Raw genomic sequence first — 103,792 nt, 5'->3', positions numbered from 1 at the left:
GTTCAGCTGCAGAAGACCTGACTCAATGAAAGGGAGCAACAATAGCCACTGGATAAAAATAATGTAAAAATAGTTAATATATTTTGAGGACTTGTGTTATTTTACATAGATTTTTCTAATTGTAAAGGTGCCTAACATAGCCTCTTAAAAACCTTCTTTGGGGAGAAAGGTGTAAAACCTATAATAAGTTTAAAAGCTCACTTTAGATGTGTTTAGAACTGTAACTGTTAATGTAGGGCCTAAACTTTTTTGTCTACTGGTTCCTGTAGCAGGAAGAAGAACAGGAGTACTTGTGGCACCTTAGTAGGAATTTACAGATCAGATAAATTACACATTAGATACATAGTGGGTGAAGTAATGTCTTTCACCAACAGAAGCTGATCCAGTAAAAGATAAGTTTTTTTTGAATGTACACAACTCTTCTTAGGTGTGGGGCACATACTCAACAGTGTCCTAGCAAAATACAAGGTGGTACAAATTGGTATAAGGAGTTAATGCCTGTTGCAAGAAACCAGTGACCCACTACCCAGGTTTGTATTTTGAGGGTGGTGTGCAGGTTTTCGATGAGGATTAAGAGGTCAGATAGGGAGTGATCATTTTGTGAAAAGTATTTACTTACAGCTGATATAGTGTTTTTGTCTCACCATTTTTCTGAGTGAACTCATTGGAGAGCTCATTTCACCTACATGGTTGTTAGTGGAGCATTTAGTGCACTGGATGAAATACATTGAATGATGTGATAGGCATGTATAGGACCCATGGATCTTGAAAAGTGGGTTGGGGCACAGTATTAATCTTGTCTCTTTCACCAGCAAAAGTTGGACCAATAAAAGCTATTACCTCATCCATCTTGGGACATATGTGGCTACAATACTGTGAATGAGGTACATACATATTAATGTAATTGCCATACCCAATGAAACCACTAATTCCTCAAGTCTCTTCTTGCCCCATTTTATAACCCAACAGTAGGTTCAGGCTGGATTACTGTAAGTTTTATGGGGTCTGACTTTAGTCAGTGGAGGTTGCTTTGGCAGCTTCCTTCATAACCCCTGCACATCACCTGTGATATTAAACTTACTTTATAAATGAATAAAATAAGTCTGTTAACTGTCCCATTTTAGACATGAAATTTTCTGCCTCATATTGACATGCGGTATCTTGCTTTCATAATGGTAAAGTGCTATCTGAAACAGGGAATTATGAAGCTGAAGTTACAGCAATGTTGTTTCGGCCCAAGAAAAGAATCCTGTCTTGTCTAAAATAATTTGCCCTGCTTTTGCATTACTTATGTTAAGTCTCTTAGCTGTGGGGATGGTAGGTTTTGAGATGTGTGCTACCCTTCCCCCAGCAGTAACCACGATTTGCTGCTTCAGCTATTTTACAAAGTGGGGGAAGGGGATGAAACTTTTCTGTTTAAAACTCTTTAGGTTGTTTTGTTTTTTTTTCTCCCGGCCATTAAATATTTTTGTAACATTTTGGCTTCACTGGCAGTTTTTTCCACCTGCGGACGTAAAACGCCCCACCCCTTTTCCCTCTCCCCTTGCAGAAGCCGCTGCCTGCCCTGTGACCCTCCTGGGCACCGCATGGGCGCACACGTGCCCCTCGCCTGTGACCTCTCACGACCCAGCCCCGCTGCCCGAGGAAGGGGAGGGCCGGAGGGAAAGAGTGAGGCCCGCAAGTCTCGCGAGATGACACCCCCCCCCCGCTCCCATCCCGGGTCTCGCCGCTCCGCTCTCGCGAGACGTCTCGGTGGCTGCGAGAAGGCGGAAGTGTCGCGCGGTTTGGAGCGTAGCCATGGCCGTTGGGCTGGCGGCGGCCGCCGCGGACTGAGGCCCGAGCGGGAGGGGCCTGGCCGCGGGTACCTGCTCTACGCCAGGCCGGCGCCTGCGGCCTGCCCCGGGGCCCTCCTCCCTCCCCCCTCCCAGGCCCGCACCGGCCCACGGGATGAAGGCGGCACAGGGGGGCGCCGAGGGTGAGTCGGGGGGGGAGGCTTGGCCCTGGCCCTGGCCCTGGCCCTGGGAGAGGCGGGGCTCGGGGGGGGGAGCTGAAGGGGGAGCCCCAGACGCTGTAGGGGGAGCCCTGGCTTCTAGGGAAGGGGGCGATCTGCTCCAACTTCCCTCAGAGATTCTGCTGCCCCCGCCCCCTTCCCTGCGTTCAGCCCCCCCCCCAACCCCCTCCAGTCAGCGCCAAGGGATTTAGGTTGCTCCCTGCTCCTTGCTGGGCTAATGGGGAGTTATTTCCTCCCTACACACACGTTGCCCCCCCCCCCCCCCCCGTTGCTACCATGTTGCTCTGCTACCCTGCATGGAAGGGGGCCGACATGGGGGGCCCCGCGGCCACCCACATCCGTCACAGCAATACAGCCCATGTACGCTGGGGTTCTTCGCTACCTGTCGCCCCAGTGGGATGTGAATGGTTGCTGGAGCTTACGGGTTCCTAGCCCAGGCTGCTGCATCTTCGTGGGAGCAGCCTGAGGACAGCACAGCTGTTTAGGGTGGGATGTTTCATCTTGGGCTGCGTGGTCTCCTGGTATACGGAACGTACGGCTACCTAAGCCATGTTGATCCAGCATGATCCTATATGGCCCAGGAGAGGTTACAGTAGGTCCTACTGTGCAAAGCTTTATGTTGATCAAAATAGCTTGCGCTTTGATCAAGATGCAGCATTATATAGTGGAGTTTGAGATCTTTTGGGGATGGGTGTAGCATAAAATAGATCAGATTGCAGACACCTTCACCTTCATTAAACATGCCCCTTCAGTTGCTATTACACTGTCAGTGAATGATATAATTTAGTCCAGAAGTTCCCAAACTTTTTTTTTGCTGAGCCCTCCTTTGGAGATTCATGTCCTGAGCACACACGCCCTTGTGTGGGGTGCCTGGTACACACGGGGTGAGTGTCTGGTACCCACGTTGAGGGAGGGATGCCTGCTACCTATGGGGAGCAGAGTGGGTGTGTCCCATGTGGCAGTTTCCACTCCCTACAGGGGTTGGGGTGGTCTTGGCTGATGGGACCTGGCTCCCTGCCTATCACACTCCTCCCTGTGCAGGGAAGCAAATGGAGCCCTGCTTGGATCAGGAGAGCAGCAGAATGCTGCACCCTATGAGTAGTGGCCCCCTCCTGACTTTGGCCTCTTAGCCTGGCCATGGGGCACTAGGCTCTGTCTGCTTCCTCTACTCAGGCCCTGTCCAGCAGGGGAGGCAGCTGGGGCTTGGTTCCCTGGGGCTGTACTGAAGGGCTGGGGACAGGAAGGCGCTCTGTGCTGCAGGGGTATCAAAAGTAAGGGGGACAGCTTACAGCTTCCTTCTTGCAGAGTCCCTTCTGGCTTCCCCAGCAGAGCATGGTAACGGCCAGTTGGCAGCAGTGGCAGTGGGGGAGTGAGATGAACAGGGAACCTGGTCCTAACAGCTGAGACTGCCCACACAGCCCCCTCATCTGCTTCTCTTACCCAACTGGGCCCCTCTTGGCTCAGACTCTTCAGCACAGCACAGTCAGGTCCTCACATTCCCCTAATAACGTTGTGCTTCCCTTGCCCTAGAGGTGTTCTCCACAGTTTGGGAACCTCTGATCTATTCCATCACCAACCTGAGTTTGAAAAGTCCCTAGATGTGTGTTTACATGAGTAGTAACTTACATCATCAGGTGCTGTTTCCCTCAGTTTTTCTTGGATCTGACAACTCAGATGAGGTTGCTAAAATAAACTGTGATGATTGCTGTACATTTCAAAGAGTCTAACTATAGAGGAACCTGTTTCTTTTCTAATAAAAGCAGGTGTGGCATTAGCATGGGTTCAGTTGGACCCACAGAAATAATGAAACCACAGGTGCAAAAGCAGGCAAACGTTCATTTGTCCTGGCCTGGTGCAGAGGGGAGGGCAGGGGAGTTGGTAAATGAGCCTGCCCTGCACTCACCCCACGGCAGTGGCTCCTGTCACAGTTGAGGTGTGGCTGGGCCAAACCTGAGTGCCACTGCAATCCTGTGCATCAGGTGCAGTGCTCTGCCCTCCTTCCTCCCCCCATGACCTCGCCTTCGCACCAGGGTGGGAGATGAGTAAGGGTTGTGGTGCTAGGGAGGAGGCTGAGACATGACACTCATTTTTTTAAAATGACTAGATTTCAAGTGATGGTGTCCCTTGAAACCCCATTTACTGTGAAATCTCGAATTGTGTCACTCCCTTGCAGTGTGCAAATAGCAATCCCAGTTCTAGGACATCTCTGCAACCTAATGATACCGTGCCCACAGGATACCAACCCTTCGGTATTGGCTCCATCCCACTAGGCAGGTCAGGATACCTCTAAATCATAGAATTTTGAGCCCTCTGAGGTGCTGGCAGTTGGGTCGGGGCATGAGTCCCTTCCTGTACAGCATTCCAACTGTCGCTGCCTCAGTCAGGTCCTTCACTGTAAATGGGCTCCAGTTGGAGTCTTTATAGTGTGTTATGTTGACTTCCATTCAGTGCTGTGAAGGTGTTTTTAAAAAAAGAAAATAATTGAATACATGAATGTGATTACAGTGGATCTCAAACTGTGATCTGTGGCTTCCTTCCTGGAGATTCACAGAATACAAATGGTTGAGGAATATGTAGTGGGAGGTGGGGAGAGAAGGTGGTCTGTGCGGAGGATCTTTGCCATACAATGAGGTTAGTAGAACAAAAGAGTTGGAGAGGAACTATGTGTATACAGTGCAATAAGAGACAGGAGATTAAAAGTAGAACCTCCCCTCTTTAAAGAACTGCTATACTTCTTATCTTCTGTTTTCCTTGAGGTTTCAGCAGGTCTTTAAACCATCCTCTTGTGTCTGCAAGGGGTACCCAGTCAGTTATAATGCAATACCAAGACTAAACAAGATGGACCAAATCCCACTCTCACATCTTACTCACATATGTAGTACTACTGATTTCCCCAGGAGGTATTTGAAGTCTTATAGTCTCCTGGGTTTGATGATCTTTGGTACAATCTTTGCATTATTTAACTGTGTGTGTGTGTGTGAGAAAGAGAGAAGAGTAAATTGGCAATAAGTAAAATTTCTCTGAATTGTTTTATGTTGCTGTTAAGGGCAAAGGACACATCTTTTATTTGGAACTCGCAGGAGTTTTTATTTGTAAAAGTTTGAATTTTATTGTCAGCACGGAGATTAAACAGTGGCAGGCCCCCTGACTGAGTTGTCCCATATCATTTGTCCTGTAGAAACGGAGAAGCTGAATAAGATGAGTTCTCTCTTGGAAAGACTTCATGCAAAGTTTAACCAAAACAGACCTTGGACTGAAACGGTGAAGCTTGTCCGTCAAGTCATGGTGAGAATTGGAGGAGTCTGGATGAGATTGTTTACTGGGAGAATGGTGTAGTTATGTAGTCTGGATTAGTAGTAATACTTCTTTAGCACTCCTCAGCCAGCTATCTCAAGGTGATTTGCAAAATATTAATCCTTACAATCGCTCATAGAAGATAAGTTTTACCAGTTGCACCTAGAGGGCTTAGCCAAGATCAGGGTCCCCATTGTGCTAACTGAAACAGGGAGAAATAGTTCCTGCCTGAGAAAGTTTATAATTTAAATAGACAAGACAGACTAAGAAGAAACAAGAAAAGGAGTACTTGTGGCACCTTAGAGAATAACAAATTTATTTGAGCGTGAGCTTTCGTGAGCTACAGCTCACTTCATCGGAACAGACACAAAGAGAAGATGTAGCTTACCCAAGGGCTAACACCCATGGAACATTAGCAGAGTCAGGAATAGACCCCATGATCCTGCTGCCCTTAACCACTGGACTGCAGTGTCTACTTAGAACTAAGGTACCAGTCCCCTTTGGCAACTAGCTGTTAGTGCAGTTATGCAGCACAGTCTCATTCATTCTCCTTTTCTGGTAGAAGTACAGTTAATTTGTGAGACACTGCACCAAGTTATTGTAGAAGTGTTCCTAATACTAGGCATGTTGCATTCAGTTTTAGCACCACTGCCCGGCTGGTGTGTTTGTTGAAAAGGCAGCAATGGGGAAGGGAAAGATAGGGGGACCAGATAGTAAGTGTGAAAAATCGGGATGGGGGTGGGGGGTAAAAGGAGCCTATATAGGAAAAAGCCCCAAATATCAGGACTGTCCCTATAAAATCAAGACGTCTGGTCATGCTAGGGAAAGGTAACGAAAAGTTTTCTGCAAATATTGTTCTGTGATGTGTGAAATTTGCATGCCTGGCTATTCCCTCCCCCTCCCCCCATTTCTTCCTTTATTCTGTTTGTTTAGAATTATGCATATATAAAAAGCTATTAGAGTCAGTTCCTCCAATTCAATCAGCTGCTTAAGGAAAAAAAAGAGGTGTGTGCGCAGTGGATATCTTTGTTATCTTGCTCCTGTTCTCATTTTAGGGACCTAAATGGAAGAGTAATTCTGGGATGGGATTTAATTTACTTTAAATTGTTTGAATAAACAACATTTGGCCCTGAATAATAGTTATAATGACTCACTCTTGATGAACATTGCATACAAATGGGGGTTGTTTTCTCCCTTTTCACTTAGGAAAAACGGGTTGCGATGAACTCTGGGGGCCATCAACATCTGGTGAGCTGTTTGGAGACTTTGCAGAAAGCATTAAAAGGTTGGTAAACTCTTTGGAAATGTAACAACAAAAAATGTACTTACGCTTTCCATGGTGTTCAGAATGAAACATGATAGAAATATTAAATTGTAAAAACAAACAGAAATAGCAAATGTTTCATTTTGTGTTTATGGTATGTGCATTGACATATATGCGTGCACACTTTCACACGCACATATTTACCACTTATGCCACAGTAGAATGTCATAGTTTAGGTTGCCAGTAGTATTTTATTCTAAACCATTTGCCTGGCCTCAACCCAAAAGTGATTAGGTATGGGAACATGGAAGAATATCAGTTCATTTCTTTGCAGTTGTGACTGTGATGGTGGGCTGTATTTTTCTTTTTAAAAATTGCTCCTGCTATATTTTGCATGTGGATAATTCATGTGTGCGCACACCCAGATGTGTAACTGTACAAGTGCGTAATGTTGGCTCGTGTGTGTGTGAGGAAGGGTAGTTGAGACTGCACTTAGTGCCAAAGGAATACACTCCTATGGGAAAAGTAAGAGTCATTCGATCTAAACTTGCCTTGTGTCTTTCCTGTTTAGTATCATCTCTGCCTGCCATGACCGATCGCTTGGAGTCTATAGCTAGACAAAATGGGTAAGTCTTCTTTTGTGGCAGAAGCATTTCCTGTGTATCTGTACAGAATCATCATAATCTCACTGCTGGTTTGATTGTTTTTTGTGTGCATCTCATAGCAATTTTTGTTTTGTTTTGTATGTAAGCCTTGGATCTCACCTTAGTGCAAATGGCACTGAATGTTACATCACTTCAGACATGTTCTATGTGGAAGTCCAGTTAGATCCTACAGGGCTGCTGTGTGATGTGAAGGTGGCGCACCATGGAGAAAATCCTGTGGTACGTATAACCTAGAAAGAGGAGATGGGTAACGCCAAAGGCAACCAGTGTTGGTTTGCCTCCCCTCTGCACAAACACAGGGAATCAATTGTGTAAAATATGTCCATCTAGTTCTCATAGAAAATCTCTACTCATGGCTTCAGTGGAAGGTGAAAACCTCCATGGGGAGATTCCTTCTCACTCCTAAATTTGGTGATTGGTTCAGTTCTGTGCATGTGAACAAGAACCACTTAGATAATGGTCCATATTTTTCTTTGAGTCAGAGTATAATCAATTGACAAAGCAGAATTACAGTTATCTGCAGCTTTTTATTGGTTTTCTTCAGCATATTTCTTTATCATTGATAAAACTTACAGTTCTGTAGATGGAAGATGGAAACTTGGGTCAAAATGTTTCAACTTGGAGGCCTAAAGTTAGGCATCATAAAAAAGTGGCCTGATTTTTCAGAGGCAGTAGCATCTGCAATTCCCATTGATTTAATTGCACCTCTGAAAACCATGCCACTTTTAGTAGATACCTACATATGGATTTAGGTATTCAACTTAAAGCCCCCAAGTTTGAAAACTGGTATAGTTGTTTAACAGGAGATAGTATTAAATGAATTTGTGCTGCAAGTGATTGACAAACAGGGCATCAGAACCATGCTGGTGTAGAGCAGTGAGTGTAAAACTGTTTCTGACCAGAAGATAATGGTCAGAAACCTCATTCTGTCCCTGTATTTTCTAGTCATAGAAATGTTCAAAAGTCACAGATGAATTTGAAATGAATGTAGTATATGTTCTTTCCATTTCAGAGCTGTCCAGAACTGGTGCAACAGCTGAGGTGAGCAAAAACAGCTGTTCATTGCATCCTGAAAAAGATTCTTTTTCCTGATATTGATCAGCAGTACTATTTTATGGGAGGAATTGTACAGCAGTTGGTAACTGTTCCTTCTTCACAAAGTCTTTGCACTTTCACAAGAGGTTTTCTGGCTTTGTTTGGCTAGGGCTTCCTGACTCTCTTCATCATGCATGGTACCTCTGAAGCCTCTGTACGAGGCCACACAATTGTCTCTTGACCAGGGTGTTTTGCAGAGACATTTAAAAAACAAAAAACTAAAACTAAATCAACTGCGAATATTAAAGGAGTGATTAAAGAAACATATTTTCGCAGTTTTCATGTTGCAAAAGTAAATTCCTAAGTGATTTAAGAATTGTATTATAAAGGTAATAATTCTTAAAAATAAAATGATCTACTATGAACGATTTATCCAAATTGTTTAACAATGACAATTTTTTCCTCCTCCTAGAGAGAAAAACTTTGATGAATTCTCTAAGCATCTAAAGGGGCTTGTGAACCTTTATAAACTTCCTGGAGACAAGTAAGTGTATGTAGTGTATTCTCCTCCCGCCCCCATGGTTATATAACCAGTCTAGGCCCCAATTCTGCAAGCACTTAACCCATGTTAATTTTACACAGGTGACTAGTCCTGTTGGCTTCCATGCGCCTGCTTGTGTGACAGATAACCATCTGTCTTTATACATAAAAAAGCACTGCATTTAAAGGTCACTGTCAAGATAAACAATATTAACAAATTTCCTTACCAATGCCCTGATCCTCTGTGTATTTATTTGAATTACCATTGTGCCTAAGAGTCCCAATTGTGGATCAGGATCCCATTGTGCTAGGCGTTGTAAAAGCACAGAACAAAAAGACAGTCCCTGCCCCAAAGGGTTTACATTGGGTTATTCAGGTGCATACATGTTTGCAGGATCAGGGCCTAAGTTAAGACTATGAAGCATAAAAATTCTTATTCTTTTCATTTTCTCCTCTGTGGTTCTGTGCATTTTTTATTTAAAAAACACAGATGTACGTGTAAATCCCTTAATTTTATATTTTATTATAATCATGAAGTACACAGATACCAAATTAGGAATACATATGTACATGATTTGCTCTGTACAAATTGAGAAAAGAAGATAAAATATAATATACAATCTAAGATGTGAGACATTGTATCATTCACTGTTTATATGTCTTATCAGTTTACATTGAAACCATAATAGGAAAAAGTGACTGTCTTTAGTGATTTAATACCATGATTAGGGTAATACTTTTAGTAAAGAATTTAATCTGAAGTTCTGAGGTAACTTTAGGTTCTGTACAGTTTCTTGAATTCTTTTTTTTTTTTTCCATATTGCTTTTTTTCAAGCAAACTTAAAACTAAAATGTACTTGGCTCTTCAATCTTTGGAGCTGGATCTCTCAAAGATGGCAGTGATGTACTGGTAAGAACATTTATACACCTTTGATTTTCTCAATACCTGGGCATGAATTGGCGGCATGATGAGACCGGTACTTTCTGACTTCCTTTTAAAAACTGATGCTTACATTAGAGCAACCCCATGCAACTGGAGGTTGATACAAAGCGTTATAGAAACTGTTCATAATTTTTTCGGCTTTTCTAAAGTCTGTGTTTAACTGCAGAATGAGCAATTGAAATGGAAGGTGAGGAAAAAACAGGCTGAGGATGAAAAAGAGAGATGAGAGATAGAAAAAGAGCAGGGACAGCGTGGACGAGAGACTGACCAAAAAAAAAAAAAAATAGATACAGCAGCTTTTTTAGTATCTAGCAGGAGGAGATCCTGGGATGGGGTTGATCAGCCACTCATCACAGAGGTTGTTCCAACAAAACAGGTTGGGAACCACTTACGTTAGGTTTAGTGGACTAAAACCCACTTAGCTAGTGGGGAAACTGATGACTCCTTTTGCCAATACTTTGAGACATTTTCCAGTTATAGTGTGGAGCTTAAGATATTTACTTTTATCTGACTGTGAAATGTGTATTGTAAGATCTTAAAGGAGCCACCAGTGCTTAGATGTTTGGGATTCGAGCTATGCTCCAGCACATCCTAAATGCACTATTCTCTCTGTTGTAGGCAAGCCACCAACGCAAGTCCCCTTGACAAGATTCTTCATGGCAGTGTTGGGTATCTCACCCCAAGAAGTGGAGGTATCTGTGTCTTTTGTGTAACCAAAAGAGAGAAAAGGGGATTGAACAGACCCTTCTTAGTTGTCTGATTTTATTCAGGTGACTTAAACCTTTATGGATGGTAGCTGAGCTTCATATTAGCAGATACTAATAGTGGATAAGAGTTGCCAGTGTAAGAGTGGTGGTCATCTACGTATTTCTAAGTATCTCATGATCCAGTAGGGTAGTTTTACTTTTACAAAATCACTCAGTATACTGGATTTAGAATGCACAGTTTCTCTCTGTCAGACATCTTGGCCTCTGTTAAAAAGAGCGACTGTTTGAACAGCTTTGCACTTCATGTGCTGTGCAGTATTGCAAAGTGAGTATGGTCTGGTTGCTAGTGACTTTTATGCAGGATCAGAGTAACTAATCCATCAAGGCCCTCATTAACCAGCCTTTTCCCACAGGTCATCTGATGAATCTCAAGTATTACGTTTCACCCTATGATTTATTTGAAGAAGGCACTGGAGCCACCATTATTTTGCATGAGAACAACGGTACGTCACCTAAAAGGCTGCTTCTGGCCACTGATTGTACTTTAGGCACATAAGATTTTCAGTCTGTCTAAAACTTGTTCCTAGTTTTGTTTAAACTTTTCTATGAAGTCAGAGGCAAGAATATTGTAGAAGAAGGCAGCTTCTTTATAGCGTGAGTGACTGACTCACTGGTGGTAGAGTTTAGATTTTTGAGGAAAGTGTAGAATTCTGAAGATTGATGGCTGGCTTCTCCTTCATAAGCGGCACAAAATGGCCTTCCTATCTGGAGCTGGCTGATGGAGAATTCACACTGCATAGGGGAAGTCTTCACCAGCAGAAAGCTGGCAGAGGTGGCTCTTCTGCTTTCTACGCCAGCCAGCCCCTTGCCTCTGGCATAACAGAAAGGAGAGGTCATGGCCGATGTGTTCCAAGGGCAAGAGGAGCAGGGCGAAGCAGAGCTCCAGCGCTCTTGGTCATCCACTAACATAAAGCCAATGGTCCATTCAGGACCTTACACCAGTGACAGAAGTTAAACTAGGTCCCCTGCTACTCCAGCTTCCACTGGGGCTGGACAGCCAGGATCAGGGAGTCATGACCATTTGGCTGTCTGCAACCACTGCTCTCCAATATGAGAGAATCAAGGGCAGAGTGACGGACGTAGGTTTGATAAGCACATGCAAACCCTGGGACACTTCTCCCATTTTCTGGATACAGTTGACCTCTGGAGGTGAAATCCACTTCTGTGCAGGCCTGCACAAAGCCAGTGCATCACTTAAATCCTGCTTAAGCCCTCAAAATATGCAGGTCCTCTGCACTGGAGTGAATTTCATCCAGGATGGCTAACTCTAGGTTTATTTTATATTGATTAATTTAAAAAGAAAACTAAAAAAAATTCTTTCCCCTGGTTCCAGCTGTGATTATGAGTGTGGCTTTTTGTAGGACGAGAATAGTAAACTTCCACACCTGTTTGTAGGTGTTTGCTCTTCGGTAGCATTTTATACAGTAACACCAAGCTCTGTATCTAGCAAAAGCGAGACAAGTTGGAAAAATAAGACACTGGGGCTGAAATGCTCCAAAATCATAAATAATTTTGCACATAGACGTGTACTGCAAGCTTGTAAAATCACCTGAAAGTTATTGCTGACCGGTAACAAGCCCACTCCAGAAATAGAACTTCAAATAGCATAAACAAAAGGCTGCACACTCAAACTAGGCTATATCAAACTTTAAAAGAGGTGCTACATAGACAAATAACACATCTCTATGTGAGCAGTATTTTTAACTTCTAAAACACATGAATGGGTTTTCCAGCAGGTTTTGATATGGTCTCCTTTCTCTTGCCTCCCCTTCCAGTCCCTCGGTCTTTGGGCATGAACGCGTCGATAACAATCGAAGGAACCTTGGCAATGTACAAACTCCCAATTGCACCATTAATTATGGGATCTCATCCTGTTGACAACAAAGGGTAAGGAAAGGGCACTTCTGCTGGGGCCTCTCACAGTGGCCTCATTCAGATGCTGCTGGCATGTCACTCTTTTGAGTCATCTTTCCAAGGCATGTCAGTAACACAATGTCATATCATCAGTCATGGGATTTGATGTTGCCCTGATCTGTGAAATACCCTGCACTTGAGACATGAGTGAAGCCTAGTTTTCAGGTGTTAATCAAGTGTCGTAATTTTTCAGAAGTAACAGACACTATACTTCTGTTTGGGCAGAGGATAAAATGTGTATCTTACACTTAAAATATATATACACTTTAAAAAATGTTTCTGTGCATACATCATAATACTTTTCTACCTTACAAGTGTGTTGTGAGGATAAATTCATTAATGTTTGTATGGTACTCAGGCATTGTTTTCGGGGGATAGGAGCATAATGTACCTACATAAATACAAATATGCATGTAATAAAAAATAACAAGTAACTTCAACGTTTTAGGACTCCATCCTTCTCATCAGTCACCAGTGCCAACAGTGTTGACTTGCCAGCTTGCTTCTTCTTGAAGTTCCCACGACCTATTCCAGTATCCCGGGCTTTCATTCAGAAACTGCAGAGCTGCACAGGTGGGCTGTAACTCTATCAGACAAGTATTCACTAGCTTTTACTAGTAGATTGTTTTAAGCACACCAAGTGAGTTTAACCCAAACTCTTATACTCTCTTTTATATGTGCTTTTGAGGATTGACTAGGTCCATGTTATTGTGCAGCTCCTTTTAGCTCTGTGATGTCATTATGCTCTGCTGTTTCCCCTCAGGAATCCCATTGTTTGACACCCCGCCAACATTTGTCCCCCTGTATGAGCTGATCACACAGTTTGAGTTATCCAAGGAGACCGATTCTGTACCTTTAAACCACAACATGCGCTTCTATGCAGTAAGTATGTCACTAGAACTGGGGAACTAAGCACACAGAAGAGGCAGGTTGAAGACTCTTGAAAAGAGTTAGAAACCCTGGACTGGAATCTATTAAATACAACTCCAGCCTTCTCTTGTACCAGTATAACTGTCAATTAGGGGCATGTTTTTATCAGTAGTTATTCCAGTACAGCCCTTAGAGTGGATGCAGTTATACTTAAAGAGCTACAGCTTTTGTGTGTAGACACAACCTGTTATCCAAGCCAGAATGCTGGAAAAGACACAATCACAGTAGGTTAATTGTCCTGTCTTAACTGTGGATTTGTCATCCTCTGGACTGCAAGAGTTTCTTTTTGCAACTGATCCGCCTCCATTACAAAAGGTAACCCAAAACCACGATGTACTGTGTTGGTAAATAAACCGATGCATGTGCAACCAATGAGTTTGTCTGCATGGGTTGTCTTGTTTAATGTTCCTATTTAACTGAGAATCACATACCAGAACACAAGTGGAGAATGTAAGGTGACCAGAGGAGATCAGCAATTTGGTCTAATAACATTTGATAAATGACCTCTTTTAAATGTGTGCCTGTGCTAATGAGCTGATCCTCCTAAGGACAGACTTGCTCTTTTGATTGGGTTAATTGCACAGATGAGAACTATGAGGGTAGCCAAAATTATGGTATGCCGGAGCCTGGATTTATGGGAAGGTATTGAAATCATCTGTACTGTTAAACCACTGCTTCTCTGAGTGACTGCCATGAGCTGGAAAACTTGTAGCTGATGTGAGGAGGGAAGAGAAAGGTACTTTCTGGGTTGGCTACTGTGTTGAAGGATGCAGTTTCCATTGAACATTCCAATATCTGTAAAAAGCAAGTGACTGATTGTTTACATTAACATGGAATTATCTGGCTTCTATAGGTATCTTAGATTCTTAATGTAATTTGAATGGACTTTTTGTGGGTTTATAGATGTTTTTGCAATTGCAGGTACAATGAGTGGGAATTGACTTTGACTGTGTAATTATAAAACCCAAGCACCATGAGAGGTGGAATGTCACCGTGGTGGTTAGGGCAGAGATCTGGGAGATAGCATTCTTGGGTTCTGTATGTGGCTGTTCCACTGACTACATTGTGTGACCTTTGGGTAAGTCACTTAAACAGTTTGTGTGAAATCCTGGACTCACTGAAGTCAATATAAAACTCACGTTGAATTCAGTGAGGCCAAGATTTCACCTTCTGTGCCTCCGTTTCCCCAACTGTAAAATGAATCAATACTTAACCACCTCACAAAAGGACAGTGAAGTTTACTGTGTATAAAAGTGCTTTGAGAACCTCTGATGGGGCAGTATAGAGGTACAGAGTGATACTATCATTCTTGGCAGTGGTATTTCTAGACTGGTATTTTGTTGGTTCAGGTTGTAAATCAGTTTATAAAAGGGTTTGATTCTTAGAAAGTGTCTCTCCAATGTTTATCAATTCCAACCACAAAGGTAACTTAGCATGACACAGATTTTGGAGTTGCATTTGCTTTGGTAGCTGTCTTTACTTCCTTGTATCCAGTACCATTGGGGTAACGCACAGGTTGTTTCCTAGGCTCTTCCAGGACAGCAGCACTGCTATTTCCTGAACAAGGATGCTCCTCTTCCAGATGGAAGGAGCCTGCAAGGAACTCTCATTAGTAAAATCACCTTCCAGCACCCTGGCCGGGTTCCTCTCATCCTCAACTTGATCAGGCATCAAGTGGCCTACAACACACTGATTGGCAGTTGTGTCAAGCGAACTGTTTTAAAAGAAGGTGGGTGACACATTGACTAACATAAATAAAATTCTGTGACTGGAGATGATCCTGGATTGTTTTCTGTAGCATATTAGAATCAGACGGCAGGTTTGTGGAATAGGAAATTAGAGGCTCAGGCTGCTTTGCTTCACCTTTTTATTTTTCTTTCTTTTCAATGGCTATATTTGAGCTCATGTCTGTCTTTGTCTCTTGTGCTGTGTAGATGCTGCATTTACCAGCTCCTGTGTCTTTCAGATTCTCCTGGGATCCTGCAATTTGAAGTTTGTCCCCTCTCAGATTCCTGCTTCAGTGTATCCTTTCAGCATCCTGTGAATGACTCCCTGGTGTGTGGTGAGTAGGGTTCAGTGAAAAGCATGTATTTATAAATGGATTTCAGGTGAAGATAGGGGTGTTGTTTTTTGCCACTACAGTTGGAAGTTTAATTTCTCCCAAATGCCTCCTCTCTGTCTTTCAGTGGTCATGGATGTGCAGGACTCCACACATGTGAACTGTAAACTATATAAAGGGCTCTCTGATGCTCTCATCTGCACAGATGACTTCATTGCCAAAGTTGTTCAGAGGTAAACCAGGCCTTCTCTGTGCTGCTATAAGATGCTACTCAGAGCATCTTTTATAAATCCCCAGAACATTAGCACCCAGATACTGGTGAGCACTTCACAAATATCTAGGGGACAGTGGTTCTCCAGTTCATTTTTCTGCAGAAAGATCCCTTTGTGTATCACCTGCTACCTCGCTCAGACTATCCTCCATAGTTATTTATAAAGCACTACAGTTTGTTCAGCCAAAGAGAGTGCTTGAATAGCTGAACATTTGTAGTCTTCCAATTTTGAATAGAAGGTGTCTAATGAAACCGAGTTAATATATCAGTAACTCTTGCTTAACAATCATTGTTTTAAGCATGCGACATAGATTTCTAGCCTCCTCAATTCTCTGTATAATAGTAATACCGTTACAATAATACAAATAAATAATAATGCCTAGATCTTTTGTAGCAATTTTCATCCATAAATCTCAAAGCACTTTACAAATGACTTAAGTAGCATTATTCCCATTATACAGATGGGGAAACTGAGGCACGGAGGTTTACAGTCATATGCCCAAGGTCACCGAGCAGGCAAGTGGCAGAGATGGGAATATAAGCCAAGTCACTTGAGACTCTGTCTAATGCCCTGTCTACTGGTACATACGGCTTCCATTATCCTTTCTATTTCTTAGCTACAAAAGAGACAAAATATCATTAAAAGACTTCTGAATTCTGATGAACACCTCTGTCTGGGTGGCATCATTCCAGAACTCCATTTCTATTGCACTTCACCTGTTGTTGAGAGTTTTCTACGCCAGCCTTGGACAAAACCTACCAGATTTGAAGCCATTCATCCTTTGTCTGTGGATTTCAGGCAAATGATGGTCGGGAGAAAGGGAGGCAAAACCAGGGCTGTATTGGAATCTCGGTTCCATTCGTAACTGTGGAGCAGCAACAGCTGACCTTATTAAATATTTGTTTCCTGGATGCCTGTCTTAGTTGTATGTGTTTTCATGCTTCATGATGAGCTTGTATTTGCCTTCAAAGTCTCTGCCTCTCTTTGAATTAGAGGGTGACTCACTCACAGTTCCAACATTTGATAGCCCTGCCACCCCCCAGATTTTACATTTATCAAAATTACTCAGCCCCAGGCAACATTGGAAGCATTTAGAAAACTACAAGGTGTTAATAATGCTCTGCACATACAGAGACCCTACAGACTTCTTTATCAATGTTGATGAATTACCTACCTTCCAGGTCAGTATGATTATTCCTATTTTATAGATGGGGAAACTGAGGCACAGATTAAGTTGACTTGCCCAAGGTCACACATAGAGCCTGTGGCAGAGCCGGGAACAGAACCTATCCCTCCTAACTCCCAATCTCTTTAGCTGCAAGATCATCCTTCTTCTCTTAAGTATTACTTAGTTACTAATTATTAAAGTTTGATTGTAATTAAAAATGTAGCAGATAATATTAATAAAGGCAATGTAGAGAGGCACTGTTGTTCAGTGGTTAGAGGAGTATGATAGAGTAGCTATGAATAGATACAGCAGGGAACAAAAGATTCTAAATTCTGGCAATTCCTGGCTCAGTTGCTGTCTTGCCATGTGACCTGAGGCAAGTCTCTTGCGATTTGCATTAGTTTACCCTCCTGCAAAAGGGAGATAATTCCTAACTCTCAGAGCTGCAGTGAATCCTGTAATGTTTTTAAAACTCTTTAGTTGACAGTTTCTATACATGAGCAAATTGCATACTAAATCCTTCACACTTTCTGTCTTGCAGATGTATGTCCATTCCTGTGACGATGAGAGCCATTCGTAGAAAGGCAGAAACCATTCAGGCAGATACACCAGCCCTGTCCCTTATTGCAGAGACAGTAGAAGACATGGTGAAGAAAAACCTGCCCCCCGCCAGCAGCCCAGGGTACGGCATGACCACAGGCAGCAACCCAATGAGTGGTACCACTACACCAACAAACACTTTTCCGGGGGGGCCCATCACTACCCTGTTTAACATGAGCATGAGCATGAAAGAGAGGCATGACTCGGTGGGCCATGGGGAGGACTACAGCAAAGTGTCTCAGAACCCTATTCTCACTAGTTTGTTGCAGATCACAGGGAATGTGGGGTCTACCATAGGCTCAAGTCCAACCCCTCCCCATCACACGCCACCACCAGTATCCTCACCAGCAAGCAACACCAAGAACCACCCGATGCTCATGAACCTCCTTAAAGACAATCCTCCTCAGGACTTCTCCACTCTGTATGGGAGCAGCCCTCTTGAAAGGCAGAACTCTTCTTCTGGCTCCCCCAGAATGGAAATGGGCCCTGGGGGGAACAAGCAAAAGAAAAAAAAATCTCGCACACCAGCAGATAAGCCCAAGCATCAAACTGAGGATGATTTTCAGAGAGAGCTGTTTTCAATGGACGTTGATTCCCAGAACCCGATTTTTGATGTCAACATGACCGCCGATACTCTGGATACCCCTCATATTACTCCAGCGCCCAGTCAGTGCAGCACTCCTCCTACTACGTACCCCCAGCCTATACCTCACTCTCAGCCCAGTATTCAGAGGATGGTTCGACTTTCCAGTTCAGACAGCATTGGAGCTGATGTTACTGATATCCTTTCTGATATAGCAGAGGAGGCTGCCAAGCTCCCCAGCACTAACGAGGACTGTCCACCCATTGGAACGCCTGTAAGGGACTCTTCTAGTTCAGGACATTCACAAAGTGCCCTATTTGACCCAGATGTCTTTCAGACAAATAGCAGTGAGACCCCGTACACTGATCCAGCCGACCTTATAGCAGATGCGACTGTGAGCCCAAACAGTGACTCTTCAAACCATTTTTTCCCTGAAGGAGTAGATTTCAACCCTGACTTACTGAACAGTCAGAGTCAGAGTGGCTTTGGGGAGGAGTACTTCGATGAGAGCAGTCAGAGTGGAGATGCTGACGATTTCAAGGGCTTTGCATCCCAGGCCCTAAGTAGTTTGGGAGTGCAAGTGTTGGGGGGTGACGGGGGAGAAAATAAATTTAAAGGAAGCAATCAGGCAGACATGGTTGACTTTAGTATTATTGCAGCTGCGAGCAAAACCCTGGGGTCCTCTGACATTATGGAGCATCACAGTGGAAGCCAGAGCCCTTTACTAAGTACAGGGGATTTGGGAAAGGAAAAGTCTCAGAAACGGGTAAAAGAAGGCAATGGCTCTGGGAGTAGTTTATCGGGTCCTGGGCTAGATGGTAAGCCAGGAAAACGCAGCCGGACCCCGTCCAGCGATGGTAAAAGTAAAGAAAAGCTTCCAAAGCGGAAGAAAGCAGACATAGAAGGGAAATCTCCCTCTCATAGTTCATCAAACAGACCTTTCACCCCACCAGCAAGCTCCGGCGGATCAAAATCTCCTGGAAGTTCAGGCAGATCTCAGACTCCTCCTGGTGTAGCCACTCCTCCTATTCCAAAAATCACAATTCAGATCCCCAAAGGGACAGTGACTGTTGGCAAACCGTCACACGGCCAGTATACAAGCAGTGGCTCTGTCTCCTCGAGCAGCAAAAGCCATCACAGCCATTCGTCCTCCTCTTCCTCCTCCTCTTCCGCCTCAGGCAAAGTAAAAAGCAGTAAATCAGAAGGGTCTTCTGGCTCAAAGATGAGCAGCAGCCTCTACCTGAGCCAAGGTGGCTCAGGTTCAGGTCAGTCAAAAAGCTCAGCTCAGTCTGTGGGAAAGCCTGGATCCTCCCCTATCACCAAACATGGCCTCAGCAGCAGTTCCGGAGGTACCAAGATGAAGCCTCAAGGGAAGCCTTCATCACTTATGAACCCTTCCATGAGTAAACCAAACATTTCTCCTTCACATTCTAGACCATCAGGGGGTTCTGACAAGCTTGCCTCTCCAATGAAACCTGTTCCAGGTACTCCCCCATCATCTAAAGCAAAATCGCCTATCACTTCAGGTTCTGGGGGCTCACATATGTCTGGGACTGGATCAGGGTCAAATATGAAGTCCTCTTCAGGAATGGGATCCTCTGGGTCCATGTCCCAGAAACCACCTCCTTCATCAAACTCTTCTACAACATCTTCATCTTCCTTTTCGTCTAGTGGTTCTTCCATGTCTTCATCTCAGAACCAGCATGGAAGCTCCAAGGGCAAATCTCCAAGCAGAAACAAGAAGCCATCCTTGATTGCAGTCATAGACAAACTTAAACATGGGGTTGTTACTAGTGGGCCTGGAGGTGAAGACCCAATGGATGGACAGATGGGGCCAAGTTCCAATTCCTCAAGCCATTCTTTGTCCTCCAAACACAACATGTCTGGAGGTGAATTTCAGGGGAAGCGGGAGAAAAGTGACAAAGACAAATCCAAAGTCTCTGTTTCTGGAGGATCTGTTGACTCTTCCAAGAAGACTTCGGATTCCAAAAACATTGGTAGTACTGGAGTGGCCAAGATTATCATCAGCAAACACGATGGTGGTTCCCCTAGCATAAAAGCCAAAGTAACCTTGCAGAAACCTGGGGAAGGAGGTGGGGATAGCTTAAGGCCTCAGATGGCTTCTTCCAAAAGCTATGGATCCCCTCTGATCAGTGGGTCTACTCCAAAGCATGAACGTTGCTCACCCAGCCACAGTAAGTCACCAGCATACACTCCTCAAAACATAGACAGTGAGAGCGAGTCTGGCTCCTCTATAGCAGAGAAATCCTATCAGAACAGTCCCAGCTCTGATGATGGCATTAGGCCACTGCCGGAATATAGTTCAGAAAAACATAAGAAGCACAAAAAAGAGAAGAAGAAAGTGAAAGACAAAGACCGTGACAGAGATAGGGATCGTGACAAAGACAGAGACAAGAAGAAGTCACACAGCATTAAACCAGAAAGTTGGTCTAAATCACCAATTTCTTCTGACCAGACTCTGTCCATGACAAGTAGTGCTAGCCTATCAGCTGACAGGCCATCTCGGCCAAGCCCTGATTTTTTGATTGGGGAGGAAGATGATGACCTCATGGATGTTGCTCTGATTGGCAATTAATTTAAAAAAAAAATAATTTTAAAAGATCTCTAGAACCCCCTAGGGGGTTCTAGAGATAGCAAGCAAAGAATCGTTCATTTCAGAGTTCCACACTTACCTTGAGGGACATGGTTTAAAATGAAAACAGTATTCCTGAGGATCTCAAAAACCTGCACAGAATACCTGCGAGTGCTGATCTTTCTGACTGGGAATGGCAAACCAGTCTTCTGACTGTGGCCCCAAGTGTGCAGCCCATTTACACACATGCTGAATTTTACACGTATTAATAGTCCTGTAAAGTCAGTGGGCGTAGAGTTAAGCATGTGGGTAAGTGTTTGGAGAAACAGACCCTAAATTGGTGCAGAAACATAAATTATTGTGGGAGAATCAGATTTTTCCCCCCTCCCTCTCCTTTTCATGAGAAATTTTTAGAAAGTTTTGAGCTAATAACTTTAGGGCATATTTTAATGTTTGGGGCTTGTGGTTTTCTCTTTTTTTGAAGGGTGGCTGGAGAAAAGAGAAATGCTTTGCAGGTTTCTTTTATGGAGTTTCTTCATCATTTAGTGTCTGATTCTTAGAGGTGCTGAGGACCTTCATCTTCCATTGACAGCAGCAGCTCTGCAAAATCAGGCACTGTGTTTTGATGGACATCAGCGTTTTATTCCAGGTCAAAGCGATGAAGGATATTTATGTCGATGTTTGATTGACCTTGCATTTTAGCTATTTATTTATGTCCCTATTTGAATGCCTCATGCTGTTTGGTTTTCATGCAGTCTCTATATTTAAATGGTGTGATGCAGGGTTTGAAGGGACTCTGGGAGAGTGGGAGCTTGGTTAGCTGTGGGTTAGGAAAGCTTGGAAAATGTGCAGCCACTGTAGCTTTGGGAAAGCTGGTAAAATCACAGCATGCTTTGCCCTGATCTGAGCGCTGTTTGCCAGGTTTAAAGGAAACGAAATTCCCCAGAATCCCAGTGCTGTGAAAATTCACAACCTTTACAGAGATCCATTTAGGGCCCAATCCTGCAAATACTTAAGAATAGGCTTAACTTTATTCATTGTAAAAAAAATCCCATTTGAAGTCAGTGCAGCTATTGTTACTCGTGTGCGCAAACGGTTTGTGGAATCAGGCCTTATTTTTTTAATCTTTTTGTTGCAAAAGTGCCTAAGGGGAGTTTTTAATTTTTGTGTGTGTGCAGCACATTTTTCCACAGCAGCACTGCTGGTAACACACACACAAGCATTCCCCATGCCTCTCCCCCCTCCCCCCCCCCATGAGAGGTTGTTAGCTCACCAATAGGTGTGAATCATTCCTGTGCCGGTGTTAGAACTTATGTTGATGAAAACCATGCTGAAATGTCTTGGCTCTGTGAAAACTGATTGGCTGCAATAGAAGCAATAATTTCCCCGAATGGCGGATTTCCCTCTCTCACCAGGACTTTAAAGGAAGAGGCAGGCAAGACCTGCTAGTCTCTGTCCTTGAGAGGATAGGAACGAGAAGTCCATTTTATAAACAAAAGCACTTAGGATTGTTTTGATAGAGGAGGAGACATGGAAGAGCCTGCAGACAAGGGAACACAGTGTATCTAACGAGTACTGTGAACCCATCTCCTTTTAGGTCTTGCAGGGAAATGCACTGAGTGAAATCCTGGCCCCACTGAGTTTTGCCACTGACTTCAATGGGGCCAGGATTTCACCTGTGGGCTTGAGAATACCCTTTATTTTGGGTTTGCAGTTTGAAAAGACTTCAAGGTTTAGGTTTCCTTTAAACTGTAGATATTTCCTGTCTTGCACACAGGCCAGCCCCCTGATAATTTTCAGGCCAAACAGCTTCTCTTTTCTGGCTCATGTAGAGCCCCTAAAAAACTGGAATGGTCGTATCTTTTTGGTGGGTTGGCTTCTATGCAGCTATCGATAGGCTTTTCCATTCTTCCTGTCTTCAGCTCTGTTTGGGGCTGTATACTGAAATTGCTGTTGTCACATGGAAAGCAGGCAGGAATTTCTCTCTCAAACACAATAGCTCTCCCTTTTATTTTCCAACCTCCATCCCTTGCTCCTAGTGGTCTGCATTCCATGGCTTCCCTCTCACCAATACTCCCATAGAAAATAGTAAATAAAGTCCAAACCTGCAGCAAATGACATTATTTGATGCAGTATCAGAATTGTATGACTGTGTGGTGTCAATGAAGAGGATGTAAGAAATACAACACCCATCTTGAGACCCTGCTAGAGTGGCTGCATCTTGGAAATAATACTTGTTCAGATGGCAACAGGTTGTCATCTGTTTTAGTTCTGTCCATCTCATTTTAAGTTGCTTTATTTAAAATAACCCTTTAAATGTCTTTGGATTGTGTGACGGCTTAGCTGAAGCTAACAGCACTGTTACAAAAGGAAAGCAAGGTTTGGGTTTTCAAGGAATAATTTTATCAATAAAATGGACTGGTGTTTTAACAGTATAAAAGATTCAGTAAAAGGCTTTTTAAAAAATTGTTCAGCTTTGCAAATTATTAAGATTTAAATTATAAATATATTTTAAATGAAACAGCTGAATGTGTTTCCTTCACTACTTACCTAAGACTCAAGTTCAGGGTTCTAAATTTCTCCTGCAAGAGGTGGGCATCATTGCTAACACCTAAAGAAATACAGGGAACAAAGTTGCATCCTCTTTAAGCATCTGTGACTTTGAGTGCTGCGAGAGAAACTGAATCCTGAACAGTAGTCATAGCAGGTAAATAGCTTTTCAGTCCACTTATAATGCACTGTAACCTTTCCCCTTTATACACTTATTTGTTTTACACTAAGTAAGGGAGAAAGACAGCCATTAAAAGTCAGGCAACAGTTGCATGATGCTCCTATTGCACTGATCAGAGATGAGGTACACTTGTCAATATTACACAGACATTTTACATGTAAATGTTTGATCTCTTACAAATGTTTTATTTTTAAAATATTTTTGTTATTCTCTATGATATTTTACATCTTTCAGTATTGGAAAGATAAATGTGTAAACAAACTAAAAAATTTTTAAAAAGCCAAACCTTTTAATCTCAGGTTAAGAAATGGATGTTGAGATTAAAAGAAAATGGTTCTTTCCTAAATGGTCATTATGTAAATAAGTGTCTTCAAATCTGCTTTTTGTGAGCAACCGTGTAAATACTTCCTGCTAATTTTTCATTCTTTTTCAATGTAGAGTGTACTTTCAACTTTTTTGGAAATACTGCAAAAAAACAAAACATGTTTATTTACATGCAAATACATTTCTTTGGTAAGAATATTGTCTCGTCTTTATTTAAAAGCATTCTGCTTCCCAAGAACTGTCTTAACTTCAAGGTATGTAAAGTCAACACTCTTACAAAAAATCATTTTAGAAATCAAAGATTGCTATCGCCTGTCAGTGAAACATTGGTTCTGACAGTACGGGACACATTCTGTCCACTGCTCTGGTGGCATGCAGGAGCCAGAACTTGTGCTGCAAGAGGCTAGGGGAGAATGCCCCAGGCACAGGTACACCATAAGGCCACCTCCTTTGTATGCCTTGGTGCAAGGGGTATGCTAAAACCATCTCCACAGTGCATGGCCTAATGTAGATTTTGGGCTGTAACACAGCCCATTGGCAGCCTAATTTATTCTGTGGGCTGCAGCAGACTAGAATCCCAGGGGTGCAGCCATCTTTGCCCCCCTTGTCCACCAGCTGTGCCTTCCGTGCTGCATGTCTTGGGGGTCAGAGCACTGAATCTTTACGTGTAGTTTTTTAGTGCTCTGGTTTAGAATTACAGCCCTCATCTGATTTAATGGTAAAGAGGAACAAATAAAATGGGGAGGAAAATTTGTATTCCCTAATGATTTGTGCCTTTCATGGCTAGCCCTCTTAAGTGAGAACTGATGATCAAATAATTTATTCAGTTTACAAGGTTTTTGTCATTTAGCTCTGTTAGTACCCACAACATACTGGGCACCGTATATGCATATACACAGTCCTTGTTCAGAATTGCTAAAATCACTGGACAGGACCAGGAATTCTTGTAACTAATTTGACATTAGTGAAGGGAGAACTAGTGTTAGCTAGCAACTAGTTTAGTTCTAGCAAAATGTTTGGTGGAGACATGCTTCCGCACAGGAAGCTAATCTATTGGATTAATCTGTTCTGTTACACAAAAATTCAATGTAGTCCAATGGTCACTAAGTTTCACTGGCTTGTCGAATATAAATGTTTGCCATGTGTTTATGGATAAGACAGCTACAGAGCAGTAGTTCTGTATCCCGAGTGGTCCTTTAAAGTCCCTTAATTATAGCTTATGTTCACAATTGATGTGCTTCAGCTGTCTTCCATTCAGTTGTCTCCTATAAACCCCTGTGGAACCTAGATGGCTCTTCACCCTAGTACAATTTCAAGACTGTGATTGTTGCTGCCTAAGATCCCCCATAGGTTAAAATGTGCACAGTTGAACGGGATACAGAGAGCACTCACTGGCCCAACTGAGGTCTGATGTGAGGAGAAAGATGGTTTTAAGCAGAAGCACAAGACTGGGAGTCGGGATCTGGGTTCTAATTTTAGCTATACCACTGCCTAACTATGTGATCTTGAGCAAGGTCCTTTTCCTCTTTGTACCTCAGTTTCTCCTATCTGTAAATGATGTGGACCTCTCTCACAATACTCTTGGGAAAGTTAAGTGATGTTTCTAAGGTCCTTTGAGATTCTCTGAAGAAGGGCACTGTAGAAGTACAATGTGTATTAAACGGGTATTTGCCCACAGGGTGTAGTGGAGAATAGAAAAGGCTCCAACAGCCATAATTTACCACCAGGGACCTCTGATCTAGTGTCAGGGTAGTGCTTTTCCTTTTACTCTGGAGTTTTGTAGTAGATTCTAGGGTGCTGCTCCTGTTGAATCTGTTTTCCTCAGCTGAGGGAATCTGTCTTTCCCTAAGGCAGAGAGTCCTTCTTTCAGACGGGTTTTTGGTCTGAATTCCTCAGCCCGTCTGGGCTTCTAGCTGCAGCTCACGTTCAGCTGAGTCCATCCCTGCTACCTTCCCCAGAGCCACCGCACCTCTTGCGACTCGGCCTATTTAAATCCCCCCTCCCACGCTTGATTCTCCCGCCATCATTCCGAAGCCCCGCCCAGCGGGGAGGTGATTGGCCGCAGCCGGGGCACGGCCGTTCCTACCGGAAATTGCTGCAGTCTCCTCTGGCACCGCTGGGGGGAGCGCTAGCAGCCACAGCTGGGGGTAAACCATCACTGCCAGAGGGGCAGCCCCCCGGGTGCAGGAGGGGCGCAAAGCTCCAGGGGGAAGGGGGCTGCAATCTCCCACTGGGCAGGTTTGGGGCGTGTGATCTCCTTGGGTAGATGAGGGGTGATGGGTGAAGTTTCCCAGGGGGCAGACGCAGCCCTCTGCCCGGGGTGGGGGGCGTTAGGCTCCTGGAGGACCGGTGGCGATCTCCCCCTTGCAGGGCCCTAGGGATAAGGTGAAGGGGATGCAGATTCTGTGGTCAGTCCCCGGGGGGAGCTCCACTAAGAGAGGTAGAAGTGAGGTTAAACCCGAGGAATTGCCATCTCCCCTGGATTTTAGGGGTGTGTGTGTCTGTCTGTCGGGGGAGAGGGTGCTGCTGTGTGCCCTGTGTTGAACGGGGAAGGGTGCAGCCTCGCGTTGCGGATCAGATGGCCCTGGGAAGGGGTGCAGTCTCCCCTAGGGTGGGGGGATGCAGGAGCTGGGGAAGGGGCGTAGTCTCTCTGGGGGGGTGCAGGAGCTTGGGGAAGGGTGCAGTCTCCTGTAAGGGAGGAGATGCAGGGGCTTGGGGAGGGGTGCAGTCTCCTGTAAGGGGGGGATGCAGGGGCTTGGGGAGGGGTGCAGTCTCCTGTAAGGGGGGGATGCAGGCGCTTGGGAAGGGGTGCAGTCTCCTGTAAGGGGGGGGGATGCAGGGGCTTGGGGAGGGGTGCAGTCTCCTGTAAGGGAGGAGATGCAGGGGCTTGGGGAGGGGTGCAGTCTCCTGTAAGGGGGGGATGCAGGGGCTTGGGGAGGGGTGCAGTCTCCTGTAAGGGGGGGATGCAGGCGCTTGGGAAGGGGTGCAGTCTCCTGTAAGGGGGGGGGATGCAGGGGCTTGGGGAGGGGTGCAGTCTCCTGTAAGGGGGGGGGATGCAGGGGCTTGGGGAGGGGTGCAGTCTCCTGTAAGGGGGGGGTGCAGGAGCTTGGGGAGGGGTGCAGTCTCCTGTAAGGGGGGGATGAAGGGGCTTGGGGAGGGGTGCAGTCTCCTGTAAGGGGGGAGATGCAGGCGCTTGGGAAGGGGTGCAGTCTCCTGTAAGGGGGGGGGATGCAGGGGCTTGGGGAGGGGTGCAGTCTCCTGTAAGGGGGGGGATGCAGGGGCTTGGGGAGGGGTGCAGTCTCCTGTAAGGGGGGGGGATGCAGGGGCTTGGGGAGGGGTGCAGTCTCCTGTAAGGGGGGGATGCAGGGGCTTGGGGAGGGGTGCAGTCTCTCGGGGGGGGGGGGGATGCAGAGTGCTGGAGAGGGAGGGGGTCTGCCCTACGGTAGGGGCGGCGGGGGGAGGTGCAGGGCCCCCTAGGGTAGGTGGGGCGGGAGGGGGAGGTGCAGGGCCACCGGAGGGGGGTTACACTCCGCTTGGGGGGAGGCAGGGGCCATGTTCCTCTGGGGTGCGACCGTTGGCCCTGCCCCGCTGCAGCCCCCCTCCCCCCTCCGGCGGGTCCGCGCGCGCGTGCTCCCCGCCGGCCGGGCTCGCGCCGGGGGCTGGCTCTCTCCCCCCCCCCCCCGCGCCCGGCGCTGGCCAATGAGCGGCGCTGTTGCTGGCAGGTGCGGAGTGTTTTTGTTTTGGGTTGAAGTTGAGGCCGGAGGAGACGCGGCGGCGGCGGGCGGAGGCCGCGCACCCCCCTCCCCCCCCCCCGGCCCCACCACCACCTCCTGCCCCGGCGCGAGGAGAGACCCGGGGGGAGCCGCCCGGAGCCACCGGCCCCGCCATGAGGAGGGAGATGAACGGGGTCACCAAGAGCAGGTTTGAGGTGAGGCCCGGCCCCGGGGGGGCCCCGCTGGGGAGGGGGGCTACGGGCGCCTCGGTCGGGCGGGGACCGGGCCCCCCGCGGAGGGGACCCGGCCTCGCCTCCGTGGGGCGGGGGAAGGGGTTGGCGATGGCCGCCCAGCACCCAGAGGCGCAGCTGAAGGGGAGGGGGCCGCCCCACCCCGCTCCGGGGAGCGCGGAGCCGATGGGGCGGGGGGGGGCGGCGGCTCTTCCTGTAGCTGATGGTGATAAAGTGCGGTCGGCGTGGGGGGGGCGCTTCTCATTGTGCAAGGCAGAAAGGGGAATCCTGTTTTGGTAAAGGGGGGGCAGGCTGGGATGTGGGGTCCCGGGCTTCGGAGGCCCTGCCATCGCAGGGGGTGGGGGGGGGGGCAGCGTGTAAGCGTCTCCGGGGTGGGGGTGGGTGTATGGGGTCTGGCGGGGCGGCGGGTTGGTCTTGTAATCGGTAAGGAGACTAATACCGTGGAACTTCCTTTTCTCCCCTTGGTGTGTAATATTGTGGGGAGGAGGGGGGCGTGTTTGTTTGCTGCTCGTTGAGTTATTAGATGTGAACTTCCTTTTAGGGACTGCGGTGAGGGGAGAGTCGCTGATGTGTTGCTGACCTATTGTATGTGCCTGTGTTTCTTGCGGAGTTGGTGATGGAGCGAGAGATGTGAAAATACCTTCTTAGAAACAGACCAGCTGTAGATGGCCTGAGAGAGATTTGAGGGGGAGGAGGAAGCTTGGAAAGAGGAAGGAGGTGCAACATTTGCATTGCTTTGTGCTGTCGACATGATATACGGGCAGTTGCAGGCAGAATTTGATTACTCGGGGTGGGGGATGGAGAGGGCGGAAGGAGCACAAGGAGCAGAGGGTAAACAATAAGATCTATTCAAAGAATATGCATATAATCAGTCTGATCTGGGATAACACAAAGCACCCCATCTAGTCAGGGTTGTTTCCAGCACTTCATTGTTGTAACAGCTATCTTTTTCTGAAGGGGGGAGGAGACGATGTTGGTGACAGAAATGAGGGCAACCGCAAGGTTTACTTCTCATTTTATGGAGATTGTATGCAAGGGGAAAATATCTACCAATTCAAATTTTCAACTGTGGGGTTTGTTGCTCCTTTTGCTCTTGAGAAAAGCTTGAATGAAGGGAGAAGAGCAACCTAGAAAGGGACTGAAACAATGTTGGGTATGGCTTGTTTTTAGTGCTGAGGGGGAAAGTAAACACTATCAAACAAAAATCTTACTGACAACTTGAGGAGTGTCTGATAACTGCAATGAAGAAGAACAGCGTGTTCATCAAGAAACTGACCAGTGGATTGAGACAGGTATAGAAATTGAATATAATTATGAAAAAAAATTGAAACTTTTCTTTACAACAGCTGATGTTGGTTTGATGCAGAGACCATAGTGAACAGAAAGCATCCTTGTTTACAGTGATTTCAGATTATATCATAGTAAAAGTCAAATTTCCTTAACCTGTGTATGATTTAACTTCTGTATGGAGCCTGATGTGTATGATTAGCCTCTGTGTGAAGCCTTGAGGCTGGTAGGCATTCACAAAGAAAAGGCCAAATGCAAAAAGTCTCAGGACTGTGGTTATTGCTTGTACCATTCTGATCCATTCTTGGTTGCATAGTTGTTTGAAAAGTAAACACACACTAGTAGCAGCCTTCTGTGGGGAATATTTATTTGATGTTGCGGGGACCTTTCATACTTGTCTGTCCTGCCATTGGATGTTCTTATTAATTTTAATTTTCAGGTTAGCTGCCAATAAGGATGTACCAAAACAAGATTAATGTGAATCATTGCAAAAGTAATGTTTTTTTCTGAAAATGTGTACATTCACAAAACTGGAAGCAGGCAGGGAAGAAATGGAAAAGCTAAAATTAAGCTAAATGCTGAAGTACTATTTGAGACCTAAATTCTTGTATTTCCATATGCAGGTGAGAACTCTAAAATGTTTAGTAACAAATAGGATGACGGGAAAGAGTCCAAATGTTATCCAAAATTTTAATTAGTTTCAGAACTGAAAGGAGTGTCTTGAAACATTGTCATGTTTCTTGAGTGTATTTTCACTGGTTTTAAGTAATTGTTAGTAATCTGAGGGCATGGATGCAGTGATGTGGTTTTGCTAGTGGGGGTTAGAGATTAGCAGTACTATCATAAAAGTATTCTAAAGCAGTGAATTTACTTACTTCTTTGAAGAAGTATAAGTTCTATTTGTTGACAAGAAAATGTTTTTAACATAATAGTTCATATATATATATATATATATATATATATATATATAAAAGCAGACCTCAGGAAGAACTTGTGTAAGCTCAGAAGCTTGTCTCTCTCATCAACAGAAGTTGAGCCAATAAAAGATATTAACTCACCTACCTGGGATTGACGTGGCTATAACAATGGTATGGGGGGTGTGTGTGTGTGTGTGTGTGTGTGTGTGTGAAATGGGCAGTCATGCAAAACAGTATGTAGGCTGGAAGCTGCTGTTTTCTATTCAGTTATGATATATTGAAAGATAAACAAAGATAGTACTGATTACTGCTACATAGCTCTGTTGAGTACGTGTAGGCCATGTCTACACCTCCACTTAGGTTGGCAAAACTTATGTCGCTAAGGGGTGTGAAAAAACCACACTCCTGAGTGACATAAGTTTTGCTGGCATAAATGGTAGTGTGCACAGCACTATGTTGGCGAGAGAGCTACCACTGCTTGTTGAGGTGGTTTTATTATGTCAGTGGGAGAGCTCTCTCCCATCTCGTCTGTTCGTGTAGCCGCTTGATGCCATCTTACAGCGGCTCAGCTGCATCGATACAACTGTGCCACAGTAAGCTCGCTAGTGTAGACGTGACCTTAGAACTCTGAAGTTAATAGGACCTTAAGAGGCTGATGCCCTGTTCTGAAAGGTAGTGTGCGTTAGAACTATGAAAAATAATGATGAACGTCTTTAAATAAAAAGTAAATTGTTGACTTTGTCTGCACAGTTATTCAGACTTAATATACATCTTTTGTTAAGCTGTACAAACAGTTTCTTGAATTGTTTGTTGTGAGTTTTAAAATACAATCCAGGCTACGTTTGGGAATGGTCTCTTACTTTGGTAATAAAGTACAGTGATAAGATATTGGCTGTATTTCCTAAACATGGATTTCAGATGGATTTCTCATATCAACACATAAGCAGCTAAACTCTTTATTTTTGGCATGACTAGCTGAAGAAGAGCGTATTCTAAATATACTCCTTATGGGAGGTGTGGCCACCACAAAGAAAATAACTTACTGTAGCAAAGCAATTGAAAAAAGGAAAACATTACCCAGACTGACTCTTAATTCTTTTGGCTGTGCTTTTATATAGGACATGTCATAGTGCATCAGAACACTGGCCTATATCTGGTAACCTGCCTCCAGCAATAGCAAATACCAATGCTAAAGAGGCAAAATGCACCTATGTAACAATGTACTGGGGAAGAGGAGGGGGTGAGTCTTTCCTGATGCTTGTGGTGATCAGTTTGTACCCTACAGCATGAAATTCTGTTAACCTTAAGAAAGGTCCTAGTTCTCGTCGTTCCTTCAGTATCCTTTGCCCGTTCTGTCCTGATGGCTTGTACTCTGTGCCCTAGGCACCTTGCTCTCCTTTTAAATCTCTCAACTTGCTCCTTCCATGAAACCCAAGTCAGTAAAAATACTGTCACTAACCTATCACAAAACATGAAATGAGAAGGTAGTGCTCTGAGGTAGAGCATTCCTCTTGGTCTCTTGGTATGTTTTGTGATATTTTTGTTTAGGCTGCACTACACAGAGAATTTTTATCAATACTTCCACTGTTTGTCTATCACTGATGCAGCTCCTTTAATGCAAGCAATGATGGAAGCATTATCATAGAGCAGATCTAGATGATAGCGTGGTTAAAAACACTTGCACCTGGTCTACACTAGTACATCTACCATTGCTAGTATGAGTTGAGCTGCATTGGTGCTCGCCTCCTGAAAATTCTCAGCACAAACAACAGTTTAAGTTGCTCCCGAGCAGGGACTGTGTCGTCTTCTGAGTTTTCTACAGTAGTGAGCCACATTGTTGGCACTTAAATAATTATAGCTTGAAAAAATGCTATGGTAATAAACTTAGTCTCCAGTATATCCTCAAAAGTAATAGCCAACCTTTCCAGCTTCCTCAAGGAGACTCCACACCCTCCAATTAGTGGGAGTTGTTTCTGGCCATGAAGTCATTCTTTATGAGAGAGATTCTAAACAACTTGGATATTTGCGCCAATAAATGTGTTATCCATAATAACCCTTCATACTAAAGCAGGACAAGTACATCAACTTTATTCTTTTCTTAGCATCCGTTGCCTATCAGTATTTCAGATTCAAAATATCCAAGAGTTTTAATGGCCCACACATCTGTAAGGCCTTGTCTGGAGTCAAACCTGCTATGAAACGATGCAAATGGAAATCAAAACTAAATATTTCAGCTGTTTTAAAATACAGAATGAAATAGTTTGCAACTGTGTCTAGAAATTTCTCTAAGCAAAATCATCTACATTTAATTTACATTCTGTCATCATCTCAGTTCTTTTGGGGCCACTTTCTCTTCAGTATTCCTTGCTTAAGATCATTCTTTGGTCTTCCAGTGGTGTTTCCCAATCTGAGCTCTGGTTGGCCTCCTAAAATCCAGAACTAACTTTTTCAGTAGTTGCTTTGGTCACCATTGCGTGGCTCTTATTCAGCCTTTTTGTCATTTTCAGGCCTGTTTTATAAGTCTCCTCCCTCCAGATGAGATGTAGCTAATGGAAAAAATAACTGAACTGAATATTTCTATAATCTCAGATAGGTCTTGGACACCTCAGGGATATCTTTAGACCCTGAGTAATTAAATCTACTGAAATGCAGTGAAACAAACTAAATTCTGGACAAATTGAACAAGGAATGCCAATAAATATTTGGATTTCACTGTGTGCCCCTCTTGCTCCTCTACCCAGAAAATATAAATGAATGGGTAGCCAGTGGTGTACTTACTATTGTATGCTGTATTGCATAACAGAAAAAGAAGAGAAACTACCGTTCACATGCCATTGACAGAAAGCTAAACCATAGAGCAGAAGTTAGGAGTCATTAGGTGGTGTTCCTGAGTCTCATAACAGCATTTGCTTTTGTCAGATCTCTGCTAATAACATAACACTTATTAAATAGTGATAAGAAATGGTGAGTAAATAGTAAAAACATAAATTTAAACTTTCCTGAATAAGGTTTTTTCCTTAAAGGTCCCATATACTTCTGTTCTTAAGTTTATCCAGAGAATGCAAAAATAGACTTTTTGATGTGCATATACCCCCCCCCCCCCAAACAAATAAACCCCAAACAAACAAACAAGGACACAGGGACTCAGTTTGTTGGGTGACTCATATTAAAATCCTTTTAGAGGTGGGTGAAATGTCTGCCTGAAGCTTAGCAGATTTTTTAACCTAGAATGTAAGAATGGCCATACTAGGTCAGACCGAAGGTCCATCCAGCCCAGTACCCTGTCTACTGACAGTGGCCAATGCCAGGTGCCCCAGAGGGAGTGAACCTAACAGGTAATGATCAGCGATCTCTCTCCTGCCATCCATCTCCACCCTCTGACAAACAGAGGCTAGGGACACCATTCCTTACCCATCCTGGCTAATAGCCATTAATGGACTTAACCTCCTTGAATTTATCCAGTTCTGTTTTATAGTCCTAGCTTTCACAACCTCCTCAGGCAAGGAGTTGCGCTGAGTGAGGAACTTCCTTTTATTTGTTTTAAACCTGCTACCCATTAATTTCATTTGGTGGCCCCTAATTCTTATATTATGGGAACAAGTAAATAACTTTTCCTTATTCACTTTCTCCACACCACTCATGATTTTATATACCTCTATCATATCCCCCCTTTGTCTCCTCTTTTCCAAGCTGAAAAGTCCTGGCCTCTTTATTCTCTCCTCATGTGGGACCTGTTCCAAACCCCTAATCATTTTAGTTGCTCTTTTTTTGAACCTTTTCTAATGCCAGTATATCTTTTTTGAGTTGAGTTTATGCATAACTCACATGTGGTTCTGTCACTGTAGAGGTACAGTGACCACACTGCATACTCTACCAAAGGGCTGAGTGGAATTTAACCAGATTCAGAAGCAAAAGTCAGTTTAGTTGAGCTGTGGGAGGACTAGGAAGGATTAAACAGGAAGACTTAGCATTGTGTTGGAGGAAATGGGGCAAGAGATGGTAACATGAATCACCCCCTGTTCATCTCCCTTGTGCAGTATTGCCCATGTTTTGCAACTCTGGATGCCATATAGGCAACTTGCCAAGAGCCTGAGAATCTTGCATATTTTGCATGTAAACACAGGATTTTTAGTAAAGTTTCCGCACACCCAAAATATGTTTGAATCTTGCTCGAGAGATTAACTGAAATTGCCTCAGGTTTGAGTTTGCCATAGGTTAAAAACTTGCGTTCTGTCAGCTTTGTCATTATGTTGCTGTTATAGAGGGGACATTGGCGACATGAAATGCTTCATATCTCCCTCCTGCAGTGTGGTAGACTATTGCTCGTCCTTCCAGATACAGAGTATATAATGGCTTTAAAGGTGGTGGGGAGCTGAGAGTTGTACCAAGAAAAAAGGCTTGATTGACCTCAGCCCTCTGGCCCCAGAGTCCATGCTCAGATGTCTCAAACACCTTTTGCTACCAAAGAAAGGTACTAGCAGACTGCTGACAGCTAAAGTGCAGACACTAGCTAATGACCTTTTTGGGGAGCAGTAGCACATAGGACTGTGTGCGCGGTTTCGCAGAATTGTTGCGCATTGCAGCTCAGATGTTTCATGATTTTTTTTAAAATCGTTGATGGTGTTCTTATTATTATTCCAGAATAGATTTTCTACTCTGGAAAAGTTAGAGCACTTTTTATTTTAATTTTTTTTTGGGGGGTAGGGGGAAATGGGGAGAAAGGAACCGTATGCTTGAAATTAAAGGCTTTGACTGGATAAAGGTAAAGAGAAGCACAGGCATGTACTGCAAGTGTCACGTGTTACATGATCGTTGACCGAACATCTCTTTAGATTCAGCAATGATATCTCCCTGTTGATTGCATATTACTTCTCATGGCTAGGCCCTTTGACACGTACGTAAATGGTCACTTTTTTCTTGCTTATTACTGAAACAGGCATCCCTTGTATGCTAGGCTCATTTTGTTTCAGACTGTGCATATTCACTTGAGGCCTAAGACATATCAGGTAATTTGTTTTCCTTTCCCCTGCTGGATTACCTTGCTACTTAATTTGTTCAAACTAATTTAGCCCCATTATGTAAGTGATCTTGATGTGTGTTTTTGCCCTATGAATATGGTATGGTGTACTTAAAAGTATGTAGTAATATACTGGGTCATAAATCTGCGTGTGGATGGATCACCTGTGCATGTTTTACCTTAACCTGTTGATCTTTCAGTTGGAAGTACACTTTCAAATAGCTGATTCTCTTACATTTGGCAAACTTGCCCTGTCCCCTTCCCAGCACCCCATGTTAATTATGGGGACCGTATAGCTTGACGACTTTTACTGGTGCATTTGCTAGGAAGTAATAGCAACATCAGCATATCTCAGGTAATGGGGTTTTCGAGAATTTGTGATCCCTCTACTGGTTCTCTGTTAGCAGAGTATAAAATACTAGGCCTTACAGAAACAGATTGTGTATGGTTTTGTCTTTCTCAAAGGGGATCATTGTTTGAATTGTATGTATAATGTAGTATTTACAATTTGTAGACCTACCGAAGTCAAATAACTTTGACAAGTGAAATTTGGCCCCGATAATGCTGGACCATTTCTCTTAGATATGTTTTAATATCTGACTATAAAATTTTTAATGGAAAACCACAATTTTCTTGTAATTGTTTTAAAAAACAAATGGTGAAAGGAATATATATCTTAGCTCAAACACTGTGGTAGTGGATGACCCATAGCATACTTCATGGAGAAAGCCATGTCCCTGTGAAGTCAGTCTGATCAACTGTGAGGGAGAGAATAAAAAGGAAATCTGCTGTGAATACTATCTTTATGGCTCTTTCAGTCTGTGTGTAAAAACTCTTAACCCTAGCAGCACCAGCACACCCCCCCACCCCCCCACACACGTAAGTTGAAGCAAGATGTGCAGTAAGCCATCTAATTCTTTACAATGGGGTTAATCCCCTTTCAGGGGCTTGATTTTCTGTTGTTACACGGAGGAGTCAAATGCTTTTAGCACTGTTGTTAACTCTTAGGGTTAGTCTACACTAGAAATGCTACAGTGGTGCAGCTGCAGCGCATCTGGTGAAGATGCTCTCTGCTGACAGGAGAGAGCTTTTCTGTCATCATTATAAAACCACCACACCAGCGCTTAGGTTGGAGTAACTTATGTCACTCTTGGGGGTAGCCTATTCCACCCCTCAGCAACATAAATTATACCGACATAATCTGAAGTGTAGAGAAGCCCTTATAAATCTGGCCAAGAAGCCTTTTTGCAATTTACTTAGTAATCAGTGATTACAGGGTGGCTATACAGGAAGGGATGAAACATCTTTCTCTGATACTGGTGATTAAAAGTGATCTTCATAGGGAACTCAGTCTTTCGTAATGGACTGTCACATCACTTTTCCTCATCAGCTGTCACTTGCATGTGGAGTAAATTGCATATTAAACTATTTCTAGGAATAATAAGCTTACGAGAAGCCTCAAGGGCTAGGTTCTGTTTCATACCACTTAGTCACAACTTTGGGTTTGGCATTTTATGGCCTACTTCTGGTGTTAAGCCAGGCTTCTCTCTGGAAGTATGTCTACACAGCAGCTGGGAGGTGCAATTCCCAGCTGCTCAAGCTAGTGCACTAAAAATAGCAGTGGGGATGTTGCAGCATAGATGGCAGCTAGGGCTAGCCGCCTGGGTGCCTAGCCCAAGCTGCTCCCCATGCCGCAGCGTCCACACTGCTATTTTTTTTGCATGCTAGCTCAAGCAGAGCTAGCATAAATCTGTCTAACCATGCTGTGAATTGTACTGCTCAGCTGCATTGTGGACGTACCCTGCATCTAAAGAGCCTGTGAACATGGGGAGCATGGAATGAGGGCAGCTGTCTATGTAATCGACAGTCAGTAGATACCTATTCCCTGGTCCTGCTGACACACATGCTTAGAGAGGATGCCAAAGCAGTGAGACTGCTAATGATAGAGCTTTATTCAGTAGACAATCTTTTCCCTAGGAGATTTTATACAGATTAAACTGGGTAGAAAAAAGAAGTCCCTGGGTAACTGGAAAATTTACAAGAAAAGCTGACCCCATTTGAACTGCTTGTATTTATAAATTAGCATTCACAACAGCGTAATGCTCAGAGTCCCAAAAAGCCTTACATTTAAATATCACTTATAATTGTATGGCTTCCCTTCCCAGAATTACTTTTTCAGCACCTCAAACAGGACAGCACAGTTTTGCTCATATGCTTGTTAAATAGAAATGCCAGTTACAGTGTGTGCTGTGAAGAAAGAACTTCTGAATAAAGATATTGCTAAATTGGTTGCTGTATATATGTCACTTCATGAACAATAATGTTGAGTTTATTTTACGGGAAACTTGTGGTATATTCCCTAACCAAAGCCAGACAGGAGGTGTGGGTGCACTGTGAGAGAGTGTTAGCAAAAAGTCTCAACTTATATTTTGCTGGGGGGAAAAAATACTGCCATTAGGCATTCTAAACTATTCTTCCCCTTTTGGACTTGGTTGTATTCCATGTGAGCTATATTTCATTCACTCTCTCACAACCTGTAGGAGACTTCTTCATTTATTCCATAAGGGCCCTAAGAGTTAAAGGTAATGTTCTTGAATTCATTGATCCCATTTAATGCTAGATTTTGGACATGAGCCAGCTGTTGTAAAGCCAAGGAGCTGCTCGTAAGTGAAAAAAATCACAACATTCCTATATTTTTATAGCCTGGAAAAAAACATCATTCACATTTGACCTACCAGACCATAGTTCTTGTAAACGGTCTATTTATCTATATTTGAAGATTCTGTTAGCCTATAATGTTCAAACAGAGACTAGAGTATTTCAGGTGGGGATGTGAATTGGCACCTACAAATACTTAACTTATCAACTATAGTTTCAATACTTCCAGATTTTAGTTCATTCTAGATTAATGACTTGCAAGATTTTATTTTTTAAACCTCACATACAAAAGTGTCAAAATAATCCATGGAAAAAGGTGGGTTTTTTCTTCTAGTTGGTCACATGGCTTTAAAAGAATACTGGTGTCCTATTTAACTGCATTATCAGAAAATGAATTTAAGTGAGCTACAATATTTTTAAATTGAACTGAGAATTTATACCAGTGTTTCATAGATCTTCTGTCTTGTTAATAAATCACGTGATCTTACATTTTAGCTGTCTAGACATGTTTTATAGTAACTGGGAAACTAGTGCCAAAAATGGACAACTCTACATATTTACGGAAATATCTGAAGTCATCTTATCATGTCAGGCCATCTGTGTGGCTGCTGCTTTTACTCTTCCATTCTCCCACAGCTTTGTACTTATTGTTAAATCCTGAAAACTAAAATCTCCTTTCTCATTCTCGCCGACTCCCTATTTCTCTGTAGATGCCAGCCCACACTTGGCTGAACACTTGAATATTTGCAATAGGAATAGCATTGCATTTCAGTCTAGTTTCTGTTGGGCTGTTTTAGTTTCTCTCTCACACGCATGCATACGCACTGGAGCGATTGTAAGAGGACTAGGATTTGGCAGGCATCCACCGTATTGTCTCTCAGTTGGATGAACAACCATAGGTCCCAATGTGACAACATAGGCTAGAGGAGGAACTTGTCTATCAGCTATTAGCTTGGAAAGCTCCAGATAAACTGCATCCTTTTTTCTGTGGTGCTTTGAATTTCATGCTTTAGAAGAACAGTGTTCAGGTTCAAGGTCCACATCTAGGCTAACACTTTGTGTTAGATTATTGGGTTTGGCACTGTTTCTCTTAAAGTCCTGTGTGATTTGATTTAAAAAGAACAGCCCCTCACTGATGCTAAAGTCAGATGCAATCTCAGCTGAGAACCAGCTGACTTTGTCAGCAACATAGTAAACACTCCTGACCTTGCTAATACACACAATCAGCTGTCTTATACTTCTGACTACTTGATGTTTAAACCCCATGAAGAGCTACCATTGTAACTAGTATTTTAATGCCCATCTTAATTGAGGTAAAATATGGTTCTTGACCACTAAGCATGTAGCCATTAACTGATGTCTGTCAAAAGGCATTTCCACCCCTTGAGGTTGGTACATGCTAGGGATACCGCCTCACCTTTCTTCCTTGTATGTGGTGGTATTTGTTATGTGTCTTTAAAAGAGAGCATAGAGGATGTCACACCTCTCAGGTGATGTACCCGCAAAAGTAAACCGTTTGTTAGATGGAAATGAACAATGAATAAAATGTTAGCATGCAAATATACATCTTAGCCATCCTTCCAATGAGAGGGAATGTGAATTTAACCTGGAAATTGCTTGGATATAAATTGCACTTGTTGATAAAGCAGAGACAACACACACGATCTCAGTTCCTCCATCTGATAACATCCTGAATTTGGCAGTTTAGATGCTGCTGTCATTGTCTTGCATGTAGGAGAGAAGAGAATCTGATTGCTGTGCTGTCCAGGGTTTACTGTGCATGAACTATCTGTTTTTTGGAAGAAGGAAGGGGCAGACTTTATTTTTAAAGGGAAGATTTGAGTATGTTGCAATAGTGGTGTGTCAGAGACTAGAAGGTGAAGCCAATACTCAGAAAATTGCTTTAAGTTTTTAAGGTGATAAAGTAAAGTAATAAAATTTATGTGGAGTTTGTTCTATAGATTAATGTTCCCAAACAGTTTTTGTAAACAGAGTGTGTCTTAAAATGACGACTCATTTTTAAGATGTTTTAATAAAAGTAAGAGTAAATCTAATTGAAAAGAGAACTTGAAAAACACAGATGTTTAGTTTTTCTTCCTAGGTTCAACTTCCTCCTGTACGTACACACACTCCTCCACTCTGCCAGAGGTGACATTTACAGAAATTTCTTAAGATTTCACCAGCCCTGGAAGACCTTCGCAGCACACAGCCTGGTTAGAATTGGGGTCCTAGGTAGTTCATATTCCATGTTTTAGGCTGTTTTCAGGAAGACAACACTGCACTGGTTTATATTCATAAAGTTTTATTTGGAACGGTGAGGACTACAAGCTTAACTGTTTTCTTAAATTCAGCATTAACTAAATTCTAAGCACCCTTCTCACTAAAGAAAGTTTTCTACTCCCTAGTGCAACATGCGTAAATCAGTATGTGGGTCCCTGAGAGATGAATAGAGATGTTTGTGTTTTCTCCAGTTGTACACTTTGTATTTTAAAAGCAAACTTTCCAGTATATTCAGCAAATGGAAATCTCATTTATAGGCAAAATATTATATGCTTCACTGAGGCTTGGTGGGAGGCACAGCCTGGCACCAAACTAAATATGCTCACCCACGCTTTAGTCTGTCAGACTGAAGTTGCAGAACCCACAGTCTCATTGCACCCACACTTTTTGAGGCTCTGATCGTGTAAGCGCTGTTGGAAAAGCTCTGAAACAACTGCTACAATAGTATGATGATGTAGTACTAGCGTATATTGTAACTTATTTATCTAGGACATGTACACAAAATTGTTTCATTTGTACAACTTTACATTTATTATATTCAAATACTCTTTTTGTACATGTATATAGTATGTTATACACCACTGTTGCACATGCGAAAATATTCATAACTATAAAAAGATACTCTGGTTCACTTACACACAAATAGGGTTACCTGAGCTGCAATGCTGACAACGCATTTTGCCACCTTATGCAGATACCATTGCCCAATCCTCCACTGATGGCCTAAAATATTACCCCATTGTAATCACTGCACCCTCTAATGAATGGTTGGTGTAGCAAATGCATGAGTAGCAACTTCAGCATCCTTACTATATAAAGGTGATTAACTGTAGATGAATTTCCTTACACTCGTATGACTTCTTAAAAGTTACAATAGTGTCAGACAAAATATATTGTCAGTTTGCAATAACTAGTATCCTGAAGAACTAGAGGGGATGGTCATAGCATAGTATGCGCTAGAGGACAAAGGAAAAAGTGACAAAACAAACTAGACAGTCTCCTCCCCCCTACCCCCCGCCCTTTCAGGCTGTATACTTTCCTAGGCTATAAGATTTGTACTTATTTGAGTCTTTCAGATACTTTTGCCCATGGGCATACAGAGTCCATTCAGTTAGATTTCTGTTCGGTTTGGATCACTGTGGTAGTTTTACATTCTGGAGAAAAGTACTATAGTGTTCTTAAATGGGTACTTAATGACAGAAATCTCTGTAGAGGCATCGGTCTAGTAACCAATGCAAAATCGTTCTGTTTGGGATTCTTTGTCATTAGCACATGGAAGACTTTGCATAAATTAAAGGGCATCCAGCAAGTTATGTCAGGTGGCTGAGCCTGAAAGATCCTTTCCTTATAGCTGTCACCTATGGCATTAGTCTAACAAAGTTCTTAACAAAATGCATTCCCTGTATTTGTACGCACACGCTCATCAGAACGCTGGGAAAAAAAGATAATTCTAGCCATGAGTCTAATAGGGTTAGAATTTTTCTTCTTCAGCAATAAATGTAGCTTGTAGCCCAATTAATACATTAAGAGTTGATTTTAGGATAAAATCCAACAGCTTTATAATTTCTTCAGAGTTGCAAAGTCATACTGCCTAACACATAGTTACAATTAAATGAATCCTGTGTGTTCTCCCTTTTCCTTCCTGTCCCTTCTAACAGGGGACGTATTTCCATGTAGAAATACTGCAGAACTGCATAGGCACAATAGCTCGGGAAATATTTCCAGAGCAGTGAAATGCCTGTGTGTGAAATGTAAAACTTCTAGCTGACATATGCCCTGGAAAATTCCACAGGTTCTGCCAATTTTCCAGCTTTGGCACATGAGCTGGAATATATTTATGGGAAACACAAGCCATCCTAACCTACTAACGACCAACTCCTTTAGGTATTGTGACGTTGGCATGTTGTCCACCTCTTGGCCATGGTAACAAAGGAGTCATTTCAAAATATAAGCAGACATTGCCTTCAAAGGCCTGTAGGAGATTAGCCGTATTTAAACAGGACAGTCTCACTCTTGTCTTTCTCTCCCTTTTTCTGGTTATTTTACTTGTCAAAATACCACAAATTTTCCCTAGGCATGTAGCAGGTTATGGCAGTCTGTACAATGTGCTACTCCCCGTTTTGAATTCCACTCCATTTCCAATGTGGTGTGTTACCTCCTGCCTTGAGATATTTCTGCACCCTAGTTTGTGGTATTAAACACTGACTGCAGTGAAGCTGTGTTCTTTGAGTTATAGTCATCCAAGTGTGGAAGACCTCTGCATAGCCCAAAACCACTGAAGCACTGCTGTAGCTATCCAGTGGGGAGGTATGGGAACGGAGATACTCTAGAGGGTCTTGTGCACATCAGGAGGGCTATATACTGCCTCTGAAAGGGGATATTTTCGTGGTGGTAGAGAGGCAACTGGAGGGGGCGGGAATGGTTTCAACAGATAAACTGGAACAGTGGCTGGGAAGGGGCTGCGTTACTGTGCCGTGGCTTGTCTTCATGTTGGAGGTGTGTGTGTAAATTCTATACTCCCCTTCTACCCCTTTGTTCTTGTGCAGTTCCTTGCACAATCATCCTGGGCTTTACATAAGGGGTGGATTTCATTCTTTGTGGGGGCAGAGGTTTGGGTTAGATTTTACATTTTTATATGGGCAGCAAAATTAACACACAATAAATGCATTTGTTTTCTTATAGTTTCTGGCAAGAAAACCCATTCAACAGAAAAACATCTGGTGTTGGAGGGATGTTAAGAAAAGCAAAATCAAGGTCAATAAAAATTATTTCTGGAAATAAAGTCAAAAGATTTGAAGTCCTGGTTAACTTCTAACATTTCAGAAGTTAGGTGTATTCTTGGTGCTGACTTGCTCGTGAGCCCCCACACCACAGTAAAACTAGTCACCCTTTTCAAAAGTTGTGCAGGTAAGCACAATCCTTATTTGGAAAGCAGATTGGTAAACATGGAAGACTGCAGATTTACACTGTACATCAAATGGTTTCTGTCTTTACTCTTTTTCTCCCTTTCCATTTCAATTGTACATGGAGAGAATAGGTAAGGACCTCTTTCTCTGAGGAAATTGTGTCAGTTCTTCTGTTTGGTTTATTATTGATACACTGCCAAATAATTAAAGGTTAGTTCTTACCAAGCTTGTTTCCCCCCCACTCATGCATACCTGCTTAGTGCATAGGGAGGAAATAATGCTGTATAAATAATTCTTGTCTGTATAATCTTATTTTGATTTTTACAGTGCATTTCTAGAACTTGAAGTGCATGTAAAAATCAGAGATCCAACTGGCCACATTAGCAATCCTAGTCAGTCTATCCCCCCATCACTTGAGTACCATGCTTTCCGACAAGGCTTGTGAAAATAGGTGGGACTTTCACTGTAGCCTGAGTGTCACCAAACTCGGATTCTTTCAGAGCAGAATGAGGGCCCTTCGCTGAGAATGTCCTGCCTCTAATCCCCTCACCTTAAATCTACAAGGTGTTACCATCAACAATTTGCAACTTCCTCAGTATTGCACAAGGTAAAGGACAGTTTCTATAGTAGTCAGAAACTAAACAATGGGAAGGGCTTTGTAGATTTAGGTCAACACCTTGAATGGCACCTGGAATGGACTGAAGCAAGTGGTCAGGTGTCATACGCTGCCTGTGGAAAACTCAAAGCAGGCAGCTGCATTCTATAGTAACTGGTTTCCAAGTAGCCTTGAAGTATAGCCTCAGCTAGGGATGGGAGGTAATTAATGTAATGCATGGGTCACTGTGGTGGTCAGAATCCAAAAGAAACAGTTGTAACTTAATAGCCAAGTTTAGATGGGTTTGCGGGGTGGGGATGAAGGAGAAGTTAAGTTGTAAACTTCTAGGTGTCGTCTCTATTTCAGGACTTTATGTGCCTTGGATAATCTCTTCTAACATGAACCTTTCTAACCTCTATCCTGCCGTTATCTGGCTTGTCTCTCTCCGCTCCCCACAGAGTGTGGAATGTTGGTTCAAACATACTATACTGGCACAGACTGTTATGGGGAGAGAGGTCAGGTACACCTCTGTATTATTCTGCCAATAGGACTTAATCCAGAATCTCCTTTCCTTACTGAGCAAGTAGGTTTTGTTGTAGGCAACTCACAGCTCCCAGAATGTTGACAATGCTGCTTTGGTACTCTGGTCATAGTCAGCCCCAAGTCCAGCACGACAAACTTGTGATTTGCACTGTCATTACCTGCAAAGCATCAGGTAATATAAATGGTTGGAAAATAGAACTTGGGTTTATAAATCACTAACTGCTATTGAAAATTTTACCCTTATTTCTAAAGAGCAGTTCTGATATCTGCTTGGGATGACGGTACGTGTGTTACTTTTTATATATGAAAAGAAACCCATATTCTGTGGACTTTTGTTTACAGACCACCTGCTTCATTACCTCTGTCTGCAGATGATACCTACCTAGGAGCCTACATATATGCAGCATGGTGGTTTATTGTGTTAAAGTATGATATGTGTAAGGACAGTTTGGAGTTTTTCTGGTCTACTGTAGGACTTTCAACATCCAGATGTCTATGCTTACTTTGCCTTTTGTATTTCAGGAAAATAGATGTAGCCTATTTAAGACATGGGAGATTTCTGCTGTCCTTTTTTAACTCTTTTAATCTGATCCTCTGTCAACAGAAGAGTGACCTACCTGGTGGTGTGTTAATGCTGGGTTTATTTGCTTTGCATCTATACAGCCAGACTGGTTTAGTGAAGCCCACTTAATCAGCTGATAAGAATCAACCTTTTCAGAATGTAACTTCACTGCTCATCAGTCTTGTTAGGCTTTGCATTTGTGGGGTATAACTTATCCATACACAACAGTTCTTGCGTGTGTTTTAGGAGAAAGGTTAGAAACCTTGTTAATGAATGAAACTCGTTATTTTTAGACTTGTTTGTTTGCCAGGTTTGATATAACACTTTCACTGTCAGTTGGAAATGTGCTTCAGCACTACTGTATGATAGGTATGGGAAACTTGAATGCTTGACCCAAGAATACAGAGCAACAAGGCTGCACACATCAGTGATCTAGGTATTCGTAAGTATTCTCTAATTGCCCCTCCCCCAGGTTTAAGTGCATATTTCAATGGGAGGAAGTACTAAGCCTTTAAATACATGCAGATCATCCATGGAAGCGCATGAGATTCTGCCTTCCTTATAAGACTTGTTGATAACTAGAAAACTGGGGCTTGGCTAGTCTGTTTTTGATACAGCTAGTGAGGTGGTTTTAAAATTGATTAGCTGATCAGCGAGCCCTTTTGTAAATTAGTGGACTGCTATGTCGTTGAATAATCTTTAGGGGTGTGGGGCGGCGGGTGAGAATGTGTGTGTGTCTCTGTATGAGAGAGAGAGAGAGAAAACAAACTCTTGCTTACTTGCCAGTGGAAGGGAATGTAGTATTCTCCCTGAATCCTCTCTTCCCATTGCAGAGCTATGCAGATCATGCTACTCTTCAGGTCATGCTTTGTGGTCACGATCCTGTGGAAGAGCAGGCACTGCTGGTGATTTTCTTCAAAGCTCACAAAAGCTGTTCCTTTATCCTTTCACTGCAATTGTACAGGCAGTGGTGGTACCCTTCTAGTTAGGCTCCTGAGTTGCAATCAGTACCTCCTCCTCATCTGCTCTCCTTGCTCTTTTCTTCACTTTTTGTCAAAGAAACAGGAGCCAGCACACACCCTTCCTGAGTCGCCATTGCCTGTACCTTGTGGCTCCCTGAGTGCCCCATTGTTGCCTTTCTTTCCAATTCTTCTTGTTCCCTGCCCGCTGGCACTAGTGGCACAAGGTTGTTTGGTGTAATGTGCCATTTTTCTCTTTCCGTGAAAAGGCCTGTGCTTTGATGCATGTTCACAGCACTGTGACAGGGATTGAAAGTCCCTTGTTAGCACCATACGCGATCAGATGCTCCTTCATACAGTAGGTTTCGGCCTGTAACACCCAACAGCCCCTTGTTCTCCCAGAACCGTTTATAATTAATCCCTCTCTATCAACCCATGAAACATTTTTGGCCCAACTGAGCAAAACTACATCAGGCATCAAATGCCAGTCGCACACTGGTGCCCAGTCTGAGAACTTGAGAATTTAAGCACAAAGTTGGCCCTGTCGATGCAGTTGAAATTGTCTTGTTAACCAGCAGTTTTGCTCCTAGAAGTAATGATTTATAATGAAAATACAGGGTGGCTAAATGGTTTAAACTGTTTTTGTTTGCAGATGTTCTCAAACAATGATGAAGCTGTGATCAACAAAAAACTTCCGAAAGAACTGCTGCTTCGGTAAGTTGCCTTCCAATTTGTGAAACTGGAGAATTTCTATGTATCTGTTTACAAGCAATAGCTAATTTAGCTGGTTCATTCACAAGTTATGAGCTTGGATTGCTTCAATTATAAAGCCATAAACAAACACTATGCTGATCAAAGGCCTGCATTAGCCACAGTTTATGCTAAATATTTTGTTGTTGCTTTTTATGTCTTTGTGAAGTGTTAAATGAATTTGCTGGTCAACTGTTTTCATAGATAAAAAAGTTATAGGTCTAAAAGGCCTTTAATAAAAATAAGTGCTAGGTATAGGCTAATACCTATACAGTCTAAAATAGAAAAGGAGTACTTGTGGCACCTTAGAGACTAACCAATTTATTTGAGCATAAGCTTTCATGAGCTACAGCTCACTTCATCGGATGCAAGTGAGCTGTAGCTCACGAAAGCTTATGCTCAAATAAATTGGTTAGTCTCTAAGGTGCCACAAGTACTCCTTTTTCTTTTTGCGAATACAGACTAACACGACTGTTACTCTGAAGTCTAACAAAAAGAATATAGGCAGAGAGTGTCCTATTTTAATGTGAAATGTTTCATCTGAAAAAAAACCCACACAACCCCTTTCTCCCAAAGACTTAAAATGTGAGAAACTGTTGGACGATGGCCAAGTTCCCACTTGAGCACATTTAGTCGCAGCTGCTGTAAATAGTAGCTGAGTGCTCAGCATCTCACGGGATGGGACTCCTGTCATGGTATTGTGGAATCTAGCTTGTGTTAGTATCTCAATCTATTTCTTATGCTGTGAGTATTACCTTCATGTTTGCTACTGAAGTGAAAGTTTGGAGCAACATAAGTTTGGGCAGCTATTTTTCAAATCTGGAAACAAAATTCTCCCTTTTTTCATCTCTTGTTTTGCTCAGACTAGAGCATAGCTTGTACAGAATAGTAGCTGGCAGTCTGTGCTGAGGATCTGAATTATTAAAATGAGCAAACTTCTTGAAATGCGTGTGAGTATTGCTCAGTGATGTTCAAGATTTAATGGTAGTAAAGTCTTTGGAGGTGAGCCCTAGCCTCTGAAAAAAGCACTAGTCCATTTAAAATAAAATGAATAACGATTATCTGATATTCTGTAATGTTTGTTACTTCTCACAATACCCCATTAGTTAGAGCCACAGATGTTGGGAAAAGCTTTCAAAAACACCTATGTGATTTTAATGAAAATCATTGGGGCTTGGGCTTTGAAGTCACATAGTTGCTCTGGAAAAATTTACTTGTCACTGTAGCACCTGAACATGTAATTAACTAATCTTCCTTGAAGGGTAATGTCTGGTTGTTTACTGGCCACAGATTGGGGTGCTCCCACCACTCAAAGCACCAACTCTGCTACCTTGAATCTTGCTCTGGTCGTTTGAGTTTTCATCAAGTGTATTGAGAATCACTTTTTCCAGAACCGTCTCCACAGGCATCTCAAACCTTCCTAATACGGAAGTAAATCTTGAACTGAAATAACTGATTATTCTATAAAATGTTTAGTTCACAACTGACACCGTATATTCTCCTTGCTGTTGTGGATAGTTGTTTTTGACTTTGCAGTGTAGGCACTTAGCAAATGACAGTCCCTGTCCCAAAGAACTTATGGTCTAAAAGACAAGCCACAATAGGTGGATGAGATAAGCTGGAGGATGAGGAGGCTGGGGTAACAAATATAGGATGTCTTAGCACAGACTAGCTGTGTGTACAGTTCTGAGCCAATTACCACGTGTAAGTGCGGCACGGGAGTGAGTGTGGAAGAATGGGTGATCGAGTGGCACCACTGGTATAGCGGAGGCAGGAGTCTACCCTCACAATAAGATAACCGGATGTATAGGTAGGTTTGGGTCCAGATTGCAAAGGGTTTTGATAAGGCAAGAATTTTGTGTCTGATGCACTGGAAGAAAAGGTTCCAGTGGAGGAAGTTAGAAGGGACGACACAGTTGGTGACAAGCTAGAAAGATGTTAGTAGCAGCATTTGAATGGACTTGAGGGGGGGGGGGAAAGGTTGCAGGTATCAAGGCCAGAAGGGAATAGATGATCAGAGCTTGGATGAGATTTCTGGCACTGTAGTCAGAATGGAAAGGTCTCAGAGGGGTCAGTAGGCCCTTTCAGAATCTAGGGAAGTTGTTGCAAGATGTTAGGAGGAAGAGATTTTTCTCTCTGTGGTCATGTCTACTAAGGTATTTTGCTCTCTCAAAAAATTTCCACTTGTGTTAGTCAATGGAAGCAATAGTGCAGACAAAGATCCCAGGGCTGGATGCGTTTTTAGTATGGGAATGGTACTAGTAGTTCATCCCTTGATGTCACTTTTTCTTGGTACATGCTGATGAATTGTGTTTTGTGTTCAGGATTATGCTAAACTTTGTTTTTAAAAGGAATAAGGAGCATGAGTTTATAAAAGTTAAAGTTCATAAGTAAGGGTTTGGCATGCTGGAATCCATCATTTGCATTCTGTGAAAATTAATTAGTGCAGATTGACAGTGCAGCCTTTGAAAGAGACTTGGATGCATTTTTCTAAGGGGATCTCCTGTAAATGAATGTCAGTGTCCACAAGACAAAGACTTGTGTGTGTCAGCAATGCTGCTGGATAATTTCTTGTTCCCCAGTTTGGCCATTCTGAGGATGGTATTGATGTATCATGTATGTGGTTGTGAAGTGAAAAACTGTACTTGCGCCCATTCCGTTGTGGGAGGGTGCAAAATGGGCAGACAATAGACCTTATCACCCACACAATGTAGAAATCTGTGTGAATTTATTATCATTCTCTCATCCTGCCTAGCTGCTGAGGTTTTTGGTGAAGACCTACGGCACTTTACATCTTCAGATAGTCTTTATCTAAACACTTTTGTGAATACATAGGAATGGATTCATTGCCCTTTCTACAGATAAGGAAATGGAGGCACAGATTAATAGTAATTTAAGTGTTCCAGGCTGGAAATAAGGCATAATTTTTGACAGTGAGTAATTAACTATTAAAACAATTTACCAAGGTCAATTTTTAAATCAAGATTTGATGTTTTTCTGAAAGACATGCTCTAAGAACTATTTTGAGGATGTTCTGGGGCCTGTTATATAGGAGGTCAGACTAGATAATCACAATGGTCTCTTATGGGTTTAGAGTCTGTGATTTCCATCCCCCTGCTGAATCCAAAAAGCTATGCTTGATGTGAACTTATACGAGAGCAAATCTGCTAAATGTTTCTCTTTTGAATCCTGAGCAGGAGATTTTAAACCAGTGACTAAGCAGTTCTGCTGTGGCTACATGGCCCACAATATTGTTGGAAATAGTGACTTGACTCTTGCGTTCTGTGAATGTATCCCTCTAATGAGAAGCCTGTTGTACAGCGTAATTATCAGTCTGTATGATCTTGCTGTCAAAATCTCCATTCAAATTCCAGGATTTGCCCCAAATATTTTTGTGTTATGGTAATGCCTAGGGATCTCAGTGTGCAAATATAGAATAAGAGCACTGTCCTGAAGAGTTTACAATCTAAATAGACAAGACAGACAAAGTGTTCAGGGGAGTGATGTAACATATAAGCAGGTGAACACTATGAAGTTTCACAAAAGTCATGTTAGTGCCATGATTTTGGTTTTTTTTTTTTTTAATTTTGCAGGGTGGAGCTTTGTTGGGAGAGGATTATTTCAAGAGACAAGGAAGGTAGAGGTCACATTAAAGGGGGGTAGGAAATCAGGGGTACATGGAAGACTGGATGTGAGGCTGGAGTAAAGATACTGTAAGGGAAGGGGCAGGGAAGACTGGAGTGAACAGTCAATCAGCAAAAAGGGAAGAATGTCCACAACAAAAGCTATTTTAAATAGTACAACACCACCACCACCACCCCCCCCCCCCCCCCCCGCCGCCTTGATCTCAGAGTCTGCATGTCCCTGCTTCAGCCACTTATCTCTGCTTCTGCCCATCTGAGTCTCTGGCTGGCTACTCCCAGCAGTATTTGCTGCCATGTTTCTATGGCTGGAGTGAGGGGTGGAATGGCATGTACCCTGCTGCACCAGAAGTCTCTTCACAGATCTGAGTCCAGGGAGCGTTAGGGTTGAGGTACTCAGGCTGGGTCTCTTCTCCCCCCAATGATATTTCTGTACCTGCTTCAGCTGTTTCTCTCTGTTGCCACCAGATGAGTTTCTAGGCCCTGGTCTACACTAGGACTTTAGGTCGAATTTAGCAGCATTAAATTGATGTAAACCTGCACCTGTCTACACGATGAAGCCCTTTATTTTGACTTAAAGGGCTCTTAAAATCGATTTCCTTACTCCACCCCTGACAAGTGGATTAGCGCTTAAATCGGCCTTGCCGGCTCGAATTTGGGGAACTGTGGACACAATTTGATGGTATTGGCCTCCGGGAGCTATCCCAGAGTGCTCCATTGTGACCGCTCGGGACAGCACTCTCAACTCAGATGCACTGGCCAGGTAGACAGGAAAAGAACCGCGAACTTTTGAATCTCATTTCCTGTTTGGCCAGCGTGGCAAGCTGCAGGTGACCATGCAGAGCTCATCAGCAGAGGTGACCATGATGGAGTCCCAGAATCGCAGAAGAGCTTCAGCATGGACCGAACGGGAGGTACGGGATCTGATCGCTGTATGCGGAGAGGAATCCGTGCTATCAGAACTCCGTTCCAGTTTTCGAAATGCCAAAACCTTTGTCAAAATCTCCCAGGGCATGAAGGACAGAGGCCATAACAGGGACCTGAAGCAGTGCCGCGTGAAACTGAAGGAGCTGAGGCAAGCCTACCAGAAAACCAGAGAGGCGAACGGCCGCTCCGGGTCAGAGCCCCAAACATGCCGCTTCTATGATGAGCTGCATGCCATTTTAGGGGGTTCAGCCACCACTACCCCAGCAGTGTTGTTTGACTCCTTCAATGGAGATGGAGGCAATACGGAAGCAGGTTTTGGGGACGAAGATGATGATGAGGTTGTAGATAGCTCACAGCAAGCAAGCGGAGAAACCGGTTTTCCCAACAGCCAGGAACTGTTTCTCACCCTGGACCTGGAGCCAGTACTCCCCGAACCCACCCAAGGCTGCCTCCTGGACCCAGCAGCCGGAGAAGGGACCTCCGGTGAGTGTACCTTTTAAAATACTATACGTGGTTTAAAAGCAAGCATGTGAAAGGATTACTTTGCCCTGGCATTCGCGGCTCTCCTGGATGTACTCCCAAAGCCTTTGCAAAAGGTTTCTGGGGAGGGCAGCCTTATTGCGTCCTTCATGGTAGGACACTTTACCACTACAGGCCAGTAACACGTACTCGGGAATCATTGTACAACAAAGCATTGCAGTGTATGTTTGCTGGCGTTCAAACAACATCCGTTCTTTATCTCTCTGTGTTATCCTCAGGAGAGTGAGATATAATTCATGGTCACCTGGTTGAAATAGAGTGCTTTTCTTCAGGGGACACTCAGAGGAGCCCATTCCTGCTGGGCTGTTTGCCTGTGGCTAAACAGAAATGTTCCCCGCTGTTAGCCACAGGGAGGGGGGAAGGTTGAGGGGGTAGCGACGCGGTGGGGGGAGGCAAAATGCGACCTTGTAACAAAAGCACATGTGCTATGTATGTAATGTTAACAGCAAGGTTTACCCTGAAAGAGTGTAGCCACTATTTTATAAAATGTGTCTTTTTAAATACCGCTGTCCCTTTTTTTTTCTCCACCAGCTGCATGTGTTTCAATGATCACAGGATCTTCTCATTCTCAGAGGCTAGTGAAGCTTAGAAAGAAAAAAAAACGCACTTGTGATGAAATGTTCTCCGAGCTCATGCTGTCCTCCCACACTGACAGAGCACAGACGAATGCGTGGAGGCAAATAATGTCAGAGTGCAGGAAAGCACAAAATGACCGGGAGGAGAGGTGGCGGGCTGAAGAGAGTAAGTGGCGGGCTGAAGACAGGGCTGAAGCTCAAATATGGCGGCAGCGTGATGAGAGGAGGCAGGATTCAATGCTGAGGCTGCTGGAGGACCAAACCAGTATGCTCCAGCGTATGGTTGAGCTGCAGCAAAGGCAGCTGGAGCACAGACTGCCACTACAGCCCCTGTGTAACCAACCGCCCTCCTCCCCAAGTTCCATAGCCTCCACACCCAGACGCCCAAGAACGCGGTGGGGGGGCCACCGGCCAACCAGCCACTCCACCACAGAGGATTGCCCAAAAAAAAGAAGGCTGGCATTCAATAAATTTTAAAGTTGTACTCTTTTAAAGTGCTATGTGGCATTTTCCTTCCCTCCTCCACCACTCCTCCTGGGCTACCTTGGTAGTCATCCCCCTATTTGTGTGATGAATGAATAAAGAATGCATGAATGTGAAGCAACAATGACTTTATTGCCTCTGCAAGCGGTGATTGAAGGGAGGAGGGGAGAGTGGTTAGCTTACAGGGAAGTAGAGTGAACCAAGGGGCGGGGGGTTTCATCAAGGAGAAACAAACAGAACTTTCACACCGTAGCCTGGCCAGTCATGAAACTGGTTTTCAAAGCTTCTCTTATGCGTACCGCGCCCTCCTGTGCTCTTCTAACGGCCCTGGTGTCTGGCTGCGCGTAACCAGCAGCCAGGTGATTTGCCTCAACCTCCCACCCCACCATAAACATCTCCCCCTTACTCTCACAGATATTGTGGAGCATACAGCAAGCAGTAAGAACAGTGGAAATATTGATTTTGCTGAGGTCTAAGCGAGTCAGTAAACTGCACCAGCGCGCCTTTAAACGTCCAAATGCACATTCTACCACCATTCTGCACTTGCTCAGCCTGTAGTTGAACAGCTCCTGACTGCTGTCCAGGCTGCCTGTGTACAGCTTCATGAGCCATGGCATTAAGGGGTAGGCTGGGTCCCCAAGGATACATATAGGTATTTCAACATCCCCAACAGTTATTTTCTGGTCTGGGAATAAAGTCCCTTCCTGCAGCTTTTGAAACAGACCAGAGTTCATGAAGATGCGAGCGTCATGTACCTTTCCCGGCCATCCCACGTTGATGTTGGTGAAACGTCCCTTGTGATCCACCAGAGCTTGCAGCACTATTGAAAAGTACCCCTTGCGGCTTATGTACTCGGCGGCTTGGTGCTTCGGTGCCAAGATAGGGATATGGGTTCCGTCTATGGCCGCACCACAGTTAGGGAATCCCATTGCCGCAAAGCCATCCACTATGACCTGCACATTTCCCAGGGTCACTACCCTTGATATCAGCAGATCTTTGATTGCGTGGGCTACTTGCATCACAGCAGCCCCAACAGTAGATTTGCCCACTCCAAATTGATTCCCAACTGACCGGTAGCTGTCTGGCGTTGCAAGCTTCCACAGGGCTATCGCCACTCACTTCTCAACTGTGAGGGCTGCTCTCATCTTGGTATTCATGTGCCTCAGGGCAGGGGAAAGCAAGTCACAAAGTTCCATGGAAGTGCCCTTACGCATGCGAAAGTTTCGCAGCCACTGGGAATCGTCCCAGACCTGCAACACTATGCGGTCCCATCAGTCTGTGCTTGTTTCCCGAGCCCAGAATCGGTGTTCCACAGCATGAACCTGCCCCATTAGCACCATGATGCATGCACTGGCAGGGCCCATGCTTTCAGAGAAATCTGTGTCCATGTCCTGATCACTCACGTGACTGCGCTGACGTCGCCTCCTCGCCCGGTATCGCTTTGCCAGGTTCTGGTGCTGCATATACTGCTGGATAATGTGTGTGGTATTTAATGTGCTCCTAATTGCCAAAGTGAGCTGAGCGGCCTCCATGCTTGCCTTGGTATGGCGTCTGCACAGAAAAAAGTCGCGGAACGATTGTCTGCCGTTGCTCTGACGCAGGGAGGGGCGACTGAGGACACGGCTTACAGGGTTGGCTTCAGGGAGCTAAAATTAACATAGGGGGTGGCTTTACATCAAGGAGTATTTCAGGCAGAACTTCACGGAGGGTTCCAATAAGAAATGTTGCACCTAAGTTATTGTTCTTATTGGAACAAGGAGGTTAGCCTGGCCTCTGATTGATACATGGCTAGATCTACCTCGCTGCACCTTCTCTGTGAGTGACTGCAGTGTGACCTAGAGGAATGAGTCCCCTAGACAGGGGAGGAGGCAAATGAGTACAAAACAAATCTGGTCTATTTCTTGTTTTGATCCACTCATCTATCTTTTACATCTTTGGCTGGCAGCAGACGGTGCAGAAGGATTGCATGCCATCCACATCTCATGGCTGCTCAGCAGAAGATGATACAATAGGACTGCTAGCAATCCGTATCGCCTGTCTGCTCACCATAAGACAGTTCAATAGGACTGACTGCAGGAGTAAAGAGAATGACCTGGTCAAGTCACTCCAAATTTAGTCCCTGCGCCCATGTCTGCCCAGGTGCTCCCAGCCGACGTGGCCAGGAGCACCTCGGACATGACGAGGACGGCTACCAGTCGTACTGTACAGTCTGCTGCCAGAAGGCAATGGGTTGCTGCTACTGTGTAGCAAAGCCGTACCGTGTCAGCACCCAGGAGACATAGGGTGACGGTTACCTGAGCGGGCTCCATGCTTGCCGTGGTATGGTGTCTGCACAGGTAACTGAGGAAAAAAGACGCGAAACGATTGTCTGCCCTTGCTTTCACGGAGGGAGGGAGGGAAGGGGGGACTGACGATATGTACCCAGAACCACCTGCGACAATGTTTTAGCCCCATCAGGCATTGGGATCTCAACCCAGAATTCCACTGGGCAGCGGAGACTGCGGGAACTGTGGGATAGCTATCCACAGTGCAATGCTCCGGAAGTCGACTCTAGCCTCGGTACTGTGGAAGCGCTCCGCCGAGTTAATGCACTTAGAGCATTTTCTGTGGGAACACACACACTTGAATATATAAAACCGATTTCTAAAAAACCAACTTTTATAAATTCAACCTTATTCCATAGTGTAGACATACCCTAGGGGCTTACACCTTTTTAAAAAATGTACATTTCTAAAAGAGCCAAACCATCAAAAGGTGGAATTCAGTTTATCGCCTTCTCATTCCAGCAGAGCTGCCAACTTCTATTTGGACAATGTCGAGCTGCTTGGTTTGTGTAGCAATGAATTGAGATGCTCCCTCCCTGAGTCAGGCCAACAGCTGGCTTATTGACTCTGAAAGGTGAATTCATGTTTCATTTTTGGCACTAGTTGTGGTTAATTTAGACATCTGTTTTGCCAAAATAGCTGCGTGCCAATAGTTTCTGTACTATCTAACATGATGGCATCGATAGTCCATTGAGAAAGGGCATTCATACGTTAAGGCAAGCTGCCAATTGACTTTTGAATGTAGGCCAAACTCCACTGGGAAGTCAGAAAGAGTTGTTTCCTAGAGAAATGGTGGTATCTACTAGTTTCCTAAGGAATTTTTACTCCACAAATATACATTTCTCTGGCTTGGTCTCCCTGGCCCTAAGGAGTTTGCCTTTTCCAAATTGGTTCACAATAAGGTCACGCAGCTTTAAAATCCTCCCCCTCATGGTTTGATTGCCTTCTGTTCAGTCCCCGCTCTGCTGCCCCATAATCTCCTGCCTTGTCTCAGCATACAGCGCAGTGGCTTTGCATCTTCCTCCATATTGATTTCTCCTTCGGTAGCTTTATTTCTGCTCCAAATGAGTGAAGAACAGAACACAATTGAATGGCTCACCTGTTGGAGGCTCAGCAAACCGTAGTCTGTGCCTACTTGGTCAGGCCATAGGAACCAACTTAATAGGAAGGGAACAGAGCTTGACTGTTTGCCAGAAGCTGGGAATGGGCGACGGGATGGATCATGATGATTACCTGTTCTGTTCATTTCCTCTGGGGTACCTGGCATTGGCCACTGTCGGAAGACAGGATACTGGCCTAGATGGACCTGTGGTCTGACCTAATATGGCTGTTCTTATGACTTGAATAGGCTGGGTTGAAGGTCAAAGCGATACATTGGATGGTAGCCTTTTGACAGCTGCATATCTTTAAAGGCCTCATCCAGCTCACCTTGACGTCAAAGGCAAAACTCTCAGTGTTGTCAGAGGAAATGGTGGTGGTGATGGGAGAGAGTAAAGAATCTCTCAGAAAATCCTGACTGGATTTGAAAAAGTTGGAACGATAGAAATGTGCTGGACGTTTCTTCATAGAATATATTTTGGCGACTTACCTTGCTGTAGACTCTGCTAGTACTACCAGAGCAAGCAGTATCCTGTCCTTTCACAAAGCTTTTCGGAAACCCCTTGGTCCTACTGTTATTGAAGGGTGGTCATAATTTGTTGCTTTCCAATGGAATTACTTAATCTCTCTCATAGGAAACAGATTTGACTTGGGTTAATGCTGATAATATTTAGATAAGTGTCTGCCTCTCCCCCTCCAATGACTGTTTGAACAGAAATTAAACGGCATGGATTATATTCTTGCTGCCACTCCTCTGTGAGGGGGGAAAAGGCCAAGTACGACAACATAGCAGTCAAATGTTAGCAGATGTATTTCATCAAAATAAATATGCTGTGTAGAACTTAAAAGCAAAATGAGTATTTTCATGGTTGTTTGAAATTATAGCTGATTTTCCTCATCCAGTAAATCAAAACTAGAAGAGTCTTCATGCAGATATACTATTAAATAACCTGCTAATTTTTTTAACCAACTTCTCAAGGTTTGATTCCGACTGATAGCTATCTTTATTAGCCTAGTAAATAACAATGTAGAGCTGTACAGTGAACTAGAAGGATGTTTTGTACAACATTTTTATGCCCAGAGGCATATCCTCCAAAATAATTTGGAACAACTCCAAGAGGTGGCTCTCTTTAGTAAAAAGAAAAGGAGTACTTGCGGCACCTTAGAGACTAACCAATTTATTTGAGCATAAGCTTTCGTGAGCTACGAAAGCTTATGCTCAAATAAATTGGTTAGTCTCTAAGGTGCCGCAAGTACTCCTTTTCTTTTTGCGAATACAGACTAACACGGCTGTTACTCTGAAACCTCTCTTTAGTAAATGAACGTTGCTATATGTAGGATCTAGAAAGGACTAGTTAGATCTCTTCCAAACTTCTGAAAGCACAGAATGCTTCCCTGTTGTACAGTCTCATTTTAAACCAGTCATGGGATATTAACAAAAAATGTTTGTTTTAAGTAGGGTTGGATTATCTATGCTTGGGTTTTTATGTTCTGTTTCTACTGTGCAGACTGCATAATTCAGATCAGGGTGAGGAGAAGTCCAGTATTTAATTATGACCCATACTGTGTGTGTATTGAAGGAGGAACCCTGTTTCATCATTGCTTAGCCATGCAGGGCAACCTGTTTTTCCCCTCTAGCAGTTTCTCTGAGGAGAAAAGCCTGTCCTTGGAGTTACATTGGAAAACGAACTTCAGGGCATTCAGTGTGCTCCTGTGTTCTCTCCAGCAACTGTGAGGTGCTACAAGCTTGAGCCAAGTTGTGAAGCAGCCAATGTGCACAGCAGAGCAGTGACTTGCTGAAACAGTATTCGTTCATAGTCTGATTCTGCTGAGTTGTTCTTTGGTATCAGTGAGAAAAGACTAGGGGAAAAGTAGTGCAGACAGCATTTAGAAGTGTCTTTTTTGCTTTTTGCTTTTTTTTTTTTTAAAAAAAAAACCCAAGAGTAATCTTATTAGCTATTTAAGAGAATGATTTTAAATTTGTTTGTCTTCCATGAACCTAGTCATTGTCAGGCAACCACTCCCAAGCAACCAGTCTAGCTTGGGCAGTCAAAAACCCTACAAGAAGAGTGCAGGGAGGCTATTGAGGGAGGTGTGGCAAGAGAAATGAAAAGTAAGATTAAGAACCCTGTAATCTACGTATATTGGACCATACAGAGATGGACTTTTAGGATCAGGAAAACTTTTCATGTGCTTTTGTTTACTCTGACCTCAGAGGTGTACCCTCAAGGGCGAAAGGGGCAATTGTCAGCCATGTTAGCATCTTTTATACCTTGGGTCCTGTTACTAGAATATTTATTAATGGCTTGGAATTTCTATGGAGGAAGAAGAATTATAATTTGTGGAAAGTGAGCTTGCCTTATGGTTTAGCTGTGGTTGTGTTCTATAGATACGTGTGCTTCATGTAACAAGAATCCAGAGAGACAATAAAAGTATTTTCCTAGCTTCCAACATGCCCGTAGTCCTCACATGATGGCTGATACATTGGCTGATATCTTCCCTCAAATTAAGTATGACATTTGTATGCTGAGGATTTATTAAAAGATTTCAGACAAGGTATTGGATTCCTTTCTGAACACCCAGTACTGGAGCCAGAGCTGGGTGTAATAATGAAATGCATGTTAGGACCAGAAAATGAGGTTGAAAAAAGCGGTCATACTTCCAGTATGTCGGTGTGGACCCTACAGCAGGTGTGCATGTGCCTTGTGCATATGAGATTGAAATTTTCTGATTAGCAGAGTTTGTCCTTCATGCTTCTGTGTAAGGGCATAAAGGATAAATTTCAGAGTGACAGCCGTGTTAGTCTGTATTCGCAAAAAGAAAAGGAGTACTTGTGGCACCTTAGAGACTAACCAATTTATTTGAACATAAGCTTTCGTGAGCTACAGCTCACTTCATCGGATGCATACTGTGGAAAGTGTAGAAGATCTTTTTATATACACACAAAGCATGAAAAAATACCTCCTCCCACCCCACTCTCCTGCTGGTAATAGCTTATCTAAAGTGATCACTCTCCTTACAATGTGTATGATAATCAAGTTGGGCCATTTCCAGCACAAATCCAGGTTTTCTCACCCCCGCGCCCCCCCCCCCCACCCACAAACCCACTCTCCTGCTGGGTTTGTGGGTGTGGGGGAGGAGGTGTGTGAGAGAACCTGGATTTGTGCTGGAAATGGCCCAACTTGATTATCATACACATTGTAAGGAGAGTGATCACTTTAGATAAGCTATTACCAGCAGGAGAGTGGGGTGGGAGGAGGTATTTTTTCATGCTTTGTGTGTATATAAAAAGATCTTCTACACTTTCCACAGTATGCATCCGATGAAGTGAGCTGTAGCTCACGAAAGCTTATGTTCAAATAAATTGGTTAGTCTCTAAGGTGCCACAAGTACTCTTTTTCTTTTTGCATAAAGGATAAAGTGATTGCAACCCTCCCTCAGCTCCTTCTGACTACCTGTGGCAGTGAGATAGAACTTGGTAAGTCTCCTATCTGCTACTTTTCTTTTGAGCTTCATACTCCTCTTCTAGACAAGTTCTGTCATAACCAGCCCTCCTGCACCCCCCTTATTTTTGGTTACTACTTTAATTTGGACCTTCCTGAAATAGTGCAGAAAGTGGTCTAAAATTTTCATCTAGACCAGTCAGTCAGCCTACCTTAGTTTTGGGAAAAAGAATGCTCTCTGCTGGGAAATGAGAAATTGCACACCCTAAAAGATAGGAATTATTTTGGTGAAGTTCTCTGGCCTGTTACACAGGAGGTCAGAATAGATAACAGTGGTCCCTTCTGGCCTCGGAATCTATGAATGTATATTGAAAGGACCAAACAATTCAAACTGTCTCCCTGTCTGTTTATAGCCATAGCCAGACATTTTAAAAGTCAAGCCATCTCTTCACAGAGAACATTGAAATGGATAACAGCGTATCTCGCTGTGTTAGCTGGCTGGTGAGCCTCTCACTCCACCAGGACACAAGCAGTGTCCTCCATCTGCCTCAAGAATGTGCCGGTATCAAATCTGTAAGGTGGCAACTCACTGACCTTTGTTAAACACCATGCCTTGGACTTGGCTGCCAGGTGAGCAGTACTTCAATCGCTGTTCAACTGATTCAGCTTGAACTCCTCATTCCCACTGTCCTCAGGAGATGTTGCTTGCAGGTGTCCCACAATGGGGTCAACACTAACACCGAAAGGATTATTACTTACCCTGCAGTAACTGTGGTCCTTCGAGATGATATAGTCAATGTGGATCCCACTGCCTTCTCTTCCTTCCCACTCTTAGAAATCCTCAGTTATACTGGCCTTTTTTATTGCAAAGAAACTGGAGGAAGGTTGCCCGTGCTCCATCTTTTATGCCCTTGGATGGGCGCATGAGGCAGCCCAGGGTGATGCACTGCCCCAACGGATCTGCTCGGCCAAAAAGAGAGAATCCTCTTGTGCACAGGAGGCCCATGTGCTCCTATAGCGAAATCCACTCAGACTCTGATGTCTTGAAGTGTTACAGTTACTGTAGAATAAGTAAGTGTTCTTTTCCCACCCTGCTGTGGACTGGCTGCCAAAAGAGTATTTGCAGTGTTGTTGTAGTGTTGGTCTCTGGATAGGAGAGACAAAGTAGATGAGGTAGTATCTTTTATTGGACCATCTTCTCTTGGTGAAAGAGACGAGCTTTTGAGCTTCACAGAGCTCTTCTTCAGGTCTGGAGAAAGTAACCAGTGTCCAAGCTACAAGGTGGGTCGGATTGTTAAGCATAAGCATCATTGAGGCATGACAGTGGCTGTCTCCCTACTCATTCAAAGCTATCTGGCTACACAACTGTCCATACATGTGGAAGAGCCTGTTTATGTAAATGACTGTCCAGATCACTGCAGTCAGTAGGGCTTCCTCAATGCTGCGTAGAAATGATGCTGGCTTGCGGAAAACAGATGAATTATGGGAGTTTTAGTTTGACCCAAGCCACAGACTTCTGGTTGGCATTTCACACTGCATCGAGAAAAATCATAGAATATGTAGAATCCAGTGGCAGAACACTGCACCATGGGATATGTGCCCAGAATGCTGTGTGGGTATTTTTAAAAAAAAAACACAAAAAACGCAGAGCTTTGTGCATGCAATGATTCACAAGGGAAGTAACTTAAGACAGCATAAATAAAGCTGTGTAGAAGCACTCTTTTGCTGTAGTTATAACGGGAAAATACACTGAAAAACCTTTCCCTGGTAGACAAGGCCTTAACTGCTTTGCTGATAAAACACTCAATGCTCTGCTGTAGGCTTCTTATTGTTCTGTCACACCCATGCTGCGCTCCCCTCTCTCCTCTGTCCAGGAAAGAGCTACTTAAGAGCCTGTGCAGAGTTGCTGAGCACCTGAGGTCACAAGGTTAATGAAAACAAGGGCTTGCAATCCTATTTCCTACAGCAAAGCTAAACAAAATGGCTAATGAGGGTGACCTTCAGCATGTTGACAAATGAGACCTCCAGCGAGGCACACGTCTGAATTAATTTTTGTCTGTCTTTATGAGAAGTGGATGTGATAAATAGCTTATTTCCTTTCAAGGTAGTCAGCAGACATGCTTCCACTGATAATGATGTCAAAGTTTTTCACTCTCTTTTGATAATGCTATTTGCTGTAGCATATCATGTCATTCCACGCTGCCAGTCTCCACTTCTGAAAAATTTCAAACCCATGGCTTTGCTACTTACAGATTACCTTGTGAAAATAATTGTACTATCTTTGAATACAAAGCATGGACATTAATGTTCATAAACTGCTTTGTCCTGCTGGTTTGTTGGCAGCAGCAGCAGCCTTGATAACGCCTCCTAATTCTTACATGATGTAAAGTGGAATTTGTCAGCAGTACGTGTTTGTTCATTATTTTAAGTGCCTTTTCCCCCCAGCTTTACCGCTGACTTAGATGCAGAGAATAAATTGCACAATCCCAGGCTGTGGATGCATTTCACAATTAATATAAAACAGTTTCTGTAACACATTAGCCCAGGGATCTTGCCAGGCTTATAAATCATGCAAAGAAAAACAAACTACCCACAATATTTTCCAAACTCCGAGTGTTTCCCAAACCTTGCTTTTGCCCCCTTCTCCTGAGTTAACCAGCCTGTCTTTCCACCTCTTACACCAAGACCAGAGGTTCTCAACCTGCGGACCTGGGCTGCTTGCTGCCCAATCAGCACACAGCAGCGGCCCATGTGACATCCTCAGGGCCATACAGATAATATTGGATGCAGTCCACATAACACATTGTGGGACGCATATGGTTGAGAACCACTGTCCTAGACCCTCTTGGGGAGGGATGAACTGAGTCTTGCAGGATCTCCTTGAAGGTCACTGTATCCAGGCTCTCCCAAATAAAGGAAGTAAGTGAAGCCTAGAACAATGGACACCTTACCAAGAACACCGTGCTGCCAGCCCCCTCCTATTTATGCTAAAGGACTGTTCATTTGAGCACCTCATGGTCCCAACTGTTGCAGTATCTGTGTCCGCCAACCTGGAAGCAGTAGGCAGAGAGATTTGTCAATCATCCATTTTATATAAAGGTACTACTCCACCCCCTTACTATCAGCCTTTGCCTCTTCACTCCTGTTTCTTTTCAGTTTTAGCTTCCTCTCTAGCCCATCTGGAGAAAGATCAGAAGTTGGTGAGGCTTGGGAGTGAGAAGGAGTTTTCTGAAGTAAACTAGGGGTGAAGGAGGGGAATAACTTGCTGGAGGGTTTCCAAATCCTTGCCCAACTTCTGCAGTGCCCTCAGCTCTCATCCCAGGTTCCTCCTAGTTCAAGTCTGGCAGTAATTATGGCAGCAACTTCCTGCTGCGTTGGGGTGCATTGAGTCTTTAGGTGCCCCATCTTTCCTGGGTTAGCTTAATGCTCGGGAGCATTTATGTTTGTGAAGTTCTGTCTTCTTTGTGGCACCTTGAAACTCTTTGATGTGTATCGGCTACATTGTCTAACCAAATTCCTCACTAGCAAAGCCTGCATAATAATCACAGCAGTTTTAAAATATTACCTAGATATTTCCACAATAAAACTAATCCTGTTATGTAAAAGGGAAAAAATGGATGCCTCAAGTGTGTGCAGAAAATTCTGGGATTTAATAGTTCAATTGACCCACAAATCCCCTACAGCCACATACAGTAGACAAAATCTGGGGGTGAATAGGGTTAAATTAGTCATTGATGTTTCTAACCTTATATAAACACTTACTCCAGTAACAAAGGCACCTTGAATGAAAGTAAACGGACCATACCTTGTAAATAGTTACCTGTCAGAGTAACAAAAAAAATAGCTTATCCCCTTAACCCTTATATAATGCAAATGTTAACAAGTTTCCTTCTTTCTAAAAACTCTTCAATTTTAAATATTAATACACACATTTCATATATGCATGGGTATGTGTACTGTCTTTTCTCTTAACTAAATACGTCTTATCTTTGCAATAAACTATTGACCGAGTGATAAATTCAATTTTATAGTTGCCATCATGAGCATTTGCTGTTTAATGTCTTTTTGATCTCTATTTGATCCAAACTCCAAGTGTTCCCCAACCATGCTTTTGCGCCCTTCTCCTCAGTTAGTCTGCTTGTCTTCCCATCTCTTACTGCTAGACCAGTGGTTCTCAACAGTGTTTAACACCTTATTTCTTCAGAGTTTAAGTGGATTTTGTACTTCGTTTGTATATGTTTAAATGACTTGAGAGTAGAAAAACTGAGCCCAGTGAAAAATAACAAAGTACAACAATCTGCTTCTAGGATTCTGATAAATAGGGCAATAAGTAGATGGACTTCTATGCACCAAGCTGTTCAGAATACTTAGGAGTGCCCTCATGCAAAGGAATGGCATTCCATGTAGGAGTGACCCAGCCATCTCACTCCTAACACATGTGACCTAGACAATTACACAGGCACACTAATGAACTCGGCTGACTTTATGCAAATTGCACTTACCTTCTATTTCAAAGCAAGATACTCCTTTTACCTCATCCTTGGGGCATGAGGACGACAATGCTTTTAATCATTTCTCATATTGTAGTATTTAATTCTTAATTATCGCAGGAAATTATATATAAATTCCTGAAGTGGGACCAGATCCTCATATTTTACTGAGGTGTTTAACTTGTTATTCACTCCACTGAGTGCCATCGGAGCTATGCAACTGTTAAGGATAAAGGGATTTTTCACTGGTAAACAAACAGATTTTGTACAACTGTTCTCTTGTGTTGAACTATAACTCTTTATCCTGCTATTTCCTTAACTAATTGAACATTTCTGACTGCTGAGCTACAAGGTAGCAGGAAGCGTCTGTTTCGATAAATAATCATTTAGTTTACTCTGTCAGCAAATACTACAAGGTACAAGATTAAATATTTCATAGCAGTCCAATATCTGGGACTCTGCTTTCATTTGTTAACTGCTTGTTCTGCACTTTTATTTGCAGTCAAGCTTTCATCTGCATTACAAAGAAGTTCTCTATCTTCAAGCTTTTTTTTAAGCTTTCCACTTTTTTTATTTTTAGATGCAAATAACCAAAATACCTTTTTATAAATAAAGTTTTCTCTTTGTTTTCTTTACAGAATATTCTCTTTTCTGGATGTGGTCACTCTGTGTCGTTGTGCTCAGGTTTCCAGGGTAAGAATCTTTATGTATCAGTTAAAATCTATCAGCACTATTCTTCTTCTTCTGACTCTGACATTTCCAGATTGCCCTCTTTATCTCAGATTGGGAAGAACATGCCAGCAAACTCTGTTCAAAGAATGTCTCAGCTATTTATACATATTCCTCTTTCTCCATAGTTAATCTAGTGATGCCAGGAGTTTCTGGTATTTCCCACAGCAGTGAGTGGGTTTGAATGTCTAGCTATATCCCTTTGGTGGCAGCTAAGGACCTATTGAAGAAGAAAAGTCAGCTACATCAATACTTTAAAAAACATGTTTTCTGAACAGTTTTTAGATGGGGTACAGAAGGGCTGCTTTAAACAGGGGAAAATGTTCAATTCACGTTAGCTGAATGATGTTTTTAAATGAGTTGTGCTAATATCTGGGCTTTGAATGCAGATGTACCATGTTCATGAATTAAACTTTAACACAACAAAGAGAACCCAATGAACAGTTATCCTTCTGCTCCAATGTAGCTGATGGAAATATAGATGGAAGGAGACCGGAGTATTTCATTCAGTGTTTAAGTAGTAAAGTAGTTCGTAACTTCATGCAACTCAGCAAACATAGTTCAACTCGAGACTCCTTGAGGGAAAATGGGTGTGAAACTTCCAGTAACTCGAATGCCAATTCAACCGGAGCTACTAGACTTGTTTTATGGACTCTTGTCCAGGATTTCTGCTTTTTATCTTGCTATCATCTAATAAGACACATATCTTGTTCACAGAAAAATTACCGTAATGAATCATCTAGTTCTAAATGCTTATATAAAAATCCTTGTCTGTGGAGTCACTAGTATATTGGAATTACCTTATTGGCCGATCCCAGTATCCACTGACTCTGTAGGAGAAAGCTGAATAGTTTTGGGTCCACTTGATGATACGCTGTCCATGGACTTGCTTTTCTTAATGGTAGCCCTCAATAATACAAAAATGATATTATAAATTGCTTTTATTTGCAATTGAAGACACCACCCAGCCCCTAGACACGATGGTCATAATCATGTGTTTGGATCCTACTAGATTTTTATGCTAAGGATGACTTCATTTTCTCAAAGGAGCAACTCTGGCTATTAACTGGCTCACATAGGCTTCCAAAGGCATTTACCCATCTTATCTATTATTCCCATTTTGTCACACCCTTGCCTTTTCACTGGGCACCTGTGAACACATTGGAGCTCAGAAAGACAGATGATATGCAGCCTTCTTTTAATGTGAAAATATTGCTCAGTCTAGCCTGTACGCAAATGTATAGTACTCTCACTGGATCACACATTACAACGTGCATTGTCTGACTCTGTACCATGAATTAAGTCCACTGGCACATTTCTTTTCCACTTCATATTTTCCTGGTTTGGGGGGGAGTAATTAAATGAAAAACAGGACATAAAAGCAATATCACAATTGAGATTTTAAATGCACAGAAATCAGACAACTCCATTAATACCATTATGGTTCCATCAGCTACTGTAAACTCTACCTCCTTGTGCATGCAATATGCAGTATTTCATCATACTGTAATGGTAACTTCAGTGCATGACTTGTGTGATTGGGTATTATGAATAGAATGAAGGCAGAGTTACAGGTGTTGTGAGAACGTAACTTTATATTTTATGACTTATGTATTTAAAACTGCAATCATATCATTACTTTAATGTACCTTTTTGCATTTAATAAACACAAGCTACAGGCCTCCAATTACTTGTTCTCACTCACAGGGTAAGTAATACATATTTTTAAAAGCCTGTCAGTTTCTTCTCTTGAAAAAATCACTTTTTAAAGTGAACAAAAGCGGTCGTGGTGCTACAGAAATGTTTTGCAAAGTGCATTTTATTAATGAGGTGAAACTTTAACAATGGATTCTTCTTTGGAGGACTCTGTGTATTCCCGCTTGTGGAATATGGCATCTCTGCCATAGAGCTGTGGAACTGCTTTATAAAACCTTGTCCCCAGGGGAAATGGGAGAGATCTCATGCAAAGTCATACTTGCCCTACTCTACGGGCATGCCCCCCCTCTCCTCCCTGCACCTGCCTCAGTTCCTGTGCAGCCTAGTGTAAACAGAACTTACTTTGTGGCCTTGGTCTAGCTTATTTTTCTTGTGGTTAGAGTAGCATAGGATAGTTTAGCTTACACATCTTGTCCTTGTAACCTTGGGCCCCTCACCTGGGCCATATTAGGACACCGACCCTCATAAGGGCTTCAAGAAATGCACTTGGCAGTCATACCAGAGACTGACTCACGCAGACAGAGAAGGCACTGGCCTCAGGAGACTCTCTGGTAACCCAGTGTGCAATTTGCCATGCCATCATCACTCCTTGCACTAGAAGAGAGAAGCTTCGAGCTGTGGACTCATCTGGCTTCTCTATGCCTACACCGGATACTCTGGGCTTATTGAGGGTACTGAAACCAGTCTCTACGCCAAAGACCTCTGCAGAGGACCCAAGACTCATTTTGCTGCTCCGGCCTTGGCACCACCTTTTATATCCATCTCAAGGTCTACATCTCCTCAGCCTCATTGCCCAGCACCACCAATGCCAGCTAAATCAAAAGTGGCACTGAGACCAAACCTACAGTGTGTATTAAGGCCTTCATAGCCATGGTGAATACACAGGAAGTGCTTGTCTTGGCATATCATGCTTATTTGGTACAGTTACCCTCAGCCCTGACTCCAGATCTATCTTCTAGCAATGATGCCTCTTTCTCAGCATTGCAAGTCCATGCAGAAACCATCAGGGTAAAAGTAAGGAGAAGAGGAAATGCACTCCTGTGAAAATCATGACTGGCATGACTCCAGGGACGGGGGGTGTGTGTGTGTGTGTGTGTGTGTGTGTGTGTGTGTGTGTGTGTAAGAAGAGCAAGGAGATAATAGGAAGCTTTAGGGCTTCAGCAAGGTTGCAATGTCATCCTCACCCCCTTTCTGCTTCCATAACCCCAGTTTGTGGAGAAATACTGATAAGTGATGAAGTTTTGGAACTTGGGAGACACTAACTTGACATATCAAATAGCTTTATAGTGGAAGAACCTTTAATGAAAGTGGATTGGACTTACTAAGGAGAAATGCCCAAAACTCCCTGAAATTTCTTAATTCTTTTTTCTGAGAAGTTTAATTTTTAGTGTTGATTGAATCTTTTCACTTAATGGCCTGTAGGAAATTAGTCTCTCCCCACAGTGCATACTCTCAGTCCTTTCAAAGCAGGAAGGTGCTTCTCTTGGCAGTGATAGTTTGTTCCAAATATGATGGAGTTTTTCCGTCATTCTGAGGTAATCTTCGAGATGCAGAGACTTCCAATACAGGTTCCCAACTACATCTGCCTGCATTGACCTTATCATGGAAATCTGGTCTCAAAATATTATAGATGTGGCAAATAGTATAAGGAAGCTAACCGTCAATATATTAATTATAAACTCTCCCTGTTTCCCCTTCTTTCCCTCCCTAGCTATTGAAACCTGCTTAGTCCCAGCCATCCTTACACTTACTAATTTATATTGCAGTATCACCCAAGAGCCCTAGTTGGGTTCAGGGTCCTATTGTGCTATACATGGTAAAAGCACATTACACAAAGATGCTTTTTGTGCTGAAGAGCTTTCAGTCAAAGTATAAGATTAGATAACAGGCAGATGCAACAAATGAAAGTGGGGAGCACAAGATAACAATGAGAGAGTTATGAACAGCATGAGGAGCAGTGGGGTCACACACATCAAACCTTTGCACTGTAGGTACTGGGCACATTTATATAGTCGTCCTCCTCTCCCTCCCCCCCCCCCCCCCCCCCCCGCTTCCAAGAAGGGTCCTCTTAGCATATAGAATGCACCTAGGTTTTTAGGAGTCCTCCCCATGGAGATATAGTTAACAATTTGAACCTTAAATATATAGTCTCTGTGTGTTAAAGTCCATTGTTCTTTGAGTGGCCTCTGCATATTCCCACTTGTAGGATCAAGGCACCTGTGCCACAAGCTTCCAGAAAGCAGTGTCCATTGAGGCCACTCGTCTCATGCCCCCATCCTAATGAGTTCTGGGAGTATGAAAGGGGGAGTGGCCCCAACTACCCCTCAGTCCCTTTCTAAATGCCAAAGATGCAGCAAGCTCAGATCGCACGGTGTCCTCGACACTTTTCCTGTCAGTGTTTTTCTTTTTTCTCTTTCTACCTTTTTGAGGCAAATTTTGTTTGTACTGAGTTATCCTTTAGCTAGGTTTTTCTTTTAAAAGACATGAGGAAATGCCTGTCGAGCATGGGCTTTGTCAGGACACAGGAGCAGATTGGGCCTGCTCACAGTGGGGAGGTTCCTCCAGTCAGCTAAGCTGACACTGAATAAGTTCGCAGTCAGCTTCAATGATTGTCTTGCAGGAATGGGTTTGGCTGTCTCTCGCACCCATGCACATGGGAGGCATCTCAGGCTGGTCACTATAAAAGTCTCTGCGTCTGTCCAGGTTGACCTGGATACCTAGCTATGTGCCGAAATTGGCTCTCTGGCTGTTGGATTCAATTTCCAATGGATCTGGATCCGTAGAGCTCAGGTCCAGCAGCCTAGTGTGGATCTAGGCCTGCAAAACCAAGATCTGGTGGCTTAGCATGTATCCAGAGCTGTAAAATCTTGATCCAGATCTGGTGGCCTACTATGGATCTGGGAGCTGCAAAACCTGAATTCAAACAGAGCACAGATCTAGAATTACCCCCACCCACCCTGGAAAAAAAAGCCATGTTTGGCTTTGGATCCAATTGGAGGTAGGGCCAGAACTTGAATCCAGATGGAGCAGTCACACATGAAGGACTGCTGAGCACAGTTGCCGAGAAGGGGTCTGATTACCTGGGATCTAGCCAGCATGGGGAGCTGACATCTGTTACTGCTGAGTCACTTGACTAAGAATTCTGTACCACTGAGGCCCCAGATCTGCCCAGGTCATTGGACTCTGCTGTTACACCACCACAATCCTTGCAGAACTGCTTGCCTGACTGATTCTGTGCCCAACATAGTGGCAAAAGCAAGCAGATCAGTTTGGAGGCCCTCACAAACTAGAAAGGGGAAATGCATTGCAAGCTTCTAATCAGGTCTGGAATGGGGGGGTCTCTGTTACAGCACAGTATTTTCACATTGTGCTTCCTGTTCAGTCATCTTCAGATGCATTTGTTGGATGCGCTGCTTACCTGGGTGAAGGTTTTCCCCTCTCAATGCTCCATCTGTCAGACCCTTACCCTGGAGGTGAGAAAAGGAGGATTGGTCTGTTCTTAAACTTTTTTACTGTGAGACGTTGTATAAGCCAATTTACTTAGTTGTGGAATTGTCAGTTCCCCTTGGTTCTGGGTAGGGACTGTTGAGGTTCTCTTGGGCTCCCAGCCCATTCCTAAAGGCCGGTTCAGCTTTCCAAGAACTTAGAGAATTTACAAGAATCTGACAGGCTAAGAACTGATGCCAGGCTCAGAGGCTCCCTTAGGTTGTGAGGGTGCTATACCCATCACAGTTCTATCGATTCTGAGATTCACGGATCTAGAGATTTCTTTGCAACACAGCCTGTATATGAGGAACAGGATGCAGTGTCCCAGGATCCATCTGAGGCTCCGGAAAGGATGGCCTATTGACTGAGTCACTTTGCAACCCATGAATTCAAAGGCAAAAAAAGAGATACTTGTTTTAAAAGGCGCATTGCCAAGGGTCAGCAAATAAGATGCAGTGCACTGTAGGTCCTATTTTACATTAAGAGTTTTTTGTGAGGGATTGTGATATTTCTTGAAGCTGACATCATAATATTTGGTTGGATCCATGTGTCTGAGCTCTTATAGGAGGAAATTCTGTTAGAACATTATTGGGCTCTGGGCTACCTACCTTCAGTTCTAAGCCAGAAAGGAGACTTTTCAGGTCTGCTTCCGGTTCCACCATGGAGTACGCAGCGTATAGGATTGGGTAGTGTCCTTTTTTTAGCCCCTTGTATGGGTTCTAGAAACACATAGGGGTGCCCATCCTTAGCATTACCAAGCTTTCCTTGGAAGAAATAGACTTGGAGTCTAATGAAGCAGTTGACTCAGCACTTTTGGAATTCTCAGTAAACATAGGTTTGATTCCTCTCATCTTGGAAGGAACAGCTGCACATAAGGGTTGAGACTTCCATCACCTACACTTAGTGGTGTGTGAGATTTGTTTCCTGGCCACAATGTGAAAGAGACTTGACACCTATTGTATAATGTGGACAATAGGACTGTGTCGCACAGGGCAAAATGCTGTCTGGCTGTGCTAACTCCCTAAGATTCATCGTGTTCACCTCTGGGTTCCAGAAACAGAACTCTCCTGTTTTCTGAAGGGTACTAGTAATAGCACCCTTCTGTGCCATAGTCCTGTATCTGTCCCTTTACACATAGCTTTGACTAGAGTAAAAGAATACCTCTCTCAGTAAAAATGTGCCCTATCATTTGGCCATGCTCTGGCAGAAAGTGTTCCATTAAATGCCTGGCTGTCATGACTACTCGCTGTGAATGGTTGGGTATCTGTCTGTGTGTAGACAACAGTCTAAGATGTCGTCTGAGATTTCCACCTCTTTCAGACTGCTAGAATGTCTTTGTTCTGGGCCTCCTTTACCTGCCTCCCTGAATGTATCCTACATCTGCATATTCAGAGGAATTTGTTATTGTATCAGGCCACAGCTTATCTACATGTTTCCCAGTCCCTTGGAGAAAAAGAACTGACAGTCTAGGAGCCAGTCTGTCATGGTCCAAAGGTTGCTCATCTGTTTCACAATTATGACTTCACAGGGCTTCATCTTCCTGGAATTATCACTCCTCATCCTGGACAAAGGGAGTGTCCTTGGCATGCCGTCGCTGTGTCTTCATGGCATCATGTTGCATTACTGATACTGGAACTATACATGCGTTTAGCAAAAATGTTCCCTCATTTAGACTTGTTTTGGGGGAGCAAGATTGGTTGCTTCTCCTGCCCTGGCATCCAGAGCTGATGCTTGTTTGGCAGTTCTGCATTCCTTGTTTACCTACAAGTCCGCAGCCTCCTTTCTTGGGGGTTGTACTGCTTGCTAAACTCCCACAAGTGGGACTATGCAGAGGCCACTTGAAGAAGAAATGAAGGTTGCTTATCTGTAACCAGAGATCTTCAAGATGAGCCTCTACATAGTCACACTACCTGCCCACCTTCGAGTCTCAGGTTAGGAATTCCTGAATTAGTGGTGGTGGTGGAGGGACAGGAGGTTAGGGCCACTCCCCCTTTCAAATCCTTGGAACCCTGGAGGGGGGGAGAAAGATGAGTGGCCCCAATGGAAGCTGCTTTCCAAAAGGTTCTGGAAGTTTGCAGTGCAGGTGCCTTGATCCCACAAATGTGAATATGCAGAGGCTTATCTTGAAATACTCTGGTTACAGGTAAGTAACTTAGCTGGCTGAAAACAATGTATGCTCTACAAATAGTCTCAGTTGCTAAAGTTTGATTCCTGATCTAAAAATAAGCCAGAACCTCAAAAAAAAAGAAGCATCTGATTTTAAATGTGCAGAGGTGAGGAAAGGCTAAGTTAAGGTTCCATCTTTGACCTACCTCTTTGTTATTGGACATTGTAGCATGTATGATGTATAGCATCTGTTCTGGGGCCTATTTAATACCTATGTGAATTAGGGACAGACTCTCTCCCTTCATTCTGAGTATTCTTGTTTTTCACATTTTAAGCTGGCTCTGTAATAATCCCTTTTAGCTTTTTTTTGTGGTTAAATAGCACAAAATTGGTGCCAAGCAAAAATTCTAAACGCCGTCCATTGTACACTGATTGGATTTGCTTATATCCATGCTCCAGGTCACTTCAGAAATCACAGATATACATATGTGAGACTCTTAGTGACTTGTAACTTTCATGCTGGAGCTCACATGAGCAAACTATCTTTGCTTGTGACTCTTCAGCATTCTTCTTTGCTGCTGTTGCTAGTATGTGGAGACTGGTGTTTGTTTCCTTTTTCACATCCCCCACTTCACCTTCTGCTTGATGCTACAGTGATGTCATCCAGTGTGTGTGACCCTTGGTCAGTTTCTCGGGATTCAGCTGTCACAAATCCAGCATTGTGAAGTGACTGAAGAATTGAGTAGAAGGAAAGGATGGGAAATCAGGGAACTTGGAGAGCTGGTGATTGAACACAGCTTCACTGAGGAAGCAGAAGTTCCAGAAAAAGATATAGTGAGTGAGTGGTCTATTGTTTAAGGCAGAGGGACTAGCCGTCAGGCGGTCCAGGCCTGTTCCTGGCTATGCCACTGACTCACTGTGACCTTTGTCAAGTCACCTGTGACCTGATATTTTTTAGAGGTGCTGAGTATCTACAGCTTGCACTGCTATCAGTGGAATCAGTGGATGCTCCACGACTCTGAAATCAACCTGCTAGCCTCTGCCTCTTTTCCCCTCTGTGAAATGTAGAACATGATACTCATCTGCCTTGCACGGATATTAAGAAGTTTAATGTTTGTAAAATGCTTTGGGATCCATATGTCACCCCTGTATATGTTCTCCAATTGGAAAGCTCTTTTCTAAAATACAAAATAAAAAGTCCAGTGTGTGGCCCATAAATGGAAATATCGTTTGTGTGCGGATAATCTCAGTGATACCTTGGACTTGCCTACCTAAGTGTTCAGTGATATATGAGGAATTAAGAGCGCACTGTGTAGGTGTGGTAAGTCTTATCTGAACTGAGGATATTGCTGACCTAAGGGTTTTTCATCTGTTGCAGTAATTTATTTGGTGCTTTTTCACTTGAGATACAGTGTTGTTTCTAAAAGGAACAAATTGTAACTAGATTCCCACTGGCATTTTTTTTCATATTAATCATGCACTGACATTTTTTTCCCCAATAAAGGCATGGAATGTTCTGGCCCTGGATGGCAGTAACTGGCAGCGAATTGACCTGTTTGATTTCCAGAGGGATATTGAGGTATAATTAAGTGACATACAAACCCATTTTTCTTGTTTAAAAACATAATTACAGTATGGAATAGATTAAGACCCCCAGCATAACCCTTTCCACCTTCCCTGGAGATAGAAATAATTAATTTCAGTTCTTCTTAGCTTCAGGGAGCCTTTATAGTCTTGGCAATTCATTCAGCTTTTGAAAATGGACAGAACTATTTAACTGTACCAGGAGTGAATGGTATTTGTGTGTGTACATGTGCACTTATTTGAAAGAAGCAGTTTTTTGTTTACTGAGAGAGTAGAAATAACTGGAGTAAATATGTGCTTTTGCTGAAAGATATTGCTGGTGGGTATTGGTCTAGATTTTTCTCTCCAACTCAATATAATCAAGTATGGCTTTTATCTGGTATACTTGGACTTATATCATTAAGACACTAAATTTCTCTCTGTCTCTAGTGTCTGTTTTCCTTTGTTGGAAATGGAAACACAAATCTGGAAGATGCCAGAGGTGTCCAGTTCTGAGTTAGTTCTAAAAGATGTACCTCTGTGGGAAGGCCTTCTTGTAACTTTGGATAAATCTGTTAGAAGTAAACTATGGAGTCCATGTAGGAAATGATAACTTTGTGCCTCACGTTGTCATACTGTTCTGGAAACTAAAGTCCCTATATGCTTCCTGGCTGAATTTTCAGAAACAAACTAAACTAAAACCCTTATCAGATTGTTACATTCTCATTTTAAAAATTATTTTTTTGGAGATGGGGAGAGGAGAGCAGCATTGTAGATCAACACAAACTGAAAAACATAAGAATGGCTTGTTTGATGTCCTGGTAGAAGCTGCAAGTTACACAGCCTTTGTGGACAGAAGCGTTAAAGTACTCTCTCTGCCAGACATGTCTAAGCATCTCATATAGACGTAAAGAAACTGGCCTCTGATATGGCAAATTGTGTACCCGAAAAATCTGGTCTAAAGGCTCATGGTGTTTGGCAGGTGCCCTGAATGTTTGAAGGAGGGAAGCAAATGTGGTTCTGCTCTCTACAGCAAGTCTTTCTTGAGACATGTGTCTGTTGATTAAGGGAGAAAGTAAAACTAGTAAGAGCATTCCTAAAGTTCTCTGCTGGGATAAGACTTCACTTTAACACAGGTGCAGGGAGGTCATTGGAGTTCCCTGATCCAAGGTAGGAGCAGAAAATAAGGAAAGAACTTTTCAGCCATGGTGCTTTATCTAGACGGTGCAAGAAGGAGAGAGTAATGCTGTGAATTTTAAACTAGGCTTTTCCCTTCTTGAGCAGTTTTACATGGCTTTAAAGTCTCCCCATTCTCTTACTCATCTGTGTACTAAATATGTATTTGTGCACTAGCATTGGCTTATATTTTAATACAAGATGCTCCAAAATGCTGCTGTTCCTTAACCTAAAAAGACATTCTCAAGCTGTCTAAGTCCTAAATGTTGTATGCTTTAAGAAAGATAAACTTGCAGCTTTTACATTTTCTTTAAAATATATTTGAATCCTCTGCAATCCCAAACATATTCACAGCTATGGTGAGGCCACTGAGGGCCTATACAAACATATGCGTGGTTTAAAATTCTGTAACCTTCCTTTTCTAAGGGTATGTCTACACTACCCACCGGATCGGCGGGCAGCAATCGATCCAGCGGAGGTCGATTTATTGCGTCTAGCCTAGACGCAATAAATTGACCCCCAAGCGCTCTCCCGTCGACTCCTGTACTCCACCGCTGCGAGAGGCGCAGGCGGAGTTGACGGGGGAGCAGCAGCAGTCCACTCACCGCGTGAAGACACCACTGTAAGTCAATCTAAGTACATCGACTTCAGCTACGTTATTCAAGTGGCTGAAGTTGCATAACTTAGATTCTCTCCCCCTTCCCCCCAATGTAGACCAGGCCTCTAATCAGCATGGGATTTACCTACCTTTATCCCTTTCAGCCATTGCAACACTTTGGCAGCACATCCTAGCTGCAGTTGGCATTCCAAGAGTAGTGTACTTCAGAGAGTAAGTTTTAAGGAAGGTAAATGAGGGGGTTCAGCAGATTGATAGCCCCTTTAGAGCTTGCTAATACTTTGCAGCTACCCTACTGCGCACATAAATTTTTGGTTTGGGAGGGAGGGATTAAAAATTTCTTAATACAAACTCTTAGTAGTTAACACTTGAACGTGATTGACGTTTCCATTCTCCAATGATCAGAGGAGGAGAATAAAATATTACTGGACACTGAAACTTTTGTGCTGATAGAGTTGTATAGTCTTTCTCTCCTCTCCTCGGTCTCTTTACCATTTCATCATCTAAAGTTGTGGAAAATTCAAATTTGTCCTGGGGTCTCTGGGGAGATATTCTCCTTCTCTCTCTCTCTCGCTCTCATATGTAAAATATGACATTAAACTGCATTTCTCCAGATGTCTTTGAGAGGAAAATTGAAATGCTTCCTCCGTGAGAGAAGAGAACTCCCCTACACTATTCATCTCCACTCTGTCACCCAAAACAAAAATCTTGACATCTTTCATGACCACACATGCCTATTGGAAATCCTTGTCACGTGTTGTTTCTGTGATTTGTTGTATTTCTTCAGTAATGATACTTCAGCCGTCCTTGGGTAACTTCTTGCACGGCCTAGTAGCTCTGATTGTTGAGGATTTTTCTACTGCTTAGCCTCGGCTTTCTTCCTTTGGTTTTGGGTAATTGTTCCTTGTCCATTTTTAGAAGTTGAATCGGTCTCCTTCAGTTTTATATTGGTACCTTGATGGTAATTTGTGTTTGCTCAGGGCCTTTATGCCTGGAATAATATACAGACTGTTTTTAATCTACAAAGTTGTAAATTTAACTTTAAAGAAGAGACTGTGGCAACTAAGAAGTGATATCAGTGGAATTCTTTTCCTGTCTTTTTACAGGGGCGAGTAGTGGAGAATATTTCTAAAAGATGTGGGGGTTTCTTGCGAAAGCTAAGCCTGCGTGGGTGTCTAGGCGTGGGAGACAACGCATTAAGGTAGTGGTATGGCTTCTTCTACTCTTAACTGTGAAGCAAAGAATAGTTCTCCTTCCCCTCCATAGAGGACTGGAATGGTGCATTCACTCCTGAACATGCTAGAGTGAGACCAATAACAATATGCATCCAAAAATAATTGCTTAAGTAAATGATGAACAATATGCGTATCATTCTTTGTGTGTTTGAAATATGAGCCTTTCTCCCTAGCCCTTCCTAAAAAATAGCAGCATAGAGTCAAATGATGGTATTGCAATATTGGGGGAATTGGCACTGGAAACCTGAACCTCTGTCCCTTGCTCTCGGGCTGAGAGAACTCCAAAGACAAGATATGGGTAACAGCTCATCGTTGCTCTGCGTTGCCCTCTAAGCCCAGCATTCAGTAGCCTGTTTGATTCGATGTCCTTGAGAGATGCTCACCTGTAAAAGGCTGGTGGGGAGGATCAACAGTTAGCCCAAGATAAACAGTACCTGTTTTTTTGTTTAATTATTTCTGTAGTATTAGGGTAAAGCATCTGGAAACACACTGTCTGAAAAGTAGTGCGTTTTTTATCTTTTTTTCTAACGAAGGACATTTGCACAGAATTGCAGAAATATTGAAGTATTGAACCTAAATGGCTGCACCAAGATCACAGATACGTAAGTAACATGTTTATTAGGGGGAATGTTGGAATATTAACCTTTGTAATTATTAACATACACGAATTCTGTCTCAACTGAATGGAAGGCAGTGGTTCCAAATTCTCCTCTGTTGTCCTACCCAATTATCTTAGTACCATTTGTTTTCTAAATGTGGTATGAGTAAGTGGTCTACTTCCAGGTGAATGACTTGTTATGGTCTGATAAAAATTTGAAGACATCAGGAAACCTCTTACATCGAGTGGCTCACTTGTTATTTCAAGGCAGATGATCATATTAGGTTGTTGACGTTAAGGGGAAAATATAGCTGAGGAAATAATTCTTTAGGCAGGTATGACTCATGTTTTCAGATGCAGAAAAGGCTGCTAAAGTGTCCACTTCAGAACAGTAAGGCTCACTCTGTAATGGAACAAAAAAGCCTTGTTCTCCCAGGTCAGAATTTATGGAGACTGCAATTTCTCTGCACATTGAGCAGCTGCAGTTGCTTAGTTTATGGTTCTTGTGCTCATCTGCCACCTCTTGTATACTTCGAGTTCCGATTCTCCTTTGAGTGATTCTGTCTGTTAAATTACAATGTGTACAGTTTTTTTTCCCCCTTTTTCATGCTGATGGTAGGGGGTAGCTTCACTCTGAGGCTTTGGTCTTCTCATTTCTGTGATGAAAGGAGAAGGTCTCAGAGGGAACCTGAGTATGAAGAGGACTGCCTGTCTTGGTGGAAAGGGATCTCTCTCTTTGAAGGTTTTGCTGAGGGGGGGGGGGGAAAGGAAGTTCCCCACATATCCTTACCTATGCTAGCCCTGACCAGGGAGAAGTTACGGGGGGTGTATGTCTTTGCAAAGGAACCTTCCTAAAAGAGTTGGCAAGAGTTAACCCTCCTGTACTTAAATGCTAACTTTCTTTAATAAATGCTATGAGTATGGATGGACGTAATTTGGTTAATATCCAGGGACCACAGATGTCGTCATCAGTAAAATGTGTCTCAGTTGTGGTGACGCACGTCAAGCCGTACTTCCACATTGCCGAGCACAGACTGTTAAGAGCTAGGGGAGTTCTGCTTTTCCATCAACTCCACATAGATTTGAGATTTTTCCCATGGACAGCTGGTCATCTATGCTTTAGTTTGCACCGGGATTGCCTTGAAATAGGCATATATCAAAGTTTTATCTAGTTTCTCTGCCACTTTGCTGTTTTCCTGCTTAAGTGCTTTTTGTAACTCCTTAAAATAACATCACTTACAAAATTGTAAGATTCTTATGTTTCCTACAGTAGCAGTACATGAGGGAATGAGATCAGAAAGAACCATGTTACATGTATGCTCTTTCTGCATTGATTACCTATAGATTCTTCATCTAAAAGTATAGATCAGTCTCAGAATGAAAGTGTGATGGCCTAAAGTACTCTTCTTAGATGAATAGTGGTGAAATCCACTAAATCAGATTGTGTCCTTGGACAAATAAGATCTGCCAACTGAAGGAACCCTTAAAAAGAAGATTTTTTAGGTATTTTTCTGATACAAGTAGCAACTATTGTTAAGAAATAGCCTCACTTCATGTTGTTGAATTTTTGTTGTCTGTTAACGTCTAAGCATCAGTGTTACAACAGCTTTTAAAAACAATTCATATTTCTGGGGGCAGACAATGCAGCCTAGTCATTGTTCATATCTCATGTGGCTTTCCACTGGAGATAACACATCCTGCAAAAACTAACAATAGCCAACAAAGATGTGTAGGGATGAGTTATTAATTAGCAGGTGGAAGTACTTCTTTTTGTATTGCTAGTCATTTTATTTTATAACCTTAATATAGTCCTGTGACTCAAAACCATAGTTCATCTTTATTTTCCAGGCCAGAATGCTCCGCGTCTTGCGGGATCAGACTCTCTACCTCTGCACTTCTGCCAGCCCATTGGAGCTAGATAGCTGGGTTGGCGATGGCATCTGGGTTTCTCAGCTGGCCTCCAGACTGGCCTCACTACAACGATTATTTTTTTAAGGGGTATTGCTGGCTGTCACTCGCAGTATATTTCAGGCACTTGTGGGTCTTTCTACACTGTACTAGTTGAATAATCATTCTGAAGGCTTTGATAAAAGAAGCCGCTGGTTTTCCCCAGTACATAGTTGCCTACAGTTGGCACTTGCTGCACAAAATCATAGTTTGTTGCTATTCCCTCAGAAACGAATCCTTAGGCAGGTGAAATCACTGCCGTTGGTGTCGGGGAGTTTGAAGTCCCAGCTAAACAGCAAGCCCCTCGGATGTGCTCCATCTACTCTAGACTGCTACCAGCACTCAGCTCCTGTTGCTAGTGTGCAGTATGTGCCCTTAGTCATGTGATGCTTGGTACTTTTCCTTGCTCATTTTCAGAGGTTTCTCAGTACTATCAAAACAGCCTTGAGCAGCAAGCTGGGAAAATAGGGTAGGGGGTACAGATCTAAGAGTTATTTTGGCCCCTTTGGTAGCAGATGTTAGAAATATCCTATAGAACGGTCTTCAGCATTGGGTTTTGAGAAAATTAATCCCTGAATGAAAGCTGAATGATTCAAAATTTGAAGAAAATCGCTATCCTCTTCACATACGTATAGACTGCTTAGAGCATTTCCTCTATCCTCTCTCCCACCAGTCCACCTCCAATACCTGCTCCATGTAGTATTCTCCATCCTTTTATTTTTTAAGTCGGGGCTTATGTGAATATACTTGTGCACATAGCATGTGATGGAAAAATATACATTATCGTTTCTGTGTACGTCTTTGATGGGTAAATGTGTTGTCTGTCTGAAGTATTTTTTTATATATATATATATTCTCTTTCAGGACATGTACCAGCCTTAGTAAGTTCTGCTCTAAACTCAGGCATCTTGATTTGGCTTCCTGCACTTCCATAACCAACCTGTCTCTAAAAGCACTGAGGTAGGAACTGACAGCATTGAGATCCTGTGCACCAGTTTAATTCAAAATAGCTTGCTCCACCATGTCCCCTATTCTCTGAACTCCCCTCCTGGAGTTTGAAATGAGTGAATAGGTTACTAGCATTGCAGTCCAAACCTAATACGTGAATGCTGAGCTCTGCTGGGTAATGCCTCCTGGTCTGCAAACAGACAGGAATTAACTAGAAGATGCCTTGTCCTGATAATGATTAGCAGCAGTAGCATAATTGGATTGCACTGAGGTTTCAATGTTTGTTTATTTTTTGAGCAGGGGGCAGAGTGTTTTTAGTTTTTAATTAACATGCCTTGTAAATACCTTTTTGTTAATAGTTGACTTTTGAATTACACAACTCCCATTGCATAGATAGCAAGTGTCCTGTAGTTGCAAAATAAAGACTGGCACATGATTACTTGTCTTAAACTGATTAGGTGACATGGTAACTACTTAACCCTACTAAATGTAATTGCCAAGTAATCTAGAAATGGAAGGGAATGACAGGCAATGGTGACAAGAGATTGGGACACAAAAAAGGAGGCAAAAGAGACCCCTGAAGATGAAGGTTGGGAGTGAAGCCTAAATTATTAAAAAAACAAAACAAAAAAAACTTGAGTAAAGTGGGTTTTAAATAATGACAAATTCATATATCTAAAAAGGATAAAAATATAGAAAGGCTAATCTGAAGGAAAACAAAATAGCGAAGAGGCTGCATTGAGATATCAAAGGAATCAGAGTACAGGAATGGGGAGAGGTTTGGTTTTGTAGCTAGCTTTCAGAAATTGGAGCCTGGTTTTTTAAATTTTTTTTATTTTTAAAAAGGGGCTTCAATCTGGCCTCCAATTTTATAGGGTCAGTTTTGTACCTGCAGTTATTTGCAATCACAGTTGGTAGGTAGACAGACATGTAAATGCTGACTGCAAATCGAATGTGTACATTCTGTTTGGGCAAGCAGTTATTTTCAAGCACAACTTTGTGTCTGGAAAATCAGAGGCCATGTTTCAGAAATGAAGCCCTTTTGATTCTGATTTAATGTTGGTTTGGCTGTATCTAGGCCTCTCAACCAATAACACTGTGAATAAGCCCAGTCTCTGGACAAGGGAGTGGGACGCAGCCCCATGGCCGACTCTGGATGCAGTAGATCAACCCTCTTTTTTCAGAGTGCCACAGTTATTGAATTACTGGTTTCCGAGCCTACCACTGGAGAGCGGCTCTCCTCTGGGGATCTTTGTTTAATAAGTGAATGTTCCATGTGGGTGTGGGGTGTGCATGTTGCTTCCTGTGCTCAGTTGAAGTCCAGAAATTGGAATTTCCTGTAATCTGGCTTGAAGCTTGATTTCTTATGTTTCCACCCACTTTTCCTGTTACCTCCCAAGTGAGGGATGCCCACTGCTGGAACAGCTGAATATCTCCTGGTGCGACCAAGTGACTAAGGACGGCATCCAGGCTCTGGTGAGAGGCTGTGGAGGACTCAAAGCCCTGTTTCTGAAGGGCTGCACCCAGGTATGACTATGGAGACCATACGCATTACACTAACTACAACGAGTGCCTTTATGCATTCAACGCCAGTTACAGCAATGAGTGTGAAGTATTGTAGGGCTTGTATTTCCAAACGTTACCTTATTGAAATAACTATTCAAGATCTACCAACTAGACATTAAGTGCTTTATTGAAACTCTCTTTACTAGCTTTGAGCCCAGCATGAGGAGCTGAACACTGAATAATGAAAACTATCTAGTAGTGGAATCTCCTTTCAGAGGATGTAGTAAGCAAAATGACACTCACATTAACATTTTTTTTAATAATATATAAAATATCCTGGCTATGTCCTTAGACTTATTTTAATCCTTTTTAAAAGGGTCAGACAGTAGTAGAAAGCCTGGCTATAGTCGCATCTGGAATCACATGATAAAAGTTCCTGACTGAGTGGAATCTTCCAGCTGGCTGATGTAGAATTGGACTGTAATTGTTTTGTTTCAAAGGTTTTCCTACAGCAAATTAAACATTTAGTACCATTCTTTCAGAGATGTACCATGTTCAGCAGTGGTACGGTCCAGTACGCTGTACCAGCAAGGTATTTATAGCCGGTACAGCGTACCGGAAAGAGGGGCAGCAGAACGGGGGGGCCGCTCGGCCGCTCCCACACATGCAGCCATACCGCCCCCAGCCCTTGAATGAAGGACCTGCCAGCATTCTGCTCCTTTCGCCACTGCGGTTCCTGGGAGAGCCCTGGAGTTCAGGGCTCTCCCAGGAACTGCAGAGGGGAAAGAAGCAGAATGTGGGGCAACCGGGTGGCTGTGGTACTGCCCCCAAACACTCCCCCCCCCCCCCAGCCCTGTCATCCGGCGGGGCTGGCTGCTGTACAGATGGAGGAGACCCTGCGTGGGAAGGCTGGGGTGGTACAGGTCCTGGATGCTTGTTTCTGAAGGCGCAGCGGGAGGAGGACAGAGTTCATGGGGAGGGGACAGGGAGAGCGTGGGGGCCTCAGGCTGGGGGTGAGGCGAAGTCACATGGAAGGTCATGTGCCCCCTCCTTCCCCCCCCCCCCGTACCAGGAAGAAATGGATTCCACTTGTACTACTGGCCATGTTGCTCTTTGGACTGTGTCTAGGCCAAGATGTAATAGGTTCTGAAGATACTACATGGATGGATCTTCAACCCTGACACTTTAGAATAAAAATTGTGCATTAGCTTTTAAGGCTGAAATTTCCATTACCTTTTGTTGTTTGGAGTTCATTTTCTTTAACCTTCCTGTTTTACATGCTGGGCAATGAAAGTACCCACGCTTCAAACTAGAATGAAATTTGCGTATTTAAGAACTTAATATGTTAAATATGGATAGTACTGTGACTTTATTTAGGCAGATGTTACAGTTGCAATAGCTGATATCTACCTTGAGTATTAGAATCTCTTTTAGTGAGAGAGGGGTTCGTACCCAGGTTACAGGTCCTAATGCTTGCTAGCCAGAACAAGCCAAGGGACCCCATTTTAATGTCCTCCAAAAGATGACCATGCTTCAGACAGTGTAGTACCTTCTCTAGTACTCTTGGTTGTAGCGTTGGATATGAACCAAGTTCCGACGTAGGACTGGAAAGTATAATTTGTTGTGCAGACAGACGTGCTCCTGGCTAAATCAGAATGACACTGTAGAACCTGATACAATATTTCATCCCAAGAACATAAGAATCCCAAAGTGTTCGTAAGTATAGGAATTACTTTAGCTACCAATTCTGGGCTGAGAGAATTGTAGTTTGGCAGAAAACTGGCACCCCGCTTGCTGAAGAACAGTGAAGGCAAGAGAAATTTTGCCCAAGAACATGAGAACAAATCCCCTTACTCCTTATTTGTTTTAAAAAAAATAAGAAGTAGCCATGGGATCTTCAATGCACATGCAGATCAGCAGGAAAGACTGAAAGAGCAACATGCAGTAAACTACATAGAACTCAGCGTTTCTGTCTTGGGAACGTGAAGTGCTGAGTTGTCCCTGCTGTATTTCCAACCTGTGGTTCCAGGAAATCTACATAATTAAAACCTAAGGATTAAATTTGTAAGCCATCTTCTTGGATGTACTTGGTTTGCTTTTACCCAAATCTTGAAATTGTGATGTGGGAGGTTTGGGGTGTTGGTTTTAGTTCTTTGTTTCTCTGAAACGGAATGAGTATTTTACCTGCTGTTGACATGTAAACTTCAATAACATTTACTTTCCAAAAGATTAGTCCCACTGTACATGGGTGTAGAAAGCGATAAATTTTTCGTATGTTAAGCAAAGCAATAGAACATATATCACTCTGCAAAACAAGCCCAAATATTAGGACCATTGCCAGTAGTTTCCTAAGCTTATGTTACTGTTGTTTTTAATAGCCTAGGAGACATATACATGACTGGTAAGAGGTTTAACAATCTAAGCCTATTTTCAGAATTCAGATCGCTGAAAAACAGCTCGAACTTCTGGTTATTTATGGACTTTAGTGAAATATTGATGGGAATACATCCTTGTTATCAATTATTTGCCATCTGTTCTCAGGGATGTAAGGCTGGCAATGGCTTTCTGTTAGCAGCTAAAGTGGTATAGAGGAAGGAAAATGGTGATATAGAGGAGGCCTATGAAGCATTAATTTATTAGAAACAAAATTTATCAAAATTAAAAGATAGTAATTTCAGTTCCTATTCTGTCTGTTAATCGTGTATTTTTGACCTGAGCATAATTTATTGAAATCAGTAAATTAGGGCTTTTGATTAATCGCAGTATTAATCGCACTGCCAAACAATAGAATACCAATTGAAATTTATTAAATATTTTTGAATGTTTTTCAAAACATTTCAGTTACAATACAGAATGCAAAGTGTACAGTGCTCATTTGATATTTATTTTTGATTACAAATAGTTGCACTGTAAAAATGATAAAAGAAATAGTATTCACCTAAGTACTGTAGTGCAATCTCTTTATCATGAAAGTGCAACTTACAAATGTAGATTTTTTTTTGTTACATAACTGCACTCAAAAACGGAACAGTGTAAAACTTCAGCTCCTACAAGTCCACTCAGTCCTCCTTCTTTTTCAGCCAATTTCTCAGACAAGTTTGTTTACATTTACAGGAGATAATGCTGCCCACTTCTTGTTTACAGTGTCACCTGAAAGTGAGAACAAGCCTTCACATGGCACTTTTGTAGCTGGCATTGGAAGGTATTTACATGCCAGATATGCTAAACATTTGTATGCCCCTTTATGCTTTGCCCACTGTTCCAGAGGACATGCTTCCATGCTGATGATGCTCGTTAAAAAAATGTGTTGATTAAATTTGTGATTGAGCTCCATGGGGGAGAACTGTATGTCTCCTGTTCTGTTTTACCGGCATTCTGCCGTATATTTCATGTTATAGCCGTCTTGGATGATGACCCAGAACACTTTGCTCATTTTAACAACCCTTTCACTGCAGATTTTTTTATTTTTTTGAGAAAATGCAAAGAAGATACCAATGTGAGATTTCTAAAGATAGCTACAGCACTCAACCCAAAATTTAAGAATCTGAAGTGTCTTCTAAAATCTGAGAGGGATGAGGTGTGGAGCATGCTTTCAGAGCAACACTCCCATGCAGAAACTACAAAACCCAAACCACCAAAAAGGAAAATCAACCTTCTGCTCATGGCATCTCTCTCAGATGATGAAAATGAACATATGTCCGTCCGCACTGTTTTGGATTGTTATCGAGCAGAACCCGTCATCAGCTTGGATGCATGTTCTCTGGAATGATGGTTGAAGCATGAAGGGACATATGACTCTTTAGCACATCTGGCACGTAAATATCTTGTATAGCCGGCTATAACAGTGCCATGCAAACGCCTGTTCTCACTTTCAGGTGACATTGTAAACAAGAAGCCAGCAGCATTATCTCCTGCATTTGTAAACAGCCTTGTTTGTCTGAGCTATTGGCTTAACAAGACGTAGGACTGAGTGGACTTGCAGGCTGTAAAGTTTTACATTGTTCTGTTTTTGAGTGCAGTTATGTAACAACAACAAAAATCTACATTTGTAAGTTGCACTTTCATGATAAAGAGAATTGAAATACTATTTCTTTTGTTTTTTACAGTGCAACTATTTGTAATCAAAAATAAATATCAAATGAGCCCTGTACACTTTGTATTCTGTGTTGTAACTGAAATCAATATATTTGAAAATGTAGAAAACATCCAAAAATATTTAAATGGTATTCTATTATTGTTGAACAGCGTGATTAATCACGCAGTTAATCACAATTTTTTTTATCGTTTGACAGCCCTACAGTAAACTAACCTTGCAAATCTGTAGACTCTCAATCTCAGAGACAGCGGAAGATAGACTGTATAATGCCTGCTTATTGCCATTATACGCATTTTGAGAACTGAGTGGCTTTTCCCCCCCTGCAGTGACAATTCAGAGAGTGATAACTCATATTTTCATGTAGAGACCACTTTGAATGTAACACATTGTTTCAGTCTGTACATTTTTCTTTCTAGCTTGAGGATGAAGCTCTCAAATACATTGGAGCACACTGTCCTGAACTAGTGACTTTAAACCTGCAAACCTGCTTAGTAAGTAATCTTTCCTGTGATTCCTATATTACATGCAATGTAGCTATAAAGGGCATCACTAAACAGGATTGAATAAGACTTACTCCACCCTTGAACATCGTCATTTTCCCAGACTGGAAAATTGTACTTTGGCAAGTTCTAAAAATAAATGTATAAAAATATTTTTTGGCTTTTTTTCTTGTGGTAGCATTTGGTAGAGTCATACACGCCTCCAAAATAGCCTTGTTAGCTTCCGTTTGTGTCTCTTTGCCCTTCCCATGGGGCTTCTAAGCACGTTTGCAGGGCTAGCTGGAAAAATGCTTTCCTTTGGGCTGGAATGTAAGTTTGTTTGCATCCAAACTTTTACAGTAGCCTTTAAAACTGAATCAAGCAGCATATTTGCCCTCTAAAAAAAGACACTGAACCAACCATTAACAGTGCCAAAAATGTACTTTTATGCCAAAAAAGGAACTGGGAGGGGTTCTTTGTGTATATCATCCAGCTCTTCTGACATGGCAGCATTAAGACTGTCCCCAAAGTTGGAAGGGGCTTGGAGATTTGTAGATCTGTGCCTCACTCAATAGTGTGTTTTAAGGAGGAGTGGTTACACTCTGAAGGGAGATGTATACATGATTGGCATGGGGATGGTGTCAACAATAACTTTTCACTGTTGACATTGGGTACCTGGCATCTGGAAGATGCAACTGTTAGAAGGAGGTGAAAGGAAAACTAAGTAAGGTTCTCACTCACCTTTAATTTAACCCTTTGTAGAGGGGTTCGTTCCCCCCCCCCACAACCTTTTTTTCTCACTTCAGCAGTTGGTCCAAAAGAGCTACTGCCAGTCGCCAAGCTGGTGCTTTCCACAAGGGAAAAGGTTGTTCCTGTGTCTTTATACTGACTCATCTCATCTCCTCCTTTCTTTATCTACTCCCACTGTATACCTTGGTCTTGCCATCATACTCTGTCTTCTAGCTGGCAGGGCTAAACTGAGCTCCAGAACTTTGTTAATGTTGCTACTGTCAACCAGCATGTCACTCTCCTGACAGATTCTGCCTCAAATGTTGCCATCCCAAACTGGTTCCTGGATTTAGACCGAGGTCCAAATGTATCCCTGGCCAAAGGGGATGCAGCTCCATTGAACTCAGTGAAGTTACACGGGTGCTGAATTTGACAAGGATTCAGACCTGTTTCTTGGCATTTATCTCTTGGGCACCAAGGCAGTAGATTGAGTTTTAAAAAGTTGTTTGTAAAACTAAATTGTGGGGATGTTGTGACCTCTAACAGACTTTCCTAATTAATCTTTCAGCCAGAATTACTTTGTCGGCATTGCTGAGGAAGTTGAGAGTGCTGTGGTGTTAGGCAGCAGATTCTGTAGTGCCATCCCCTAAAATATTTGCATGCCTGTGGAATCAGCTGCAGACTATTTATAAGCCATATCAGAGTGCCTTGTGCTGTTTCAGCTATCACGTAAAAATATTTGAACACATTTCTTGGCTGATAAGCATAACTTTTCCTTCATCACTCTAAGCTGAATACCTCCTTGCTTGTCTCAAAACGTAGAATTGGGCAATGCATTGGATCTCAGTCATCGCTACTAATGGTTCTGATGTTTTGTTTTTTCTTGTAGCAAATCACAGATGATGGTCTCATAACAATATGCAGAGGATGCCATAAATTACAATCCTTGTGTGCCTCAGGCTGCTCTAACATTACAGATGCCATCTTGAATGCCCTGGGACAAAACTGCCCACGGCTTAGGTGAGTTTTCAGTCTGGACTCTCACAGTGCAGATTGAGTAAAGATGTGGGTGACCTGGTAATGGAACTCCTTGAATTTTTTATTCTAAAGATCAGGACTTCTAGTCCAATCTGGAAGTCCACTTGTTTACCGTGAAGTTATTTCCAGCTGTCCAGCGAGAAGATGACAATGAGTTAGTTATGTCCTAATTTCTGATTCCACAGAATATAATTCTACAAGATATCTTGGTGCAGCAGTGTTCTGTGCCACTCTGATGAGCTTATATAGAATTAGTGACCATTTCCTTTTTCAGTCAGTGTATTACCTTATTTTTGATTAAAACAACTGAAATTAGTCCACAGCTTTTTTGTGTTAAGAACTGGAAACGAGGTTTAAACTGCGTTATTCCCTGCCTCAATACCTAGTTATTAATGCGTGTTGAGGATAGTTTTGGAGCAGGTGAAGCAAAAGATAGTGGCGTTTTTTGTTAATTTTCACTATTTCAGACAGAGAATGGGCTTAAGGTGCCATCTCTTTAAAGATTTTACAGCATAATTAGGAAAATGACATGGTAGAGAAAAGAAAAGAATAGTATTATCTGGCATCTGTTACAGCTGTGTGCCCTGCTAAAATAAGTGGCATCCAGAATAGAAATTGAATTTCTACAATAAACTCAAAAATAAAGTAAAAGATTATGGCTACATGTTTCAGTTTTCATAGATATGCGGTTCTAACTTTGAAAGAGGAAGATAAAGATGCTGTGATTCCAATTGGATCCCATATTTATGTTCAACTCTGCCTGCAGATCAACTGCATAAAATGCCATGCTACTCTGAAATAAACCAAAGTGTCTCTCCCATTTAAGGGAGGTCCTGATCTTAAATTTTTAGAAATGGAAATAATGCTCTCCCCTGCAGCATTATAGCATTGAGGAGTAAAACTTGAGGGAAAAGGGGGAGGCACCATGAAACTGCAGTAGCTGAAGCAAAGAATTTTCGGCAGTCATCTGAACTGGGAATGAGCAATTTGCTATCTAGAAAACTTTAAATCAGTATGTTATGGCATTAAGTACTTATTCTTACATGACCTGAGCATCATCATGAAATACTATGCCATGTAATACATTAAATCGTGGTGAGATTATCAAATGGAGTGGAGGGGGACCTCCATTCAAATGTGCTCGAGTATAATACTCCATGGAAATAATCCTCTCAGAGTACTGCCTTGACTTAGTCTCGCCCTGCCCTGCTCCCAATAAAACAGGGCGCTAAAGCAAAATGATTACCGCATGGTTAGTACGTTCTTAATTCTTTCTGTACAGAATATTAGAAGTTGCAAGGTGTTCACAGCTAACGGATGTGGGCTTTACCACTCTGGCTAAGGTAAGTGCTGCATTCCACTTTGTACATCGTGCATCTCTGTTTCCTGAGAGCTCAGCGTAACAGTAGTCGTTTCCCATGAAATCATATTTTCTAAAACATCTCTTTTTGGTTTAAAAGTTGCGTGGAAATGAGAGGGCTAAGTAGATCTCTACATTGTTCGTTGTTTCTTAAATTTTCAACATTGTATTTAGCCACCCAACTTCCAATTGAATGTAATATGCATCTAAAGTCAATGAAATTAACATCAGTTAGCAGGATACAAATCCCTGTACAATTTCATGCATCAGACAGCTCAACCTGTACTCCTTATGAGTAACACTGAGTTAACCCCCTTTTCCTTTCTGTACATTTAAAAAAAAGATAAACAAATTAGTAGATATTTTATAAATGTCTTTAAATGGGCAGGCTTGATAGATATTCAGTATTATGCTTATTTTTAGTAGCATTGTCCTCCAGGGAGCAACAAACTATCTGTAGTCATGACCAGCTTCGGAAAGAAGACTTTCTTTTCAAACACAGTTCATTTGTGCTGAGAAAGGAGGGATCCAATAATTTTACAAGTACTGACTGGGTGTGTCTAATTTGCTTGTGTGCTTTTATTTCCTGCCTGTACTATGTAGAACTGTCATGAGCTTGAAAAAATGGACCTCGAAGAGTGTGTTCAGGTAAGAGCCCAGCTTTCTGACTATGGTGGTTTCATGTAGGAAGTCACAGCAGTGTGGAAACATGGTCTGTGACAAATGTGTCTAGGTTTTAACAACACCTAAATGATCAGAGCACAGAATCCCAAATTCATTTTTTAAAATGAAAACAACTTGTTCCAGAATCCTGATCAAGAAAAGGAGATAAGTTTGGACAAGATGAATTACTTGTATATGTTTGATCACCTCTATTCCAGTTTTCAACAGAGAATTGTATTGAAAGAATATTGAAAATCTTAAAATCTAAAGATCCTGTCAAATCTAGACTGTGTGCTTGTCTACTAAAGACCATGTATAGTTCTGCAAATCTAGGCACCTTTGAAAAACCTGGCAACTGCAAGAACCACAAGCCCCAGGGTGAGATCTTTGCTGCCATTAAATTGAAAGCTCTCTGGTCCATAAACTGATAGAGATCAGTAAAGGTAATCTCCAAATATTAAATGTTACTGCAGCTGAAGTGTTTAACAACTGTGACCTTGTATATGAAGGTGGAGGGAAATAACTAGAAATAAAGATGAGGTGCCCTCCAACCAAAAATCTCCCAGGAAGTCAGTGGGCTATAATTCTTCACCAGCCTTTGAGTCTGTTATCTGACTTCCTTAATAACTCGGTGCCACAGACTCATTCAATGGGTTTTTTTTAGAATGCCCTTCATATGTGACTGAACACTGTCCTTTAGCAAATATGTCATAAGAGTGAAAAGATCAATGTAAGATTTAAAGGTAAAGTGAAATATTGTGTTAAGTGGGTATGAAATAAGGAAGCCCTTGAAGAGACTGAATACCATAAGGGCAGAGCAGTTTTCCATTAGAAATGGATAGGAAGACCATGAAGTTAATAGGGTTTCACCTCCTGCAGTGAGAAAACAGACTGGCCCCAACATTCTGCACTAGGGATTTAGGAAGGCCACAGAAAAGGAAATTAAAGTAGTCCAGACAGGAAGTGATTTAAAGCTGTGTCCAATCTTGCTGCTTTGTACAAAGACAACCTGAAAAGTTGTATTGTGGTTTTTTTTTGGTTTTTTTTTAAGGGCAAGGGGATTTGGGGTTGCATGTTTCTTAGATTAGAACTTCATGTCTTGTTTAGCCTAGAAGGATACGTCTACATTGCAGTAAAAAACCTGGGGCACTGAGACTTGGGTCAATTGACTCAGGCTTACGGGGCTAAAAATTGCAATGTAGACGCTCAGGCTTGGGCTGGCCCCCAAGCTCTGAGACCTCCTGAGGGGGAAACGTTCAGAGCCCAGAGTCCAGCCCAAGCCCAAACGTCCACACTATAATTTTTAGCCCTGCAAGACCCAGTCGATTGACCCAGGCCAGCTGAGGCTGTGCTTACAGGTCTTTTATTGCAGTGTAGACATACTCTGAGGACTGAAAAAGAGTGAAGTGAGGACACTTCAGGAGCCGGAGACTGAAATCTGAGCAGTTTAGAGCAGAAGGGGTTTTTTAGCAGGCTGTTAATGCCTGTTTAACTTCAGTGATAAATGAACATTTTGGACAACTGTATCTGTAAGTGTTCTGCTCACTCCAGCAAAACCTGGGAAGACCAGACATTCCTTATGTTTCAAATGGAAGAACAAGAAAAGAAGAAAAACTTTAAAAAACCCTTTTAAACTACGCATCGTAAGGAAACAAAAAACGCAGACCCAACTTCTTAAAAATCCTTTCCGATCACCTTCTAAAGAATGAATAGGAACCTTTGGCTGAAATGTGGTCCAGATACAGACCAGTTCTGGAAATGTTCGAGATAGTGATTGCTGTTTCCAATGGGGGAGAAAAATGGTGAATATTTAAGATTCTAACTTGGGGTCAAGTTTTGGTTGGGAAGAAATTGCTGTACAAAGATTTCAGTCTTAAAGGGCTTTGTGTCTCTTCCAGATAACAGATAGTACATTAATCCAGCTTTCCATACACTGTCCGCGGCTTCAGGTGTTGGTAAGTGTTTGGGCAAAAGTTTTTTGTGTTCTCACTTCATAAAATGGGAGCCTCCAGATTTTTCCCAATTGAGGATTGCCTCTGCAATCTGCCAGGCATGTGATAGTTGTATCTAGTTTGTATAACATGCAGTAGTCTGCAGCCCCTTTTTGTCTTGAATATGGAACTGTGACCTGTGAGACTAGAATGCAGTCCCAGCTAAGTCAGTCCTATGGATATCCAAGTGCACTGTTGTAATTAGTTTTCATGTTCTGTTTCCCTGCCAAAACCCTTCAGATACCTTTCCTTTTCCAGTGGCATTTTATCCTCTCTTCCATTCTGTGAGTTTACAGCTCCATTCTGGTTCCACAGCTCTGATCACACATCGTATGATCCAAAAAGAAATTCTCCCCCATCTCATTACTGCATTGCAGTTGTCTGCTATTTTGAAGGCTGTCTCAGTGATTTCACACGTTGTGGCCTGAAAGCAATAGGGCGTGGTCCGAAAGCAATAGGGCGTGATCCGGGATTAAGTTGAGAGGTTTTACCAACTTCCCCACAGAAATAATAATAATAATAATATATATGCATTTGGATTTTTATTTGTTTTTAAAGCAATACTTTTGATCTATGAGTGCGTTAATCTGTTCAGACTTTATATAATTTGGAAAGTAATTATCTTGGCACATGGTTTAATTGCTTTAGTTACAGCCCTAGATCGTAGAAGTCTATATAATTCATTCAGTGGCTGGGCTATCAGTCTGTCCTGGGAGGGAGAACAGAGATGAGCCCGAGGTTTGGAAGAGCTCAGTTAAAGTCCCTGCTCCACCACAGACTTGTTGTGTGACCTTGAGCAAGTCACTTATCCTCTCTGTGCCTCCGTTCTCCATCTGTACAATGGGGGTAGCAGCACTACCCTGCCTCATGCAGGTGCTGTGAAGAGCAATGTATTAAGATTTTGAGGCAGTTCAAATACTGCAGTGATGGGGGCCAGATAAGTACTTGAGATGGAAAGCTGCAACCACCCTCGTTTCCTTTCTTCACACTATGCTTCAGAAGCCGTTGTTGTTGAAAGACAGTTTAATAGCAGTCATCACCTCTGAATCTGAATCTTACTCCATGTGTGAAATGTGCATTATTGCTCTCATACAGGAAGTTTTGACTTGTGGGTTAGCATTTAACAGCCTTGGCTACAGTCCTACAAGGATGTATTCATAGAATAAAGGGCATAAGTGATGGCCCTAAATAAAAAGAACTGGGGTAGGGATGGAGGAGTTCAAATGAGTTCTCTTCACTCATTTGGAGCATGAATGCTTCTGGCCTGTAACCTATTGAATCCAGCTTTGACAAGCCTCCATGTCCTGGAGTAGTCCTTGCAAGTTAGACTTCATATTCAGTGGGAGTGTCTGCTTCAACCTGAGGTGAGGGGACTACAAAGCAAATTTTCTCACTTCTAAACAGCATGTTCCTTCTGTGTGAGGGGAGGGACAGCAGAGGCCACTAGGGAAGGGAGCTCTCACTAAAACAGCTTCCACTCCACCTGCCCTGTGCCTTAAAATGGCAGTTCTATCACTGACGGCATTTTAGATCTGAAGTGTTCAGGCATGCCTGCTGTGCTTCCTTGCACCCTTTGGGCAGGAAATTCCTGTAACTTCGGGTTTTTCTCTGTCTCCACAGTGCTTCGTTGTTTTAGCTGCACAGTTTCTGTCTCTGGAGCACTCACCCAGTGCATTCTCCTCCACAGCGATCTGTGCACCAGCTCTTGTTCCTAGTTCCTCTGCAAACTAAATGATGCATGAACTATGCAGATGCTCTGGGGATGGACTGACATCACTCACAATGGTGGAATGGTGAAGTCTCCCAGCTCCCTGCACAGTTTAGTTTCACATACTAGAATATTTAAAAATAGGGGCAGCCCACAAATGATGGGAAAGTCTGTCCTCCTTATAGTTCCAGTACCTACAGCTCAAAAGAGTATTACCGCTGTGTCTGGGGTACTGTATAATACTGTAGTATTGAAGAGCAGGTAAACTTTATAGTTGTCTTGTCTTTTTTTGACATTACATGGCTGCTCTTCCATCTATTGGAGGCTCTTCACCTCCCATGATTTCATTCTGGAATGTATTAACAGGCGTGTTGTATGTAAGACAAGGGAGGTAATTTTTTCCACCCTGCTCTGCCCTGGTGAGGGCTCAGCTGTGTGTCCAGTTTTGGGCACCAAACTTTGAGAAAGACGTGGACAAATTGGAGAGTCCAGAGGAGGACAACAAAATGATCCAAAGTTTAGAAAAGCTGACCTATGAAGAAAGGCTTAAAAAAAACAACAACCCCTTGGCATCTTTAGAGATGGGGGATCGGGGGAAGAGGGGAGACACACCTGATAACAGTTTTCAAATACGTTAAGGGCTGTTGTAAAGAGGACAGGAATCAGTTGTTCTCCATGTCTGCTGAAGGAAGAACAAAAAGCAATGGGCTTAACCTGCAGCAAAGGAGATTTAGGTTAGATACTAGGAATAACTTTCTAACTCCAAGGACAGTTAAACACTGAAATAAGTTACCAGAGGAAGTTGTGTAATCTCAGTCATGAGAAGCTTTTAAGAATAGGCTGGAAAAACGCATGTCAGGGATGGTCTAGGTATTTTTGGTCCTGCCTCAGTGCAGGGAGCTGAGGTCCCTTCCATCCCAGCATTTCTATGATTCTATAACTTGACTGGCTCCCTTCTACATTATATGAACTTCCCCTGTGGTCTACAGAGGTCTTGGCTAGTTAGAGAGAGGCACAGGGACTCTGATAACCAGAGTTCACAGCTCACAACCCCCTCCAGTGTCAAGGGACAACTGCAGACTTGCCCAGAACTTTGACATGGTAGATTTGCTGGGGTGTGTTTTGTTCTTCTAGGACTTTATCTCCGTTCATCCTGTCATCTCTCCAGAAAGCGTCCTAGCCTGGTATTCTTGATGGGTGTACAGTAGTGTTTCCAGAGACCACTAACCATCTCTGTTTGGCTGCAGAGTTTGTCACACTGCGAGTTGATCACAGATGATGGGATTCGTCACTTGGGGAATGGCGCCTGTGCACATGACCGACTGGAAGTGATCGAGCTGGACAACTGCCCTTTGATCACAGATGCCTCCTTGGAACACCTGAAGAGTTGCCATAGCCTGGAGAGGATAGAACTTTATGACTGTCAACAGATCACACGGGCAGGAATCAAGAGACTCAGGGTAAAAAACCAAAAACCTAAGACTTTTACTTACACGTTATTAAATGGCTGGATGGGGAGAGGGTGATTGTGAGGATCCAGACTCACTATAATCTATACCAAGTCCTTAAGATGCCTGAGAGTGCTACAAGGGTAATGCCATCATCTGTGAAAATGATAGCTGTTTCATTCAAGAGAAGGCTGATGACAGTAAGCACTGGCTGGTGGGGAAGGAATGCTCCCTTCCTTCTGTGTAGGATCCGGTTCCAGTTCCAGATGAATAGAACTAAAAAGGAGTACAGGAGAAGCCAGCTTGCTAATGCTTACTTCGCAGATTCACAAACCTGATGATGCTCCCTCAAAACCTGAGAGTCTCGCCTCACTTCTCAGCAAAGAAATAACTTGAGCCGGTGTTAGATCAACAGCTCATATTAAGTAATCTGATGAAGTATATGACAGAGCACTTCATATTGATTCTTCCCCATGTGCTAGTAAATAACTCAATCTAATCTCTTGCAATTGGGGAATACACGAAAATAACATCTCTTGATGCCTTACCCTTTACAACTTGTTTTTTAACCTACTGGCTAATTCAAATAATTCGGTAATCTACAATGTGTCCCCAAGTCACTATGCAACTTTGCAAAGTTTGACTGTTTATTTCATGATATAATTTAACGTTAATAGCTTGGCATAAGTAAAGAATAGCATCTTAGACCAAAGAAGGGCCAAAAACTATTATTTAAGGCCATCACTGCCTCGCCATAGCTCATCCAATAAGGATTTTTTTGGGTGAGGACATGTGGTTTTGGTGAACTCTGCTGGAGTAGGAGAGGTTTCCAGGCCACCCTCACTAGGCAGGAAAGGGAAATTGTAGATGAGAAAAAGAACTTGGTAACGGTCCAGGAAGATAAAATTCCAACCCTCCGCTCAGATCTGTAAAAGGCTTGACATTTTTGTGAAAGAGGAAAGATGCTTTTATTTAGGTGGCCAAGCTCAGAAAAATACCAGGCCCCTCAATGTCTCACGCTCTTTTCAGTTGCTCGCCTGTGCGTGACTGCGTATTGCACTACCGTAGCTGTTCTTTCTTTCAATACTGTGTTTATCTTTTCAGACCCATTTACCCAATATTAAAGTCCACGCCTACTTCGCTCCAGTGACTCCACCTCCATCAGTAGGGGGCAGCAGACAGCGCTTCTGCAGATGTTGCATCATCCTATGACACTGGAATTGGTCATCCTTGCAAACTGAGTATTTAATTAGAATTACAGTGGACACACACCTGTATCTTCAGCGAAAGTGATCCCAGTGTCATTTGCAAGGGCCAGTGAAAAGGGCTGTGGCACCGGGCCCCTGTAGCCACCCATACACACGCGTGTACACACGCACCACCTGTTCCAGCAACTGATGAACTCTGTGACATGGGAGCTGGATCTGTGTTGTCTTTTGCTGTAGGTGGATTGATATAATTCTGAACCATTCCTACTGGGCATGCTCAGAAGAAACTAATGGGGAAGGGGTTGTGCAAACCCAAAACGGCTGCTGCTGGTTTTTGTCTTTTTTTTTTTTTTTTTTAAGTGTTGGAATGGCACCAAAATCCTTCAAAGCTGGGGGAGGGAGAGAAATGAACATGCTTTATTCTTGCACCCACTGTCCAAAACAAAAAAGAGGTTTTGTTTTCCGTTCTTCAGTAAGGGAATGAAAACAGCAGCCATTGTGAGACATGATTTACTGTGCTTCGGTACTTCCTTGTTTCCATGCTAACACACTGAGCATGCTCACATTGAAGGTTCATCAGTTTCTTCTGTGTTTCATAGCATTCAGCTCAGAGGCTTCCTAGATTGTTGTGATGATATAGCTTGAAATCTGTAATGTCGGGCTCAGGTTTTTACCCCACCCAACTGCTCATTTTTTTACAGATTTCTAATTTAGTAATTTTTGAGATTATTGAACATAAGTTATTTATCAATAAAAATAAGACACTTTTTACCATTAGAAGGCTGCGTCTGAAACTGCCTGTCTGATGGAAAGATCTTAAATAAAAGAGAGAGTGGAGCTCAGGCTAGGATCTCCTGGGCTTATTTGCCCATTTTTACCAATATTTGGGTCTCAACTCTTTTGCATTTCAAGTTTTACCCCAGCAAAGAGAATATAGCTCACAATATAGGGGACACAGCTACATTCTACAGTCCCACCTCCCCCCCCCACCCCCAAAAAATCAGAATTGAATCGCTGCTTGTTGCCCTCATCAAGGAATGATTCATTGTTTGAAGCAGGAGGGACCGAAGACCTGAAAATCTATCACTGATTATGGACACATTGTCGTGTATTGAGTTTGTGAACTCTCAGCAACTTTGTTGACGTTTGCATTTTCCACAGGTAAGTGTCTAGTCCTGGAGAAGCATCCATTTGAGTAAAATGGGAGCTTCTTCTATGCCATAAGGATATACCATGCTTCCAGTTCCTCCCAATTTTCATAAAGGGTATGTTCTAGCACACTGACATAGTTAATCTGTGTAGCAGCTGTGTTTTGAGTGATTCAGGCAAGCTTAACCCTGCTGCTTCAAGGGAATGTAGAGAACCTGAGCTAGCCTACATGTAATCATTTGATTCCTTGATATCAGGAGTCCAGATTGGCCAGCACAAAAGATGCTAACAGACGCACTGGCATTGCGGGCTTAATGGGGCTGAACTTGGTCAGACTATAGCAGGTTCCTGGAAGGAGCGATCATGTGTAAGGAATTGCTCTTTTCCTGCTGTCAGCACTCTGGGATAGAAGAGAGAGCACATGTTATGTGAATTGTTCCCGACTGACTGAGACACAGAGGAATGAGCATGCTTAATCATCATAATTGTCCAAGACTGAGGAAACGGCACTCCACCTTTATGGAGAAGAATTACAGGAGACAGGGAAGAAGAGATGGTTTTCTAAAGTACTAGTAATAGATTTCAGAGCTCTGAGGGTTTGTTTTTTTCCCTGCACATTTGTGTGGAGGGCAGTGTGTTACCTACCCAGGGATCTCATCACCACCTGAGTAATTCAGGCAATTAAAAGGGTCATTTTTTAGCACTGTATAAGCTATATTCCTTCATCTACAATTCATTTCACCAATCCATCAGTATGTTTTTGTGAATCTGCAAGATGTTGTGAATCTGCTGGAAAGGCATGTAGAAGAAACCCAGTATGCACTGTTTAAAAGGATACTGACAGTTGTTTCCCGCACAGATTTTAATTTTTATATCTGTTGTATTCATTAAGCCCTCTTTAGAAGCTGAGATAATCTTTCCCCTCAACAGCAGAGCTCAAATTCCATTTGCCAAACTTGCTACTTTCCCTTGATTTCAGTGTGTGGGAAGGAGTCTGGCTACAGGTTTACAATGTTGCAACTTATTGACCTCCTGAGCAAGTCAGATGTATGTCAATTTGGGCACCAGAAGCAGTCAGTGTTAGCACAGCTCTGGGAGTAATCTTTTAGTTAATTTCTGGTGGGGCAAGAGGAAAAAAAAACAGTGGGTTTGTAAGTCAAACTACAGAGGGGCTGTTTAATTTCTTGGCAATGGATTGTTGGGCTGGGGGCGGAATTTAAGAATTTAGAATCCAAAGTGTTTTCTTAAACAGGGTAACAGTTTGTGTGGCATCCCAAACTACTTGACAGAGTCCATTTATGTCAAGAATCTCTTTTAAATGGTCTCTTCCTTATGTTTTGTATTTATAAATACAATAAACAACCACTTTCCAAGTTTTGTCGTATCAGAAGAATGCCTTTGTAGGGCAAGAACTTCAACAGTTTAGTGTTTTGGACAAGCTCTGGCTTTTGGAATTCTAGAATAGGTCCCAGGTGCATTCCTGCTTTGTCTTGGTTAGCCATCAATCAGATATATGGGATTGCTAGGCACCGGCGGCAGGGTTATGTCTCAGCCTAAGTGCTGCTGATGCAGAGGTGGTAATAGACTTGAGCACCATTGTTTGACCTGATGAATACAGGAGGTATCACGTATTGAGATGAAGGAATCATCCTTTAGGGATGTGGAGGTTTTTGAGGGGGAAGTGGTGGGAAGTAGTGGAACTTCTTAGAGGTTCAGCAAGGAACAAACCCGTGCTGAATATCTAATCTGATTTGAAGACTTCTACTTGTGCCAAATATGTGAGCTAAATTGAAGGACACTAGACTTCTTTCACTTAGTGTCATCTCCAGCGACTGTCAGTGCTGGTCTTAAAGATGTATCAGGCCATTGACTGTTGCATTTACTTATTGGCTCCCTCTTTACCCACCCACCAAAAATCCCCACGCGCAGCCTAAATTGCTGGGGTGATTCCATGGAAATCCACGTGATCCACAATGATAGTGGTGTAGGTTGAACCATGTATTAATTCCTCTGTGTAACCTGTATCTGTCTTTTCAACATGCAGCAGCCGTGAGTTGTCCATGGGCTGGTGCAGTGGTTGTCAAACTGCCCCAGTCCATGCACTTTTGGGAGGGGAAGTGGGGGCGACCTTCAGAACAGACAAGAAGGTAAAGTAAATGAAGACCGAGAGAACCTCTGGACTAATGGAATTTGAGGTCCTCCAGTAGAGGTGCTGTGAGGAGCTCGAACACAACCAAAAATAAGAGGCTTTTTTTAATTTAAAAAAAAAAAAAAAAAAAAAGACAGCAGTACTTTCAATCATGATTGTAGAACTGCTCCTGAAAGGGGTGGGAGGGAAAGGCGTAGCATGCTGTCACAATGAATATTTAAAATAAAAAAAAAAACCTAAACAAAATTCCTATTTTCTAAACATCATTGTATTCTTCCTTTTTCCTTTTTTTTTATTTTAATCAAATGTGTTGTTCATGGCTGGCCCATGGTGTTGTGTTTTGGGGTTTTTTTTTTTGGGGGGGGGGGGGCGGGGGAGACCAGTATGACAAGGTTCTTCACTACAGTGTCCTATTAGTGGGGGTGGGCAGAGCTGAGGGTTGAACTGACCTGTGATCCTTTGTCCACACAGTGTGTGGCTTAGTGTTTTGGGTTTTTTTTGAGGGGCATCCACCCAACTTGACCAAACTGCAGATCTTTCTCTTTGTGCTGCTTTACCAACAATACTGCAGAGTTAATCAGAAAACTCACGGGCACCGGGAGTCACAATCCTACTCCTTAGCGCTGGGCTTCTCAACCCCATGCCCTACCCTCTTAAGGGCTTTCCAGACAGGTACCAAAAACATACTTTTATCTTTCAAAGCTTCAGGCCAAAATTTTCACAGTCCATGTTCAAAAATCCAGTATCTTGCATTCTTAGCCCTTCGTTTCCATCTTTGAGGATAACCTTTCCCTGGGTTACGTGCCAAAACCCACATAATTGCAGGTAATTGCACAGTTGCTGGCAATTGGAGTAGCCAGGGTATAGAGTGGATTCCTCAGCATAATGCCACATCTCCAGGGAAGTCTGCTGGGTTTTTTAAATGCTTCTAGTCTCGTTTACACTCCCCCTCAGATAAGTTCTGCTCCCTTCTTGTTTACAGCTGCAGGGAACATGGCCTTGTACCTCTGGATTCCACAGTGGAGGGACTGTCATTGCGACAGGGCATTATTCTCCTCTTGCTTCTTCCCCCCCTCCCAGCAGGCAGGGGAGGAAAAGGTTAGCACATGTTGCCATGTCCTTGTGGCCACCGAATGTGTTTCCACACCACATTTACCTTCTGGTTTTGTTTTTACTTGGGCAGTGATTTTTTAAAGAAACAGCCAAGGTACGTGAAATTTCTGGCTTCACCAACCCGCCTCTGCTGCTCCTTCACCCCTCCGTTTACTGCCCCCACTGAGACAATCTCCCTCATGTCCCCTCAGATGTATATTATCCCTCCCCAGCCACATGGAGGCTGTTCCTCTCCTAGGACCCATCTGCACCATTGCCTAGCAAGACTAGTATGTGGTGGCTGTTGATCGGTCTTGGCCCCATCCAGTCTGTCCAGATGTTAGCTTGGCTACCCATGCATTGAGGCATGATGCTTAGATTGGCTGTAAGGCCAGGACAGACGGGGTCTTGGAGACTACTTAGCTTTCACCATGACAATCCCTCTTGCACCATCACCTCCTACAATCCTCCTTTCCCATTGAGGCCGTTCCTGCCACACTAAAATCTTTAACCTTTGTGGATTCCTGCAGCTGACCGGATTCCTGAACTAAGGCCATGTCTACACTACAGAGCCTATAATGGCATAGCCCATTAGTATAATCTAAACACCACATATGCCAACAGAAGGAGGAGTTCCACTTGCATAGTAACACCACTTCCCCAAACGACATGAGCTATGCTGGCAGAAGCACTCTTCTGTCAGCATAGTTGCATTTACGCTAGGGACTTTGCTGGCACAGCTGTGCCAGCTAAGGGGTTTTAATTTTTGCACGCTCCTCCCAACATAGCTACGCTGGCATAACTTTGTAGTGTAGCCCTGACCTGGCTTTCAATTCTTCAGGAGGGTGGTTCAGTATCTTTTTATTTTTGGCTGTGAGGCTCGTCATTTTAATTGAACTTAAAGAAATAGTTTTAATTGTGTTGAGAAGACATTTTGTTTTATTGTTTGCTTTTTAGCATTCAGGATTGGGCTGATGATCTTGTCTTATAGTTCCTTTCTCTTTCTCCCCCGCAATTGCCTCTTATCTTGATCCAGTCCGAATAGCTGCAGTTTTGGATTGGTTGAGTGTACTATTCTCTCAAAGTTGTATGTGTTGGAGAGGTTTCTTTAAGTATTTTTAAACTTTGTTGGATGCATCATGTCCATTAGACTAACTTATTGGACACACAAGATAGAACCTTGTCATACACTCCCTTAATTATATATATTAGAGAGAGAGCTGTAAAATATTATTTTAATGATATTGTAATCTGTGCTTTCCCTCTCCTGGACACTAAGTGTGGATATAATATTGCCAATTAACTAAAAGTAAAATATATATATGTAGCTAAATTGTCCTTTTTTTTCGTCTGTGTGATATGCCGGAGTCCTGACTAACACCGAGGTTGCGTTGTGGTAATGCAAAGGAGTGCCCACAAATACTGCCTTTTGAGGTCACACAGCAAATAGCTACGGATCGTCTGACAAAGGCTTTTTAATCTATTCTGTTTCTTATACACTTAGGTTGGGGTTTTCAACATTGACTTCTACAGGAGCAGAGTTAGGCCACCACTGAGCACTTTTGAAATCCCACCATTACCGCAACCTAAAGAGGATCTTAATTGTTTTGGGGAACGATTACTTGTCCTGACTGATCCTCAGTCCTTGGTATTGCTGCTTGGCTAATGCTGTTTGTTGAATTTCATCATTTTTCAAGTAAAGGGCTCACTTTCTTTTTTCCAGTGTGTGGCACTTGGAATCTGGGAGTTTGTTCTACTCCTGGCTCTGCCACAGATGCACAGTGTGACTTTGGACAAGTCACTGCTCCGTTTTCCCCATCTGTAAAATGGGGATGATACTGACCTAATCTGGGATGTTGAGGCTTACGATGTAAAGTGCTTTGAGATCCTTGGGTGGAAGACTCATTACTAAAGGACCAAGTGTTAATATATTTGGCAACAGCTGCATGTCACTAACATGTTGGCCTCAATGACACTGTTCTCCCATTGTGATGAAGCCGAGAAGGATCTTCCCTTCTTCCGTGGTTTATCCTCCTTTCATAGTACCAAACCTTGGGGGTGGGGGACCCCCCCCCCCCAATCCTTGTTAAGTGTGTGTGTTGCCTACTCAAAGCATCCTAAAATTATAATTCACAGGACTTTGGAACCCCTCTAGTTAAAGACCATAAAAGAAGAGAACATGCAAACCTCAAGTGAGGTTTTCACAAGAAATGGAGTGAAAGCGACAGACCACAAAAATAGGTTCATTAATATTTCATTCCCTGCCAGCTTTCCTCCGGAGTCCATAGCTGTATGTAGTCAGGTTTGGATTTGTCTGTAGCTAAACAATGACAAAAGGTGGTTCAGAAAGGGGAGAAAAACCAACCTATTTAAGATGAGATTCTAGTGCTGAGTGTCCCTGGTATTTAGGATTGATAAGGGCTTCTTTACACAAGCATGTAGGAGTTAAGTTCCTAATTTCCAAATGCAGTGGGAATTGTGTCCCATCTTTTATTGATGTTTCTGAAAATTCCAGCCTTAACTATGGCAAGTGAAATATGTCTGGTCCGTTAATGTTTCATCACACCACACTGCTGCTCTCTTACTTGACTGTGGAAGGCGGATAAGGGGACGCAAGCAGGTATCTAGTTAAAGAAATCTGGGTTCCCTTGGTACATTTTCATTCCCCAGCTGGATGAGAGGGGCTCTTTGAATGTGAGATGTCATAGTTAGCGTTCAGAGTCCTCAGTGTATTGAAGCTCTGTGGGTGAGTAGTTCTCACCTTTCTGAAAGATGCTTCTTGCTGGGGACAGCATTGCATCATCTTCCGCAGGTTTTCATCAGCACCATAAGGGCCAGATGTTTTTCACAAATCTAAACCTAGGGGGCCACCAGATGGGCTTGGGGAAAGCTGCACCACCTCCCTACTTGTCCTATCCTTCGTGTGCCAGAGTGACTGAGATGTGCCAGGTGAAGGGGCAGGGCTGTCCCTGGAAGTGAATGCACGTTCCTTTTAAGAATGGCTTTTCCTCCTGTTTAACCAGAGGGTTGCTAAGCATTGCAGTCCTAGCTCCCAAAGCAAGTCAACAGTGCGTTAGGTGTGAGTCACCTGCTCCCTTTCTCAGGGTACAAGTGACAGAGCACATAGGGTTTTGGGGAGGAGTTTGAACCACTCAGGCCTTTGCACCCACGGGATTGTGTGTGTGTGTGTGTGTGTGTGTTTGGGGGGGAGGGAGGGGTTACTCTTAATCCCTGCTTCTTCAGTTGTATTGATGGGGGCAATCCTACTAGGGCTCCATGCCTGTGCAAGGCGCTGTCTGTGTGGATCCTGCAGGGCCAGGGCTTAGCTTTGCTTTCATACTCCACTGGCTCCGCACAGTGAAAAATGTGTGCGCAACAGCCCCATCCTGTGTCTGAGCAGGCCG

At 43.0% G+C, this 103,792-nt stretch overlaps 2 protein-coding genes across 8 annotated transcripts; both read left to right on the top strand.

Annotated features, from left to right (window-relative positions):
* The first annotated feature begins 1,794 nt into the window (after positions 1 to 1,794).
* Positions 1,795 to 23,889, top strand: MED1 (mediator complex subunit 1). The gene is made up of 17 exons (XM_077806127.1): positions 1,795 to 1,975; positions 5,190 to 5,296; positions 6,512 to 6,590; positions 7,141 to 7,195; positions 7,321 to 7,453; positions 8,247 to 8,275; positions 8,742 to 8,813; positions 9,645 to 9,719; positions 10,371 to 10,444; positions 10,873 to 10,962; positions 12,295 to 12,406; positions 12,882 to 13,006; positions 13,197 to 13,315; positions 14,891 to 15,092; positions 15,330 to 15,425; positions 15,550 to 15,655; positions 17,404 to 23,889. Exons 1-17 carry the CDS (start codon positions 1,948 to 1,950, stop codon positions 20,639 to 20,641), a joined length of 4,740 nt encoding a protein of 1,579 aa, XP_077662253.1. The 5' UTR covers positions 1,795 to 1,947; the 3' UTR covers positions 20,642 to 23,889.
* Positions 23,890 to 27,490: 3,601 nt separating this feature from the next.
* On the top strand, positions 27,491 to 96,778 carry FBXL20 (F-box and leucine rich repeat protein 20). 7 transcript variants are annotated; one of them, XM_077806549.1, is made up of 18 exons: positions 27,491 to 27,621; positions 28,199 to 28,374; positions 28,828 to 28,949; positions 42,499 to 42,570; positions 46,034 to 46,095; positions 64,291 to 64,345; positions 73,194 to 73,268; positions 76,151 to 76,245; positions 76,813 to 76,881; positions 79,689 to 79,784; positions 81,173 to 81,299; positions 85,791 to 85,865; positions 87,472 to 87,602; positions 88,903 to 88,963; positions 89,584 to 89,628; positions 91,542 to 91,598; positions 94,590 to 94,802; positions 95,895 to 96,778. In XM_077806549.1, the coding sequence occupies exons 3-18, from the start codon at positions 28,899 to 28,901 to the stop codon at positions 96,000 to 96,002; spliced, it is 1,392 nt and encodes a 463-aa protein (XP_077662675.1). In that variant the 5' UTR covers positions 27,491 to 27,621; positions 28,199 to 28,374; positions 28,828 to 28,898; the 3' UTR covers positions 96,003 to 96,778. The 7 variants fall into 7 exon arrangements, with proteins under 7 accessions (XP_077662675.1, XP_077662681.1, XP_077662677.1 ...); XM_077806555.1 differs by lacking the exons at positions 28,828 to 28,949; positions 42,499 to 42,570; XM_077806551.1 differs by lacking the exon at positions 42,499 to 42,570 and having other exon boundaries at positions 28,199 to 28,949.
* Positions 96,779 to 103,792: the final 7,014 nt, after the last annotated feature.

The sequence above is a fragment of the Eretmochelys imbricata genome, chromosome 27, assembly GCF_965152235.1.
Source record: "Eretmochelys imbricata isolate rEreImb1 chromosome 27, rEreImb1.hap1, whole genome shotgun sequence".
Classification (NCBI taxonomy): domain Eukaryota; kingdom Metazoa; phylum Chordata; order Testudines; family Cheloniidae; genus Eretmochelys; species Eretmochelys imbricata.
This window is presented reverse-complemented; position numbering and strand designations above follow the sequence as displayed.

What these genes read in the sequence shown, in the direction of transcription:
- MED1 (XM_077806127.1), top strand. Translation starts at nt 1,948, where the DNA reads ATGAAGGCGGCACAGGGGGGCGCCGAGG. An exon ending in TTTGCAGAAAGCATTAAAAG is followed by an intron (nt 6,591 to 7,140) that starts GTTGGTAAACTC and finishes TTTCCTGTTTAG; the next exon opens with TATCATCTCTGCCTGCCATG. An exon ending in TATAAACTTCCTGGAGACAA is followed by an intron (nt 8,814 to 9,644) that starts GTAAGTGTATGT and finishes CTTTTTTTCAAG; the next exon opens with CAAACTTAAAACTAAAATGT.
- FBXL20 (XM_077806549.1), top strand. Translation starts at nt 28,899, where the DNA reads ATGAAGAAGAACAGCGTGTTCATCAAGAAACTGACCAGTGGATTGAGA. An exon ending in GTTGTGCTCAGGTTTCCAGG is followed by an intron (nt 64,346 to 73,193) that starts GTAAGAATCTTT and finishes TCCCCAATAAAG; the next exon opens with GCATGGAATGTTCTGGCCCT. An exon ending in ACCTCGAAGAGTGTGTTCAG is followed by an intron (nt 89,629 to 91,541) that starts GTAAGAGCCCAG and finishes TGTCTCTTCCAG; the next exon opens with ATAACAGATAGTACATTAAT.